The sequence below is a fragment of the Mus musculus genome, chromosome 19 (genome assembly GCF_000001635.26).
Source record: "Mus musculus strain C57BL/6J chromosome 19, GRCm38.p6 C57BL/6J".
Classification (NCBI taxonomy): Eukaryota; Metazoa; Chordata; class Mammalia; order Rodentia; family Muridae; genus Mus; species Mus musculus.
Genome location: NC_000085.6, coordinates 29,484,303 through 29,607,411, shown reverse-complemented (window position 1 = coordinate 29,607,411; position 123,109 = coordinate 29,484,303). Strand labels below are relative to the sequence as shown.

Below are 123,109 nucleotides of genomic sequence, written 5' to 3'. Positions count from 1 at the left end.
AGGCACAGTGAGAACCATGCAGAGCAGCGTGCTGTAATAAACGCCATTAGACCTGAGAAACTGTTAATGTTCCTTTTGGCCCTGGGAAACTGGGAAACTGAAGCCCTCGAGAGCAAGGCAGGGTGAGGGAGAATTACTGTGTGGAATGTTTATAGAGTTACCTAAAGTCAAACACCCAGACTGTAACCTTTAAACTGACAGTAAACACATTCACAAAACAGCATCATTCAGCTTTAAAAAAAGTCAAGTAGATATAGGAAAAATGTTCAAAGCATGATGCCAAGGTAATAAATGCCCTACTCTAGATGATCCACAAAGCATATAAGGGACATGGGGAACTGTGCAAATAATGTATAATTCTACCTACTAGAGAGGACGCCTAGTCTCTTGTACACATCTGTTTGCTTGGTGATCACATGGTGGGCATGATTTTCTATCATTTCTTCACTATGTCGTGAGCATGTGACGAGTGGTCCCAATATTCTGTCATCAGGCACTTGGATGTTCCCACTCTGTCTAAATACTCTAAATCAATGTTTCAACTTTGAGGTATTTCATTCAGGAGAATATAAGAAGGAGGACTTATTTTTGTGGCATTTAATACATACCCTTTTTTTTTTGCTGTTAACCTGAGATAAGTAAACAAAAGTTTACTTTTGTGTAGTCGTTTTATTACCCTTTACCAAGGGGGGCGGGGAGGAGGGAGTACACATACAGAAGCAGCAGCAACTTTAATTACAAGCAAAGGTTGTTTTTATCTCCAAATGATCTCTTTTGGTATCAGCAAGAAATTTAACCATATATATTAACTTTCAAATAGTTATGGCGAACATTTAAGTTCATTCAAGATATGGCTTACACAGGTGATATGTTTCAAACCAAACAATGCAGCAAAATACAAGTTTTAAAAAAATATACAACAACCAAAGAATAGTTTTTATTAAACTTGCCAAATGTCTTGCCTTGGTGTTTCCTAGTTCTACTAGTTACACACTATATATTTTTATCCGTGAGTCGTTCCCAGCTCAAACCACAGGAGTAACATCAGCTACCTCAGACCCGGCTTTAGATTGTGAGGTGTAGTCAGATGACTGGGTATGGCCGCACATGGCACATGCTGTAAACTCCACCTACTGGGACAGCTGAGGAAGGGTTACAAATAGCTGTTCAGCTTAGGCAAGGCTATGCCTCAAAAAAAAAAAAAAAAAAAAAAAAAAAAAGGACAGGGGTGGGGTGGGGTGGGGTGGGGTGGGGGTTGTGGGCTCTAACTTACTCGTGGGACACCTGCTTAGCTGAGCGGCCCCCTGCTCATCCTTAATACTGCACCTACCACAGAGTCAGATGAGCTCAGTGGCACTCAGGTGAGACATCGGAAAGACCACTGCTGCTTACTATGCTACACTGTTTTAATAACTAAATACTTACATTAGAAACTGACTACATACAAAAGAATTGCTGGCTTTTTTTTCCCTAATGGAATGGGACAGAAGAAATTTCAGCTTGCTTTATTTATTTATTCATTTATTTTGCAACACTGCATCTACGTATATAGGAAACCTTATTCTCTATTTTAAAATTCAGAACAAGGTGGTGGTTTGATACAACTTAAATAAAAATAGCACCAGAAGGACCAGGTACCAATAACATATTTCACCCATCCAGTAATTTTATTATGTAAAATTATTGCACTTCTAATGTAGAAAGTAAATAACAGTAATTACTAAATTCAATAATTTTAACTAGTTGGTGAAATTTGAAATAATTTCAAAATAATGCTGAGGTTTCCTCTAAAAGATACTGCCTAAGAGGACCTCGTCTATCTCTCTAGTTTAAAAGGCAGGGATAGAGGGCTGAACTCCACTTCTAAGCTATATCTGCATTAGAAGAGAGGCTGTTTTACATGGTGGTACGAATTTGGTCCACATCAAATACATTGTTGTTATAAAAATAAACAAGATTTTATAAAAAATAACATTGCATTCCTTGTTCAAATTGCACAGTACAAATAAGCTATCTAAAGTAATACTGTTATTAATAATTAGAATTACATGTGATAGGTATGTGTTTAGTCTGAAGCAACTGAATATGTAGTTCTGCTTTCATAATGTATGAAAAACTAAAATTTAAGTCACATCTAGAAATACATAAAATATTTTTAAACTTTATAATAAAGAATTTACAAACTAATTTTTAGTAGCTGATAATACAGGATCCCACAGTCTATTTACATAAAAGCCCGTTTTTATTCAATTTACAAAAGCAATAAATAAGAAACTACATTAATTTGCACAAAACCTGTTCCGCCTCATGATCAGTGGGATGACCACTACTTTACAGCTGGGCCAACAAACCTGTCTTCCTCTATGACAACTGCTCATTTTGGAAAGAAGAAAAAGTCTTGTCTTTATTCCAAGAGTGAGTATAGTCATGCAGAATCCAGCGTAAAACCTTACACATTATAATACACGCATTAAAAATATGGACAGTGCCTTTGAGTATATTTACATGAATATTCACAAAAAGATACAGTTCTTTGATACAAAATTTAGTGGTGTCAGCATAATTGATAAGAACCCCCTCACCCTCTGCCCACATTGATCTAGTAGGAAATTAAGCTTGCTAAAACAGGCACATTAACTCACAGGTAAATAGCTTCCGTCATTCAGGACTGCTAGTCAACAGAGTACCAAAGCCAAAGGGTCTCTGTCCACTGACCCACACTGTGCAAGAGTAGGATTCAAAGGACCAATCAGAGTCCCGCTGACTCTATACAAGGAAGCAAACAAGTAGCTCAGTTACCTGATGAGCTACAGCACCTTAACACATATTTAAAAGAAAGTTAAAAACAAACAACCCACCCCACAAAAACAAAACCAGTCTAGACACACACTAAACCAGAAAATATATAAGCTGTAAGTAGTGAAAAAGTAAGCTCGCTTGGGGCAAAATAATCCCTCCTGTTAAGAATAATCCCTACAACTACCAATCTGTTGTAAATAAAATCAAAATATTCCATGTGTGCATCTATATACTGTTCACTACTTTCTATTGCAGCTTAAATTTTTCTTATGAAAGATGCTTTGATACCACACTTTTTTTTAAGGAGTCAAAGAGATTTAGAGGAAGAGTTCATTAAATTATAATACTTTACGAAAGAGTTCTGACCCAAGTTCTTTTACCTGTTAAGTCATTCGGCAGGCCACAATGACTCAGTTGCAAGCTGCTGTGACTAATACTGCCCGCTGTGCCGTGCTCACTGCTGTCAGGACACAGAACAGTCATAAGCCCCATCCTGAAGTGGCTCCTCCTCATCCGCCTGTGTTGTGTCCTCTTCTTTCCGGCTGACCACGTTGTTACTCCCAGGCTCACTCTGAGAGATGCTCCCATGGCTGCAAGAGCCTCTGTTCTCCTCTGCCCGGGGACTGGTCTGTTCAGGAGTCTTACCCACTGTTACTGGCTGGAAGGTGTCAGGCTGGACCAGTTCTTCTGTTATCTCACTGAGCTTCTGCAGTTGTGGCTTAATGATGTTTAAAAATGGCTTATATCCAGGGCTGAGTAAAGGGGGAAAAATTAGCTGTCATCTGCTATAATTCAAAAGACTTGATAGAGGGGCTAGCTAAGGAGATGGCTGTTAGTTGATAAAGTGCCTGTTGTGCAGGCACGCGGTCTTGAGTTCGATCCCTAGGACCCACCGACAAAGCTGGTGTGCTGGTGCTGACAAGACACAGATAGGATTTCTGGAGGCATGCTGGACAGCCAGCCAGCCTAGCCCAATCAGTGAGCCCCAGGTCCCAGGGAGAGATCCGTCTTAAACAACAAAGTCAATAGCTCCTGGGAAATGACACCAGAAGCCGACCTTTATCTTTTGCACATGTGCACAAGTACCAATGCAAAGTACCCACAAGCACAACTTGGTTAAGTGCACAATAAGAAACAAGGAACGAAAGACTTTAGACTCTAAGGGATCATTGCAAAGTATCTAACTTAAACTCATTTTGCAATTACAGAAAACCAGATCTAAGGGAAGAAAAGAGCTTCAAATCTATACTTGACTGCTGACAAGGACAGGACCTCACTCCCACCTGCTGCTTCTAACTGGGAGATGCTAGTAGCTGTCATGGAGCCTTGACATTTACATAGACTACATAACCTGTCTTTCTGAATACTTAGCCACAGAACTACCAATCTAAGTTCTAGCCTCATGACCACTTGTATGGCATAAATTTTAAGCCAGCATTATATGTTCACGTTATAAACTAACCAACATTATAAGCTATTCAATGGACAGTACCCATTCAAGAGCCTGAGTACAAATTGGTTAAAGGAAAACTACTTTAAAACATAAGTATGAAAGTATTTTTTAAGTTCCATAAACTTAAAACTGTCCAAATGAGTGAACTTTAAGTTCTTGCTTTTTTGGGACAGGTATCATATGCAGTTCTGGATGACGGGAAGCCTGCTATTTAGATTAGGCTTACCGCAAACCCACAGAGGTCTGCCTGCTTCTGCCTTCCAAGTGCTGGGACTTAAGGGATGTGCTACCTACCTGGCAGTTATAATGGTCCTAATGTGACAAAGCCATCATTCGCCAAAGGATACCATGCTTATTATGGAAAGCAGCATTCACTCACCAGTCTGTAGAGGCCCAGCGGTCCACTGCTTGCAGCCCTGATTTTATGTTCTGTAACATCTCTCCATCCATCTCGGAAGACTGAGCAATCCCAAGAAGCTGACTGACCACTGAGGATTCTCTGAGAATCAGGCCGATGACAACACACCAGTCCAGACATCCCGCCTCCATGAAAATGTGCAGCAAATAGCTAGACATAAAGCAGCAACACAAGGATCTGTATGAATGACAATAGCTGACACACACAAAGGGAGGGCAGCAAGTACGCAGAGGGATCCATCTGCACAGAGACCTCCGGGCTCTCTGTGTTCTCAAACTCGGAGACACTCACCGAAGCTGGACCTGAGATTTATGGGGTCCTTTACTCGCCAACTCCATGGAGATGTGCTCTAGCTCAGACTGGGTCAAGCTGAGGGTGGAGAAGTTTTCATCCACCATTGTCCAGTCTCCATCCACCACGGAGCTGCTTTCAGTCAGGTCTGTAGCTGAGCCAATGCTGCACTCATCCCCTGACAAAGAAATCGCACAAGTTATTAAGTGAGCTTTTCATTTCACAAATGAGTGTTTTCCCTTTCATTATAAATGTTGCTTTTAAAATGCTAGCTTCTCTTCAAGATTTCAAAGTAAAAACATTCAATCTACTGCTAAAATAGCCATTATATGAACAACAAAAAATTATATGCCTTAGGATGGGAAAATATTCTAATTTTACAATTAAAATTAATAGCAGTTGGGAGCCTTCACACATGACAAAAGCTTCACCCAGCAGTGATGATAAAATGATAGCCCAATACTAGGTAAATGCCTGGCCATTAAGAAAGCTGTTAGAAAAAAAAAATAATCTGGGCTTGTAATGCAGATCTGTAGTCTCAATTACTTGTGGCTGAGACAGGAGGACCTCATGTTCAAGGACAGCCTGTGAAAATGGAGGGGAGTGCTTGCTTAGCATTCAGGGGGTCCTAGGTTCAATCCCCAGGATTGGCTCTCCCATCCTCCACCAAAACAATGACAACAATCCCCCCAAACCAAAATCTGCCCAGTTACTATGGAAGATTTAGTATTTTATAACCCTATAGCAACAGAAATTGTTTCAAAACCTCTTTCATTTGTAATTTAATCATAACTACATAGCAGAAACTACTATACTGTTTTTATAAATGATCACATAATAAATAGTTCAGGCTTTGAAAGCTAAGAGGTAAAATGAGGGACATTATATTTAACAATGAATTCTTTCATAAGCTTTATTAATGAAATAAAAACTAGTGATAGAAGTTTGATTTTATGACAAAAGTCTACTTATTCTAAAAATAGAATTCCTTTTAACATTTTAATGTTAACTGGATTTCAAAGATAGTATTTGCTTATCAAAATTAATTGCAAAGGGCCAGCAAAACAGCTCAGAGGGTAAAGGTGCTTGCTACCAAACCTGACAGACAAGCGGAGTTTTATCTTGGAAACCTACAAAAAAATTAGAAGGTTTCATCACACAAAGTTGTCCTGACTTTCATATGTGTACTCTTCTACACTGATAAACATTTTAAAACTTGATTGCAAAGATTTATTAAATGTTTACCTGTATTTCATATATCTAAAATAAATATGCTAAAGCCCAGGCAAAGCCAATTTGTCCTTATTTTCCTATGTAGGCAGATATTTAATGGCTAATTCTTTAGGAAAGAATGATGCTGTACCTTAGGATGCTATGGTACAATCGTTTCCCAAACAAAACTCAAGAAGAGCTACAACTTGTTCCACTGTTAGATAAATACCTTTATTAGATAATGGAGACAAGAAAGCATCTTGCATTTGTGGTCCAGGAGATGAGGCTCTGTCTGTGTCACGATGGGTGGGACCAATGTTGCTGAGCCAGCTCTGACTTCGTTGGATGTTAGAGATGCCAGCGTCCATCTCAGGGGTAATAAAAGGGTCAGCTGACTGAGACTTTAACATCTGCTCTCCCACTGCATGGTAAGTCCAGAAGCAAAAAAGGTGTATTCAAGATGCTCTCGCTGCAATTCACAATACTATCTGTTCAAAGCCAATTGTCATTGTATACTGTTTCTTTTATCCAAAACTAGGGATGTGAACTTACAGAAGAGACTCTCAGAAACTCTTCCTGTAACTAGGCCACACTGGAGTCTTCTGATTTGAATGACTCGCCTTGACTCTTAAGATGACCTAAAGTTCCTAAACACCATAATAAAATGGTTTTGTTTGAACAACTAGAATCTTAATTAAATATCGGATTGTTTTTAACTCAGTTTGGCTTTGTCCTCTCCAAGTTTAGGAAAGGACACAGATGTCAAGGTGATGGTAAATGACGACAGCACACTTTATTGGCGGCTCCTGACTAACTCATGCTAAATTTGTTACCACAATAAGGTAAATGTAGGAGTTTCTACATTCATTTTCAACCTGTTTACAATTTATTATGATTAGATTTGTGAGCTAAACTTCAAGCCAAAAAGACTTAAGAAAGATTAGTTTCGACTTCATTTATATCTTTGGTCAACTGGGAGCTATTCTAACTGGTGTACCACAAATTGGCTTTTATCTGCTTACATTTGCAATGAAAAGAGCTCCTTGAATGTCAACCAATGATAACATGTCCAAATATCTAAAATAAATAATTTTGTAAACACGTCTCAAGTCTACATTACCTGCTCGGCATTTCCCATTTTTGAAAGGGGAACTTATGGAAGAGGCTGGGATAATGGGAAGTGGCCACAGGAAATCCTTGTGAAGTCTCTTCAGGGCTACTACAAAGTTGTCTACACGGGCAGCTCGGGTACGTTCTTTGCAAAGCCAACTGATCAGTTCAAAGCCTAGCTGGGCTGCAAAGCAGCCAAGGTCCTTTAAGCGCACCTCTTCTAGGAGGCGCCGCGCATGTCTCCACAGCATCATGTCAATATACATGTTCTCAGCACATTCACTGTCTTTGCTCCATCTGTAAGAAACAGAAGAAAGCGAAAGAATAACCCCCCTGGAGAACCCCACTTTTAGGTAGCATTGATAAAGTTGAAAAGGAAGCAAGAGTTCCATATCTAATTGTGTCTGAATAGGAAGGAAAAGCTCCGGGGCCTTCCCACATCACACCACAGCCTAGTAAACATGCAGCACAGAGTTAACTTTGCCCACACCCCTTTCAGTTTTAAAACAGCGTCTCTCTGTGTAGTCCTGGAGTTCGATATACAGACCAGGATGGCCTCAAACTCAAACATCCTCCTGCCTCTGCTTCTCAATTGCTGGATTACAGGAATACACCACCATGCAAGGCACAAAGTTGCCTCGTAAGACCAATTTGTAGAATTGAATGTAGGGAATAAGAATAAACAGGAGACAAAAGAAGCCAGACCAGGAAGAGGTGGTGTGTACACACCAGTGAAAGATGAAAGAATGAAATCTCTTCTTGCACTTTATAGATATATGAAAATAAACCTTATAAAAATCAATGACAAGTAAGTATAGTCTGTCACTCTTGTCAATATGAGCAAATGTGTAACCAGGAGGAACCAACTAGCAGCTCTAAGTGAGACGTAGACCACGGGACAGGAGAGCCCAGCATCAGAGGCAGGACTTCTCAGATCTGGTCTCTGCCCTCCACTAGCTGTGTGAACAAAGTCCAGTGTCTTTCTGAGCCTCTGTTTTTTCACCTGCACAGTGAGTTATGACCCTACGGAGTTGTCAGGACTAAGAAGTGAGCGTGCAGACACTTGGAATAGTGGGCAGCACACAGTGAGCTCTTGGTAAGGGACTGACCAGCATTTAACTTCAGACCGTGGCTGGCAACTGTTGATCCTCCTATGGCTCTACTGGTGACGTTCATCTGTGTTTGTGTATTTGTACTAGGGGAGGACTGTTAATCATTGGGACAGGAGAAAAAAGTAAAATATCATAATAAAACATGTTGACTCTTGGCATGTGCTAAGTATTGCAGTAAAAATAAAAACACATAAAGACAGTAAGTGCCGGGCGTGGTGGCACATGCCTTTAATCCCAGCACTCGGGAGGCAGAGGCACGCAGATTTCTGAGTTCGAGGCCAGCCTAGTCCACAAAGTGAGTTCCAGGACAGCCAGGGCTATACAGAGAAACCCTGTCTCAGGAAAAAAAAAAAAAAAAAAGACAAAAAGCAAACAAACAAAACCAAAACAAAAAACACAAAACACTCCGGGAAAAGAAAATACGAGAGCCAAGAACAGCTAACACCAGAAGCAGTACAGGAATTTCCTAACCAGAGGAAACTCCAACAATCTGTCAAGATCACTGAGTTTACAAGCCACACCACTAGAGACAATTTTCCACTTATGACAGATGTAGTTTTTGGTCTTCAAAATGGACCAGTTTTTCAGCACTCCCATTACTAAGATTTTTTTATTTGAGTCCTCCATCATTAGAAGTAATTTACATTAATTATTTAGAACAAGTGCATCCAAATCCAATTTAGTACAAAGATAGAAATTACAGAGAACAGAAGTGAACTCAACAGGAAGGAAAAAAGTAAAGAGAAACACAGAAGCCTTCCGTAAGCCTTTGGCAAATGAAAAAAGGATTTGCAACAGAATGAAATATTTTCTTAAGATTTGATGTTATAAATGCTTTGAAATGCAGCGGACAAAAGCTCTGAACCAGTAACTGCTCTTTATTCTTTTACCTTTTCCCAGAAGGACCAGTTGGCATACTTAGTGTTTTCTGTAAGCCGAATTTACCAGGAGGAACATTCTCAGCTGACTGGGATAAACTGATGCTCCGATTCCTGAAGAACTCAAACCCACCACTTGAACTGGGCTCCTGTGGTTACACAGCATACAGTGGTTTTAGTCAAAGATGCTCTGTGGGTGTATGCCCTACAAAAGCTGTATAATTTATACTAACCTGAGATGTAGGTGTGGATGGAGGGGTCTCAGATTCTCCAGAACCAATGGCTTTAAGAAATCGAATCATGTGTCGGCACAGGTCCCATTTGCCCTGTTCCAGTGCTGTGTTGAACAGCAGGGTAGCATGCTGCCTACTTACTGCTGGGACTTCCATATTCTATAAAAACAACCAACGCAGATAACATTCCATTTATACGACACAATTTTGGGTGACAGAGCAATTCTTTTCTTGACACTTCTCTCAGTCTGAGGAACAGGCAGGCTGGGGGCAATTTAATAATAAGATTAAAAGGAGCATTTGAAAGTTCCAGATATGCAGGAGTGAGGCAGTTGCTCTGCTTGCTTAGATCACACTACAGTTCCCTGTACTCCTGTTACACCTTAGCTAACAATACACACCGACATTCATCGTTGCCTTTCTTTCCCTTTGACTGGAAAGTCACACCATTCCCACTTTACAGGAAATGGAAACAGAGTTAACTACATTGTTGAAGATCAATAGAAAGGCAAGATAAATCTAGGTTTTCCTGACCCCCAAAACCTTAGGTCTGTGTCCTCTAGCACTTTCTGAAGATCTGACTGTAACTGTTGCTTCAGGCAGGGCTGATCAGCACTGCTCCACACAGAGCATCCTTAGCTCTTTCTTCACAGCCTAGCACCTTGCCTGCTTTCCTGGGAAGCTGCCTGATAGGCTGAGCCCCAGCCCCGCCCCAGCTAGAGGAAACTCCCAGCTCCACAGCTAGGGGGAGCTCTGAGGGCCTGAGGGCAGCAGAAGAAACCCCAGCTGCACTGACTTTGACTCTTTTTATGATGGTGCTTCTTCCATTAGGGCTAAGTAAACCCCAGACTCTTGGGGCCACTCGCCTCTGCTTGGACATCTCTGGTTTCAGTTACTTGTCATGAAGCAAATATGTTGACAAGATATCTGCTTCAGTATGAGATTCTAACTAGGCTTATGGCTACCTTTTTGTATAAATGAAAACTACTTTGTAGTAATATGAAAGAACTTTAAAATAGCCTTTCAGATTTACAGCAGTACCAAACTTTTGAGCCTACTTATCAAATAACGAAATAAGTTTTTCAGGGTCTGTTTTGAGAAAAAAATGTGTCATGAGCATCCTTAGCTGTGTACAGCTAGGCTAAGATTGGATGCTGTGTTAAGCCCTGGTTTATTTAGAATCCTTTCAGTAATTTTACGTTGTAAGAATATACACCTATTATTGTGAGTAACTCAGACCCATGCACTAATGCCCACAGTATCATTTTTCTCAGTTATTAGTCTAGTCTAGTATTGCTGATGGAACATATGCACCATATATATTATATATAAGAACATTTGAGCTCACAGATGGCTTAGTAGCTAAGTTCTTCCTACGCAAGCCTGATGACCTGAATTTAGAATCCACGTAAAACCTCTGTAGTCTCTGGGAACTCACACTAAGATATGGGAGGTGGAGACAGGAGAATCCACAGATGCATAAAACCCAGCTTTCCTGGCTTCTGCAGAAGGGAAAAGCTGGAGACAGTGTCTCAAAGAAGGCTGAAAGCAAGAGTCAACACTTGAGAGTCCTCTGACTTCTATATGCGAAGGGACATGCTCATCTGAACATATGTATACACTCAATGTTATTTAAAATTATGTTCTGAAATCATTAATCTGTTTTAGGCCCTTTTAGGGACAACCAACCAAAATATTTAGGAATGTCACTTTTAAAACAGTAAAGGAAAAGGAAATCTCTGGTCACTTGGCAAGTCTGAGTTCTTTAGAATGAAAGACATACACCACAGAGAAAATATGACCATTCCATAAGAGTATAATTCCATAAATCCTATCATAAGGACATACCTTTCCCTCCTAAAATTAAGACCATTAATCCTTATCCCTTCATAAGGACGCGTGTTACCTGTAAGATAATAAGGTAAGAGGCAGCTGTGTCCAAATCCTGAGCCATCAAACATTCCTCAAATAAATCCTTGGGGTTTCCGACAGCTGCAAAAAGGTAATTCCACAGAGCATACTCAGTCTTCCTGGCACAGTGCACGACTGTCTGAAGGAAGAGGGGGAACTCGGTGATGAACTTGGCCACGGTGGGCAGCAGCGGGTCGGGAATGGGCTCCCGGGAGGTAGCTTCTTCCTCCAGCACCTCGTGGAGCATCAGCTCCAACACGTGAGGGAAGTAAGGTAACGCAGCGCAGGACTGAGCCAGGAGGAGCGCCTGCTCGCCCAGGTTCCTGACCAGGAGCTGGCGGAGGATATGGTGGAGGTAGATCTGAGAGGTCCTCTCCACAACACAGAAGGGAAAGAGCACCTCCAGCTGCTCCCTGGCACTGCTCCGGGTATACAGAGAATCATAGAGGAGAGTGTCGTTGACAGCACCAAGGACCAACGCGTCTTCAAACAGAACGGCCAGGGGGTAAATGTTGATATGAAACGGCAGCATGATCCGCTGGGACAGGAAGGAGTGGGGCTTGCGATGATCCCTGGGGAAGAGAGGGAGCCAAACCTTCATCCCCGCACCACCACAGCTCAGCCAGAGGGCCTCCAGAAGGTGACGCTTTTGTTTGTTTGCTCGACAGGTAGTCCAGACATTTTCCACCGACTGGGCTAGTACAACAGGAGGACAGAACGGCAGCTGAAGGAGACACAAGAATTGCTGAAGTTTGGTTTTCCTATTAAATATGGAGGTTCTAAAGTTCATAGGTACTAGCTTTGTAGACATTCAAAATAAGTGTTTTTTTTTTAAAGGGGCTTTATTTAGAATTAGAGATAATAGTAATCTTTCAAAGTATATGTATTGAAATCTATAAAAAAAAACAAACCCAAAACCCCTACAATGACCAACTTCTCTGGTTTGTAAGATGAGCTTTATGTATGTTCTTGGTGCCTAAGTCACAACACACCACTCTCCCCTTAAGCCGCTCTACTCATAAACCCTAAGCTCATCACCGTCCCTCCTCGGGCTGGAAGTGCCGTCTAGCTGTACTCACAAGCTTCCTTTGGTTAGGGTGGCTGTCCTTCTCCCGGATCTGCGGGCCTGACCTGTCCCTCTGCATCATGATGAGCTGTCCCGCAAGGTTCAGCATTATGCTCTCTGCATCACGAGCCTGAAATTGATCAATACTGATTTTTAGGCATATAGTGATCTTGGCATTCCTCACCACCTAGTAAAATTTATGGGTTAAACAAACCAACAGCATTTACTGGGGTTGCACTATGCACAGCCATTTTGCTAGGCTCTGTGGGAAAACAAGTTTCCTGGACAAGATAGACAAAGTATAACATTATGTGGTTAGTGACCAATGAGTGCAGAACTCCTGAAAAAACTAGGAGAACTCCACGCGCACACAAACACACACACACACACACACACACACACACACACACACACACACACACACACACACTCACGCTGGAAATGACCTCAGTGATCTAGGTGCTGTCACTAGAGAGGGGTTAAAAGGATGAAACACCAGGAAGTCAGACGTAGTAGGAAAATATTATATTTTAACCTAAGCACGAAATGTAAGCAGACACATGTAGCTAGGACAGAAGAGCTATACTGGGAACTGCGAGAATGACCTCCTAGCTGGGCAGCAGCGGGATACAAACTGCCACGCACACTCCAGTGAAGTCTGCTTGGCAGGCTGAGGAGCCTGGAAGCACTCAGGAGGCAAAGAGTTTCATGGAAACTCACCTCCTGGAGCTTTGGCGTTCTCATTAACCCGTATACTCATACCCTATTTCTGAGTTCGTCTGCTGTATGGATCCACGTGCTCTCTTTTAGTATTATCTTATTATAAGTGCCTTTTAAGATTGAATTCTGACATATGTAAGCCCCCACCAGTGTTCCAATGTGCCAGAAGGAAGTTACCTATTCAGTAACTAATTAAGCATTACAAAAGACAGAGCCAACAGCTCAAAGCTGGTCTGCAGAGTGTTTAGCATGAAAGAGCCAGGGTATCCCACTGAGATAGAAATCTTCAGTACAGGCTACATTGCATATTAGAAGCAAGTTGGTGAATTCTTCTGACAAATGAAGATTCTCCAGATACTTAAAAGTTACACTCATATAATAATTTAGCAAGGCCTAGGAAATAGGAGGGCATTCTGCTAAGAGCAGAACCCCCTGGTGCTAGCCTTCACAGGGCTCCTTACCTGTCATTAAGCTGACCCTAGGCAGGACTGCTTTATCTTACTGTAAACTTTTACCTGGTTCCTGTAAGTCCCTTTGTAGTCATTCCTTTGTTTTGTGTCAGGCAACTTCAATGTACTTTGCCTGCTGTGACTTCCTACCCCCTTTATTTTCTGTACTATATAAGACTGGTGTTCACTTTGTGACAATACATTCAGATTTTACACAATCTCGCGTGTTGGTCTGTCTGTCACTCGCCAACTCCTTGCCCATCTGCACCCAGAGACCCTTTCCACGCAGACCCAGAGGTCTGCAGCTACAAACCACCTTGCATACCTCTCAAATGAAAGAATCATTAAAAAAATCCCACTTAGTCAGGACGAATTACTGTATTTTATTATGGACATTTTAATCAAATGCTAAAGAGTCTGTAATTATCACGGTTAAACCCACTCCCTCCACTTAAATAAGGACACAGTGGGAGTTTAAGAAACACTGCCTTCAGCCAGCTGTCAGGTAAGTCATGTCATTCATCGTAAGGGGGGATTAGTCTGACTTAGAAACAAACAGAACTTGCTGCCAACCTGGGATGACGGAACAGAAAAGGCATGTCTGAACCAAAGAGGGCTTCATGGTATAAGATCTAAGTGAGGTATGGAAAATGGGGTCTGCTGCTGGAGCAGTGCCTCAGCAGTTAAGGGTATTTACTGACCTTGCGGGGGACGTGAGTTCTGTTCTCAGGACCCTTGCTGACTGTTCAGAATAGCTTCTAACTCCAGCTCCAAGAGATTCAATTCTGTCTATTTATTTCCCTCCTATTATATTTCACCTTTCTAATCTGTTCTTCACTAAGGTAATACCTCGTTGTGAAGCCCTCTTAAATTGCTGCACCCTTTACTAATGAAGCTACTGATCACCACTGTTATCTAGCTCATACACAGATTTTCCCTTTTATTTCAAAGCCAAGGTATTTCAAAGCAAGATACTCTGCTCTCTATTCTCTGATATCTAATTCAATCCTAAAATATGTAGGCATTTTCCTTAAACTACAATGTTAATGAAGCAATAATTTTTAAAATTTTTCTCTCAGTTCTTATTTATTGTTAATTATTGCAATGGTGTTTTTTTGTTTTTCTTTTGGGGGGGGGTTTCGAGACAGGGTTTCTCTGTGTAGCCCTGGCTGTCCTGGAACTCATTCTGTAGACCAGACTGGCCTCAAACTCAGAAATCCACCTGCCTCTGCCTCCCAAGTGCTGGGATTAAAGGCGTGCGCCACCACCGCCTGGCCACACTTTTTTCATAATGCAGCTTACCAACATTGCACTGAGTGGTTCATTTATAGCTAACCTATGCTCTTCTTCCTTATGGTATAATTAGACTAATTCTCTATCTCTATAATTTCTGAGAATGAAAGATGATTTTAGACATAATTCCATTTAGCCTCTATTTTTGGTGAGAAATCTTCATATGAACTTCCTATTATCCCACCTTAGGAAACAGACATTTGTTTCACACATCATTGACTTTCTGATGACTAAGGCTTCACTGTGATATAAAGTTTCATGTAATAACCATTGCTGAATCAGTTATTTTCTTGGGACATAAAATGGTGACTCTGTAATTTTCACGTTTCTTTAAAATCTTGTAGTGGGACCTATGTGAAACAGAACTTTATCAGCCAAGGCTAGGTGGCCACCACAACAGAGCTTACAGAGGGAATGGAGCTGAGCTGTAAGGAAGAAAGGAATTAAGTTTAAAAAGGAGCCCAGAGCAGTGGATGAGCATACAACAAATGCATATGACAAGTGCGGCAGAGTTGGGGACATGGGGCTGCTGGCGCGCAGATGCAATACTACAGAGAAAAGTGTAGGGGAGAAGAGAATGACAGTGAGTTAAAATATTGTAGAGCTTCTCATGGAAGAAAGTTGCTCTTATTAATTTATTATTCCAAATAATAGAGAATCCTTATAAATTCTTATAAATGTAGTGTAAAATGGCCCTCCAAGTAAGTAGTTAAATTCCCCATAATTTTATGAGAATGCTCAAGTTTAATGATGGACCTAAATTAGAAGAAAAAGATGGATAGAACAGGACAAGGTTCTATTACAGAACTTCCCCTGCAGGACAGGCTCTCAGTTACATACACTGTGGAAACTGCTGGGTAGCCTTGGAACAGGAAGTGCCTGCAACCCGAGCGATCCCAACGCCCTGGCACGGCATACCTGGTCACCACACCTGACCACTGTGGGATCACCCTCGCTCTTCCCTCCTAACTGCCAGGCGTCCTCCACACCCAAAGTTCACTTTACTTCCTTCCCTCTCCCCTCTCCTCCCTACGGCCCCGCCACTAACACCACACAATACAGTCAGTACAGCATCCTCTCCAGTATTCTCCTTCATCAAGTTCTGCTTCAACTTCACTTTCCTCTGTATAGAATAAATACTAAGATCTGAAATAAATGTCTAAAGCGACCAATATTATCCACAAGACTTCTCTTTTCTTTTTATTTTATTTCTTTAACACATATAATAAATGTAATAAACCAAATACATGCACAAAAAATACAAGAATCATATGATCATCTCAATGGAAGCAAAAAAGAAAAAAAGAAAAAGTCTTTGATAGGATTCAACATGCATTCTTAATTAAAGCCCTAGAACAAATAGGACTGTAGGAAACATATTCCAACACAATAAAGATTATGTATGACAACCCCATGGCCAATATCATCATAAATGAATAAAACCATTAATAAGCCCCATTAAAATCAATAATGGGAGAGGACTGCCCACTATCCCTACTGCTCATCCATAACGTGATTGAAGCATTAGCTGGAGCAATAAGGCAAGAGAAGGGATACAAATGGGAAAATATCAAGTCAAATTGTTTTCAATTGAAGATTATCTCATAGCCAATGTTCCCAAAATTTGACTAGAAAAATTGTAGAAATTATCAATAATTTCAGCAAAGTGTATGATACATAATTGACTTATAAAATTTACCAGTCTTAATACATATGACATAATAACAAGCATGCTGAGAAAGAGATCATGGACACGCTCCTCTTCCCAGTTTCTTAAATAAAATATTTAGAATATACATAACAAAAGAGGTAAAAAAAAAACCCTCTACAATGAAAACTTTAAATATGTGAAGGAAGAGATTAAGAAACATACTAGAATTTGAAGACCTCCCAAGAGTATAGCTTGATATAATTAACATTGTGAAGAAAGACCTTCCTACCAAAACAATTTACTGATTCAATGAAATCACAATCAACATCCTCATCTCATTCTTCACATAAATAGGAAGAAAATCCTCAATTTGATATGGAACAACAAAAGACCCAGAATAGCCTATTAGTCTTGGATAAGTGTTTCTATGTATTCTGCTCGTTTTAAGTGCTAAGGGCATCTGTCTATGACCCCCAACTTTTATATATCTGCTTCTTTTGAGTCAATTTTGTTTGGTATTAAAATGGCTACTCCAGCTTGTTTCTTGGGACCATTTGCTTGGAAAATTCCAACCTTTTACTCTGAGGTAGTGTCTGCCTTTGTCACTGAGGTGTGTTTCCTGTATGCAGCAAAATTCTGAGTCCTGTTTACGTACCCAGTCTGTCTGTCTATGTCTTTTTATTGAGGAGTCAAGTCCATTGATGTTAAGAGATATTAAGGAAAAGTGATTGTTACTCCCTGTCATTTTTGTTGTTAGAGGTGGAATTATGTTTGTGTGGCTATCTTCTTTTGGGTTTGTTGAAAGATTACTTTCTTGCTTTTTCTGGGGTGTAGTTTTCCTCCTTGTAGTTTTCATCTGCCAGGATCTTCTAGCTTTCACAGTCTCTGGTGAGAAGTCTGGTGTAATTCTGACAGGTCTGCCTTTATATGTTACTTGACTTTTTTTCCCTTACTGCTTTTAATATTCTTTCTTTGTTTAGTGCATTTGGTGTTTTGATTATTATGTGATGAGAGGATTTTCTTTTCTGGTCCAGTCTATTTTGGAGTTCTGTAGGCTTCTTGTATGTTCATGGGCTTCTCTTTCTTTAGGCTAGGGAAGTTTTCTTCTATACTTTTGTTGAAGATATTTACTGGCCCTTTAAGTTGGGAATCTTCACTCTCTTCTATACCTGTTATCCTTATGTTTAGTCTTTTCATTCTGTCCTGGATTTCCTGAATGTTTTGGGTTAGGAGCTTTTTGCTTTTTGCATTTTCTTTGACTTTTGTGTCAATGTTTTCTATGGTATCTTTTGCACCTGAGATTCTCTCTTCTTTCTCTTGTTTTCTGTTGGTGATGCTTCATCTATGACTCCTGGTCTCTTTCCTAGGTTTTCTAACTCCAGGGATGTCTCTCTGTGTGATTTCTTTATTGTTTCTATTTCTATTTTAAGATCTTGGGTGGTTTTGTTCATTTTCTTCGCCTGTTTGATTGTGTTTTCTTATAATTCTTTAAGGGATTTTTGTGTTTCCTCTTTAAGGGTTTCTAACTGTTTAACCTGTATTTTTTAAAAGAAGTTATTTATGTCCTTCTTAAAGTCCTCTATCATCATCATGAAAAGTGATTTTAGACCTGAATCTTGCTTTTCCTGTGTGATGGTGTATCCAGGACTTGCTATGTAGGAAGAACTGGGTTCTGATGATGCCAAGTAACTTTGGTTTCTGTTGCTTATGTCCTTATGCTTGCCTCCCGCCATTTGGTTCTTGCTAGCGCTACCTGTCCTCACTGTATCTTACTGGAGCCCGTCCTTCCTGTGATCCTGGTTGTGTCAGAGCTCCTCAGAGTCCAGCTGCCTCTGTGATCCTGTGATCCTGGGTGTGTCAGAGCTCCTGGAAGTCAAGCTGACTCTCAGACCCTAAGATTCTGGTGTGATAAGTTCCTGGGATCCTGGGTGTACTGGCTAGTTTTGTGTCAACTTGACACAGCTGGAGTTATCACAGAGAAAGGAGCTTCAGTTGAGGAAATGCCTCCATGAGATCCAACTCTAAGGCATTTTTCTCAATTAGTGATCAAGGGGAAAAGGCCCCTTGTGGGTGGGACCATCTCTGGGCTGGTAGTCTTGGGTTCTATAAGAGAGCAGGCTGAGCAAGCCAGGGGAGGCAAGCCAGTAAAGAACATCCCTCCATGGCCTCTGCATCGGCTCCTGCTTTCTGACCTGCTTGAGTTCCAGTCCTGACTTCCTTGGTGATGAACAGCAGTATGGAAGTGTAAGCCGAATAAACCCTTTCCTCCCCAACTTGCTTCTTGGTCATGATGTTTGTGCAGGAATAGAAACCCTGACTAAGACACTGGGCATGTTAGAGTGTCTGGGAGTAGAGCTTCCTCTGGGTGTTGTGGGACTGGCTGCAGAGTTCAGGCCCAAGGTCTGTTCAGGACACCAACCCTGACTGGAAGGAACCTGTGCCACTGGTCAGGTGGGGTTCCTGTGTCTCTGGATTCTTCTGGTCCAAGTTACTTCTGGTAGTGTTGGGACAGATGTGTCCTTCTCACCTCTGATCCTATTAAGACTTCTCTTTTCTTATGCCCTTAGCTCTAAACACTAAAAATTTTCAACCCCTGATTGAATCATGTTGTCTCTTGTCTGTAAACTTTTGCATGACTGCCCGAATGTCTTTCTGTTTGTTTAGAACTCTCCTACATGTGTTCCAGGCTTCAAATCAAATGGTATATAAGAGTTTTCTGATTGATTAAACAGACTATTCCAGGTTTCTAGTATATGCTCCCAGAGCAGTCTGTATATTTGTACTGACTTGTTAATGTTGACCAGACACTGGTCTCCTTGGCTTGCCACTAAAACTCAGCATCTTCATGCAAGGTACATTACAGACACTTAGCATGCATTTGTTCAACAAATAAACAGACACAAACACCGGCCTAAGACACTACAGACTGAAATGTAACCCCCCTAAGAGCTCGGAAAAGGCATTAGTACCTGCTGCGGCATTTTCAAGCTGATGCCATTCTCTGTACTCACTGACGTCAGCGTGACAGACACTACCAGGAAGGGGTGAGGAATGTACCGTGACATGGAGACCTCCTGAAGAACCTGGACACTAGCTGTAGTATTGGAACTGAAAAATAAACAAAAAACCCTTCATAGCTCAACGATGTTCAGATTTTTTTCCTTTGCAGTTGCTATATGACAGTACATTTTATGTCTACACAGCAGACCCAAATGTCTTCTCCCCATTGTTCTTTCCTCCCCAAATATTCCTCCATTAATATTATTAATATTGGGGCTAGAGATGGCTCAGTGGTTAAGAGCACTGACTGCTCTTCCAGAGGTCTTAAGTTCAATTCCCAGCAACCACATGGTGGCTCCCAAACATCTGTAATGGGATCTGATGCCCTCTTCTAGTGTGTGTCTGAAGACAGTGACAGTGTACTCATTCATATATATATATTTAATGTTGAGAGACTTAAAGACCATATACAGGAAAATAAGACAGTGAAAGGCAGTAAAATGCTAGAAAGCAGGAAAAATAAAACCACAACACAGAACATCCCCAAACCAGCAGTAGGCATTCAAACAGAAATACCCGGGGAGCTGGAGGTCAGGGCAACAGTGTGGTTGAAAAAACAAAAGTTTACCTACTGAAGTAGTGATGTTCTAATTTTTTATCTTTGCATTACTTAATCCATCACATTACTTCAGTTCACACCTAATTCATTTACTTATTAAAAAATATATACTTTTAAGAACAAAGGACAATATCCCCGTGGCCTACATGCTGCAAGTTGACCAAGTCAACACTATAAGGTTTCTGGGCTGCAGTACAATATCCACTGTAGCAGGGATGAAGGGAGCTTCCTGGGGATAGCTCCTTACCTTCCCACAGGACCTGGAAAGTTTATTAGCCCCCAACGTGTGAGTTGTGGGAAAAAGTATCTAAGGCTTAGCTCAGCTAAAATGCTAGTCTTCCTCCCCATAACACAGGGAGAAAAGCAGGTTCTTGTGCTTTTCTTCAACTACTACCACCAAAACTCCTTATAATGAAACAAAATATGAAGATGGAAAAAGGGGTTTAGAAACCTGATAAAGAGGAGCAAGAGAGACTCACCCCCTGTTATAACTCACCCATCGGATTTTCTTTCAATACTGTAAAGGCATATTGAACAGTCTGCTCGAAACACTACCACCATGTCGCGGAAGACACTAAGCAGTAATGTTTCCATTGGTGCTTTGGTGACATGAGCAAAGGCATTGTCCAGGTTGGATGTTCGTAGGTAGATTCTGAGCTGAAGAAGGAAAGAAGTGCACATATAAATCAGAGGGTAACCAAGCATGCTTAGGCTCTCAGGCCGTCCATCTTTATCCAGACTCCTCCCCAGCTCACTTTAAAGAAACACCAGTCAGAAGAATGAACAACAGTTTTGCAAAAAAATTAATGTTTATATTTTGGCAAGCTAATTCTTCATAAATAACCAAAGATAAAGTGATCAAGAGTGAATGTAGAATTATGAGACCACGTATCAGATCTGTGTACTCAAACCCAATTAATGAGACTACTACTTCCTCAAAACCACCATAAGTCAATATACTAATAAGGCTATCCTTAAGAACAGTCACTCATATATTTTTTACTTTTAAATGTTTCATTATCAATCCTTAGAGTTTATTTTCTACCTAAAAGGTTATTCTTTTTAGGTTTAGTTACTTCTGAGACAGGGCTAATATTTAGCTCAGAATGGAGCTGAATTCTCAATCCTCCTGTCTCAGCTATAATATAAATAGTTATCTTACAAATTCAACTTGTCACTGTAAAAAAGAACAGGAAGAACCTAAACAGTAAGTCTACTATTGTGATAAGCTAAGTTATTGAGACAAAATGCTTTGTTCCGTTTTTAATGGCTTATTGTCTACCTAAAATTAAATCTCTATTATTTCTGAGAAAGAAAAAAAGTTACCTCTTCTTGACGGTCACTTAAGTTGTAACACGCAAGGACCATAAAGTCATCCCACCAGGCTAAGCCACCAGTCACAATCATATTTTGCTCCTTAAAAGAAAAATTTCAGATGCACTTACCTTAATTATATTACTCAAACTTTCAACAAATATAATACTCTTAGAAAGCTCTGATTATTTCTGCTTTATTCTCTCTTGCAAAATTATTTCTCCAGGACTTTTATTAACAATGTATCATATCCTGTCCTTTAAAAAATTACATATTCCTAAAAGAAACAGCTGTGTCATTCAAAATATCTCAGTACTATATAGCATTATTAATCTTACATCTAAAACAACTTGATTTAAATTCTGGCTTTACTCCTCAGCAGACAAGTGCGTGAATCCTGATCTTTTGGCAAATGATAGTATTAGTGTCCTAACTGGGCTGATAACACCAACCCATTTAAAGCCCTGGTACACAAGACACCTATGTTAACTTTCTCCACTCCTTCCCATCTGACTCTCATAAAATCAAACATTCTCCCTCTGAGCCTCCACCCCCCACCTCCTGCTATCCAGACGCACATATCACATACAGAATGCCCTCTAATTTTGTGGACACTTAGTTTCCCCACATTAGACAACTCAGTCTTAAAGATAATATTAAACCCTATGCTAAATAATTATTGCTACTAATCTTTTTTTCCTTCTTTTCATGTACCTGTTAAGAGATGTGTGTGTGTGTGTGTGTGTGTGTGTGTGTGTGTGTATGTACACCAGGGCTTGAGGTCTGAATTCTTCTTTGATGGATCTTCTACCTTATTCTTTGAGGTGACATCTCTCAGTCAGAGCTACTGGCTGCTATGACTAGCTTCTCCAGGCTGCTTGCTCCAGGGCTGCCTCACCTTTCCCTTCCAAGGATGGCATTACACATGACTTGCCATTTCCACTGAGCATCTAAGTGGCCTCTGGGCATCTGAGCTCAGGTTCCTTGCTTTTATATAAAACACTATAATAGCTGAGCCATCTCCCAGGCCTTGTCAATGGTCTTAACAAGAATGAAAAGCCAATTAACTCAATGAAAGAGCCTTTATCAAATATCAAGTATTTTATCAAAAGGGACTTATTAGCAATTATCAAATGTCAGTTTCTCTTCCCACTTCTCATCCCTCCAAGAACCTGTGAATACAGCAAGCACTTTACAGTTGAGCTATATCTCCAGCCGCAGTACCACTTTCTTTTTTCTTTTTTTATGCTTTGTATCTTGAAATTTATTTTTCTTAAAAAAAAAAAAAAAAAAGAAAGGACTAACCTGAGTAATGTTTCCAAAAAGTTTCCATTTTTTGGTGAGTAGAGAATAATGAGCAAATCCAAACTTGCCAGCCACAGCAATATTTTGTCCAAGTTTATCAATAGCTGAAAACTTTAAAAAAAATTAAAATCTCTTTCCTGCACATGGTATAAAGTACTTAATAAAATATAAAGTGAAGAGACTATAAATACATGTTTGCTAAGTGATTTAAATATAAAATACTAAACTAAAAGCCTAAATATTGACAAAGTGTGGCGGAGACCCACTAGTAATGCCCAGCAGATGAAGCACTGAGCTTTGCAATGAATCCACAAGGGCTCACCTCCCAGAATGACCACACAATACCAACAAAAGACACACTCACCCGTATAGGCCAATTGCTTTCTAGATAGGTGCTGGAAATCTATAGGAAATAACATATCAGCTTGGTAAGACTTATGAAATATATTCCAAATTAAAGCATTAACTTAGCACACAAGCTGAGATTCAGCTTCCTGCATGAATACTAGCTTCAGTAAGAGAGCCCTGAGAACTGAGCATCTGTTTATGAACCAATATTTACATCTCCTATCTTAATCCTTTCAAGGTTGTAAGACCCACACTTCCTTCTCCACCACAGAACTGCTTGTTTCTAATATTAACCTCAATATCACTGACAAAGAAGCACGGGATGGTAGCCACAAACTGCAGCCAACAGCGTCTGTCAGCTGACGTAGACCCACCCCCAAATAAATGGCAGCTTCGGCAGGAATTTTGGGTTGTAATGGAAATCTTCGTTGTTTTTGTACCGTTGTGATTGGAAAAAAAAAAAGCAATGAATATAAAATCAATGTAAAAACAAACAAAAACTGTGTTGCTTCAGAATAGCACCTGGCTTATTTCTTAAGAGAGCAGACCACCCACAGAGCTGTGTGAATACACTTAACCTACTCTTTCCCTATTTGGCTGTGAACCTGACTGACCCACAAGAACCCTTTACACAATATAGACATCAGGCCTCCATCCTGAGCACCAGTGTGACCACAGTCCCCATGGCCTCCAGCTTGAGCCTTTGTGCATGGTGTCACTTTATCAGTGCTAGGACACTATGTTCAAATGCAGAGCCAATTGTGGGCTATTTATGTGGAGTAAGTTTAGTGCTATACACTCCTACTCTATTAATTAGCTTTCATGAGCAGCTGGAGGAAGCGGAGTGTGAATTAACAGAAAAACAGAAATGGAAGAGTCTTCTGCTCCTGGAATAAGAAAAATTTCAGTTTATTCAAATTTCTTTTAATTTGACTCAAGAACACTGGATATATACAGAAAAGAAACCCAAATCAAAAACTATGTGAAGTAATCAAATCTAGTAAGTTGCCTATAGAGGAGAATCAAGTAAAAGCAATGAACGCAAAGCACTTGCACTATTCTCAATAAAATTAACTCATAGAGTATTAAACCGCAGCTCTCCAGACAGTCAGCTTAAAAGTATCAGTGAATGAATAGCTGTCCGTTACTTAAGAAAGGATGTAACAGGTGCACCAGAATAAGCAGCACACTGCCACCGGATAAGATAATAAAAAAAGAACCCTCCCCTCCCCAAACCTTCATCTTTCACTATTTCGTATGAAATGTGATGTGTGAGCTAGGGCATCACTGTAAAAATAATTCCAACATAAAAAGGGTCGGAAAGAGCTTATCAAATTATGACACTCTTACGTATATCCCTACAAACCCAAAACAGAATAACCCGCAAACCTAACCTATTGTTTTAACCTTCAAAAGTCTATGAAATACTACAAATTATAAACGATGTTGAGTTAAAATAATATGCTCTTTAATTTTGTCTTGTTTTATTACTAGAACAAACTGTACATTTTCCCCTAAGGTTACCTTCTTTTATCTATGTGTCATTTGGACTTTGTACTATAGACTTAATGCTGTGTGTAGAAATGGTGTCAAGGTAGAGGGAAACTAATAAAGAATGGAGAAACCTGGCCATAAAGGGAAGTATAGTTAGGGCTCAGGCGTTATGCCACATCACTGGGAAACTGAGCTGGGGCACAGAAAAGTCTTGCCCATCTTAGGAGGGTTTGCCAGTCTCTCTTCAAGACCTTGTAGAAACCAATGTTTATATAAAACACTGAACCCAACAAAGAACACAGCCAAAACTAGAAGGGTTTTTAAAAATTTCACCTTGTGTTCCAATGTGTTACTTTCTAAATTTGTAATTAAGAAAATTAAATATCAAAAATAAACTGAGAAAGGCACTGTCTATACAGCTGGCTACTAACTTTGCTTCTAACAAGTATGTATGCATTTAGTTTGGCTAGAGACATATAACTAACAAAACCTTCTAATCTGGAACGTAAGTTATATGACACAGAAGGGTTGAACAAACAAAAGAAACAAACTGCAGTGTTCCAGATGATGGGCAGAAAGCACAGCAGAATTAGTGAAGCTCATTAGATGAACTTTAAATAATACAGTAAGCACACAAAATAGAAAGCACATCACCAAATCGACTTTAATAGAGAACGTGGTCTTACCCTCCATGAGAGGGTGAGAGGGAAGGGGACGGGACGTCCTCATGACAGATGGGGACGCTTAGAGGGCAGAGCTTCTGCACATAGCCAGTTCCCACAAAGACCACTGTCACTCTGCATTCAGGCTCCGGTGTCAGCAAGCAAAGAGCAGGGTGACTCTCACATTAAAAAAAAAAGCTACAAGGGCAAATTCTAAGTTTTAGTACAAGGTCAATAGTAAATTCTAAGACTCAACACTATTAATTAGATTTTAAAGTACACCGGATTCTTCAATGTAGGCCGTTCCGAGGCTACGTAAGCCAGTGTAGTGTACCCTATAATGCTGCAGGAGTCGCGGGAACTCCCTCATGCAGAGTCTGTTGGACTAGATGACCTTCAGGCTCCTTCTAACTCTAAACATTCTATGAAACTTGAAATTAAAATTCTACTTCAAGGTAAATGTCTTGGACGCACAGCTATCTTTATTTATATCTTTATTGGTTTTTAAGTGTTTATTTCTCATTAGGGTTTATGAGCGTTCCAAAGCAAAATAAAGTTTTAGGCATTTTTAATTTATTTTTTGTGAACTATTTGTTTAACCTAATGGTAAGTAAGCTAACCATTTACAAATATCTTACCAAACCATTTTATCTTTATTTAAAACTAAAAGAACAGAGATGAATAAAGAATTGAAGAGACCTAGGTAAATCCACACTTAAAACTTCATCTGGGCAAGTGAGTACAGTTAGCGTTCAGACGACAGCCTGTGCTACCTACAGTCCTAAAATCAGTGCTGTGTGCTTGTTCAGTGGAATGCTTTAGAGACGGCTAAGAGTCATTGAATTTTTGAGCTGGAAGGAAATTCAATTTTGTTATTGCCTGATGGATGTTTTAGTTCCAGACCTACCTTCTTCGATCCTCTGCTCTACTTGGCTCTCTGGTAACACAGACCTGGCTAGGCAGAAGTGGCATTGATTCTAGGTCAGTGTAGAATGAATAGTTCAAAGTATGGGGAAATGAAAATAGCAGAGAAATGGCTATAGGAGAGAAGGGAGCAGTGGAAAATTTTAGTCAAAGAAGTAGCTGATGCAGTTCTATATTTTAAAATGTTACTAATTATAAAATGGTATGTACATTGTTTTGATCTCATGAGGTTATTAATGTATGTTAAATACATTTTTTTCAGCGCATACTACAAGTCAATGTAGGAGCTATTCCTCATTTAACCTCAGAGAATGACCACTTTTCTGTCTTTCATTTTCTCAAAATCAACTGAAAACGATATGAGAGCTGAAGCAAACTAGTAAGATATAAGCAGAGGGAAGGCAAGGGGTTATGAAAACAGAAACTGATTAAGAGAAGCTCGTGTAGTAGTACTCGCGTAAGGTCCCACCATTCGGGACCAACCACATAGCAGGATTCTATCTCAAAAGGAAAGGAAAGGAAAAAGAAAATGAAAAATAAATTGACTAAAAGAAACTAATCCAAGAGCAGGCTCTGTCATTTTGGTACTAGAAGGAGAAAGAAAATACTTAAAACTTTGAAACTATGCATACAAATTTATTACAAGAAATTTCAATTTATCTACTGCACCAAATTAATCTTAATTGACATCAAAATTCAGAATTGATCCATTTCAAATGTCAATCTGTCAAAGTTACTAAATGAACATTCTAATTTAAATGTGCTATCAGGATGAATCCATAATTTGGAAAAACATTAAATCAAAATAAAATTATGAGCAATAAATTTCTCAAATGTTCAGAGGGTTGCACTTTGGGTCAAGTGTAAGTGATTAACTGCTGAAGCCATAAAGTCAGCTGTACTAGGTGCCAGTCAAGCCATCTCTTGCCATGCAGTGGATATACTTTGGGCTATGCAAGTCCACTGTGTTAGAGTAAGCAAAACAGAGGGTCAAAGTAAAGTAATCTTCACTGAGGGAAAAAGAAATAACTTTTAGAATATACTCTATCAAATGGAAAGAAAAAAGGCAAGGAAAGAAACCAAAGCATTGAGAGAGAGATAGCGATGAAAATAATTAGAAACCTTCCAAGTGATCCGTTTCTAATCAGGGAGTCAGCAGCAGTCAGTAAATGAACACTCACCTGCACAACATGCCAATGCCGATGACCAAGTAAAGTGCTTAATCCCGGAGCCTCCAGACCTCCATCTGCAAATGGGCTCTTCTCATGCCTGGGCATACGCTCAGCACGTGCTGAAGAGTACTTCGGATTCTGGGCCTGTGAGGCTTCTCCACAGTTCAAGTACAAGCGATCTTCTCCCTGAAGCAACACCTGCTCTTGGTTACTCTAGATGGAGAAATAAGGCCAAAAGGGAAAACAAATGAAGATACCTAGCAATAGGCAGGGACAACTGAGTAACAAGCCGTCTTAGTTTTATTACTGAACGAGTACCATAAATCAATACTGATTTTTTTTCACATGACAGAACCTACATAATGATCTTGTATGTTACATTTAGAGACGAGTCAATATTTTAGTGATTCTTAGTTCAAATACGTTTTTTGTACAGTGTGTTTTGTCCCAATTGTTTGAACCGTACCTTCCACCAGCACCTCACATGGTGACACTCTGAGAACTATACCTGAAAAACTACATGTAAATACAGATTGCTTACAACTGACTGTGCAATTTTCTATATTTACTCAGAGGTGCAACAGTGCCTGCTTTTAGTTAATTATGCCTTGAGTTTTAATTAGAGCACCAGTGCTCTCAAGATGAAAAGATTCTTATATTCAAATCAGACAGTGTATATTCTATTCCTTTCCCATTTAGTCCAAATTACCACACACACACACACACATACACACACACGCGCGTGTGCGTATCTTTTTGTATACATGTATGTGTGGTATGCATGTATGCATGTGTGTTTGCACGTGTGCATGTGTATGTGGTGACTCAAGATTGATGTCAGGTCTCTTCCTTAACAGTTCTTCTCTGCCTTATACACTGAAGCAAGGTCTTTTGCTGGACCTGAAGATTGCCACTCTGGCTAGGTAGATGAGCTAGCTTGCTCTGGAATGCCCCATGCCTACCTCCTTCCTGCTGGACTTACAGATGGCTGCCATGCCCACCTGGCTTTTCCGTGGATTCTGGGCACTCAGAATTCAGCTCTCACCCACTCACTGATCCATCACCCCAGCCCAGAAGGGGGCTCTAAAAATATCTGGAATGGGAAAGGGCAGGAAATATACTCTCTTCTTATTTTTCTGTGGATCCTTACTATAGTATAGAGTTCTGAGATCTGGGTTATTTTCACATTAATTTTCAATGTATTGTAAAATTAAATTTCTTGTTACACCACTTAGCATTAAAAAGCCATTGATAATGGTGCCGAGATATGTACCCATAGCATATAACTGTAGCATATTAACATACATCATCATTGTGGTCCCCTTGCTTCAGCCTCCCAAGTGTGTAGGATTACAAGTGTGTGCCATTATGCCCTGGTCTCAGAATTTTTGTTCTCTCTGCATGTGTGTGCATGAGTGTTCATGAGTGCTTTACGAGTGCCTGTATGAGAGTGTGAAGTGAAGGTCTTCCTCAATCACTCTCCACCTGGTGTTTTGTACCTGGAGCTCGCTGACTCTTGTTTCCACCTTCCCAGGGTCAAGGTTACAGGCACACCCTATCATGACCAACCTTCCCCCCAGGTCCTCAAGCTTGTGCAGCAAGCTCTTTATGGACTAAGCCATCCCCCCAACCACCTGAAACATGTTTTTAAGTTTTATTTATTTAATGTATGTGAATACACTGTCGCTGTCTTCAGACACACCAAAGGAGGACATCAGATCCCATTACAGATGGTTGTGAGCCACTATGTGGTTGCTGGGAATTGAACTCAGGACCTCTAAAAGAGCAGTTAGTGCTCTTAACCGCTTAGCCATCTCTCCAGCCCCCACCTATTAATATTTTGAAGTAGTATCTAAGTAGAACATACTTTGGATATCTTACCCAGATAAAGGCTAAGTTATCTTACATGTAAGTATGGCTTCTTTCAAATTGCTTGTAGCATTATTTTTTTGTAAAAGAATAAAACATCAAACACAAACAATCCCCATCCCATGCCAAACAAACAAACAAACAAACAAACAAAAACCAAGTCCAAAACATGTTCAGAAATAAGATTTTGGCATTTTATAGAAATATTTGAATCACAGAAAATATACATAGAAAGTACAGTTAATAATTTTAGAAATATATTAAAATCTGTGGGACATAGAAAATGGTCTAAAATTCTGCCCTAAGAGGCATTCAGATCAAAACAAAACAAAACAAACAAACAAACAAACCAACCCCAGTTTTAATCACTTACCATACAAGGGTTCACAGTGAGTACACTCTTGATAAACTGAAACAGCAGAATGCTGGGCTCTTTAACTGTGCTCCTGAGGTCGGTCTCAATCTGAGTGTGCTGAGAGCCCAGCCCACTGATTACCCATAAGTGATAGCCTTCTGCACCCCAGCTCTTGAAGGAAAAGAAAAAAAAAATCAAAGCAACACAAAGTTATTTTGATTTCTTTTATAACCTCAGTTAAATACTGAAAACAGTCAATGTATGAAATAACCCCTGGCACAATTCTTGTCTTCTGAATACTGGAGCAACCATGACAAATAACAGACAAGACCCACATCCAGGGTAAGACAACTGGCTCAGCAGGTCAAGATGCTCGGTGTGAAAGTGAGCGAATCTGAGCCTGATCCCCAGAATCCACGGAATGATGGAGAGAGCCAACTCCATAAGGCTGTCCTCTGGCATCCACATGGGAACCTGCTCACACATACACACATCATCCACATCATCTATACAGACACACAAAGTAATTATTTAAAAAAAAAAAAAAAACAGAATCAATGATTCTTGTCATCTAGTACATCTTAACTCTCGCCCGGGGAACTCACCGTCATTGCCTTCTACTTAAGAGTGGGAAAACACTATATAACGTCTCAGCTTCAACTTCAGGACTACAGTCCTAAAATTCTTTCGTAACATCTCAATTTAATTGACCTGGTTTTGAGCTCTGACTATGACTAGAAGCTCAGTGAGAAAGTGTTTATAACAGATGTGACCTTTGTATACAGCAAGGAGCCCTGAGTTGGCTGTTGGCTCTGACACTTGTTCTTATTTCAGCTTGACCTTGTTTAGTAATACTGTGTTGGTCAAGGTACCTAGTTTCTTTAGATAGAGGTTTCTTCAGTTGAGAAATGTACAGTAAAAGATTTAAATATATTCCTCTAAGCCCAATCAATATTGACATTCTGTAACTAGGTTCCACCATAGAATTTTTGAAGCTAGTAATTTTTAATATGTAAGCAACTTCACAAACTGCTGCAAATTGTTTAATGGTAACACACGCCTATAATCCCAGCACTTGGGAGAAAGAGGCCGAGGCAGTTTGAGGATAGCCTGGTCTACAGAGCAAGTTTCAGGACAGGCAAAGCTAAACGGAGAAAACCTGTCTCAAAAAAACAAAAAGAAAAAAGAAATAGGAAAAAACAAAAGCTAAATAATTGTTTATTTCATGTGTGTATGTATATATGTGTGAATCTGTTTGTGCATAGGTACACATGGAAGCAAGATGATACCCTGTTCTATTGCTTTCTATTGATTTCTTTGAGATAGGGTCTCTGTAAACCTGGAGCTAACTGCTTGGATCTTTAGTTTGTAGTTGAAATACCAACTTAATGAACCTGATAATAATAGTTAATATATGAAATTTAAAGACACTAACTAGTATGAAAACTTGTGTTTGTGTGAGGCATGTGGAGGGTGAATGCACAACTCTGTGTGTGTGTATGTGTGTGTGTGTATACAGAAGCCAGAAGAGGTCATTTCTCAGAAGCGTCTACCCTTTTTTTTTAAAGACAGAGTCATTGCAAAGGCAAAGGCAAGGGCAAGAGGATTATTGGGTCAAGGCTAGCCTGGTCTATGTACTTTGAGGCCAGCCTTGGTTACAGAGCAAGAAACCTCATCTTACATATGCAAGTAAATACATTTCATCAAAAATGAACTATATGGGAAAATATCTACTGAGACAAAACTCCTCTCTGATTTTGTGAAATCAATGTGAGAAAAAGAAAAGGCCCTGAGGTTTATAGGGTGTAGAGGTTTACAAGCTGCACCTGTGTTTAAACAGAAAGTACTCACCATGGAGTTGATCTTAAGGGGATCTTTTTTGGTACCATCTGACCTGTAACTAAAACACAACAGAAACTTGATTGTCTTCCATGGCCTATAATATACATACCCTTAGCTTCAGCTTAAAATAAAAATCAATTGACTTTGTTCTTTTAAAGTAAAAATACATTAATAGTACACAAAACTGAAACACTTATGCATTATTACATATTTCTATTTTAAAGCAGCACTTTTTGGTTTAGCTTTCCACGGTGCTATTTTTGAGGCAGGGTCTTATTATGTAGCCCAAGCTGGCCTTGACATGAGGTCATATACATAACTGTGCTCACAAAAAGAAGTTTATTTCTCCTAGTGTTTGGGTCACTAAATACATTTTTACTAAATCAACTGTAGTTTTAGGTGGGTCAATATATTCTCAATATATTGTTTGAAAAATCAATATATTCTCAATAAGGTAAATCTGAGCTTTATCAATTGTTTTGGTGTCAGAGTAAAACAGGGTGGATGGGACTAGAGGTCACGTTAAGTGAGGTATACCAAACTCAGACAGACAGAGCGTCCCACAGTCTCTCCTACGCAGAATCTATACACAGGCATGGAGTGAGAGGGGGCTATGAGAGAAGTATGTCCTGGAAGAAAGAAGACAGGAGGAGTGAGAGGGGTAGTGGAACTGAGGAGCGACAGAGAAAACACCATGGTCTCTACCATGCATGCAGTCTAGATTCACATACGAATGCCACACGGCAAGAAGGCAGTGGGGGTGTTTAGTGAGAGGGAGATCTGAGCACAGTGCCCTGATGGGCATGGGATGGAATCCTAAGCTCGAATGTTGGCAACTATTTTGTACACTATTAAAATTTTTTAACAGTAAAACAGTTTTTTTTTTAAAAATTTTAAATAAAGGTAGTTCTATGACCTGCATTAATGAATATATGAGCTGTCAGGGAAACAATGGGTCACTTATCTAAAGTCTCTCTCTCTCTCTCTCTCTCTCTCTCCCTCTCCCTCTCTCTCTCTCTCTCTCTCTCCACTCACGCGAAGTCTCCTCCAAGTGTACATATCAGCTGGGCTCCAAACACACTCCACAGAGAAAGACCTCCATATTCCCAGGTTACTATTACAGCGCTGTTGTCAGGAGACCATCTAATCAATTTAACAGCTCCTGTTTTGTTCCAGATGTCTGTGAAAAGATAGTGAGAAGGGTTAAAAAAGATTGTCCAGAAATACTTAGTACTTTTTACAAGCCATATATCCAAATCTGAACAAGCAGAAGGGCACAGACTACTTGAATTCTAACTAGGATGAACCCGTCTGTGGAGGGTACTGAAAACTAAGGCCACCATCAGCCTTGGCCTGAACACCTCAGGAAGCAGGTGAATTATGGGAAGTGAAGGCTGGCCTTCTGGATTAGCTTGAATAACTACCACTGTGTAATCCTCAAAGCCTTTTGTTTCATATAAACCAGTTTCTGTAACATTGGGATAAGGTTGCAGCAAACATTTTATGTAGCACGTGTGATCTGTCTTTGTGGTACACCAGACAATATCCTACATGATTTTTCACACTGAAACCATGATGTTGAATGTCTTAAAATACTGGAGAAAGTACTTTCCCTCTGAATTTATCTGCCAAACTCTGAGACTCTTCATCATTACTGGTGACTCTCACAGCATGTGAGGGTCAGGAGATAAAGATCAGAGCTTGCCCACACCTGGAAATCTAGTAAGGATACCAGGTAATGCCAAGATGATAGAAGCTGCATCCATGGCACAAAGGAAAGAGAGAACCTGCCATGTAGATGAGGGGCAATTTTTCCATGTTTCATCCAATACACAGAACAGAAACAAAAGTCCCGTCACAGTCCTCAGTCACACATGACTCATAATTTGTGTAATTAATATAGTTAAAAAACAAAACAAAATACACCACTTATATAGAGAACACAATTTAAAGGGTTCTAATAGTAACCCAAGTGCTCTTACAGTGCAGTGCAAGTCCTGAAGCATCCACAAACTTAACTGTCAAGAAACATCAGCTCTTAGTAAACAATGCTAAAATATATAAATAATCAAATCCCAAGAGGTATGTCAAAGCAGAGGTAGATTCAAAGTCTCTGGATATCAGGTTAGTGCAGACACAGCATAAAACAACCACTCTTCTTACAGCGAAAGAAGCAAAAGGGCTGTCAGGTGCTGTGGTGGAGAAAAGTGCTTGTTATGCCAAGTCACGGACCTGAGCTTGATCCCTAGAGCCCACGCTGGGGAGAACCAATCCTCCAAGCTGCCCCCTGCCCACGACAAGCATGCTGTGACTGTCTTCCCTCCCTCCTCAATAATAAATGAAGTAAGACAAAAGTTGGGTGATGGCTCAGATTATAAGATGCTCACTGGGTAAGCATTGAGACTGAAACCTAAATTTGGTTCACAGAGCCCACATAAATGCTAGGCATGGTGCCCTGTGCCTTCCATTCCAGTAACAGGGGTGGGGGGCAGAGACAGGAAGATCTCTGGGGTTTGCAGTCTGGTTGACCTGGGCAAGCTCCAGAGTCTGTGAGGAATCGTGTCACGAAAACTAAGCTAGAAAGTACCCGAGGAAGACAAGTGATGGTTATTTCCAATCCAATAAGTGTACCCATTCCATTAGCACAAAAATGTTAAAAAATGAGATCAAATATTATTCTATTTATGGGCACTTAAAAACGTTATTAAATTACTAGAACAGCGATATTAGGTAGGTTAAAGCCAATAACTTAACAAACAAAACCTTTGGCATAACTTACATAACAACCACAGAGATAGTAAACATAAAGAAAGCACAATGGGGATTTGGCAGCTCTTAATGTGCTGCATAAACTGAGACACTGCTGGAGACAGACTCCAATTCTGGTGCCACCCTCCTCTCTTGTCCAAAACTACTTCCAAGGTTTTCTTAAAGCCTAACATAGCTATAAGACATACCTATGATCAATTAGAAGGAGAAAGTTGGAGTAGATAGAGCTAATTCTGGGAGACCTTTCCGTTTCTCACTTTAAATACAAAAATCAGAATATATCTTGATTGCTTCCTTCTTCATGCAAATGCCAAAAAGTAAAGGTTGGAACTCAGGGCTATTTTATGATCATGATCTAACATGCAGTTTAGTACTCAGTATTTGGGAGAATAAATTGAAATCAGGTAAAGATTGCAGAGAGGTCTAGACAAGAAAACTAGAAGCTAAAACTAAATTAAGTGAGGACCAGACACAGTGAGGGATGAAAGGCTATCCCAGGGCCCCTTTAATTCTCTTTATACACAATTCTTGGGCCAGACTCTTATCATATATTTCTTAACAATATTTACTTAGTGCTACATTATTGAATTGAAAGTTAGATTTGTTAAGCTTAGCATTACCAGTACAGTAGTTCCCTTTATCAGTGGTTTCATTTTCATACTTAATAACTACCCAAGATTAACTGTGGCCTCAAAGTATTAAGTGGAAAAATTCAAGAAGTAAAAACTTCAAAATTGAATTACACACACTGTTTCAGTATAGCAGAGCTTGTGTTCGTGAAACCCTTATTTTTCTTAATGGCCACAAAGCACAAGGGTGTTGGCATTTCCAACATGTATAAGAGAACATGGAAACACTGTTATAACTGCAGAGGTGAAGGGTCTTAATGAAAGAAAAAAAAAACCTGTATGTTGACTTTGATTGTTAAGAACAAATCTTTTTTACTTGGGAGGTTGACGTAGGATGACTGCTATAATCTCAAGGCCAACCTGGGCTATACAGTGAGTTTCAGACAGCCTGGGCTAACATGGGAAAGACTTTCTTCTCATGTAAAACTTAGGAAAAAGAATTCTGTACTGTTTTCGGCCCCCAACATCTGTCATTTTTTAGGCATCAGACAGTGACAGAGAATTGAAAATAGGTTTGCACTGGAAAACTAATATGTATGTACACAACATATGTTATAGACAGACTGAAAAGTAGGGAAGACAGATGGATGATGGAAAGATGAGAGAGAGAGAGAGAGAGAGAGCGCGGTTGCTACATCTGCCAATGGAGAAGAGGCTGCCAAGATGCTCACGGAGTGGAAGAACTTGAGCTAAGAGAAAGGGGCATCACCTACAAAAAGTCTTCTTCCCTTTGAGTCTTCTGGGACAAAACATGAAATATAATCATAGATTAACTCTAATGCTGTGATACCTGAGGGCTTAAAATCGGGTGTAGTAGACAGACATAGCCAAGAACCCACATCTCTCCACCCCCACCCAAATGTTTGAGAAAGGCCCCATTCAGTTATAATTTTTCTATTTTATTACCACTTATTTTAAAAAGTTTTGGTTTTTTAACTGTGTTGTTTATGGAACACACTGCGATAGTTCAATACATGAATACAGTGTAATTATCAAAAGGGGGATCAGCTTGACTAGTTTAGAATCACCATGGGAACACAGCTCTGGGTATACATGAGGATGTTTCCAAAAAGGCCTCCTTGAGGAGAGTGGGCAGCACCTGGAGCCCCGGACCAGACAGAAACCAGAAAGCAAGCTAAGCTGCAGAATTCCCCTCGCTCTCTGTTCCTGACAACAGACATGCTGGACCCAGCTGCCCCATGCTCCCAGCCCCATGCTTTCCCTGCACGGCAGGCTGTACTTCCTGAAACTGCAAGCCAGAGTACACAGCTTCCTTTCTCTTTCAAAAATACTTTATGCACATGGGTGTTTTGCCTGCATGCATGTCTATGGACCACTTTCATGTCTGGTGCCTGTAGAAGCCAGGAGACAGCACTTTTCTCCTGGAACTGAAACTATAGATAGTTGGAGCTGCCATGTGTGCTGGGAACCACACACAGGTCCTCTGGAAGGGCAGCAGCTTTCAGCCGCTGAGCATCCCATCCTAAGTTAATTTTGTACAGTATTTTGTCACAGCAATGAGAAAAGTAATGAATATACAGGTTATCTCTGCTTATGCCTAATTTATAAAAGAAACACTGCCACAAGCCTTTATGTGTAAGGATCAGTATACAGAGTTGGAGAGGTGGCAGTGCTGGGATCCAACCTCACAGACGAAGACAGACCTTACTAGTACTCACCAGGATACTGCTTTGCTGTGAGCTCTAGTTTATGGGACAGCAGCATGGCTCCTGTAGTGTTGTCGATTGTATAAACCTGCACACAGCCACTGTGAAAACAAATACTGTTAGTGAAAAATGACCAATATAAACAGAAAGGCACTATCATGGGAATCTATGTTCTAGTGAAAGGTGTACAAAGTAGAAAACCATTCTGTAAGTAATTAGTCATCTCATTAGCCCGAACAAATGCTTAGGCAGTGATGGCTATTTCCTTTCTAAATATTCTAGAAATTCCTAACATTTTCCAGGAAACACATATATTGTTCACTCTACTATATAAAATTACAAAACAATGGAAACAATCTGAACACATAGCAACAAGAGGAAGGAAAACAGTGGTATATTCTTACAGTATCATGTCTATAACATTGAAAAGGAAGAGCTTTAGCGATATGCATCAACCTGGGCAGCAAATGTGTGTGTTCCACACATAGGCACCCTCCTCTTCTGCTTGCTTTAGGAGACACACATAATAGGGATGACCACACATTTTTTAAATCCTAAGTAAAATATGGATAAATCAAATCATGAATATAAAATTTCCCTCTCCTCCTCCCCATTTATTTTTGCCCTCCCACCCTCCCTTTTTAAAGGAATTTACTAAGACTGGTCTAGACTTTACTATGTAGCCCAGGCTATAATCAATATCCTCAAATTCACAATCCTATTGCCTCAGCCCCTCGAACGCTAGGATTATAAATGTGTCATAAATGTTCACGGTTCAATTTTAAAACTCTCCATGGCATGGGTCACAGCAAAAACAAACAAACAAACAAAACCCCAAAACAATATAAAAAACCCAACTAATTTTACATGTGAGCTTTATGAATATCTACTAATTAAATAAAATGACATACTCATCATGTAAGGTCCTTGCTACATAAGCATAAGCATGAGTTTAATCCCCAGAACCCACATGAAAAGGCAGGCCCAGTGCCGTACACTGTACACCAGGGAGCTGGAGACAGGTGAATCTTTGGGGCTAGCTGGCCAGTCTAGTCTAATTAGTGAGCTCCAGGCAAGTGAGAGACACGGTTTCAAAAGGCAGATGGTGTTTCTGAAGACGTCCTCCTCAGATATATTAAGGAATTAACAATAATCCTGATGTCTTACAGGATGAACAGTAAAGATCCTAAATTTTAATGTTTATTCTTTATAATGAGTATCTCAACTTTCTACAGTTGAAACACCTTACTTTTACAAATTCAAATGTTCAGTGTGGGAAATCAGTTCTTTACCTTTGTTTCAAAATAATAAAACACCTTTATGTCATATATTAAGATGAATGATAATTATGACAGGCATAATCAGGTACCCAAGTATGTTAAGATACCTTACTTTAACTTAGTTATCAATTACCTTGCACAGCCAAAGGCCATCAGTCGGTATTTGTTGTTTACTGCAACACAAGTCCCATCAATAACATCTTGTGGCCAAACTCCATGAAGTTGCTACATTAAGACAAAGAGTTAAAGCTTAAAAAGCGTTTCCCTAAACTTACTGTTGATCCAATAATTATAATTCGAAAAAGATTCAATTTAACAAGGTATCATTTGGTTTTACCTGCATAAGAAATTTCTCACAAAGACTATCATCTAAATATTTTCCCTCAAGAAGCATAAAACAGTAAAGACAAAGGAGAAATGGAAAGCATTCGAGTTAGAAGCTGAGAAATAATAAAGAGAGCTTAGAACTAGCTCATTCTCCATGTTGGGCACACAAAATGCCTGGGAGTTTGGGGGTCTCTGAAAGAACGGTAGAGTTGGGTCAGAGTCTACTTAGGAAGACTTGGTTCCTTGCTGAGCATATTCCTAATGTGAACAGCCAACAAAGAACAACTTCCACTCCAATAGAAAGCTAAACATTTTTCCTTTGTGTGCACATTAAAGAAAAGTCCAAGATTACACCTTGAACCTTCTAGCTTTTAAGTCTTCCAAAGCTCAAAATATTGGGGTAGTCAGGTCTATGTACCCTCTGGAAGGGACTATAGGATTCTTTTTAAGGAACAGTGGAGAAAACAAAAGAGGAGAGGAAGAAAAAAGAATAGAGGAAGAGAAATGAGGAGGGAAGGAACCAAAGGATGGATAGGACCCTTTAAATAAATAACCAGTCAACAATATATTAAAACAGAAAATAGTAATTTTACTTTGGGTCTCTGCATAGCAGCAAAATCTATATATTTACTATCTAAAAATAAAAAAGCAATAGCTTTTAAAGGATATACAATTAAAAGGAAAAAGAGAAGAAAGAGTCTCCTTGAGATGATGCAAATGATGATGAAGACGAAAACCCAGAAAATACATCTTAGTTAAAGGTCTAGTGTAAGCTACCAATCTGGAGAAGTCTGTCTGGAGCAGGCCATAGAGCTCTAACAGAAAATTCTTAAAGAAGATTAAACAAACACCTAATGAAAAACCAAATGGACAGTCGGTTTGGGGTTAAGAAGTAAGTTCATAAAGAATACGCTAACACAGGGCTAGGTGACAACTCATTGGGTAAAGTGCTTGCTTTGCAAGCATCAGGACCTGAGTTCGATCCCCAGAGCCTATGTAAAAGGCCAAGTTTGGTTTTATGTACTTGTAATTTCAGTACATAAAAAGGTTAGGACAGGTGGGTCTCTAAACTAGTTGGCTAGTTAGTTTAGTCTACTTCAAGCTCTAGCTCTTGACAGTGACTGAGGAATGGGAGCCTAGGTTGACCTCTGGTCTCCACAACACACACACACACACACACACACACACACACACCCTCCACATACACAAACACACATGTGTGCATAAGCAAAGGCATACATGCATATACAAAGTACAACTAAACATAAAGAAACAAACAATTATTAACTCCTAGTGGAAATAAAACTCTGCAGAAAAGGAAAAACTAGTCATTGGCATATTATATAGTTTGGTATTAACAGAATTTATTTGCTGACTAATCTATAAACAATGGATAATAATCTCATTACAATAATAACCTTATTGAAAAGATTTATGAGTGTGTTGGGGTTGAAGAAGATTGAAGCAAATGGTCATTTTCCATAGGATAAAGTCAATAACCCTGCAACTGTCTATATAGTAGGAATAAAAATTATGTGAACTAAGAGAGCATAGGATTTGAAAACAAAGCAAAATTAATATATGCAAAATAAAATAATTTAAAATGTACAATACACACCTCTGCCGTAAATCTACTGGATACTGGTGTAATAAATCCAACTTTACCATCATTAAACACAACAGCAAATCCATCAAGTGTGGCACAGTATTCCATATCTTTAATGTGCACATCTGCAAAGCCGAGGAATGAACCAACTGATGAAAAACACATAAATAGAGTAGGGTTATAATAAGCTATTGTATCACATATTTGGGTAGTACTACCATACACCCAATATTAAACAACTGGTTCTATCTCATATACAAAGTATAACTACCTCTGGATGACTGGAGGTCTACTGAAAATGGTACTGTAGACAGATTGATGGCTTTTCTTCCATTTGTCATTCCTTCCCAATGAATAAGATGAAGAAGTCCATCAGAAGTTGCAACAAGGAGATCTTCCAGCACAGACTGCAAACTGGACGGAAGCAAGCAACTCAAGTCAATTACCTTGCAAGACAGCATACTGGGAAAGCAATGAGTATAAATATAATGGCTTTCAAAAATTGCTTCTGCAAGCTAGCTATTGTGGTGCACACCTTTAATTCTAGCACTCAGGAGGCAGAGGCAGGTGGGTGCACGCACACACACACACATGGCTTGGGGGGGTGGGGAGAGGGAGAAGGAGAGGGAGAAGTTCTGTAAGCAAGGCTGAGCATCAGTAAGGCAGGAGGCCTTAAAACTCTGCAAGTCCGCCTGGTGTACACACTCTGGTCTAGGCTGGTCAGGAGTCAGACAATGAGACTCTGTCTTCTAAAACAAAACAACAAAAATGACAGAAGGAAAATGCTTTAGCAGAGCCAATCATCATATCCTTACAGAACACTACCTGTCTACAACTTTAGTATAATTTAATCTAGGCTAGAAAGTACAAATATTGAGGCAACAAATTAAAGACAAATGGGGTGTCAGTGTGGTGTGACTGAAGAAGATATGGAAGAGGAAGAAGAGGTGTAACGATTCAGAAGATGATAAATTGAAACCACAGAGAGGCCATGGAACCATCCTCTACCAGTCTTAAAAGTTTTCAACTTCAGCAGCCACACATAGTGACTATATGCCTGGAAATTAATAGAGTTCATAATCTCTATAATAAAAAACTGTAACAACTGACCAGACATACAGACAGAAAAATATGAATCAGAAGAAAAAGAAAAGTCCATCAATATAAATAGACTATTATACAATCCCAATGTTGGATTAGCAGATAAAATAACTGTGATATAAATGAAAAAAAATCTAGATGAAGACTGAGAAGACAGCTCAGTTGGTGATTCCTGCCTCTCCCAGGTTTGGAAGAACAACCCGAGTAAGGTCAGGGTCGTGCAGTTGCCAGTCTGTCCCCCCCCCCCCCCCTGCAATGCTCTTTCCCAGGGAAAGGTCAGATTCTGTTCCTGGTGCCCACATAAAAGGCTAGGTGTAGTAGCATGTATCTGAGATCTAGCACTGGAGTGCTGGGGACATGCATAGGCACAGCTCCCACGTCAGCTGGCCAGCCAGCCAGGCTAAACAAATCACTGGGCTCCAGGTTTAGTGAGTGACCCCATCTCAAAATAATGTGATGGAGCCAAGTAGTAGCGATGCATGCCTTCGATCCCAGCACTTGGGAGGCAGAGGCAGGTAAATTTCTCTGAATTTGAGGCCAGGCTGATCTACAGAGTAAGTTCTAGAACAGCCAAGGTTACACAAAGAAACCCTCTAGAGAAACCATTAAAAAAGGGGGGTGGGGTGGGGCGATAGAGAGATGGTTCAATGGTTAAGAGCATGGACTGCTCTTCTACAAGTCCTGAGTTCAATTTCCAGGAACCACATGGTGGCTCACAACCAACTGTAATGAATCCGATGCCCTTTTCTGGTGTGTCTGAAGACAGCTACAGTGTACACATATACAAAATAAGTAAATAAATCTTTTTTTAAAAAAAGGAATATGATGGAGAGCAACAGATGTCACTCCCGCCCCCCCCCCCAGGAGAATCTACATAAGATACTCTATTTACCTCAATTAAAAGTAAACAACTTGTTGAACAATGGCTGGTGTCCATCGTTAATGAATAGTTCTTCAAAATGTTGAAAAATGGGCTTTGTCCCAAGCTACCCAATTGCCACTCTCAATTAATTTTAGGATAAATGTCAAGCCCAACAAATTAGGTCTTTTCATGCTGTACTGGTTTTTAAAATGTTCTGAATATCATCCTTAGTTTTAAGTACATATAAAAGTTACACTGGCACAGTGGGAAATTTCCTAAACAGAACTCCAATGGCTTAGGCTCTAAGATCAAGAATTGATAAGTGGAACCTCATGAAACTGGAAAGCTTCTTTTGAAAAGCATAGGACATGGCCAATAGGACAAACTGGCAACCTACATATTGGGAAAGAAAATCTTCACTAACCTCACATCCGATAGAGGGTTAATATCCAAAATATATAAAGAACTCAAGAAGCTAACCTCCAAGAAACCAAACAAACCAATCAAAAAAATGGGGTGTAGAACAAAACAGAATTTATAACAACATAATCTTGAATGTTGAGAAGCATTTAAAGAAATGTTCAAAGTCTTTAGTCATCAGGGAAATGCAAATCAAAATGACCCTGAGATTCCACCTTGCACCAATCAGAATAGCTAAGATAAAAAACTCAGGTAACAATACATGTTGGTGAGGATTTGGAGAAAGAGGAACACTCCTCCATTGCTGGTGGGATTGCAAACTGGTACATTCACTCTGGAAATCAATCTGGAGGTTCCTCAGATAATTGGAAATATATCTACCTGAAGACCCAGCTATACTACTCTTGGGCATATACCCAAAATGATGCCCCACCATGCCTCACATTTCTCAAACATGGGTATTTTTCAATTTAGGTTTCTGACTGAGTTCTAAAGGATTTTATTAATATGGTAAATAAGGAATATCATGGATGCATCACATTCTGTCACATCTAATTTGAAATAGAATAGTATTTCTGATTAACCAATTATTAAAACTCATAATTACAAATATTTATCTTTTAAACATGCTCTATATTCAAGTAATAATGAAAGATGGATACTTAACAATAATCTTTACTTTTTATTTGATCAAAAAGAAAAGGTGACAGTACTTTTGCTCCTATATGCAAGAAGATAACCATTATTCCTAATTTTAATTGATTACATTGGTTGTGATAGTAGAAAATAGCTGATTGTATAGTCTTTTAGTGTCTTCTCTCTTATTTACAAGTGTTAATAGGGATAGGGAATTTCCAAGAAGTATGTATTTGACCAGCTAATGGTGTTTAAAATGTAATTCTTTCTTTGGATGTTTGAGAGAAAACTGAGATTGCCAACCATCTAAACTTGCAGAACCCTACTCTTATACAGGTGGAAGCCATTGTCTTAGTTAGAGTTTCTATTGCTTCTATGAAACACTATGACCAAAAAGCAAGTTGAGGAGGAAAGGGTTTATTTGGCTCACACTTCAAAATCACTGTTCATCATCAGAGAAGTCAGGATAGGAATTCAAACAGGGCAGGAACCTGGAGGCAGGAGTTCGTGCAGAGGCCATGGAGGGGTGCTGCTTACTGGCTTGCTCCTTATGGCTTGTTCAGCCTGCTTTCTTATAGAACCCAGGACAACCAACCCAAGGGTGGCACTACTCACACAGGCTGGGCCCTACCCCATCAATCACTAATTAAGAAAAACACTTTATAGACTGTCTACAAGCCTTTTTTATGGAAGCATTTTCCCTTCTCAGATGACTTTAGCTTGTGTCAGGTTCACATAAACTATCCAGCAATGTCATAAAATTTGGAAGCAATTCCTCCCTTCCCTTTGGTGGTGCCAGAATTAGAACTCTGGGCCATGAGCATGGTGAAAACATGCTCTACTATTGAGTCCCCTCCCGGTCCAGACATTCTTTTTGTAAAGACTTTCTATCCTGTTTCCATGTGCTACATGGCTTTACCACCAGGTGGAGCCATAAAACCAAGTTGTATTGTCCTGCCTTGTTTGGTGCCCACATACATTCAAAATTCCTTCTGCATCAAGTCTTCTAACTTTAATAGTGTGTGTGTGTGTGTGTGTGTTTGTGTGCGTGTGCGTGTGCGTGTGTGTGGTGTATGCACATCTATGTTCACACATATGGCGGCCAAGGAGTATACTGCTCTATCACACTGTACCTCACTCCCCTGAGAAAGGGTCTTCCACAGAACTGGAGCTAGGCTGGCAGCCAGCAGTCCCTAGCAATCCTTCTGCCCACGTCAGCACTAGAGTTACAGGCTTGGCTGTGATTCCACACATATTTTTATGTGGGGTAGAGTATTTGTACTTGGGTATCATGCGTATGAGGCAAACACTCTTACACACTGAGCTACTTCAAGTTGCATTCTTTAAAAAGGGCTTTTATCATGAGCAAATAAAATCTGAAGTGATCAGTAACCTTTGATCAACACAGTGAACATACTAAACTAAAATGTTTCAGTTTAATCTCATTTAAGCAAGTAACAAAGACTTTCTTCTCCACTCGGAGACTAAAGGATAAGAGCACAGACTACACAAGGGAATGACAACAGCTCACGGCTCAAATGTCAACTCTGCTGTTTGTTCTAGTGAGTGGTGGTTTAACAACAACAACAAAATGGTGAAAGATGCCCTTCGTTTGAACTATAAATCAGAGAGGTCTTTTAAAATGTTGGAATTACATTTTTATATAGTCCAATAGCTCCATACTACAGTAATATGCTCAGTCTTTTTGTTTTTAAAATTGTTACACTTTTATTTATTTATCTGGGGTGTGGGTGCTTGGACATGCCACGGTGCATGTTTGAAGGGCAGAGGCCAACCTTGGGAATCAATTCTTCATTCCTACCACGTGGGCACTGGGGAAGTAACTCATTAGGTTTGGAAGCAAGCACTTTTACCTACATCTTCCTGGTCCATGGCTTAATACGTCTGAAAGGTACCTAATAAAAAAACTTTTCCCTAAACCTGTCCCACTAACTTATGTACTCTTCTAGACAACAAACTTCTAATACCATTTAAGACCAAGCATTCTTACCACTGTATACACCTTGCTCTTTAACCAACAGTGTATCTGGAAAGTCTCTTAAAGATTGAGCCTCATTTGTTTTCACAGCTGTGTACTGTTCACAAAAATCATGTATGCAGAGGGAAGGACGGTAATAAATAAAAGGCCAGCCATGAAGCACTTAAGATAGTAAAGTGAAACTGAAAAAAAAAAAAAACATTGAGAATAGAGTTCTGTGCTTTAGTAGTTCTTACTGCCTTGTCACACGACATCTACTCACACTGCAATCAGAAAGCTTAACACTCCTTCAAGTGTACTCGTACTTCCAAGAAACACATGGAGGCTGCAGAGAGCGACAGCTCCCTCTTTTCTTCTCATACATGATTTTATTTGAATCTTTTAGTATGTTATCATTCCATACAATCAAACAGTTAATTTATACATTTTGAAATGCAAACAATTTTCTTGTTTGTCATATGATTTAATCAACTACATGGTCTTTTGTGGTCAGAAAATCTCAAACTTAACCAGCATACCATACCTCATAATGGGTGCTTGCAAATCCAGTATTTTCTTCATTTCTAAATTCAATGCTGGGGCACAATGTTCTTCCTTAAAATGAGGTATCCCCTTCATTTGTGGACTTCCTCTAAGAGAAATAGCACAAGGTTAAGACAAAGATATTTATTTTTTCCCCCAATCTGTACCTAATAGGCATTCAATTAAATAAATATAACCAATTTACAGACTATGTGCTCATTTTATAGATTTAAAAATGAAAGTCAAACTTGAATTCTATCACAGTAGATACATTTATATACCAACTAGATATATGGAAGCTTGAGTAATTTAACTTGTGTTGGGGGGCTGAGAGTAAAAAGCAGATGGAGGAAAGGAGGAAGGGAGAAAAGGGGAGGGAAGGGGAGAATTAAGTTGAACTCTCAAGAGAACCAATTTTGTTTAAAATGACTAAGAGTGCTTTCCTACCTAGGAAATTACAGAAGCAATGTTTCATTCCATACGCAGTACTATATGGTCGAAACTGTTCATTTATTTCACCTTACCTCACACCTTATCTTTGATTCCTAGTCTGTGGCTTTTCTTCAGGATTAACGTCAGATTCAGGGATGTATTTGGTTATTTCACAAATGACTTGGCACTAAATAACAAATGGTGTGTGTATTTAAATCCATGGTGATTAGTGGCCGCACAAGAATAGGTAGGCCAATGTCAGGAAACTGAGCACACACCTCCTAAGAGGACTACAGAAGTGTCTTGGATTCCTCATCTGCACATGCTATCAGCAGACTACAACTCTTCGCCTGTGTAGGGACTTGACAGTTATGGGTCTACTCAGGGTTTTATTGCTATGAGAAAGACTGTGACCTAAAGCAGCCTGGGGAAGAAAGGGTTCACTTTGCTTCTACTTCCACATCACAGCCATCATTGAAGAAAGTCAGGCAAGGAACCCAGGGCAGGAACCTGAAAGCAGGAACTAATGCAGGGGCCATGAAGGAAGGTGCATATTGGCTTTCTCATGTCTTGCTCAGCCTACTTTCTTCTGTACCAGCTACAATAGGCTGGGCTCTTTCACATCGATCATTAACCAAGAAAATGCTCTACACAGATTTGCCTAAAGGCCACTCTTCCCAGGCATTCTTTCAACTGAGAGTCCTCCTTCCGAGACGACTCTAGCTTGTGTGAAGTTGACATAAACCTAACCAACACACTATCTTTTGTGGCAGCTATCAATTTTGACAACAACTGTCCTGCTTATATCACATCACTTCTCTTTCTAATCACCTCCCACCCTGCAATTCAATTTGTTAACACTACAATAGCTTTTGAAGTTTCTAATGTTTGTGAGAAATCACTTTACTTTGCTGCTCAGAAACCTGCTTTGCTTTCTTTTTGTTTGTGGATTTCTTTTTTTTTCTCCCCCCACCCCCCTAGATAAGCTAGATGGTAGTGTATTGTCATCTTGCTGCTGTGGTAACCAGGAATATTTGCGTCTTTCTATGTCTGGCAGGCTAAGCAGGTTGATACTCAACCATTAAGGTTAATGTAACAACGATCTTTAAAAAGAAAATGAGAGACTAATTTACCAGAGTCACATTGAAAGTGGTAATCATGCACTCTGTGGTCACTGTCCGAGGACATTCGCCAAGTCTAAGTGTTTTTAAAGCTAATTTTACTTTAAAAAGTAGTACTTAAGCTTCAAATAGTGCTGGAAGACTCAGGAAAAAGGAAAAAAGAATGTAATCTTTGGAGATTCTGATAACAAGCTAACCTTAGAGAAAGCCCCAAGTTAAATAAAATGGAGACTCCTGAGAGGCCGGTCACTTTAAAACTATGCACTTCAGAGACAGTCATGGTGGGAACCTGAGCGAATGCTATAGTTTTCTCTTGTATGTAAGAAAAATCATGTCACACATGCTCAAAGCATTTTTTTAACGTTTTTAAAAAATATTTATTTATGTACTATAGCTGTCCTCAGACACACCAGAAAAGGGCATTTGATCCCATCACAGATGGTTGTGAGCCAGCATCTGGTTGCTGGGAATTGAACTCAGGACCTCTGGAAGAACAGTCAGTGCTCTTAACCACAGAGCCATCTCTCCAGCCCTCAAAGTAATTTTTTTTACCTTTGTATCTCAAAAGCTTTGCCCCTCCCCTGAGTGTGTGTGTGTGTGTGTGTGTGTGTGTGTGTGTGTGAGAGAGAGAGAGAGAAAGTGAGTGAGTGAGTGAGTGAGTTGAGGTGATCTCACTATGCAACCCATGACAGTTTAAAACCTGTGCTATTATGTCTCCACCTCTCAAAATGCATATATTACAATTTTATGTTACTGTGTCTGAGTACACTTTTGTTTTTGATAATTTCATGTGTATATAAATTAAAATTTGGTCATTTTTAAACATTACCCTTTTCTATGTTCTTTCTTCTGGTGATATAATATTCTGAGAATATCTCTTAACATTCTAAAAGACTAGAATTTCTCCTCACAGCCCAAGTTAATAGTATATCTTGACATCACCTAAGAGTTAAGACTGCTAGCCTACTGTTTACTCAGAGTCTGTTTATTTTACCTGCCTTTAAGAGAACAACTGAACAACCATCCTTACTTGTCTTGGATTGCCTATGTATTCAACTTGTATAACTTAAGCTATTGCATAGCTACATTCTTACATCAGGTACTGTTCCATGCCCTTGACTTAGATATTGCAGGTGTATCTTTGCTGAAAGCAGCAGATACAGAAGTTGAAAGACTTCCTAAAATGTACCATAAAGGTTGAAAGCAACCATTTATGGTTACTGGTTGATAAACAATGACATTTGCTATCTGGTCAGTTGAAATCAGTGACCTAATGCTTTTAAAACTCCGTTAAAGATATCTGTAAAGTATCCCATTCCTTCTCCATGTGATATTTTCTATGCTGTTCAATAAACAGAGAGAAAAGTCCATTATTATGGACAGTCACACTGCTCACAGACAGACAGATACTACACACTCATACACATCAGACAGGTACACATTAGGACACATACAGAGTGAAACATAGAGACAAACAGGTTCAAAACAGAGTCCCAAGACAGCATTCAGGCAGAGACTCAGACTCATAAAACAGACAGACAGAGGAAATATGGCGCAGAAAATGCAAGTCTGGACTTGCTCTTAGTTACATGACTCCAAGGAGAAGTGCTTCTTATTTCTTTCCTTAATGCAGGATGAATTCACTATTGGATTTAACTTGGATTTGATCCCCAATGCATTATAGCTGCACACCTTCTCTTCCAGTGCAAAGCTTCATCTTCCCAACAAGTCCCTTCCTGTTCTGATCCATGCCTGCCAGAGGAGTTCTAGGTGCTTGCCTGTATATCAGTGGGGGCTATCTACTGGCATAATAAACACATCTATTAATGGCAACACCTCTAAAGAAAATGGTAACTCTTCTTCCAGAGCGTGGTCTAGCCTTGTGCATATAAGTGGTCTAGCCTGAGCAATAGGCCTCTCACTCTCAGTGGCAGTTTTACTCACAGATTTTATCTCCATCCCTCCCCCATCAATATTGGAGCCCCTACTTTTTTCTTTACTTTGTAGTCAGTTCTAAATTTTCAAAGTAATAGAACTTCTATAAGTACATGCAGACCAACATGTGTGTAAGAAGAGTCCAAAGGCAAGGAAAGAAAACTTCTGCAGAAAGAATATTTGAGAAAGCAATAGAACATTTTAAAAATTTGATTGATATGTAAATATAAACATCTAGGGAACTTAACAAACTTCAAGTCAGAAACATATGAAAAGATTGAAACAAAGATATATAACACTTGAACTATCAAAGAGAATCCTGAAAGTGCCAAGTGTCTCTCTCACATATAAAGAATTCTCAACATAACTGACATTTCCTCTTCTGATCTTATGGAGGACAAAAAGCACTAGAATAACATACTTTACAGCTGAAAGAAAAAAGGTTAAAGAAGAACAGAACATCTGGACAAAGTACTCTTAAAAAACTGACAGAGAAAGTAAGAGGTTCAGGGATCTAAAATAATTAAGGGTTTGTCATAGGCGAGAGACACTAGATGAAACCTTTTGGGGTGAATGAAGAGAGGAAACAGTAATTCAAATCATGTTAAAAACATTAAAGCTGGAAATATGCTTTTGCTTTAGAAAAGCATTTATTTCTGTATGATTTGAAAAACAGGTGAATAAAACAATACGTGTGAATCTGTGCCAATATGCACACAATATGTAAACATCTCTGTGACAACAGCACCATAAGAAGGTGACAAATAAAAATGTCTGGTCTGGGACCACTGGTGTTCAATGGTTACTCAATCAGACTAAGCAGTTATATGTGCAAAATGTTAACTATTCAAGATAACCACTAAGAAACTAGCTACAATGGACAAAGAGAACAAACCACAAGTGAATCAAGATACACAATGAATGAAGAACAAAGAAAATGATAGCAGTAATCAGGAAGAAACACTCCTGCCTGTGCCCATCGATCTCAGCAGAGGGTTCCAAGGTCCCCAGAGGACTCTCCACGCTGCACGCACCCTAGCACACCCAGGATCTTGAGATCACTGGTGAATGGAACGCAACATCTGTTCCAAAAAACCCAGAGGGTCTTGTGCAAGCAGCTACAGGGTCAAAGGACAAAGGCAGGCCCTAGCACACCCAGAATCTTGGGATCACTGAGACCAGTCTACTCAGGAGAGCACGTGGGCAGCAGAAGCAACAGAGCTTCGTGGACAGGGTCTCTTCGGGCCTTCATCCTCAGCCAGGAGACAGAGCTGAGACCCAGACCCCTGGGCACCTTCCCTGCCAGAGGAGAGTCAGCCTCCAAGGAGGACTCTGTCCCCAGGAATCAGGAGGTGGATCTGAGCTCCAGGCTTCTGTGCACCTTCCCTGTAAGAGGAGAGCTTGCCTGCAGAGTGTTCTGACCACTGGGACTCAGGAGAGAGTTGGTCTCCCAGGAGTGCTGACAGAGGCTAAAGAACCACAGGAGGAACAAGCTCCAGCCAGAGACAGCTAGAACATCTCACACCAGAGATTACCAGACGGCGAAAGGCAAACGAAAGAATCTTACTAACAGAAACCAAGACCACTGGGCATCATCAGAACCCAGTACACCCACCACAGAGAGTCCTGGATACCCCAACACACCCAAAAAGCAAGATTTGGATTTAAAATCAAATCTCATGATGCTGGTAGAGGATTTTAAGAAGGGCATTAATGACTCACTTAAAGAATTACAGGAAAAAAAACTGCTAAAGAGGTAGAAGGCCTTAAAGAAGAAACACAAAAAATCCCTTAAAGAATTACAGGAAAACACAACCAAACAGGTGATGGAATTGAACAAACCATCCAAGATCTAAAAGTGAAAGTAGAAACAATGAAGAAAACCAAAAGGGAGACAACTCTGGAGATAGAAACCCTAGGAAAGAAATCAGGAATCATAGATGCGAGCATCAGCAACAGAATACAAGAGATGGAAGAGAGAATCTCAGGTGCAGAAGATTCCATAGAGAGCATGGACACAACAATCAAAGAAAATGCAAAATGCAAAAAGATCCTAACCCAAAACATCCAGGAAATCCAGGACACAATGAGAAGACCAAACCTAAAAGAGTGACGATTCCCAACTTAAAGGGCCAGTAAATATCTTCAGCAAAATTATAGAAGAAAACTTCCCTAACCTAAAGAAAGAGACACCCTTGAACATACAAGAAACCTACAGAACTCCAAATAGACTGGACCAGAAAAGAAATTCCTCCCGACACATAATAATCAGAACAACAAATGCACTAAATAAAGACAGAATATTAAAAGCAGTAAGGGAAAAAGGTCAAGTAACATATAAAGGAAGGCCTATCAGAATTACACCAGACTTTTCACCAGAGACTATGAAAGCCAGAAGATCCTGGACAGATGTTATGCAGACACTAAGAGAACACAAATGTCAGCCCAGGCTACTATACCCAGCCAAACTCTCAATTACCATAGATGGAGAAAACAAACTATTCCACGATAAAACCAAATTCACACAATATCTTTCCACGAATCCAGCCCTTCAAAGGATAGTAAAGGGAAAACATCAACACAAGGTTGGAAACTACACCCTAGAAAAAGCAAGAAAGTAATCCTTCAACAAACCTAAAAGAAGACAGCCACAAGAACAGAATCCCAACCCTTAACAACAAAAATAACAGGAAGCAACAATTACTTTTCCTTAATATCTCTTAATATCAATGGACTCAATTACCCAATAAAAAGACATAGACTAACAGACTGGCTACATAAACAGGACCCAACTTTTTGCTGCTTATAGGAAACCCACCTCAGGGAAAAAGACAGATACTATCTCAGAGTAAAAGGCTGGAAAACAATTTTCCAAGCAAATTGTCCGAAGAAACAAGCTAGAGTAGCCATTCTAATATTGAATAAAATCGACTTCGAACCCAAAGTTATCAAAAAAGACAAGGACTTCATACTCATCAAAGATAAAATCTTCCAAGATGAATTCTCAATTCTAAATATCTATGATTTCAAATGCAAGGGTATCTACATTCATTAAAGAAACTATAGTAAAGCTCAAAGCACACATTGCACCTCACACAATAATAGTGGGAGATTTCAACACCCCACTCACATCAATGGACAGATCTTGGAAACAGAAACTAAACAGAGACACATTGAAACTAACAGAAGTTACAAAACAAATGGATTTAACAGATATCTACAGTACAGTTTATCTTAAAATAAAAGGATATACCTTCTTCTTAGCACCTCCTGGTACCTTCTCCAAAACTGACCATATAATTGGTCACAAAACAGGCCCCAACAGATACAAAAATATTGAAAGTATCCCATGCATCCTATCAGACCACCACAGACTAAGGCTGATCATCAATAACAACACAAATAAGAAAGCCAACATTCATGTGGAAGCTGAACAACACTCTACTCAATGATAACTTGGTCAAGGAAGAAATAAAGAAAGAAATTAAAGACTTTTTAGAGTTTAATGAAAATGAAGCCACAATAGACCCAAACTTATGGGACACAATGAAAGCATTCCTAAGAGGAAAACCCATAGCTCTGGGTGCCTCCAAAAAGAAACTAGAGAGAGCATACACTAGCAGCTTGGACAGCACACCTAAAAGCTCTAGAACAAAAGGAAGCAAATTCACCCAAGAGGAGTAGACAGCAGGAAATAATCAAACTCAGGGGCGAAATCAACCAAGTGGAAACAAGAAGAACTATTCAAAGAATCAACCAAACGAGGAGCCAGTTCTTTGAGAAAAATCAACAATATAGATAAATCCTTAGCCAGACTAACTAGAGGGCACAGGGACAGTATCCTAATTAACAAAGTCAAAAATGAAAAATGAGACATAACAATAGAACCTGAGGAAATCCAAAACATCATCAGATCCTACTACAAAAGGCTATACTCAACAAAACTAGAAAACCTGGACGAAATGGACAACTTCCTAGACAGATACCAGGTACCAAAGTTAAATCAGGATCAGATTAAAGACCTAAACAGTCCCATATCCCCTAAAGAAATAGAAGCAGTCATTAATAGTCTCCCAACCAAAAAAAGTCCAGAACCAGATGGGTTTAGTGCAGAGTTCTATCAGGCCTTCAAAGAAGAGCTAATTCCAATTCTCCTCAAACTATTCCACAAAATAGAAACAGAAGGTACTCTACCCAACTCATTCTAAGAAGCCACAATTACTCTGATACCTAAACCACATAAAGACCCAACAAAGAGAACTTCAGACCAATTTCCCTTATGAATATTGATGTAAAAATACTCAATAAAATTCTCGAAAACTGAATCCAAGAAAACATCAAAAGATCATCCATCATGACCAAGTAAGCTTCATTCCAGGGATGCAGGGATAGTTTAATATATGGAAATCCATCAACACACTCCACTATATAAACAATCTCAAAGACAAAAACCACATGATCATCTCGTTAGATGCTGAGAAAGCGTTTGACAAAATCCAACACCCATTCATGATAAAAGTCTTGGAAAGATCAGGAATTCAAGGTCCATACCTAAACATAACAAAAGCAATATACAGCAAACCAGTAGCCAACATCAAAGTAAATGGTAAGAAGCTGGAAGCAATCCCACTAAAATCAGAGACTAGACAAGGCTACCCACTTTCTCCCTACCTATTCAATATAGTACTTGAATTCTTAGCCAGAGCAATTAGACAACAAAAGGAGGCCAAGGGGATACAAATTGGAAAGGAAGAAGTCAAAATATTTGCAGATGATATGATAGTATATATAAGTGACCCTAAAAATTCCACCAGGGAACTCCTAAACCTGATAAACAGCTTCAGTGAAGTAGCTGGATATTAAATTAACTCAAACAAGTCAATGGCCTTTCTCTACACAAAGGATAAACAGGCTGAGAAAGAAATTAGGGAAACAACATACTTCACAATAATAACAAATAAAGTACCTCGGTGTGAATCTAACTAAGGAAGAGAAAGATCTATATGATAAGAAGTCTCTGAAGAAAGAAATCGAAGAAGATCTCAGAAGATGGAAAGATCTATGCTCATGGATTGGCAGGATTAACATAGTCAAAATGCCTATCTTGCCAAAAGCAATCTACAAATTCAACTCAATCCCCATCAAAATTCCAACTCAATTCTCCACAGAGTTAGAAAGGACAATTTGCAAATTCATCTGTAATAACAAATAGCAAAAACTATTCTCAATGATAAAAGAACCTCTGGTGGAATCACCATGCCTGACCTCAAGCTGTACTACAGAGCAATTGTGATTAAAAACTGCATGGTACTGGTACAGCAACAGACAGGTAGACCAATGGAAGAGATTTGAATACCCAGAAATGAACCCACACACCTATGGTCACTTGATCTTTGACAAAGGAGCTAAAACCATCCAGTGGAAAGAAGACTCTATCTTCAACAAATGGTCAATTTGTGGTTAGCATGTAGAAGAAAAGGAATTGATCCATTCTTATCATCTCAAAGCTCAAGACTAAGTGGATCAAGGAACTCCACATAAAACCAGAGACACTGAAACTTAGAGAGGAGAAAGTGGGGAAAAGCCTCGAAGATATGGGCACAATCCTAAATCAGATAGGAGACGAATATCCGATATATATAAAAAATTAAGAAGATAGAGTGCAGAAAATAAAAAAAAACATTAAAAATGGGGTTCAGAACTAAAAAAAGAATTCTCAACTGAGGAATACCGAATGGCTAAGAAGCACCTGAAAAACTTTTTTGTGTGTGTGTGTGTGTGTTTTTTTTTTTTTTTATTCCTCCTTAGAACAGGGAACAAAATACCCATGAAAGGAGTTACAGAGACAAAGTTTGGAGCTAAGACGAAAGGATGAACCATCCGGAGACTACCCCACACAGGAATCTAACCCATAATCATCCACCAAACCCAGACACTATTGCATATGCCAGCAAGATTTTGCTAAAGAGACCCTGATATAGCTATTTTGTATGAGGAATCTGCAACCCTATAGGTGGAACAACAATATGAACTAACCAGTACCCCCAGAGCTCATGTCTCTAGCTGCATATGTAGCAGAAGATGACCTAGTTGGCCATCACTGGGAAGAGAGTCCCCTTAGTCTTGCAAACTTTATATGCCCCAGTACAGGGGAATGCCAGGGCCAAGAAGTGGAAGTGGGTGGGTAGGGGAGCAGGGCTGGGAGAGGGTATAGGGAACTTTTGGGATAGCATTTGAAATGTAAATAAAGAAAATATCTAATAAAAAAAGAACAAACAAACAAACAATGAATTCATGAAATTCTTAGGCAAATAGATGCATCTGGAGGACATCATCCTGAGTGAGGTAACCCAATCACAAAAGTACACACATGATATGCACTCACTGATAAGCGGATAGTAGCCCAGAAACTTAGAATATCCAAGATACAATCTGCAAAACACATGAAACTCAAGAAGAAGGAAGTCCACAGTGTAGATGCTTCAGTCCTTCTTAGAAGGACTACTTAGCACTTGATGTCTTAAACAATCAAATGATAAAAGCATCTCATCTACAGGCCAGCACTACCTTTAGCTTCTCTGCATCCTTTCTGCAGTCTCATTTCTCAAATCTTGTTTATTTGGGGTGACTAAGTGATGACACTGGATACACACGTGATCTTTGCACAAGTTCGATGGATATGTATATGTGCTTCAATTAGTTTATTAACGTTATCAGTAGTTTTGTATTTTATTAGTTATATACTTCTGAATTGAAACATCAATAGATAGTTAAAGGAACGTTGGCTTTACCACTAAAAATACATTACATGCGTGATAGCTACCACATCCATAAACATTAGTGCAAAATCTGCAGAGTTAAGATTCAGTGAAACTCCAGAAGAGAATGACTGATATGCCAAGAAAAACTAACCTTTCAAAATAAAATTTATTTTTAAGTTAAATTTTGCATTTAAACTAAACTACAAAGCGATGAAATAAATGTATAAAAAAGACAAATATATCTGCCAGGAGTGCAGTGTACACATCTGGAAACAAAAAGTTGTTTAAAATCTCTTTATAAGTCTTAAAACAAAAACAAAACCACAGAATGAAATCACCACACTCTGGAGATGAAGGCAAAAGAATCACCAAGAATGAGTTCAAGGCAGCCTTAGTCTCACACCAAGACCTGGTCTGAAAAGTTTATTTAGTAAACTGCCCCTGACTTCAACACACAAGTTCCAATCAGATAAATCTAGTTTCAGAACCAAACTACACAAACACCAAAAACAGATAAAAGCCTCAGATTACTGCAAAAATTCAAGATAGGAAAAGTTTGATAATTTCACTTTACAATATAATCTCTACGAGACTTGTTAAAAACCTAGTGACCAAACAGAACATATATATCTAGAGACATTTAGCTGCCTTTACTATTTGTATGTGGAATGCTTCCCTATGGAACATCTTAGAAAGTGTTACATATCTATATAACCAAACTTTAATGCCATATTAACCATATTTTAAAAGTATCAATAGAATAAATAAGCAAAATATGATACTAAAAATGCATATTTTCAAAATATTTTGCATTTTCAGGCATTATGTATTTTTTGAAACGAAATTGTCATTGCTCATATTTGATGTGAGCCAATTTGACACGTTTTAGAATAACTACTTTTAGATAGCTTCTGTAAGATTTATTATTTTTCAGAGTGGAGCTCACTATAACTCTTCATATTTAATTAACAAGAATTCCCTTTATTCTGAGCACATATGAATAGTCTTAAGTGTCCACTGGAGGCACTGTAAACAACTTAAAAGGCAACCTAGACAACAATGCTAGGTATGATTTAGTAGAATTTAACTGTTATTTTTCTCATTTTATACACATAAATAATTATTAAAGGCAAAGAGTAATTTAAAAGTGCCCCTTCTATGTCAAAGAAGAACCTAAACTGAAAAGCAGTTGATGTGAAATACAACACACCCCCTTGCACATATCCAAATGGTTGCTTATGAGTTAAGCCAAAGACACACATAATGAAGGCAAAAAATGAAACTAATCTCACTTGAAAATTCTGGCATTCATGTCAACAAAGAACACTGAGAAAGTATGGGGGTTGGTGTAGCTCTATTACTGCTCAAGTGTGTAACTGTCTTCAGGAGTAAGTTCCCTAAGACTCAAAATCACACTGCGGTGTTTTGAATATGCTTGGCCCATAGGGAGTACTGCTGTTAGAGGTGTGACCTTGTTGGAGGAAGTGTGTCACAGTGAGGCTGACCTAAGAGACCCTACTACTGCTGCCTGGAGGAGAGTCTTCTCCTGACTATCTTCGGATCAAGATGTAGAACTCTTGGCTCCTTCTCCAGCACTGTGTCTGCCTGGACGCAGCCATGCATCCTCCCATGATGGTAATGGACTGAACCTCTGAACCTGTACCCCAGCCCCAATTAAATGTCGTGATCAGGGTATCTCTTCTCAGCCATGGAAACCCTAACTAAGGCATACACTATTTTCAAATGTACCATAATATTATGTAGAAAAAAACTAAGATCACTTTTAATGTCAATCAAATACACCCTGGAGGGCTACAGCAATGATACAGTTAACTGCTACAACACATATTCAATAGGCTTCTGTTTGAACAAATTCTCAGGTGCAGGACCTTAAATACTATTAAATACTACTTAAAGAAAAGAATAACAAGGCAGATAATACAATGGATTTGGGGTACAGGACATACATGTCAAGAGTTCAGTTAAAAGTCAGATGTGGTGGTTCATGGCTATGATTACTGCATTCAGGTGAACCATAAATGGAGTGCCAGAGCAGTCTGGGCTGCACAGGGAGACTGAGTCACAGAGCAAAGCAAAAGAAAACAAACCAGTACAGTACAATCAACTATACAGTGTGTTCTTTCCATCAGAACTTACTTCAGGCCTGTCTTCACCCCCCCACCCCAAGCAAACAACTATATATTTTTTTAACCTATGAAACTCTCCTCTCCTCATAAGCACTCATGAAATACTAGTGTGACTTCTCAGGACATTCATTTCTTTTTTTTTCCCCCATCCATTTATTTTTAAACTACTTTTTTTGTGGTGCTGAGGGATCCCAAGGCCTTGTGCATGTCTGCGAGTGCTCGACCACTGCTACACCCCTGCCCTCCAGACCCTGGCATTAACTTTACTTCGTTATTAGTACCAGAGGCCTCTTGAGGACCATTTAATAACAAATGCCTGACAAGTTAGAGTAGGGACATGCTAAGTTTTCAGTTATAGTAACAGACATGAATCCCAAATGGAAGATGAGTCAAGACTGTGCCAGTTTTGATCTAGGGAGTCCTGGCTGTCTCACAAGCTCTGCGACTGAGAGGCTTTGCCTGTTCAACCCCAGCTCTGAAGCTGACAGTGTTCTTTCTCTACATCACACATTTCATCAGCTGTAGACAATTTGATTGGTTTCCTTTCTAGGGATGAATACAGGGCCTCGTGCACGCTAAGCCATACTTAATATAGCCACTACTGAGATATACTACTGTAATTATTTACCAATATGCCCATAACTTATGAAAATATTTCTGATGAAATAGACTATATTTACATATTTAAATATTTAAGCACAATATTTGCATGTGCTTAAATAAATATACTCCAGTGGAAAATAACTGGAAATTGTTCAAACTGACTGATGATCCTACAGGTAGGTAGTCACTTTTATGATTTTAATAGAGTAAATGGTTCCAAATTATTCAGCCAGAAAACAAACACAAAAACTGGACAAAATACATGAAACACTCCAGTCACCCAAGGGCAGGCAGAAGAATTGCAAGGCTAGCTTAGGCTACAAAGTGAGAACTTGTCACAAACAGAAAAAAACAAGTTTTCTAACAAAAGTCACTTTCCAGGCTACCACATACAGTGGGAGAACCCAATGCTCAGGGAGACAAATGTATGGAGCAGAATAGCAGAAATGCTGGAGTTACACTGACAAAGGCTTCTAGAAACCTCTATTCTTCTTTGCAGCACTAGATATTAAGCCATTCTTCCATGTGACCCCAAAGCCAGACTAAGAATAAACCACTAAGGTTTTGGACATCCTGGAGGAAGGCTCTCACTCTGCGGAGCGAGTGACAAGACCTTGGAAGACAAGGTAAAGTGAAGGCTCAATCTACCCCTATGAGCATACGAACAAACAAGCTGCAAATTTGTCAGGGTATTTTCCAAGTAACTTGTTACCCATAGCAAACTTTACCATTCTTTATTGTAAAACCTGAAAACTAGCCGGGCATGGTGGCACACGCCTTTAATCCCAGCACTCGGGAGGCAGAGGCAGGTGGATTTCTGAGTTCGACGCCAGCCTGGTCTACAAAGTGAGTTTCAGGACAGCCAGGGCTACACAGAGAAACCCTGTCTCGAAAAACCAAACCAAACCAAACAAAACAAAAAACAAAACCCTGAAAACTATTCAAATGGAAAACACAAAGACTATAATTAATAGTATGGTGATTACTATACTATACCATAGATGTATAGTAATAGTATGTAGATCATACTAAGGATGATGTCAGCATCCAAACTAAAGTTACTGGACATGTGATACGACCCAGGATTTCTACACGAGGGTATTGATTTACCCAAGAGATATAGGACAAGTGGCGAGTAGAGTTGGATTACAATCTGAAAAAGCAAAATCCACATTTTAAAACTACACTTCTCACAGTCTAGTTTTTCAACTAAAACATATCACTGATTGCTGGGATAAAAATTTAAAATATACTATGGGAATGTTTATTGAGAATTAGTGACTTCTTGAGCTCATGGAGGACAAAAGTGCTGGGAAGAAACTAGAATAAAGCAGAAGGCTGCTCTGAGCTCCAGAGCCAGGCCAGAGAGTTTGCTCACACTGCACTAACTGGCACTCTCCAGTGAGCCACAGGAGGTAACGGGTACGGTTCAAACATCACGAAGTTGAAGCTTACTGAACCACTTAAATTGATTTAATCATAGAGCTCACCTACTTACATACTTAGTTAAAGGTAGCGAGAACACGGAACACAGAAACAAAACACCCCCCTCCCAAACCTCTAGAAAACACTGAAGCACGGCTTAAGTACTATAACGAGAGTCCCAGTTTAAGCTCACTGACAAATTCATGGGATAGACAGTGTTAGATCCACTTATCAGATGAGCAAAATGGAAAAAAAAAAAATAAAAGCAACATAACTAATCCTAAAACCTACAGAAAACCACAAGAAATTGTATATAGGGAAAAGGCAAGCAAATTATATGTTTAAATCATTTAGAGGTAAGTTATAAAAGATATAATAATCCAGAAAAAACTTTCAAGTTTCAAACTAAGAAAGTCTTGTTGGGAATTAGGAGGCAATGGAAGGCATGACTGAAGTGGACTTCACAGACTGGCTACTATGTGTTTCAAAAGGGAGAGTGTATCCATTCAAGGACATGCTAGTTCTCTGGACAGAAGACTACTAACTGGCTTTATACTCATCTGCGATTAAGTTACTTTAAAAAATACCACAGCATAGTATTTCATTTTTAATTACATAAAACATCCCTTCTGACTACTTATAAATTCTTTGTTAGGGTCTACAACTTACAATATTGTCTCATTTATCCCCAAATGTCATTGCCCTAAGTGTATGTTGTGTTCCCCACAGACTCCTTTGCATCCTTTTACATGTTAACTTCTCAGTGAAGAGACTAAGGATTCAATTTCAAGCTGTGGTTCCACGCCTCATTCCCTAACCCTGCTTTATTTGCCTGTGTAACATACAATGTTATAATTACCAAGCTATATAAGTAAGGCTGCTTTATTGCCCCAGTCCCCACCCCACTGCTACATCCCTAGCAGCTAGCAGCTACAACAATTCCTAGAGACTTTTTTTTTTAAAAAAAAGACAAAAGCTACTACAAGTGAGCACAGAGTCCTCCTGACTTAATCTGCTAGCGGCAGTAGTATTGTAACACCAACAGCATGAGGTTCTACGAGCTGCTTCGCTCATCTAATGATTCTATCAGTCTCTGCACTCAGATGGCACCATTGGATATGGCTACAAGAGGAGTTTTTGAATTAAGTAATAATATTTTAACCCATCCTACTAATAAATGCTAGTACAATTACAATGTATTCATAAATGGATACATGATATATACAAAGTTCAGCTAAAAGTCACACATGTACATCTACAGATGCATGCTGAAATCAATGTAAGGTTATGAGATGCTCAAAGAGAAACATTTTTAAGACCACTACCATCTATATCCCAAACAAGGTATCTATTAGAAGGAAGAAAAATTAGTTAAAATCTTCTCTCTCAAAACCTATTATCAATGACTTATTAGCAATAATAAAAAAGGCACAAAAATGTGCACCAAAATGTTTCAATAATGGATGGATTTCATATAAAGTAGTAGTCCCATAAAATTAAGACAGGGTGGGAAATTCCCATATCTTAGTGATATTGCAGCCATTGTTAACAGGAGCACAACACATCACCAGGTCCTTGTGGTGATGCTGATGCTAATATAAACAAGCTTGCTGATTGTCAGTTGTATGGAAGTGAAGTTCCTGGTGCTGATATCTAAAGATATCAAAACTGTGCTCATAAAAATGTAAAGGCAAAAAGATACCTTTTCTATTTTTATATATGTATAAATACACAAATACCATTGTACAGTGGTATAAATTGTTTACAGTTTCAGCACAGTAATATGCTGTGCAAGTTGTAACTGTGGCTGTAACAGCTGTAGATCCATACACTATAGCACCTATATTCTTAGAAGAATCCTCTGTAACATTCTGACCAGTGAAGTGCTCACATTTCTCAGACATGTCCTTGTCTTACAATGATATATGACTGTAAATGGATCTTGAGGAAACTTTAGTGTACATAACTAATTCTGGTCTCCTTTGTCTTCTATATGCGATATGAGTTAGTGGACATTTCTGGCCCACAATGTAGGCTTCTTCTACAAAAATAACTGCTGGATTTTTGGACATAAAAACTTAATAAGAGCAACTGTTAATCTCAATTTCCTCTCTTTCCAACCAGCACTAACTCACAGACAGCAACTCTGGTAAGAAGTTTCACATATCTGATGAGCTGTGTTAGGAAGAAATAAGTAACGCACAATAAGGTACAGCGCTGATAGTGATTGCTATGGGAGAATATTTTCCAGTGGAGAGCTGAGTACCTATGTCTTCAATATCAGTTAATTAAACACCCCAAAGTTTAGTACTATTATTTAATTTTTGCAGAGCTGGTTATCAAATCCAAGGCCTTGTACATGATAGGCAAGCAGACAAAAGCACTGAACCACAACCTTGGGCCCAGTGAACATTGGACTCAATAAAACTGCTTCTTTTGTTTTTTTTTGTTTTTTGTTTTTTGTTTTAAGTTTAAATTTAGGGGGCTGGAGAGATGGCTCAACAGTTAAGAGCACTGACTGCTCTTCCTGAGGTCCTGAGTTCAGTTCCCAGCAACCACGTGGTGGCTCACAACCATCTGTAATGGGATCTGATACTCTCTTCTGGTGTGTCTGAAGACAGCTACAGTGTACTCATATACATAAAGTAAGTAAATATATCTTTTAAAAAAGTTTAAGTTGAACATGGTAGCATGTGCTTATACTCTTAGCACTTCAGAGGCTGAGCTGGGAGGATCATTTGAGCCACAAGCCTGGGCAACACAATGAAGCCTCACCTCAAAATCAGACAAACCAAAGTTAATTGTGGTGGAAAGATGAGTGAAGGAGGAGAGCTTTGCTCCTGAAAGACTATATGAACGCCAGCTGCTTCTACATAGTGGATTCCAGACATCCAGGGCTACACAAGGACCCTGTCTCAAAAAACAAAAACCAACCAACCAAACAAACAAACAAAAACTAAACTCCTCCAAAAACAAAAACCCCCAAAACAGTACATGAAAACTAATTTGCTAAAATTATTTTCATTATGAAGAAATAAGAATTACAAGAAATTTCAAATCTCCTATACTCATATCCAAGCATAGTTAATTAAATGAATTTCAAAGCTAAATGTAATTATTTCTGGTTTATCTGTGGCAAAGTTTCCATCACAAATTTTACTGCAAATCTGAAAATGTAAAACAAAACATTAAAGCCTATGGCCAGTCTGCATACTGGTCTGGGTAAAGATGAAGAGATAGCTTAATGTAAGGTGGATTTTGTAAAGATACAAAAGATAAAGAGAATATCAAAGAATAAGTGACATTTGAAATGCAAGGAGTTAGTGAGTAAGACTGCCATGGTTGTTGAAGATTGGCTCCCTGCATATACAGGAATGGTAGGAACACTAGGCGGAAGCTATTAAACATAGCGACACCTGAGCCGTGTACTCATTTGGACTGTAATGGAAAATGACAGACAGTCTGAGGTTAAGATGCTGTCATGTAATACAGGAAAGTCGAGATGCCCTAGAAATAAAGTTCATGTGATAGACTTCTAAGATGTAGAGAGGTGAAACAAGAGACAGTGCTACTTCTATAACTGAAGAGGAGACAGTTTACCGCCGGCCTCTACCTTCCAGACTATTACAAACCATTTTCATTTGCTTTTTTCTATTCCTTATTCCTCAGATAAATCTTAAGTAGTAGATTGCTGGATGAGGCACAAACAAGGCTGAAGTAGTGTGGTATCAGAGGCTAAGCACTACAGACTGGGGACTATGGCACCACCTGACTTGGCTCTCATCTGTGACGGCATGAGCTAGGATGATGGGTGGCTTTTGTGTGCAGCAGTCTGTATGACAGACATCTTCACAGATGTGCTTACAATGGCACTCATGACAACACTGACAGAACCATCCCTCCCTGTCCCTTACCCCCCCCCCCAACCCCTATATGATCGAAACTTTTCAGGTTTGAAACAACTCCTATCAATTAGAAGAAAATTACACTTTTGATACCATTTTACAGTTTCTTCAGAAAACTTACTAAAATAAGCAACTCTAGAAAGTACTGGCATACACAAATACACATCAGGCTGGCTTTAGGCAACAAAACTGTATTTGTACCAGTAATTCATAGAGTAGTTACTAAAAGTTGTATTCTGGCAAATAAAAAGATTATATGTGTATTTTATTTTCTAAGGTTTTTCTTTTGAGCTTACTTTAAAAACATTTTTTTGAGAAACTCATATAAGATGACTAAATTTATATCACTCCTGCTCCCCCCCAACGCCTCCCATGTCTCACCCCCACCAAAATCATAGCTTCTTAATGATTACTGTTCCATAGTGTATATGCAACACACACTTAGTGCGCATGTGCCCTATCGTGTCTGTTTAGCACATCTTGTATGTACACGTGAGCTGGGTGAGCACCAGGGGCTGGAATCCTACACTGGAGCTTGTTCTTGTAGGAAACTGATTCTCCCTTCCCAGCACCCACGGACCTCCTGTGGCTCCTCTCTAGGGTGGGGTCTTATGGGCTTCCCCCATCTACTTTGGCATGTCAACTGGTATTGTCATTATGCCAGTCTTGCTTAGGCAGCTACAGTGTTGAGAGTTCATAGATGCATTTTCCCTGTCATATCTAACAGCAGACATACTGGTAGTCATCCATGATGATTCTTTTTCTGATTCTTATACACAACTGAAAGGCTATTTTTCAATTGGCTAGCTATATTTCTCTCAAAAAAAAAAAAAGAAAAGAAAAGAAGAGAAAAGAAAAGAAATCCCTACAAACCAGGCAGTAACCAAGCACCTAGACGACATACTAAAAGCTGAGATTTAAAATGTTTAAAGCAAAACAAAAGAGCAAATCCTTGTGTTCATTTAAGAGAGCCAGTTCCACCCACGCTGAGCCAGCCGCCACACTGCTCAACTCCAAGGCTCAACCCCACTCAGTACATTAACTCCAAGTTGGCTTTTTCCAGATCCTCGTTCACGAAAACAGATCATATTTCACTTATTCTATTACATAAAACTTTTCTTAAGTTATTTTACTGACAATGTGAATTCTGAAAAATTCAGTGATGTTAACTGGACAATAAGCTAGGCAGAAATTGCTTTATAAAAAAGAAAGGTTCAAAATGTCACCATCTTTTGTGTGTCAAAGTTGTGTGTTGGTCAGAGGATCCAAGTGGCCTAAGCTGGCTAGGCAGCAAGCTCCAGCAAGCTCCAGCAAGCTCCGCCTGCTTCCACTTCCCCAGTCCAGGATAACAAGCACGTGCCACCATGCCTGGCACTTTTATGTGGGTTCTGGGGACTGATCTTAGGTCTTCCCTGACTAAGCCACTTTTCTGGACTAATGAAATATTGCTCACACTAGAAGAAATTTATCTATAGGTCTCGAATAATGTGCAAACTAAATGTGAAATCAGGACATTATGCTAATACAACTGGTATGCTGTGGTATCTGTCTAATATAAACAATTATAAACAGCTCAGTGCAACTAGAATTTGGGACAATCCTTATAGTAGTACAGTGTTGGGCACATTTACTTCACACCCCTGGTTTTCTTTGCATAACTGGGCTTATTCATCTTCAGTAAGTCATTTTAATATATATAATTTTAATATGTTGTATATAACATATAAATAATATATCTACATTTTAGAATATATTTTAACATGTTGTTTAATATTATATATCAATATATGGCTATATTATAATATATAAATTATATATATGTATATATATATGTGTGTATGTGTATATATGGGTTTTTTAATCTTCTCAGCAGTTTCCTTTTAATCATATTGGCAGCAATCTCTCATGTAACATCAAGCAAACTTCTGACATATAGGTAGACCACCCCCAGAAGAAAATATGTATTTTAAAATTATATGTTGTTTTATTTAAAAGTGAAGCATTCTGTGGAGGAGATGTGTAAAACACAATGATAGTTTAAAGACTTAAGGAACAATAGTCCATGTCCCCCAAAGTTGAATTAGGAGGTAGCAACTGTGTGTCTTCTCCTATGTATATGCAGACACAGGCAAAGGAGCCTGTCACTGACTAAGAGCCCCCTCTTTATCTCATCTCTTAGCTCTGCATTCTAATGAAGACTAGAAAGCATCTGACTGGAGTATGTTTACTCAGTGTACCCTGACTTACTGAACCACATATTTCTTAAATTTAAAACATGACAGTTCAAAGACTAGTAATTTCTGAAGCACCATTTTAGAAATGTTGGCAACTTAACATCTTAATGACTTTAGATAACCCAAAGTACAATTTTTTAAAAAATACTAAGCATGCAAGCCATGCATTAAAAGAATAAAAGTGAATAAACTTACTTGGGATACACTGGTTCATAAAGGTATTTATCCCCTCTTGAAGATGTAATATGAAAAAACAAGATGTAGCCATTTGCTGTCTGAAAGAGAAGTTTATTAACCATGAATTAGAATGTTGTAACTATCATCTTGGGCTCTAATTTTACAGGACTACAATACCTCCTCTGGAGAATTATAGTCTCTTTATATACACAAAATGATGTTTAATATAAGCCATTTAAAAAAGTGTTCAACAAATTTTAAAAATATTTTATAAACTATGTAACTGAAAATTGAAATATTTTATGAAACTATGTAAAATACACAGCACTCTTTCAACTCTACAAAAGTGTGGCAAATAATTATTCTAAGTTCGAAAAGCAATATAACCAAACAGTAAAAGCACAAAATGCCTGACTGTACCCCTAAAACTATCATTTATCAAAACAGCATAATTTATATAGTTAAAAATAAAAAAATTTAACCTCTTACTATAAAACATACTGTGAGACACTAGGAAAAATGATAAGAGCAAACCTTGAAAATTTAAAATATAAGCATCAGCTAAGTCAATCTCTAATTTCCAAGATTTGAACATTTCCAACATTTGAAGTTCAAATATAAACATCTAAATTTCTAAAGTAACTAAATGTTATAAAAATAGAAATTAAATTTTAAAAAATTGTAGTTTTGAGTAACTGAAGCAGGTTTCTACCTGTCCTAGGCTACCCTAAGAGATTCTAGCTCAAAAATAAAACTAAAAAACAAAAACACAAACAATACAAAAACATTGTTGTATTACATTTACATAAACATGTTAAATACTATGAATTGCTGCTCTTAGAAGACACTTTCCGTATAAAATCAAGCAATAGAGTGAAGTGGCAGTTTTCCCTCTAATCTTCTTTACCCAAATACTGAATTCTATTAACTCAGAGGCAAGTGAAGATGTATCCAAAGTAGAAATGATCCAAACCAAAGAAATCACCCAGGACTTCCTATTTCTTCCCAGCGCTAGCTTCCTGCTTTTCTGTTATGGAATGAAAGGAAACAGACTTCCCAGGGCAGCCATGGGTAACTATAGCTTATTCTTCTGTAATATCATTTCAAAAACTAGTTTAACTTACTAGGATATAAACAAGAAAATAAAGATTGTTCAGGAAAGATTATCTTTCAAATTCTCCATGACAATTTTACATTCTTGCAATAGAAAATCAAAAGGCTAATGACTTCAAATCAAACCACAGCACAGGTCATAAATACTTCCTACCCCACACAGAATCACAACTTGTAAACTTTTACTGCCACCTCATAAGTGCAGGAAAGGCAAAAAGAATGGTCAGCTCTTAAGATTGTAACATTAACATAAATACTGTCGGGAAGATCAGTCACTCGAAGGTCAAAATGTTCAACACTTCAGACACTCAAATGCTAATAAAATACACAGCAAAATAATAAAGCATACCCAGGACTATAATGACAATGAGAATAAAGCATCACTTTGTACTAGCATTTCATCTAATACAATACTGAAAACACAAATAATATATTGATTTACTATTTGATATTTGGTATCAATCATTTTAAATAAATATTTCAAACTTTTGTGTATAACAAACATTGTAAACTTTTAAATCTCAATGGCATCTACTACTGACATTTCACAAACAGTTCTGCCTTTGAACAATTGTTAAAGTCTTAGTAATAAATGATGTCTCTTTAATAGTCACCAAATCTGTTACTATGCACTATTATAATGACCTTTCTCCAGGACTCCCAAATGATATCAAGAAAGCATGTAACCATTGCTTAGCCTTTTCATGTATCAATCTTAGTTCCCTCTGATAACAAACATATGTTATATATATAACCATTCACAATTTAATAATTTCTCTTCAATAACTATGAAATAGCAGACTGCAATGTAAATTCCATTTTCACTTTCAAGGTCTTTATTATACATGTTAGGAATAAGAAAGCATGTAGATCACAAATGACACCAGTCTCCCAAGATAGCAACGGACCTACTGGACATAGAGACATCAATAAACACAAATGGAACATGGTAGGATAACAAACATGCTGAAACAAGGTGATGCACGTCCTTTAATTTGATCAGCATTTATCAAAAATTATTCTTCCTAGCTAGGCATGGTGACACACAGCTCTAATCAACAATGGGGAGACAGAATCAAGCAGATCTCTGTGTGTTGAGACCAACCTAGTTTACATGGAAGGTTCTGAGGCCCTGGCTCAAAGAATGAATGTATTCTAAGCCAGCAAGAGCACTCACTGGTTAAAGGTACATACATGCTGCCAAACCTAACAACCTGAATTGGATCCCTAGGACCACCATGGTGGAAGAACACAGACTCCTGTAATTTGTTCTTTGCCCTCCACACATGCTCTGTACAGCCCCATCATGCTCTATGAGTCAAGAAAACTTCTCCATTGATTACATGCTACCTGTAATATACAGGGACTCCAGGAGTGCTCAACAAGAGAATGAATATGTCTCAACTTCTCTTACACCTACAAAACTTGCAATAAGTTAAATAATTTAATACTAATATTTCAATGTAATATAATTTATAAGTTTCCATTATATAAAATATTTTCAGTTATCAGTATTGATCTTAGGATGTGTGTGGCCTCTAATTACAAATTTTTGTTTAAAAGATCAATGTGCTGCTACATATTCAAATGCTTAATTTTCTAAGATCTAGTTGCTTCAAGATGAGCAGATCCTCACATATACAGCTTTTATTGTATAAAACTTGCCCTGTAAGTTACCCACAATTGGTTAATAAAGATGCCTACAGATAACTGGGCAGAAGAGAGATAGGCAGAACTTCAAGACCCCAGGCTCGGGGGTTCCAGGCTCGGGGGTTCCAGACAGGGGCCATGAAAAGAGGAGGGATGTGAGGAGCACAGAGCAGCAGGAAGCAGCCACCACAGTGTAGGTGAGAGCACGGCCATGAGGACTGTCACGGTGCAGTAGGAGTGGCCCAGGCGGAATATGGCAAGTGACGCTCAGGCTTGACAGGGAAGTGGACACACTAGCTTAGAGGAGTTTCTGCCCACTTCTAATGCTTTAAGGTTTATTCTAAACATAAAGGTTTTGTGTCTTTAATTTGGAAACTAAATGATCTAAGGTAAGATAGAAACCACCAAATATTATTTACTACAGCAGATCGATGTTTTTGACATTGTTACCCACTTTAATTCAATGTTATACTTTTTTAATCCAACTGTCTTAGTCAGAGTTTCTATTCCTGCACAAACATCATGACCAAGAAGCAAGTTGGGGAGGAAAGGGTTTATTCAGCTTACAATTCCACATTGCTGTTCATCACCAAAGGAAGTCAGGACAGGAACACAAGCAGGTCAGGAAGCAGGAGCTGATGCAGAGGCCATGGAGGGATGTTCTTTACTGGCTTGCCTCTCCTGGCTTGCTCAGCCTGCTCTCTTATAGAACCCAAGAATGCCAGCCCAGAGATGGCACCACCCACAAGGGGACCTTCCCCCTTGGTCACTAATTGAGAAAATGCCTTACAGCTGGATCTCATGGAGGCATTTCCTCAACTGAAGCTCCTTTCTCTGTGATAACTCCAGCTGTGTCAAGTTGACACAAAACTAGCCACACAAAACTAGTACACCAACTGAAGAAAAATTTAAGGCCCAGAGATAAACTAAGGGAAAAAAGTTAATTCTGACTTTATTTCAAATTAAAGCATGTAACTCCCCCCCAATCCCTTTCCTTTCCTTACAGACATTAGGTGTGCACGCACGTGACTACACGCCTCACACTGACAGTGCAGAGAGCCAGCAGCATCCTAAGATGCTGGAGCTTCGGCTACCCTCCGTTCCAGAATGGAACTGAGCAGCGACGATTTTATCTTTAATCACAATGGCCACAGAACAAAGGAATTTGAATTTTTATATCAAAATAAGTCTGCTGGTTGTTCAAAAAAGTCAAGAAGGGAAAGTAAACGAAACCCAACTAAACACTGGGAAAATGTTCCCCAGTTGTTTATAAAACTCCACCACTTTGCCAGTGATCTCACAGAGTATTTTACTCCTGGAACTTTCTTCTTGTATATGAATTTCAATTACAATTAGTAATAGATATGCCAAAACATCTTTAAGACTAGAGAGGGTTACATTATGGAAGACGGCACAGAAATTCTAACAAAAAAAAAAAAAAAAAAAAAAGTCACGGGGCTGGAGACGGTTCAGCGGTTAAGAGCACTGACTGGCTCTTCTGAAGGTCCCGAGTTCAAATCCCAGCCACATGGTGGCTCACAACCATCCATGATGAGATCTGATGCCCTCTTCTGGAGTGTCTGAAGACAGCTACAGTGTACTTACATATAATAAATAAATCTTTTAAAAAATCACTATCAAACTTGACAAGAGCGAGCTAAAATGATGACATCAAACACAATCTAAGTGGAACACTTACAACACACAGGAAAGAGCTGGATGGAGTTGGTCAGGTCTATCCATTCTAGCTATCCATATTTGGTCAACTCTTGTCACATGTGTCTGGTTGGAGTAAGGGTGGGCAATATTTTTCCCCATGACTTGACACTTTTGATTACGGGGGTGGGGAGGTGCACTTCCAGGTAATGAGGTGGCTTCTGGGCAAGAGGAGGTTTTTGGAGACATAACTTATCCCCTAGTCCCTCCTTACAAGATGCAAAGAAACCTTAGATACCTGGCTACCAAGAGAAGAGAAACTACAGTGAATGCACACACAAGAAGTGACTGGGGAAAGCGGTCCCCAACCTTGCTAGTGCTGGGACCCTTTAATACAGTTCCTCATGTGGTGGTGACCCTCAGCCATAAAATTATTTTTATTGCTACGTCATAACTATAATTTTGATACTGTTATGAAGTGTAATGTAAATATCATGTTTTCTAATGGTCTTAGGCAACTCCTGTGAAAGGGTCGTTCAACCCCCATGACCCAGAGGTGGAGAACCACTGTTATAATGGGAGGTTTTAGCAAATAAGAACCAAAACCCAACTCTGAAAGCTGGGAGAATTTGTGTTTTTTAGAGTTACAATAATACAACATTTGGGGCTGGAGAGATGGCTCAGTGGTTAAGAGCACTGACTGCTCTTTCTGAGGTCGTGAGTTCAATTCCCAGCAACCACGTGGTGGCTCACAACCATCTGTAATGGGATCTGACGCCCTCTTCTGGTGTGTCTGAAGACAGCTACAGTACTCATATACATAAAATAGATAATTCTTTTAAAAACAACAACATATAATATTCATTAAAATTTAAAACCCATACAAAGAAACAGTAAAGTAAGATACAACCACAAGAAAAAAATAAAGGATATGTCAAAAACCATCACTGAGCAAGTCCAAGGATTGACATTCTTTATTTGTTTTGGATTTTTTGAAATAGGGTTTCTCTGTGTAGCCAATCAAAACCATTAAATCAGCAGGCGAAAGTATGTTCGATGAGCTAAAAGAGGCCATGGACCTATCGCTGTTGCTGTTGTTGAGGTGTTGTGAGGTCAACAGGTCAGGAAACAACTGCCATAGAACAGAGAATTTGCCATTTACAGTTTGGGGAGTAAGGTACACAAACATGCCACACCATAAGAAGTTCCAGAGACTTTCAGAAAGCACAGAAGAAAGGGGAAAACCACATCATTCTCTTGGTTTACATGGGAGCCCGGATAGTTTTAGGTCTTCTCCAGTAATCTGGGAAGAGGACTGTCAATTGGGAAGAAAAAAAAAAAAAAAATCTCCAGTAAGTCTGAGCTGTAGCTAAGTCTATAGCATATCTTCTGAATTAGTGGTTATGTGGGACGGCTCATTGAAGGCAGTGCTACCACTGGGCAGGTGATCCTGGCTGCTTTAGGAAAGCAGGCTGAGCAAGTCATAGGAGGAAGCCAGCGAGCAGCACCCCTCCATGGCTCCTGTTTCAGCCCTGAGTCAGCTTCCCTTGGTGATCAAGTGTGACCTGAGGATAGTAAGCTAAAACAAACCCTTTCCTCTCCCTTTTGGTTATGGTGTTTTATCACAGCAATAAAAAGCCCAAATCACATGGGAAGAAATGGGTGGAGCAAAGCAAAGAAGCTTAGTATTGGCTACCTTGAATAATATCACTGGACTCTGGTACTTGGCTCTCAGATAAACAGAGTTAAAGGCAATTTTTCCTGTGAAAACAAAGACCCAAGATGTCAGAGTTTCCAAATTACAGAAAATTAAAAACCATGATCAAAACAGAGGAAGAATTTTTTTTAAGTTTTATAATTGTCACAGTCTGTTGGTTAATTAGGATTTAAAGCTATTATTCCTAGTGATCAAACTGAATGCAAAGCTTTATCAATGCTTGCCAGTAATGAGAATTTACATATATCACATCTAAAAACTCTTTTCATATGAGCTCCCCGCACCACACACAGTCTAGCTCTTGCTAAGTATGTAGCCCTGGCTGGACTGGACCCTGCTATGTAGCCCAGGCTTATTTTGAACTTGCAACAGTTGAGCTTTAGCCTCCCAAGTGCTGGGATTATAGATGTATGATCCAAGAAACAGTAGAAGCTTAGAAGTTTCTCTTATGCACAACTAAAAAAAATTTTTTTACAAAAACTTTTCTTTGCATTTGTATCAAGGTTGTAAGAATGCTATTTGAATTGTGATATTTCCTGATAATTAATTTCCTGATAATTCCATATGGGATACAAATTTTCTTTTCTGACTTCTGAAAGTATTGTAACTATTAAAAGCAGTCTGACACTACATATGATTCAAACAATTTTGTTAGTTTGTCACTGAAATTACAATGCATCAGTTTTCTAGATGGGGCCTGTTTACAGTTTTAGAGTGAATTCAATGTTTATCAAATCTATAACAAAAGCTATTTTCCATGCAAGGGGTATAACTTAGTGGTAGAGTAGTTACCGTGGCATGTATGTTACCCTAGGTTTAAACCCAGCACACACAAAAACAGCTGTTTCCCAGAGTCACTCATTCCCTATTAAGTAGATGACTTCTTTGTGTTCAAAACAATGTTAGTTTCAGCCAAAAGCTAAAAAAGTTTACAACAAACCCTTACCACCACTAAGCCATCAAACAGCTGTCGGGCAACACTAGTCCAGACATTCAGCTGTTATCTCTATCAAAAACCCAAAAACAATCAATCACGGGCTTAAAAGTCGGAGTTTCACAAGCCCCGGAATCTGTCCAACTATGTCCTTTCCTGTTCCATTATGTTATTTTTGCTTTCAATTAATGCTCTTCTCAGTGGAATCCACTTAGTTTGTTCTGAATTAATAATTAGTTTTCTTAACTTGAGTGAGTATTTTATGAATCTGGAGATGCTCTATACAGGCGGTGCCGCACCAAGTGATTCTCAGCTTCTCACACTCAGCGCTGGCACTACAAATAAACTCTAACAGCAGTACTAGACAATTTGATAACTCATCAAGAATTGAACAACTGGGGCTGAAGAGATGGCTCAGAGGCTAAAGGCAGGGTCTGTTATGTGGCTGTGAGGTCTGCAACTCTGCTACAAGAAGCACAGAACTACTTGGTACTTTTGGTCATCTGGAACATTTTCAGATGAGCAGCTCAGTCAACAAGATATTCCACAGACTAGAAAGAGGCTAGCTCCAAGCAGACAGATGAGCTAATAACAGTGAAGAGAACAGTAAGTGGACAGTGGTTGGCCACTGTGGAGCATTCACAAGACTCCAATGTGGTCTCCATGATGGAAGATAGGGTAAATAAAAACTAAGTTCCATAGCTTATTTTCTTATTTCTCTTAACATACATTAACTGTGGGCTAGGGGAAGGGGTGGCTCAGAAGATTACAAAGAAAGGGACACAGTGTTGTTTGGGGATGGCAGAAGGGATAAAGTTGACAAAGAAGGCACAGTGGCTGCAAGGGTAGAGTAGGATAGCACAGGACCAGGGAAATCAGTACAGCTTTAGATCACAAAAAGAAAAACTAATGTGTGTGAAAGACTAACATGACATCATCTTAGAAAATTCCATTTAAATGCAACTTTATAGTTCCTTAAACAAATAATAGTAATTTGAAAGCTCTACTTACTGACACTGCTATCATGGTACTATCCGGTCTCCATTCAGCTTGTTTGTAAGATCCAAACTGAGTAGATGATTTAGCTGGTTCCTTGTATGTTACAATTAACACACTAGGCTGGAAGAAAATAGATATATTTGATTTTAGTGGTATATCATAGAAACATATATAAGCTAAATTTAAACATTACTTATAGAATATAGGAGAAATATTTTAAGCTGTTGCATAATATCAAATCATCAACCTTCAATAGTCCATGTAAGTTACCAAAGAAAAGCAAGCTGCTAGTTATGCATATATCTACTGAATAAGCTAAATTGAATACATAATTAGTAACTTTCCAAAATGGAACCATGCCCAAATATGTTCATAGGTGAATTAAGCCAAATAATTAAAAACAGTTCTCTATAACCTTCCCTAAGACGAAGCAACAGTGGACAGGGAGCTCTCCTAATTCATTTTGTGAATCCAACATTATCCTACCTAAACCAGACAAAAGTACTACATGAAAAACAAAAACCAACAGACCAACGACTCTCAAGAATTTGTATGCAAAAAATTTCAACAAAATATTAGCAAATTGAATCTACCAAGGAACCATGTGCCAGGGCCAAGTGGATTTTAAATGTCTTCACTCACAGATAACAGTGGCATATACAAAATTTCAAAAAAGCAACAGCCAATTCTGAAGTAACTAAGCAATGACAGCAAGGCTGCAAGATACAAAATTATACATGAGTTATCATTTTATATATTCCAATAATAAAAAAGTGTGATTTATAATAAAAAGCACATTTCCAATTATATGTCATTATCCAATGAAATATTTAGTGTTATAAATCTAATGGTTATGTACATAAGAAATATTATACAAAATACTAGTGAAAGATATCAGAGAATAAATGAGTATTCCATATTAATGGACAGGAAGGGTCAATGCTGTCGAAATACCAATTCTTCCTAGTTTGATCTACAAATACACTGCAATCCTAACCCAAATCCCAGTAGTTATTTGGAGGATGCCAACAATTAACTCTAAACTTTAGATGAAGAGTTTCAATACAAAGAATGATGAAGAATGTAGAATGCTAATACTAAGTTCAAGACTTATCACCATAAAGCCACAGTAAACATGCAGAGAGAGACAAATTGACCAAAGAAACAGCACGGAGAGCCTAAAAACAGACTCACACAGTCTGATCACTGTCAAAGAGCAAAGACATACAATGCTAGAATAAATGGAAATCAATTCACAAACATTCATCAAGATGCATTCCTTACACAAGTCTCAAGAATTCAAAATAAATCAAAATCCTATGTGTAAAGTGTAAAATCTCTGGAATTCGACATAGTAAAAACCTAGATGACCTCAGATTCATCAGTGACGTCCTCCAAAGAGTCAATGTCTATATCTAAAATGGTTCATATTTCATTAAAATTAAAAGCTGTTCTATGAAAATGCTATTAAGAGAGTGAGGATAGGACAGGCAGCATTGGCTCACGCCTTTAATCCCAGCACTTGGGAGGCAGAGGCAGGCGGATTTCTGAGTTCGAGGCCAGCCTGGTCTACAGAGTGAGTTCCAGGACAGCCAGGGCTACACAGAGAAACCCTGTCTCGAAAATCCAGAGAGAGAGAGAGAGAGAGAGAGAGAAAGAGAGAGAGAGAGAGAGAGAGAGAATGAGAATGAATGAGGACAGAAGGCATGGAGAAGGGACATGTTTGCAAACACCTAATAATGAACTGCTATAAAAAAATATACAAGTGTAAAATTCAGTAACAAGCAAAACAACCCAATTAAAAGTTGGGCAAAAGATCAACAATCATCAAGCAAGAAATACACATGGAAAACAATCTTCCCACAAGATATTCACCATCCTTTGTCCTTAGAGAAAGCAAATTAAACAACGAGCCTATTATTATAATGGTTAACATTCAGAAGATTGACACCAAACGCTAGCAAGGATATGATAGAAAAGTAGGAATTCACATTCTTTGCTATTGAAAATGCGAAATGATTACAGCCACTTTACACAACTGGCACCTTCTTACAAATCCAAACACACTGATCATACAAGGTAGCATTTACTCATATATCCAAGGGAGCTAAAAACATGTTCATACAAAAGACAGTTTAAAGACAGGAGTGTGGTGTCTCCCAGCACTTAAGAGGCTGAGGCGAGAGGATCATGAATTTAAGGCCAGTCTGGGTTAGTGAGTTTGAGACTAACTTGGGCTACACAGTAAGAAAGGCCCTGTTTAAATGGCAACAACAACAAAAGTAGAACACAAACATTATAGTAGTTTCATATTCATTGCCCAAACTTGGAAGTAATCATGATATCCCTTCACAGTAACTGATTGACTATGGCAGATCCAGACATCAAGAAATGAAAAAACATGGAGAAACCTTAAATACATTATTACTGGAAAAGATGAATACTCTACAGTTCCAATTATATGATAACTTGGAAAGGATAGACAGATTTTTTTGGTTGTGGTTGTGGGTTTTATTGTTGTTGATTTAAATAGGAGCCGTGAGGGCTAGAAGAAGGAAATGAGTAGATACACAGACCACTGAGGATAACTTACTGCACCAAATACTCTGTATGCTATGGTCTGGGTCATTTGGTTATTTGAGGATTCTCTGTTCTTGCTGCCTAATTTTGTTGAAAACCTAAATCTGCTTTTAAAATTAAGTTTTTTTTTTTAAAATAAGAAGCACAGAGATTTCAGTCAATGCCTATTAAAGGTTACAAGATAGAACATAATAAAAACTACCAAAACTGTAATTTTATAAAGTTTATAACCTACTCATAATGGAAAACACAGCCAAGACAGACTTCAGTGGAACATTTTAAGGAATCTGGGTAAATAATACCCAAAGAAGGAACATCAACAAAAGCTCAAGGGATCCTCAAGCCTATAGAGAAATGGCCTGACTGATACATTCATTATAGGAAACTTTCTAAAAAAAAAAAAAAAAGTAATGTTTAAACAAAAGAGCCCTTTTGCTATGCAACAATCGACTACCAGAGGATCTCAAATGCAACAGTGATTTTTCAGCCTTAACACTATAAGTACCAAATATTTTTGATATTTGTGGTTTCCAAATATTTTCCAATCACATAAGATTCATAGAACCTTGGCCAAATAAGAATAAATTGTACTGATAGTAAAGTACTATTAAACAATAGTGAGGTAACAGCCCACACTATCAAAACCAGAAAAGTAAAAATACACAAAATTCTTTTCCATGAAATAACTTAAGGTAAAGGCAAAGAAACATAATTGGACTAATCTTCCTTTAGACAACAAGAAAAATCTAGGAAAGAATATTTAAAACCCCAAAAGCAAGCTAATGTGGGTAAAAATGAGAAAGTAGCCTTGCTTGAAAAGCAATGATTATCCTATCTCAACCTCTTAAGTAGCCAGAATTTACAGGCTTGTACCGTGTTCAAGACACCCTGGCTAATATGAAATGAGCTAATTTTGCTGCCTAAAAAGCTTTAAATTTAGCTTTAAAAATAAAGCATAAGTGTAAAATTTACAATAAAAGCAGAAGTCCAAGGAAGAAGTGCAATACAGAAAACCCTAAAGATTCCACAACTAAAAATAAGTACACAAAGCCAATAAGGTTACAAGACATAAAAACTAAGCACAAAACCAATGTTTCTTTACACTAAAAACAAACTGAAAAAGAACTTAAGAAAGCAATCCTATTTATAAAAAGCATCCAAAAGTAAACTAGTATATAAGTGTAACTAACCAGGTGACACTGAAACTGTAAGACCCTGAGCATGGCACAAATGCAAAGATATCCCATGTTCATGGACAACGAGCTGACATTGTTTAAATGTGCATACTATCAATATAATCCCTATTAAAATTCCAATGATTTTTTTCATAGACATTTACAGAACAATCTTAAAATTCATAGAGAATCCAAAGGACCAAAGAGTGAACGCAATCAAACAGAAAACAACACTGCATTAATACTACCTGGTTTCTAAGTATAATGTATAGGTACAGCAACCAAGATAGCACACTATTTGGATAGAAGCAAGGCAGAGATCAATGGAACAGAAGAGAACCTTACAGAGACACCAAGCACCCCACCCCAACAACCCCACACACCTCACTGCACCTTTGATAAGGACTCTAAGACTGAACAAAAGGGAAAATGGTCTTTTCAACAAATGGTGCCAGGAAACCTCGATATCCAAATGGAAAGGAAAAGCGCTCATCCACAAGGCCAAGTCAGGGCAACTGGAGACTTAAATTAAACATGGGGCCTGAAACACCCCATTTCATGATGAAAATGGAGGGAAAGCTCCCTGATACTGGTTTTGGTAAATGTTTTGGATGGCACCAAAAGCAAAGAACCAAAGCACAAATGAACCGTGGGAATATGTGAATCTAAAAAGCTCCCAACCAGCAAGGAAAACAGCTGATGACATGAAAAGGCAGCTTGTGCAAAGGGAAATGCACATCAAAGCTGTCATGTCAGATAGTGCTTCTGTACTCGTTAGGATGGATTTCCCCAAGAAGTCAAATGATAAAATGTTGGTAAGGATCTAGAAGAGGGAACTTCTCAAAACTGGTGAGACTGTAATTGATATGGAAAAACCATATGGGGTATTTACAAATTTTTAAAAGAACCATATAGTTTCATAATCCTATAACTTCAGTACCTATCTGCATGTACACTTGAGCATAGATAGAGTATTAGTTCAAACATGTACAAAGGAAAGAATTGAAATCAGTATTTTAAAAGTTATCTGCATGCCTGTATTCACTAAAGCATTACTCCAGTCACCATAACAATCTAAGTGACTGTCAACAGATGGACTGATAAAGGAAATGTGGTGTGTATACAAAGGGATATTATTCGGTCTTTTTTTTTTAAAGGAAATCCGGATACTTAGTACAATAGGAATGAACTTTTAATGAAATAACGTGAAATAATAACCAGACAAAGGATGGCATATACTGCAGAAACTACTACATATGTAAAATCTCAAGAAGTAAAACCCATAAAAACCAAGACTAGAACAGAGATTACCAGAAGTTGGAGTGGAAGGAATGGGGTGATTTGGGTCAAATACAAATACACAGTTTTAAGACTAGTCAATTTTTGTAATTTAATGAAGAGTTTGGAGACTACAGGTAATAGTATTATAACTTGAAATTTGTTCATTATTATTATACAATAGTAATATGTGTGTTGGGTGAGGGTCATGCATGTGCTACAATGTGCGTACATGTGTGTGTGTACGTGTGTGTGTGTGTGTGTAGGTCAGAGGGAGGCCAAAAAGATTTTTTATATGTATGAGTGTGTGCTTCCATGTATGTATATACACCAAATGGGTACCCTATGCCCATAGAGGCCAGAAGAGGGCATGAGCATGTGAACTAAATCTGGCTCCCCTCCCAGAGCAGTTAGGTGCTTTTAACCACTAGGCTATCTCTATAGCCTGAGGTAGATCTTAAGTGTTTTCATCACACATAAAAGAACTATGTGAGGTGGTGGGCATGCTTATTAGCTTGATTATAGCTATCACTACACATGTATATAAAAACATTTTACCATATAAGTTCTACAATTTTTGTCATATATATGCTTCAGTAAAGCAAGAAGGAAAAAACCCCAAAACAGTACTTTATCAATAAATGAACCCTTCCGGTTATGGTAGGTAACGATGACTCATGGAGAAAGACGGGTTGCAACAGAAGCTGAAGGATAGGTACTATACTAATAATCAGACATGAGGCAAGAGAGCCTCCAGGACAGGAGTGGCTCTCATATCAAACCAAGGAGTTTGAACTTTATTCCTTAACAAAAAGCGAACCCTAGAAGACTTTCAGACATGTGGACTTATAAGGAAGGCCTCTAGAGGCAGTAACAGAGCTGAAAAGGTGAAATACAACTATTGGAGAAAAGGAGATGGAAATGAAACAGCCTTCCTGAGGACACAGCTAATTATATACTTACAGCTTGGCTCTTGAGACATCTACCTTACTGTGTTTTCTATGTACACAGTAACAGGGATTTTGCACTATTAGCACACATCAACAGGAATGCAAGTTTCTGCTCAGGATTACTCAAATACATTATTTAGGAGACAGTAATGAATTGCCAATCTCAACTTTCTATTAGCAACCCACAGTGGTAACTCAAAAGACTTTCATTCTCTGGGTGTGATGGTGAGTTCTAGGTCAGCCAGTGATACATAGTGAAACTCTGTCTCAAAAAAAAACCAAAAAAACCCAAAAAAACCAAAAAAACAAAAAACAGAAGGCTTTCATGCATCATAGTAACATACATCATTGGGCAAAATGTTTTCTCTATATAATAAGCCACTTCATTACTTTCATGTGCTGCCTATTTATGCTATCCTTTACAATTAGTATTCAAAAAAACTTGTGAAAGTAATTTAAATATTTCAAAATCAGTGACCTGAAAATTGAGATGAGTACGTATCTAATTCAGAATGAAACCATCCTAAATATTTTAAGGTTCACATATGTAGTCGTTCATAGTTACAGTTAAGGAGTCTATTAAAAGAATATCCACGGTCCTCCTTATACAACAAAACCCAGTTCATGACATGTAATACTCATTTTATGGGGGAGCTCAATGCCCCAGCTGAATTCTACAATTCTCTTAACAGAAATATACCATCCTAACATAGATACTAAATCTTTCTTTCTTTTCTTTTTCTCTTCCCTCTTCCTCCTTCCTTCCAGCCCACCCTCCTTCCTTTTCCTCAACAAAGTCTTAGGCTAGCCCTTATGCTAGCCCAGGCTGGCCTCAAATTCACAGCAGTTCCTGCCTCATCCTCCCAATCTCCCAGTCCTGCTTGGATTACAGGAAGGAGCTACCAACCCATGTTCTAAATATTTTTTTAAAACAGCCACTTAGGCTGTTGTTTAGCTCCAAAAAGTGTGGGTAACACTATTATAGACTCCAGTAGGCTTTTAAATTACTAGTTTGTTTGTTTACTTATTTATTTAGTGTATTTCTGTGTGGCTGTGCAAGCACATAATCATGAAGGAGAGAACAACCTGCAGGAGTGACCCTCTGCTGTTACTATGTGCATCACCAGGGATGGCAGGCAGCACTCTCCCCGCTGAGCCACGTATTTAGGCCTGGCTGGCCCCTGGACTAGGTTTTAGAACTCCGAATTAGAATCACAGTGTCCAAAGGGCAAACCTCTAGTAACACATCACACTGAAAACCAAGCAACAAACCCAATTTAGTGATGAAATGTGCTATTTTAATTATCAAAAAGCAAAGTGGATATCTATAGAAATGTTTGTTCATAAACCAAACAGCATTCACATGTATCTTCCAAATTTGTCTAGAAAATTAGTCTGAACAGATATGACTCTAAAACACTGGAATTTCAAATAGCAATTTAGTACATAATAAAGGTAGCTATAACTGGTTCATAAAAGTTTACTAGAGGGGGCTGGAGAGATGGCTCAGCGGTTAAGAGCACAGACTGCTCTTCCAGAGGTCCTGAGTTCAATTCCCAGCAACCACACGGTGGCTCACAACCATCTGTAATAAGATCTGCTGCCCTCTTCTGGTGTAACCGAAGACAGCTACAGTGCACGCACATAAAATAAATAACTCTTAAAAAAAAAAAAAAAAAAAAAAAAAAAAAGGGGGCTGGTGAGATGGCTCAGTGGGTAAGAGCACCTGACTGCTCTTCTGAAGGTCCAGAGTTCAAATCCCAGCAACCACATGGTGGCTCACAACCATCCCTAACAAGATCTGACTCCCTCTTCTGGTGTGTCTGAAGACAGCTACAGTGTACTTACATATAATAATAAATAAATCTTTAAAAAAAAAAAAAAAAAGTTTACTAGAAGACCCATAAAATGTACTGTTATTTTTAGAGATTTTAGTTTAATGTTCCCATAGTCTAATGGGTAATCAAAATTTCACATACAGCAACTTTTTCGGACAAGCAAATAACCAGTTGAGACTAAATGCACATTTCTTCCTCAAAGCAGGTTTTCTCTTTTAAAACTACCCTTTTCTTATGCATGTTTACTTTATTGAGTACTAACAAAATTTCAAACAAACAAAATCTAATTATTCTTTCTCTTTTGAGTCACTATCGCTGCCTTCAAATGTCCTAATGTAACTTTTTACCACTTCAACTCTGTAAACCCCTTTTGAACTTCACAATAGTCTAAAAATTAAATAAATAAAATCAACATTCATATTCTCAATGAAGGTATTTTAAACCAATTCATTCCAAATTATGGGTATAAGTGATAGCCTCTTTGATTTACCTAGAGGTAGTTTTGCTTTTAATATTTTGAACCTAAACACTGTGTTGTAAAGTTTGGAAATAAGAAAGTTAAAATGAACGTTCTCACAGGATAAGAAAAGCTACAAGCATATATCCCAAGAGAAGGAGACTTGGCAGGTGGAGCCTGGCACCGTTCCCACTCCTCAGCCACATAATCAGACTTTGAATCATCTCATTTAAGCATGATTTTCTAAATCACAAAGCTTGTGCACAGAGTTTCAGGTTAACTCTAAACCTAGAGTGCCCTGTAGGCTCCCTACCATAGTCCAGAAATTGATTTCACTTTATGCCTCTGAACCCATATATTTCCCCGAAATCTACCCTCTGAAAACGTTTTCTTTCCCTGTGTGTGATTGTTTTGTATGTGTGTGAAATTCTAAGTTTCACACACTAGAGATCAGTAGTAACCAAGGTACTTTTGTGAGACTCAGGTGTGTAGAGTGGGAGTTTGAAGGGAATGAACAGAGGATGCATAAGTTCCATAACACTACATCTAACTCCCAAGCCAAACAGATTTTATCCATGTCACAATGTCCACAAGACAACTGAGACTCATTTTAATGTGGGGGTGGGGGTGGGGTGTGTGTGGAGAAGGTAGCCTACAAGCTTCTGGCCTACCATGCTAAACTTACATAAATCAGATTTGTATCCTTAGGGGTTAAAATGATTAAAACGTTAGATTTTAAAAGTGTTACATTCGAACAAAACTACTAAATTTAGGAAACAATGTAAAATTCAACTTCTAATTATGCTCTTCCAAACAACTATTGACTTTAAATAGTTGCACTACATAAAAGTTGTTCAACTGCTCATAAATTGAAAACGGATCTCACTTAGGTACCAACTTACATTTACAACGCACATATTTAAAAATTCAATTCAGCACGGATCTGAGTATCACATTGCTGATGCTGTAATTGTTTAGTAACCTGCGGTTTTCATACCTTTCTGAAAATTAGGTCAGCCAAAACTTAGTGACAAATAGCCTAACTATGTAATAGTAAAAGAGAAACCAATTAAATTGCTTAAATTCTAGCATCGGTTTTACCACAGCTGTGTGTGCGGACAATCAAGGGCATTATCAGCACACCATGGTAATAAGCAGAGATCTAAAGGGTTTAACCAAACCAAAACCAGTGTTTCACATATCTAGCAAGGGCAAGGTCAACCAACCTCTAGTCTCTTTTCAAGACCACCACCACTCTGACATCAATTAGTACTGTCTCTCTGAATGCAGTGTGTGGGGGGGGATCTTAAAACTCAGAATTCTGTAATTTTTACAGATGTCCAGGAGCAACAAAAACCGGACGGGGGCTAGCCCATTCACCCCTTACTTTTTCAAGTTAATTCTCTTATCTACTCGGAACTCAAGGCACGGGAGGAAAAAAAAAAAAAAGCCAGGCTGAAAGCAAAGAATTCTGACCCCATGCTCTTTCTAAGCCTGGAAATAATAATTTCCAGGTGCGGCGCGGACAGACGTGAGCTCCCCGACTCTCCAACCATCCCAGCAGAGCTCTCCAGAGTCCAAGAGCAGCCAAGAAAAGGACTGGAGTCCGTGATGTGTGGGGGAGACCCGGAGCTAAAGTTACCAGATATCTACACTCAAACCCAACAAGTCTTTAAGTTTTCAGAAATCAATTACCACAGGACTGTAAATTCTGACACTTGGTAAAGACCAACAGGCTTTCCGGAACTCCACTAAACAACAACCTTTAAAGCAGGGGTGGGGGGTGGGGGAGCGGGGACGCCACAGCTGCCGGAGTGCTGGGGGACGCTCCAACAGATTGGCTCGGCGGCAATGGGGGCAGAGAGGCAGGCAAGTCTGGGCTCCGCCAGGGAGCTCCAGGCCTGGCGCGCGGCTGTGGGTGCCACGCGGGGACTGGGGTGCAGTGGAGACTGTCCGCGCGCGGCTCCAACTCGAGAGCGAGGGTCGCTCGGGGTAAGTCGGGACCGGCTGGGGTCGCTCGGGGGTAGTTAGTTGGGACGGGACCGCCGTCGCTCCCTCGGAGGGAGTCGGGACTGGCCGGGGTCGCTCGGGGGAAGTCGGGACCGGTCCGGGGTCGCTCGGCGGCAGTCGCGCCAGTTCCAGGGTCACTATAGGGAGGGTGATCAGGATGGTTCTGGGTTCGCCCGGGGTTAGTTGGGACCGGACGGTGGTCGTTCGGAGGGAGTCGGGACGGGGCCAGGGTCGCTCGGGGAGAATCGGGACTAGATCCGGGCCTCTCTGGGGAAGTCGGGACCGGACAGGGGCCGCTCGGGGGAAGTCGGGACGCCGGCGCCTACTTACTCGGCTGTACCAGATGCTGAGGCGGGCCGGGGCCAGCACGGCGAAGAACGCTCTCCGAGGGTCAGACTGGACGTGGAGCGGCGCCTCGGCCGGGCTCCGCGGCGCGCAGAGCAGCCTCTTGGGCCAGCCGCTCAGGAAATACATGGTCCGCGCGCGGCCCCGACAGCCCCCCGGCGGCCCCGGCCGTGTCTGTCACGCTCGGCGGCCCCGGGCCAGGCGCCCACCTCCCACACCGCCACCGGCCGAGTCGGCGGCGGCGACAGCGGCAACTCGGGGCATCTGCCCGGGGGCCGGGCCGGGCCGGGCCGACGCGATGCTGCGCGACGCAGTCTGGGACGCTGACCGGCCGAGGGTGGGGGAGGCGGGCGGCCAGTGGGCCCGCGGCGGGAGGAGCCGAGGCCGGCCCGCCCCGCTCGCCGCTCGCGTCAGCACGCCGCACGGCGCGGGGAGGCTCCGCCCGGCTCCCTCGGACCGCCCCGCGTCAGAACGCAGGCCGCGGGGCAGGACGTCGAGGGCTCGGGACGCCTTGCTGGCTGGCGACCTGGCGCGTGGAGCTGGGGACCGGGATGAGGCGACAGGCTCAGTCAGTGACAATCGGAGCGGCCGGGCCCACTTGCACGATCCCTGGATTGGCGCGACCTCCGGGGTTGAAGGGGGCGGGGCGAGCGGAGCGCGCGTCACGTGACTCCCGGGCTGCGCTTGGAGCTGGGTCTCTGCGACTCCAAGGCTTGGGGTTCGAGTCTGTACCCACAAATCCTTTGTGTGCTGCGGTTTAAAGTGAGAGCTGGTGATGTCCCTGGCCGTACAGAGCTTACATTCTAGGCAGGCTCTTTATTCAGTCACTAAAGTGCTTCAGTCTTGTCTGCCTGTTTAGTTATTAATGCTAGGCGAAGCCAGATGGGGTCTTTTGCAGCCCCAGTAAACTGTTCAGGAAAAGAAATGGACTTAGGTTTTGTGTTGATCCAGACTGGAGATACCGTATTGATGTTTTTAATTTGGGGGTTGGGAGGAATGAAGGGGTGCTCAACTTTTGGACCTGGAACCTTAAAAATAGCTGCAGCTTTTTGTAACTCTTTCAAAGTTTAAAAGTAACAACAAAGTAACAATCCGGATTTTAATAACAATGTAACTTTCCGTAATTGTTCTAACGCTTGCTTTTCGAAGACGTTGACTAAAGTCCCAGCTCACTAGCCTTTTGTTTCCAGAGGATCTCCTAGAATCTCTGTCCTGGTGTGTCCCACAGGCCAACACAGCATTCCTGGGATATTTTAAGCAGAGCAGACCTGAAAACTATTTTTCAGATTTTCATCTGTGTGGACGGAATCTTGATGATCCGAGTTACACCCGCTGGATAAATCAAGAGGTCCAGAGAGGTCTCTGCCTTGCCAATATAAAATCATAGAAGAACTTCGTTGTCTAGTACTTTTCAGACAGAGTTGTACACGTGGCAGAGGAAGTGAAAATGTGCTGCAATTCCATTGAGAATGTTTGCTCTACCTCTACTTCAGTGTGTTCATGTGCCTCACCAGTGTGTCTGCAATCATGGGCAGTGTAGATGTTTCTAAGTAATTTTTAATTGTTTTTTTTTTTGACCTCACTTACTGGTGAGCTTCTGGGTGGGATTCTCCTCCTGTGATCTTTTGTAGCAGCTAAGGTCTACAAAAAAATTAAGAGGATGCTTTGATTTAATTCCACAGAAAACCACAGATGATGGTGCTGGATCATCGCTAGTTAAAGTGCTGGATATGCCCAAGGTCACATGGCCTAAGAAAAACTGCTCTCCCTTCCAAGGACCCAGCAGTCTTTAGACCAGCTCAAGGTGAAGTGTGAGAGTGGCCTGAACATGGACAGGAGGAGGAGACCCTCTGGTCCTTTCTCACTTGGGAGTGATGGGTAAAATATCTCACTGTAAATCTCCCTAAGTGTTACCCACTGTGACTGAAACGTTATATAATATAGACCGACCTGAGGTTCAAAGATCATACTTTAACATTGTGAAATGTGCTAACAATTCCAGTGCTCAAATCTTCTGTCCCCCCGTACCCCCCCCCCATCACCACTTTCTCCCTCCATCACCACTCCAGCCAAACTCTCTGGATGACTTTGAACCTCACGTAAACTGGTAAAAGTAGGTACATATTTGGTTCTATCAGACTTAACTTTTTTATTACAAGAGTACTCTTGATCAGGGTGCATGGAAACAAGTACCTCTATAAACCATGTATTGGAGGATAAGTTGATACAATTTCTATAAAGACTAGTGCCATTATGTGGTCTATGCATGGAGAAAGAGACAGATATCCAGACCCTCCTATATTATTTTGTAAGGAGACACAGAGTTTTAGCCTTAAATCATACCTCATAAGCCAGGCATGATGGATACCTATTGTATTTGGCTATTCTTGGTAGCCGGCTTGACTACATCGGGAACCAAAGTGGCTAGGTACACATGTGAGGGATTTTGGTTTTGTTTATGAATTAAGTCATTGGCAGTGGGAAGAAGACACACTTCTAATCTCAATGTTCTGAGGTGAGACTCTGGGCCACAGCTTCTGCTGGCAACCTGTATGCAGGAAGAAAGCAGCTTTTGCCCCCTTCCTGTTTGTTCTTGCTTTCGCTGGCACATCCATTTCTTCTTGGAATTAAAGCCTACTTCTTTGGGACTCTGGTGAATACCGAAGACCAGCTGAGACATCCAGCCTTATGGTCTGAACTACTACTGGATTCTTAGATCTTGCATTGGTAGACAGCAATTGTTGGGCTTGCTGGATCACAGCCTGTAAGCTATTCTAATGAATCACTGATAGATGGTAGATAGATAGATAGATAGATAGATAGATAGATAGATAGAGATTCATTCTATAAGTTCTGTGCCTCTAGAGAACCTTGACTAATAAACCTGTAATTCCTGTATGTGAAAGATAGACACAGGAATTATGAATTCCAAGCCAGTCTGACCTAATGAGGCTCTCCGTTAAATAAGTTAAACACACACACACACTTGATATACCACAGAAGAAAAATATAGTTGTCCTCCAAAAATAGAATTGTCTTTACTTATAATGGCATATTTTATAAAAATAAAAAAACTATGTTGGAGAATATGCTATAAAAGTATATTAATTGTATTATGAAGTAATACAAATGGTCTACACATATTTTATAAAATATTCCATGCTTATGAAGAAACACGTTTTCACAAAAGGAAAAAAAATTGTACCAAAATGTTGATGTTTTAAAAATCCCTTTAAGTATGGGCATTTAATATGTTTCCTTTGGGCTTTTTTGTATCTTTCTAAATTATGTTTAAAGAATGTATGTTATTTTTGTACTAAAACTATAAAACAGTAACCTTGTTAACAGTCGAATGTTCCACTTGACCTGCTTCAGGTAGGGCTGTGCATCACTGGCAAATCAAAGACAGTAATGCAGTAATGTAGAGTTTCAGGCACTGTCTCAAGAGTATCGAGAGAAGGATTAGTAGAAAATAATTAGTCACCAGACTAAAACTAGGCTCTGTGTATTTGCATATAGTCACAGGTTTCTGAGACAAAGCCACAAATGGATTTTGGTTCTAAGCGTCCCACTTGTAATGTCTGGGGACCCCCCTAAGAGCCTGTGATGCTAGGCACTGCTGGGGTTTGTGGCTCTTCCTTATGCTTTCAGCATCTGATTTATTACACTTGTATGGCGTGCATTTGCTTCTGGATGGACTCCTAATCACTTGTACTTTCTGCAAACTGATAGCTGAGCTCTGTTTTGCTTTAAAGCAATGTGGAAGTAACCAGGCACATGAAAAGATAAGTAATATGCATGAGACAGGATTGCTCTCAGGTTACTAAGATTTCAAGCTGAATGAGGGATTCTTGGGAATTCATTGTGTTATTCCCTCCACTTTAACTTTCAATTTTTGCCAGAGATTTAATTGAAAATATTACAGCGTAGCGGAAATATTCAGATTCAACCCGAAGCTTTGGAATGAATTCCCGCTGTAGGCTGAGTGATTTGTGGTCTGGACAGACTGCCAAAGGCCGAAAGCTTCCCTGTTCACTGCTCTAGTTGGCAGCGTGTATCTGGGAGAGTGGAACCTAAAACTGAGGGGACTAAAGTCTCGTGCATTAGCCAACTTTATTTAGAGCATCAGGTAGTTGATACTCTTGAGGGTTAGGGAGACTCACATGAGTAAGGTTCAATCACAAGGACAAGCCACATGTGGCAATATATATATATATATATATATATTTTTTTTTTCCATAGAGGCATTCGAATAACAACAGTGGAAGTAAACACTCCAGTCTGCTACACCTGGGCGGGGCATGCAGACACATTCCAAGAACAGTTCTGTGTTGTGAAGGAATAGGTCCCAGATCTCGTTTTCTCATAAGCACAGGGCAAGCTCACAGTCTGGGACTGTGTTCCGGCACCTCCGTTTTTTTCTCATTTTCTAATAGCAGGTTATCCAGAGTAGTTCTGATTTGAGATGTAGATAAAGCTAAATGTCCTTTGATCCCTGACTGTCCCCTAAGCCAGCAGATTATGTTAGAACAACGAAAGCATTGTGTGTGAGTCTCTGCCACCAGGAACCGAGATCCAAACTATGTCCAGTATATCACGCTATTATATTGATCAGAAAAATCTAGAGAATAGCTTGAAACGAGACCCATACGATTAGTAGTTCTAGTATCTTATGGAATGTAAGCCCATATTTGCCTTTAAATAGGAATACATATTAGTTATGATGTCCTGTGCAAATGGAAAGTTTATTTAAACCTCGCGAAGAGAATTAAATATAGCCCCTTCATCAGATGGATGAGTGGGTCTATTATGGTCTATTATGGTCCCAGGGTCCAAGAATAAATCAAGTCCTTAGTGAAAAGTAATGTCTCCCTTAGTGCATAGGATCTTAAGTTGGCCCCAAGTGGGCAGACTTGATCTCTGATGGTGTGGTTGATATCTCCCTTTGCCCTTTAGCTGGGGGTTTGCTATCTTTCTGATGGTTTCCGCTGTCTCCTCACCCTGCACTCTAGAAGTCAAGGGCCCGGGGCTGGAGAAGTGGAAGAGGAGTCCATAGCGTCTCAGTGACTCCGTCTGCAGTGACAGATGTAGACCCCTTCCCAGGGTATTTTTACTACTTAGGTAGAAGTAAAAATAGGACAGAAATAGATAGAAATAATCTACAGTAAAAGCAGTAAGGTTAACGTGTGCAGGAGAATGCTGGAAATAACCCTACAACATAAGCAGAATCTGAGGTTATACTTATATAACTTATATACTGCTGGATTAACCAAAGTAGATGAATCAGAACAGTCAGTTCCACCTGTTGGGCCGAAAAAAAGGACATGTTACTAAACTGATGAGTATCTGGGCCATGGATCTGTCTTATACCATTAGATGAGCCATCAATAAACTAAGTATCTGCCCATGGGATGGGAGAAGGTTGGACCATCTTTGTGGTTACAAATTCAGTTCCTATGAGGAAAATCCCATAGTTTCCCAGCTGGAGAATAATTTCTTATCCTTCCATAGTAACCTTCAAATGACGTTTGAAAATCCATAGAGTTCTGTAATGCTTTATAAAAATTGAGTGTTAAGGGTAATATAATGCAGCAAGGATCAAACGTATATAATTGTTGACATTGGGTCCTCCCCAGGTTTACTAATCGAGTAAGCAGCGTAAGGTAAACAGCTAGTATTTATGACCTTCTGGTGTAAATAGGTACGTTCCAAAGGTTTGTCGTCTTGTGCTAAAATACCTGTGGGAGACAAATGAGAACAGAGGCTCAGAGGCAGTGCAGGATCCACAGCCTAATAGCTGTAGTTCTTTCCTTGCCTCTTAAGGTAGTATGCAAGAGCTGTTCAACACCATCCCTCCTAGAGTTCAAAGTAGATTGTTTAGTGCATATAAGCATTTTGATTTTGCTGAAATTGCCCTGGAGATACCAAGCACATCTGAGGCCCGGGAGGAACTGGTCATGGAGTCTCTTTTCCCTGCCATGCCCCTGCTTGCCTAGGTAAAGTTAGCTTTTTCCTAGGCTCCCATCAAATGAGGGAATTCAGTATTAGATGGAATATCAAATTCCTCAGCCCATGCTTCAGCGTCTTGTTCAAGCAATGGAGGATAAGTATTTCCCTGCTCCAGTAAGGGAGCAGAGAAACCGTCGCAGGCATAGGTGGTGCCATTTATTTCTACCTTTGATCTTGCCTGCACAGAGAAAACCTCCTTTGTCGCCTCTTTTATCCATGTTAAGGTTTGACCATCCAGTTTATATTCATTCCGAGAGTTAGCCAGGTCTTTTTCATGATTAATATCCTCACCTTGCTTAAGTATGTTAATAACAGTTCAAATCAATGCCCAACTCACCCAGAATTGAACAGGGATCTTTTCCCCTTGCTGTTGTCACCTCCTCGATCTTCAGCCCCGCCTTTCTTCATTCAGCCCCGCCTTTCTTCATTCAGCCACGCCCTTCTTCATTCAGCCCCGCCTTTCTTCATTCAGCCCCGCCCTTCTTCATCTAAAACCCCTCCTTCTGGAAACCAGAGATTATACGTGTGCTCTTCCTTTGTTAGGAACGCTGCACAAGCTTGACACAAGACAGAGCAGAGCCTTCCCTGGCTTCTGCCCCACTATTCTCGCTCACCTTCTCCTGTGAGCGTACCCACTCTTATAGCTGACTTCAGGTCCCTGACTTGGGGAACCCCTTGTTTATCGCTCTAGAGGCAACGGGGACTTAAGAGAATGGAGCTGATACTCATTCCATTCACGAGGAAGACTAAAATCTCATGCAAAAGCCAACTTTATTCAGAGCATCGGGCAATTTGTACTCTGAGAGTTAGGAAGACAAACGGAGAAAGGTGTTCAGTTACAAGGACAAGCCACATGTGGCAAAACCCAACTTTTCCTATAGAGGCATACGAATGACAACAGCTGAAGAAACTCCTATCTGCTATGCCTGGGAGGAGCATGAAAACACATTCCAAGAACAATTCTGTGTTTTGAAGAAACTGAGGTCACAAAACTCTTGTCTTCTTGCAGTTTTCTCACAAGCTCTCAGAATTCTCACAGAACGGGGGCTGTGTTCCAACACTTCTCAGTAGCCTTGTGTTGAAATCTATTTCAGAGGGGGCTTGAAAGATGACTCAGTAGTTAAGAACACTTGCTGTTCTTGCGTTCCCAGCATCCACATGGTGGTTCACAACCATCTGTAACTCCATCCATTTCCAGGGGATCAAACACCATTATCTGGCCATCATGGGCACAAACATGCTCATGGTGCACAGACAGACCTGTAGGCAAAACACTCATACATATGGAAAGAAGACTGCTTTGGTCATTGGCCAGGGAGGAGGCACCAGGAGCATAGCTCTCCCCTTCTTACAGTTTATCAGGCCTAATGATCCCCCTCACCTGGTGTCTCTCAACCTGCTCCATTAGATACGTAGCACAATCCTGCCGCGTCAGGAAGCTTTCTGCTGGGTCCAAGTGGTGATTTCCTCACGTGCACTCCTGTTCGGGTGGAAGCCATGTCCAGGTGCAAGCCACGTTCCCAGTGATCACCCAGGCTTCTCCTCCAGGATGCAAATGTAGGGAATATTGGCAGATTCATTGTGAAAGTGAAAATATCAGTGGGAAACAATAATACAAATATATATGTATATAGTACCAATGTACATGCTACTAACACCTTGTCCACATGACTACTCACAAACCACAGTTAAATATTACTTGGCACCATAAAGGCAAGGAAACATATTATTGAGCCTTAATGAGGCATATAATTAGGCTCTTAATTAATAAGCAAATGAGATTGTTGGGAAGGGACATAAGCACAAAGGAAAAGATAAGTAAAGAAGTTAGTATTTATCCTAACCAAGTGAAAGAGAGAGCCCCTCACTTTTGCGCATTTGTTTACTTGTGACAGGGTCTTGCTATGTAGCCTGGGCTAACCCCAAACTGATTCTATTCCCACGTCCACCTCCCAAATGCTATGGACTACCAGATTCAGCCAGCTACACCCAGCTTTATCTTTAGGAAAGAAAAACGAGCCAGTAACAGATTTGTTAGCCAACAGCAGCAATTAGTCTATTTGGTCTCAACCAACTTTCCAGTCTAACAAAGCGTTGGACTTGAATACCATGTATATTCTTTATTTAAAAAAGGAATAAAAGGGCACATTGTTAACCCTTGTCTTAGTCACTTCTGTTGCTGTGCAGAGACACCATGGCCAAGGCAACTTAGAAAAGAAAGCATTTGATTCGGGGCTTGCTTACAATCTCAGAGGGTGAATCCATGACCATCACGGTGGGGAACATGACAGCAGGCAGACAGGCAGACACAGCACTAGGAGCCGAGTACTTCCATGTTGAGACCACAACTGCAATCCTGAGGCAGACAGCAAACTGGAGTGGTGTGGACTTTGAGGTACCAAAAGGGACACACCTTTCTACAAGGCCACACCTCCTGATGAAACCTTCCCAAGTAGTTCCACTAACTGGGAACCAAGCATTTAAACATATAGTCCTATGGGGGCCATTCTCATTCAAACCACCACATCCCTAGAACAGAAAAGTTCACTGTAATTCTGACACACCTCTCTCTCTCTCTCTCTCTCAATCTCCTCTCTGCCTATTTAGCCAAAAAAAAATTTTTTTTATCTGTTTTGTTATCCCTGTATCACTTAAGGTAAATATAATATCTACTTGTAACAAGCCATTCTGGAATATTATGGGTTGGCTTCTGTCCTGCTCTTACCAGTTATTTTTATATTTTCTAGGAGTGAAATGTGAGGAATCTGGCCTTTGAGAATTAGAGACATTCTTGTCTCAGGTGTGCTTAATTCTGGGACTAGGGTGCTTGGTTTTTACACCAAAGCCCCCCATGAGTCAGTGACTCAGTGTCCTTTGTCTTGGGAACTCAAAGATTGACTTTCACTGGGTGAATTTTGAAAAGGGGATATTATTACAGAGAGAAAGCTTAAAGAGAATTATTGTACAGAGGAAGTGGGCAGAGCCCCTATGTGGTGAAATGGGTCCCAAGAGAACGTTAGCTGCTAAGAGGCTTTGTCTAGAGGTTAATATGGCTTGTCACAGAGGATGTAAATTGGCTTTTGAAATGACAGGGCTGAGCTGGAGGGAGGTGACCTGGTTAGCCTAGCTTACCTAATCATAGATCCCTCTGAGGTGTCTATGTGCCTCTCTATTGCAGTAGCTGGACTGAGGTTCTTGTAAACACCTCCAAGGACCAATGAAGTATTAGAGTATGTCTAGCTTCCAGGCAGCTATGCTCATTAGATTACTGTACTAAAGAAAAAAGACAAGTAAACATCTAAGAACACAAACCAGTATGTTCTGCCCTCTGGCCAGACCAGAACTGTCATTGGAGCCAAGGATACTTTTGGCCACAGCAGAAGGGCTTGTTTGCAACGTTTCTTTCCCTTAACTGCCTAGCAAGTTTCTTTCTCTTATCCTCATCACTAGGTTTAATATAATTAGGAATTATAAATTCCAAGGAGTACAATTCTAGAAATATACAGTTCTCATAAAAAATAGACCAACTCATAATATTAATTTTATGCCACGTTTTATAACATCCAAACTATTATAAAGTGACCACTGTGTTCTCTTTTTATCATTACCACTTTTAGTTACTTACATTTTTATTATCAACAATCTAAAAACTACTTAAGAAAGTGAACTTAGTGATGCATACCTGTAACTCAGCAAGAGGACCAGAAATTCCAGACAAGCCTGTGCTGTGTAGCAAGATCCTGTCTTCAAAAAAATAATGATAGGAATAAATAAATTCACAAGCTTATATTTTAAGTGTACAACTTGGTAGTGCAAGCATGTTTACATCTCAAGAACCTTTTCATCTTACAAAAACAAAACCCCACGCTTGCTTAGCAGAGATCTCGTTTCCTCCCCCCCAAGACTTTGGCAAACATCATTCTATTTTCTGTTTCCATGACTTTGTCTACCTGAGATACTTCATATAAATAGAATTCCACAATAGCTTATTTCATTTAACATAGTGTCCCAGCCATGTAGTCTGTGACAAGTTATTTTTGTTGTTTGTTGTTCTTGTTTTAAAGACCTGATAGTATACCATTCTGTGTGTGTGTGTGTGTGTGTGTGTGTGTGTGTGTGCACATATTGTTAACATATCCATCCATCCTGGATGCTTGCATTTCTCCCACCTCTGGCTACTGTGAGGAGTGCCATGCATAAGTATCACCGAGATTCTGATTGATATTCTTTGCACATATACCCCGATCATGTGATAGTTCTACCTTTAATATTTTTAAGGAACTACCATTCCTGTTTTTCATAATCTTGCACTGTTTTGCAATCCCATCAGCAGTGTCGGGAGGGAGGTTACAATTTTCCATTCTCATCAGCATGTTTTGCTTTTAGTGTCTCCTCCCTCTCCCTCTCCCTCTCCCTCTCCCTCTCCCTCTCCCTCTCCCTCTCCCTCTCCCTCTCCCTCTCCCTCCTCCTCTTCCTCTTCCTCTCCCTCTCCCTCTCTCTCTCTCTCCCCCCTCCTCCACCATGTGTGTCTGTGTCTTTCTGTGTGTATGTGTGCATGTGCTGGTAGAGGCCAGAGTCAGGGTCATGCTCTATTGCTCTTATTTTCTGGCACAGTCTCTCGCTGAACCTGGAACTCACCATACTACCACACCCAGCTGTCATGTGGCAGTGGGGATCAGAGGGCAGATCCTCACACAGCTCAGCAGGCACTTTACCCTTGCGCCATCTTCCTAGCCCCCAGATTTGGTTTTAATAGTGGCCTTCCTGCTAGTTATAAAATATTACCCTTGTGGATTTTATTTGTATGTCTTTATGCTTACTGATATTGAATATCTTTTCGTGTACTTGTTGGCCACTTCAAAGAAATGTTATTAGAGGTATGGGATAAATAATGCTTTATTAAAAAAATAAGCCACAGTGGTCCTACAGGACTATGGTAGAGCTGGGAAGTTCCTATCAAAGAGTGATATGGTAATATATTATAATGTATGTATAGTATGTGTATATATATGTATGTATGTATAGTGTGTGTGTGTGTGTGTGTGTGTCTGTGGACTTGCTGTAAACAAATGTGCTCCCATATAAGTATAGGACATATATTATGTACCAAGCATGGTCTTGGTAATTATAGCAACAATATTCCTTGTTTATTATTTGCTATGCTTTCTTATTTTATTAGAGTCTATCCCTCCTGCTTATTAAAAAGATTCTATAAAACAGTATGCTGTGTTCTACCAGCACCAGCCTCACATGTCTTTTGTTTACCATGTCATTTAATCTTATCAAAAGGCCACATGAACAGAGTGACCTGTACCATCTAGGTTTATGTAAGCACACGCTACAGTGTTCCCACAACAATGTGGACCAAGGCTATTACCTTTCATAGGCAGTGACATCAGGAGACCTGCACAAAATGTCACAGTTCAAGAGTTAATCTCTGAGTTCTGAAAGATACAATTTCAGAGGCTCATCAAGGTTGAAGATAATATAAGTTATGTGACAAATAATCTTACAGTTGTCGTCCACCTTATTTCCTAAACCAGGGTCTCACCATGTAGCAACCTGGCTAGCCTGGAACTTGGTATGTAGACCAGGCTGGCTCCAACTCACAGAGATCTCCCAGTCTGCCTTTGAAGCAATGGGACTAAAGGCATGTCCCAAAGATAGTTACTCTTTATAATCCAAGAGTTGAAAGGATCTTACAAATTTGACTTCTTAGAGCAGTCTTGAATGTTAGAATCAATTTACATGCACTTCAGACATAAAAGAATCATCTATAAAACCAAAAGAATTGGCCTAAGTGGAATATATCTCTAAAACTGAATGCCCAGTATATTTAAGTATAAGTACTTAAAAGAAAATGTGACCAAATAGCTGACAATGCCCCCAAAAGACATAGTTATCATTTATTTGAAAAGATTAAGGACACAATTACCAAAAGTATAATCATACTACTACAAAGTGTTACTGTGATTTTTAATTTTATATTTGGAGTATCTTCTGTGTGTTTCTAAATCAGAAGGATAGTATTATTTAAAGATGATTTCCATCTCCTGTCAAGGGGATCATGTTCAAGGAGTGGTCACAGGTCATCTGCCTCTGCATTGCCTGTAGATATGTTTATGTGCAGGTTCCCTTGGCTAAATTCCAGACCTCCAAACTTAGTGTTTTAGTAGTGTGATCAGAGAATTAGGATTTTGAACCTTAGATGATCTCCTGTATATCAAGATAGCTGATAGGTAGCTCATCAGGAGTAAAATAGAGAAAGCATCCCATTTATTCTCTTTGTGTGTGCTCTACTCTCTACGCCCAGCCTCCCAATTCTCCCTGCTGGCTGAAAACCAAGTGCACTGGGATTCTGAGAGGCATGAACCCCCATGCCTGAAACTTGCCTCATCTCCCAACGAGAGCCTTGTCTGGAGTGTGCATCAGCCATGCCACAGGAGGCAGAGGCTCCAGTGGCTGCAGTAGATACGGTGGCTGCAGTGGCTGTGGTGAGTATGGTGGCTGTGGTGAATGCATGTGGTGACTGCAGTGGGTGCGCTGGATGCAGTGACTGCAGTAACTGCGGTGGATGCGGTGACTGGGGTGGCTGCAGTGGACATGGTGACTGCAGTGGGTGTGGTGGATGCGGTGGGTGCCTGACTCACTCTGATCACTCAGCTCTTGTTCCTCCTTTGTGCCGTGAGGGTGATAATGCTACCCAGGTTGTTACTCTTTTCAAATACTAAAAACCAAGAGCTGAGTTAATCTGTGCCTTTAACAGTACACTTGGAAACAGTAGTGCACTCTTGTGAACAAAATCACAAAAAAACTTGTGTTTTATGCTTGGTCTAGAGGCACAAATAATGACTAGCATTCATTACATCTGTGTTAAGTTCCACTGTATGCTCTTTAATTTTTATCCTCTTTATAATAGGAGATAAATGTTATAGCCCATTTTACAGATAAGGAAACTGAGGCTTAAAACAGATCAGGGTTTACATACAGAGGAAGATTAAAAGCTGAATACAGGGTCCAGATTTTTAATAATTTAACAAACTGAGCTTTTTTTTGTTTTTGTTTTTGCTAAGTACTCATAATAGTTTATATCCAATTGACTTACTAGTTTTATTCAATTCCTAAAAATTGTTTTTCTCTTAATTCTTCCAATAAGGAAACATATGAGACCACATTTTTTTTTTACATTTACTTGGAAAATATTAAATTTGTGTATCTTAAGCAAAGCAAAAGATCTTGCGGATTATTGGAAATAAGCAATTTCTCTAGATCTTCCTGTGGTGAGCGTCCATGGATCTGGAACGACGAGAGGGAAAAGCAAATACGTCACCCAGACTCGATGTTGAAAGCTACACATGAAATCAAGGAATGAAAGCACTTAGCAGTAGAATCCCTTTAACTTTCGCTCATGGGAGTCATTTAACATATGACACATCACTGGAGTGTCCCCTGTTGTAGACACAGCCTGAGATGCCAGTGCAACCCAGGACAAGCTCTCTCTTTCTGCCCCACTTTCCTGGTCAGGTCTTGTGCCACCACTGGCTTTTACTTCCCAATCAGAAGGTCATCTTTGGCAGGACCCGGAGGCAGGAAGGATAGTGTTCCAGCTTCTACATCCTACCCATTCTTAACTCTGTGCAAGTACAGTGGTTACAGTTTCCTCAGGATTCTTCTGTAGTGGAGGAGACCAACAAACAACCCAGCAAGGATGGCAGGACTCCTTCCACGGTCTTACCTTTACCAAGAAGGGGAAACGTAAGTTCAGACCTGCCATGTATGAGTTAGAAAGGGAGATTGGCCATTGCCAGTATACACTTCATCATTAAGTCATCAAGCAGATAAAACCAGTTCACCTTTTCATGATTGCTTAAAATCAGTAAGTGGTTACCCAATTTTCTCTCAGGGGAAAACACTGCATAAAATGTGGCAAGCAGACGGGGAATCTTCTAGACTCCAGAAATGGGGTGGAGCGATGGGGACTCTGAGGACTTTCTCAAAGCAGCCCGTTATTGCTCATGCAGTCCCCTCTTGTGGCTAATGTATGTAGCCCAGAAAAAAGAAGTTAAAAAGCATGTTCCTGCTATGGCTAACTGATGCCCAATCACCCTGGGAACGGATCCCCCTCATTGGTTCGAGGGTGCCTGAGAAGCCTCTGTATCTCCATACACCCATGCTCACAGCTGGAGCTCTACTTAAGATACCAACCCGTGAGGGAAGGCCCCGCTGCTGCTGCTGCTGCTGCTGCAGTTGGAAACGCCCAAGGAAGCATGGGAAAGGCGCCAACTCAACCAAATACCACACTGGTATCTAACACCCATTATCAAAAGCCAGGGACCATGAAATCTGAATACCAAAGGCTCTAGGGACATACCGATGTGTTCCATAACCTAGGTTCTTGGACCAATTGCTCAGTGGCAGAACAATTGGCTAGCCTGTGGGAAGTCCTGCGTTTGATTCCCTAGCCTGATAAACAAGAAAACAAAAGGCAAGACAACAACAAAACCCCAGAGTCCTAATCTAAGGTTCAAAGTTCCATAAAGAACTTTTTGTGAGGATTAAGCAATGCAATTCACATAAAGGTATGTGGAATTGTGAATCGTACCCTACAAACCCCCGCAGCTGCTAGACTTCATATTATTTTAACAGGCCACATCACAGAGACATAAAGCAGATAGACGAGGCCACACTGCCCTTGGGGATCGAGTCCTGCTGCTGGCACAGTATTCACGCTGGCATCAGTGCCCAAAACTGAGAGCATTTGTGCATCTCGGTCCATGTAAGTAGTCTCAATATGTGGCTAGAAGTAGCCCTTGAGTTAACAGGAGCAGGATGGACAGTGGCCCTGTGAGACTCTACAGTACCTAGGTCTTGCAGGATGGAGAGGCTCTTGGGTAGCCCCATTCGCTGAGCTGACTTTCCTCTCCACTCAAACCGTTTTTAATGTTTTGTGAGAAAGAGAAAAGGAAGGAAGCAGGTGTGCTTCATCCTCTGGAACAGGCCAACTCGGAACATCACCACCCTTTCAATGAACAAGTCCCTTTTGAATTCCTCAATTGAAAGCAGAACCAATCTTTTAACAATTTTTGTGGCAAATAATGTTTGCTGTGAAAAAAAAATTGCAAGTTTAAACAATAGCTTTCTAATTTTTTTATGAAACTAATTTTTCTCACTGACATGCTTTGGTATAAAGCATTTTTTCTGAAAATCAACACCACAGAAAAGCGTGTACTAGGAACTTTGATTAGATTCTTAGGCTTCTAGACAGTGAAGTCACCTCAAACTCATATTGTGACATTGATTAAAATACTATTTTTATTTATTCTTTAACATTGTGGATGTACAATGTATTTCGATTATGCCCACCCCTACTGCCCCTTTCAGTTCTTTTTAATGAACCTGCAACATATTTACCTCCTAACTTCATGTCCTCTTTTTCTTTTTAGTTTAATATATGTGCTGCTGAAGCGAGCACTTATTTTTAGTTTAAGAACTCACTGAGCACAGTTACTGCTGCCCATATACTCATGGGCACAGGGCCGTCAGCTGAGGCATGGCCAACCTACCAGTGACCATTTCCCAAAGAAAAGTGACATTCTCTCCCTTGTCCGTAGACTGCCAATAATGCTTGCAATTGGGTTGGGGGCTCAGAAGCCCCCTCATGCTAGCATTTTGACTTGCTCAATCTTGTGTGGGTCTCCACAACTGTTACAAGTTCATGAGTGCCAAAGGCCAGTTATATCCCAAGAAAACCGTTCATAGCCTGATGCCCTGCCCTCCACACCCCCCAGCCCCCAGCTCTCTGTTCTTCCTGCTCCCTCTTCCTTGGTGTTCGCTAAGCCTTGGGTCAGGGAGGCTGAGGTCAGTGGTCCATCCGTGGCTGACCATTCAGAGTCAGTTATTCTCATCTCTTTGACCAGGCTTGATTGTCTGCATTGATCACTGCCCAATGCAAAGAGAAGTTTCTCTCACCCAGCCTGAGAGCAGCACCAGTCTATGGGTATAAACATAAATATTTAGAAGGCAGATGAACAAGACCATTTAGCTCAAGAAGAAGGAAGACCAAAGTGTGGATGCTTCAATCCTACATAGAAGGGGGAACAAAATAGTCACAGGAGGCAGAGGGAGGGACCTAGGAGGGAGAGAGAAGAGGGGGAGGGGAAAAAAGGGGGGCAGGATCAAGTGTGAGAAGGGACAGGAGAGAAGTATAGAGGGTCAGGAAATTGAATCGAAATATGTAGCAGTGGGGGACGGGGAACTGGGGGTAGCCACTAGAAAGTCCTAGACGCCAGGGAAGTGAGAGGTTCCCAGGACCCAACGGAGATGACATGAGCAGAAATACCCAACACAGGGGAGATAGAACTGTAAAGACCACCTCCAATAGATAGGCATGGCCCCCCAGTTGAGGGATGGGGGTCACCCACCCATTTCAAAAATTTTAACCTGTCTAAAGAAAAGACAGGGACAAAAAATGGAGCAGAGACTGAAGGGAAGGTCATCCAGAGACTGCCCCACCTAGGGAACATGACCATTTAGAAAAACAACAACAATTCGATTTACTTCTAAGGCCTATGCCCTCCCCAGCTACAGGCTCGGGCTTGAGCTTTTCATTAGGTTCACGGTACCAGGCATGAAATCCCTCCTGGGAAGGAGGCCTCAAATCAATTTAGAATTTATCACTGTATTAGTTACTTTTCTGTTGCTATCATAAAGCACATGACCAAGGCAACGCACAGAAGGAAGCGTTTATTTGGGCTTATGGTTCCAGAGGAAAAAAGAGCCCACCATGGTTAGGAGGTGTGGCAGCACGTGGGCGTGGCAGCCTAAGCAGGAAGCTGGGGGGCAGGGCGGAGAGAGAACCGGAAGTGGAACCAAGTCAAACCCTCCCAAAGCCTGCCCCCAGTGACATACTTCTTCCAGCAGGCCACACCTCCTAAGTCTTCCCAGAGAGCACTCTCAAGTGGGCAATGAAGAGTTTAAATGCCTGTGCTTTATATAGGATATTTCGTATTCAAAACCCTACCCTCCCGTAAAAGTCTGATTAATTTTGCCTGTCTGATCTGGCAGGTTAGTATTGCAGCATGCGGGATCCAGTGGAGGGAAAGACCCCAGCAGCCTCTACAGCTCCTCCCATCATGATGAGAAGCTAGCCAGTGGATAGACAGTCTCCTAGTCTCCTAGTCAAGGCACCGTTAATTTCTTTATGTCCTGCAAACAAAGTATGTGGAGTCTTCTCACCAATATGATCTGACCATCTAGTTCTGCTGGCTCACCCAGAACAATGGCAAGCGCTCGTGTTATTTTAGGGCTTCCTGATTGCTACCTTATTCATACTTGGCACTGAGACTTTTATTTAATAACCTATGTCTGTTGGGAGCAGCTTCCTCCACTAATGCAGAGCACCTCTGTTTAGACTGTTTCTTTGAAAAACAAAAACAAAAACAAGTTAAATTAGCATACGTACTTGTGGTTTTCCATAAATCGTTTTCATATGTCCTAAGTCTTGGTTAGCTCACATCGTACCCACCCCCTCCTTCCCACCCCACTGCCTCCATCTACACTTAACCCTTCAACCCCCAGTATTCCCTCCCTGTTCTTTTGTGTCGCATGTGTTCTACTGTCCCCTCTAATTATATTTTTTAATGGGACTTGAAGATCATAGGTTTCCATGGACCTTTTCCAGACGCCCTTCATTTCCGTTAACCCTTCTCTTGCTTACACTTCCCCATGCTTAACCTTCGGTTGGTCTGGCCTCCCTCTCTGCTTATATCGTAACTGTATTTTATTGTCTTCCCTCCCTTAATGCCCAGCCTCAGTGGCCCATTTCTAGTTTTCTAGATCTGTTTGTTCTTCAAGTTAAACACCCAAGACAAAGTATTTGAAGGCAGGATCCTCTTGTGGGACAGAAAGGCAGCATTTGTCTTTCTGGGCCTGGGTGACCTCATTTAGTAAATATATATTTCCTGGTTCCATCCATTTAGCTGAAATTTTCATGACATTTTTCTTTTGACCAAGTCAGCTTAGGCAGTCAACAGGTGCTCCAGGGCAGGAGTGAGGATTAAAAAGAGAGAGAGAGAAAAAAAAAGACAATTAGACAACACTGTAGCATGACCCCAGCCAGTCCTGAGACTGAGGTGGGTTTATTCTTTCCTACTCTGCTTTTATATCATTTTAATTACATGCGAATAATAAGGTCAGTTCTAGATTGAGGAACAAGCAAGACAATAAACACAAATAGTCAAGGAACAAGTAAGGCAATAAATGAAGTCCTGTGATTACTCCCTTGGTCACTGTTTCTAGGGGCTTATCAGGATGACCAAGGTATCTGAGCCTACTTCCCTGTTTTAGACCAAAGTCATATTCTTGCCTGAAGCCTACTTCTTTGTTCTACCTTCAAATCAGATTCCTGCCTGAGCTCCCTTCCTTGTTATGGTCCAGTGTCAAATTCCTGCCAAGCGGCCCCCCAAAGCTCTGCACATCTTTGCAGCTGAGTATTCCCTAGTATAAATGTGCTACTCTTTCCGTATCCCTTCATCAGCTGGCGAATGTCTGCTTGATCCTAGGTCTTCATCACCATGAACAGAGCACTAGTGAACATGGATGTAAGAGTGTCTCTGAGAGGATGTCAAGTCCTTTGGATATGTGCCCAAAAGGGACATTGCAGGGTCATGTGGTCATTCTACTTAAAGTCTTTAGAGGAACTTTCAGCCCAAGTTCTAAAGTGACTGCACCGTTTACCCGCCCACCAACAGCACACGACTGTCCCCAGTCCTCCACATCGACACCGGCGTTTGTTGTCATTTGTTTTCCTAATCATAGTCACGGACTGGGGTAAAATGGAATCTCAAAGTAGCTTAAATCTGCACTTCCCTGATAGCTAAGGATGTTGAACATGTTTTCAAATGTTTTGTGGCCACTTGTGTTTTGAGAATGTACTGTTCAGCTCCGTAGCCCATTTTAAAACTTGGGTTCTTTGTTCTTCGATGTTCAGGGTTTTTTGTTTGTTTTTGTTTTTTGTTCTTTGTATATTCTAGACATTAATACTAATCCTTTTGGGGGCATGGTCTTTCTTTTTACTTGGTTGATTATTTCCTTTGATGCACTGAAGCTCTTTAGTTTTACGAGGTTCTGTTTGTCAATTGTTGGCCTTAAATTCTGTGCAAACGGAGTTGAATTCAGAAAGTCATTTCTTAGCCAGGTGATGGTGGCACACACCTTTAAACACAGCAGTTGGGAGGCAGAGGCAGGTGGATCTCTATGAGTTTGAAGCCCACCTGGTCTACAGAGGAAGTTCCAGGATAGCCAAGGCTACACAGAGAAACCCTGTTTTTTGAAAAACAAAACAAAACAAAGGAAACAAAACAAAAGTCATTTCTTGTGCCTGCGGTGCCACTGCCCATGTTTTCTTTGAACAGTTTCGGCATTCCAGGCTCCACAATAAGATCTTCAATCCATTTAGAGTTGCAGCCTGCCTTTGGTGCAGGTTTATAAATACGGCTCGAATTTCATTCTTCTACGTGTGGACATCCAGTTCTTCCCACACTTTTTGTTGAATGAGCTGTTTTTTTTCTCCAGTGTGCATTTTTGGCATCTTGGCCGAATATGAGATGGCTGTTATTATGTGCGTTTGTATTGTATTTGGGTCTTTTTCCCCCCCATTAGTCTACATGTCTGTTTTTGTGCCAGTACCATATTGTTTTTATTTCTATATCTCTGTAATATATAGCTCGATATATTAATAAAATATCTTTTGGCTATTTTCCTTTTTCCATGAACTGCTTGTTCAGTTCATCAGCCCATTTACTAATTTGCAATTAGTCTTATGAGGTGTTTAATTTTTGCTGTTTTTGTGTATTCTAGATTTACATTTATAGCTGGCAAAGATTTCCCCCCATTTTTCAAGCTGTTTCCTTATGTTGGTCACACTTCCTATTTTGAAGAGTTTAATTTATATCTCACATAAATATTATACTTTTAACTGCTAAAAATTGGTAGGTTAAAATGAATAGTTTAAACTTGGCATAATATATTCTAGATAATATATTATAAGCATTAATATTATATGATATTATATGGTAATTATTACCATTATGATAATGGTTCTGTAATCCCAGAACTCAAGATATCTGAGGCAAGAATGACTTTCAGGCTAGCTTGGGCTACATAGTGAGCCCCTATGTAAAAACAAAAAAAAAATTTTTTTTTTCTATTATAAAAAAAGAATTATAGAAGTCATTGTTAAAGTTATCAGAGACTCTAACGTTGGGAATGAGAATGGAGCAAGTCTTAGAGGAGATAACTCTGAGTCAGGCCCTGGAATATGGGTAGACCTGTGATGGCAGAAGAGGAGGCAGGGTGCAAAGTGTGCAATCAGGAGCAGGAACACGGAGCTCGAACATCCTTTACACGGGCCTAGTTGCACCTCCTAGTCGCAGGTGCGTACCTCACCTCAGGGCCCTCAGTAGCACAAGCAAGGGCTCCTGGTCGCTGTGCCCATTAATGCTTTAAACAGCCCCTCCACAAATCAGTGAGAACGACATCTCTGGCAGAAGCTTGTCCGCGTGAGTGTTTTGCAGCCAGGATTGAGATGCTCTGTATTAAGAACACGTAAGTGGGGAGGGACAAACTCAGAAGCCGCTCACAGAATCTTTAGTGGGGTAGGGGTGGGGGGTGTCACAGGCGGTATTTACCTTAGAAGCAGTTTGAAAGATATTCTCCCAGAAAAATCATAATAATGAATCAATCTAAAAATGAATGTAGATAATTTCCCACTATTGTTCTAAAAGAAAAAAAAACTCCAAATATTTTAAGTTTCAAAATATATCCCCCTTTTATGGAAGATCATTCCCAATTGAGTCTGATTGACAGTGAAAACCGCTTACCTGCCAGGAGGCTTGGAGGCAGTAGGGCTAGCATGTGAAGCTCCTCCTGGACGCTAGGTGGCGCCGTGGACTGAGACTTGGTGAAACGAGCTTCAGAGACAAGTTAGACTGGGAGAAAGGTCTTGGAAACTTATTTCTCCAACCCTTCATTTGGAGGGTTTTAAATTTTATTATTATATTAGTTATTATTAATTGTTAATATTTAATGATTATCATTATTGTTATTACTATTACTGTGTGTGGACGAAAGTTGTCTCCTTTTCATATGTTTCATATTTGTGTGGTTAAACTCAGAGAAACTCCTCAGAGCTACAGAGAAAGCAATGGCGACTGTTCCCTGTATGCCCTCCAGAACAGTGCTGCAGCTGCAGGGTCAGCTCCAGGGGCTTAGCGGAAAGGAGGCTGAGACAACCCTTTCTGTTCGGCGACATCAGCAATTTGCCCACTAGGAGGCACTAATAAGCGATTCACAGTCAGGAGAGGGTTGAGTGGGACCCTCTAGCCCACTATCTTCTCAGCTGGAGGAGTGAGGCCACAGTGGCTGGGTTTCTTGTTCTTTCTCACCAACAAAAGCTTTCTTTGAGTGCCGGTTCGCTAATTCCCTCCCCTGCCTCCCTTGTTCCTCAGGACCTCGGACCGCAGCGCTTCTCCTCCGAAGCTTGCTCGCTATGTCCCTGTCTTTTGCTCTTAGCCCTGTCCACACCCTTGGAAAGAATCCTGTGGTTATGCCTCTTGAATATGGCATGGATCTCCTGCCGGGATGCTCCGGGGTTCTGTCTCCTTTCTCACTTCCCTGTTCCACATCCACCCAGTTCTTCTCTCTAAGTAACCGACTCTTTTGGGTTCCCATACTTATAAACATGCAACCGTATAGATAAAGACATGCTCCTTTCAACGATTTACTCAAACTATGGCATACTTGAGTCCTGCACCATGATTTTATTTCCACATAAAATACCCTAAAGATCTCTCTACAGCAGTTCACAGAGATCTTCCTTATGCCAATTTATGGCTGAATTGTATTCGACTTAAGAAGAATACAATTACCTTTTAACCAGCTACTTATCAGTAGAAGTGTAGATTATTTTCAGGTGGCTTCTATTATAAGTGTTGTCATAAGGAATAACATTGTATAAAGGCCATTTGTCCTCTGACCTTTATTGGTCTGAGGAAATATATCAGATTGAGTAAATTGCCTCAGGTTTCTTCTTGGCAAAGCCCATGTCACAATCATTAGAAGTAGGAGGCTGACACCCGTGACCTATATTCTACAGGATATTACCCCACAACATATACTGTCTATTTCCACCATTCCTCCCTCCCCCATTCTTCTTCTCCTCCAGCTTTCTTTTCCTCTTTTAAAAAAAAAAAAGGTTCTGGCTCTGTTGTCCAGTTTAGTCTTGAACCTATGAACCCAGGTGATCTTTCTGCCTCAGCCTTTTCTCCAAATTGCTTTAGTAATATTGATTAGATTGATTTATCGCAGCGACAGAAAAAGCAAGCAAGGACAGAGAGTGGAAGACTGGGGTTTTGGAGGGGAAGAGGAGAAAGGTGGCCTGTCCCTGAGAAGAGAAAGAGCAGGCAAGCATTCTGTGCAGAGCAAGTCAGGGTAGGGGCAGCGGATTTGAAATGGATTCTGTAAGAGTCGGAGAACTGGTCTCACTTGTCACAGTTCCATACACAGGTTGAGACCTCCAGGAGGAGAACAGAGCCTGTGGGGGCCTGGCCCTGAGTGCTGTGGACCCAAACACAGCAGCAAGATTCCTTATGTAGGCCTGCGAACAAAAGAAGGACTCTCCTGAGAGTGTCTCAGAATTCTGCCAAGATAAAAGGGTCCCATCAGACATCGAAGGACAAGCAGATAGCAGCACAGCAGCGAAGAGGCCAAAGACCAGACATGCCTCCGTTTTTAAGCTACTGTGTGAGCCTGATGCCCTAGAATTATGGAGTGGGTGAGTAATTAAACTTTAAGTAAATGAAAATGTTCACTCTGAGCCATGTGTCTTATCCTAGGAGCCATTTCTACCACACAAACTTCTTTGTTTGTTTGTTTTGTTTTCTTTCCCTTCTCTTCCTTTTCTTCCTCTTCCTCTTCTTCTCATCCTCATCCTTCTTCTCTCTTTCTCTATCTCCCTCTTTGTTCTTCCAAGAAAATGAGCTAAAACTATTTTTTTTCAAGTCACAGATTAGTTGCGCATCATGAGCATGGTATTTCAAAGTGGTTTTCTTGCTTTGTGGGGGGTGGGTTTAGATTTCTGCCACAGCTATACTATCCCAAGGTTCGGTGTTTTCTCATCCACAGGACAGGATTATCAATAGAATGACTTGAAGCCTTCTTTTTTCGTTTTTATAATATTGCTCACACTTTCAGCAAAAGGAAAGGAAACTGATAGTTTATCTGCATCCGCACGCATGTTCTTTCTTAAGATTTATGGTCAGTTGTTTCCTTAAATGCCTACCCATGAAGCATGTGAGTTTCAGCAAGGCTGAGGCCAGATCTTCCTGCATCAGGAGCACATGACATGTCTTTGAGGCTGATCGTGTGAACTTGATACTCAGACCTCCTCGATAGAGGCTGGCTGCTGTGGAGGCTGGGGGGACAGGGAAGGCCACAGCCTCAAGATGCTTCATGCTAAGTGAATGGAAAGACCCCCTTCTCCCTGCCAATACACAAGAGCTGGTCTCATCTGGTTCCTTCATGTCGGAAGTGCACAAGGCTTCATGGGCTGATAGCCAGCTTCTCCATGGACTTTGGAAAAGGGAGCTGTCTGAAAAAACACTATTGAATTTAACACTCAATTACTCAAGCAGATATATTGAAGGAGAGTAGCTAGAGATATGATTTTTCCAACTGGGGAAATCAATTGCCAGACAAGAAATCAAATGTGTGTGGAATCTGGATATGGTGTGCCAGGCCTACTAGTTAGCTGTGACTCTGAGCACGTGATTCTCTGTGCCTCGAACATTAAATGGAAACAAAGGGGCTGGAGCAATGGCTCCACAGTTAGGAGCACACTGTTCTTGGTGGGGGTCCAGATCGACTGCCAGTGTCCATGCTGATCAACTCACAACTGCCTCTGATTCTAGTTCAGGAACACTAGCAGCCCCCTCCTGCCTTCAGGATCACCTGAAGTAAAAATAATAAAAATGCATTTAAAAATGAGGACAACAGTGGTATATGACAAACAGGAGGAGGATTGTTATGGAGAAAAAAAATCCATATGTAGACTCGTGCCTGATACACGGTGAGAACTTAAGACTGTTTTTTTATGGCTGCTGCCGTTCTTACACACAAGCCGTATGTTAGCGTTTTTGGTGTTTAATTAAAGTTTTAAAACTGAGCTCTGAAGCAGTTTCATGACATACAGTAAGAAATTTGGCTACCTGTTGCTATGTGGTCATTCAAAAGAAGACCTTCTGCTGTCTTCTGAGGTCCTGGACCTCAGAGCAAGGTCTGACCTGGTTTGACAAATAATTTCCAGCCACATCTTTATAAATAATGAATCAGAATTGCTTGTTAGATGACATTCTGGGATGGCTAATACCAAGGAAGCCAATGACAACAAATGGAGCGAGGGTGTAGGGAAAGAGGAGCCTTATACACGTCGGATGGGAAATTAAAACGGAACCACAGTGACTGGGTGTGCTGTTTCTCCGTGTACACCGGAAGGACTCCAAGACAGCACTTCCTAGAGCTTGCATGTCTATGCTTCTTATCGCACTGCTTACAGTAGCTGAGAAACAGAACCAGTCAGATGAGTGGATAAGGAGAACTATCCTGCTGTGACAGATGTATACAACAGGATTTTATTTATTTATGAAATCATAACACTTTCAGGAAAAAATGCACATAAAATAAAATTTTATTTTATGTGCATGAGTGTTTTGTCTGGACATATGTTTATGTACCGTGTGTGAGCCTAGTGTGAGAAGAGGCCAGCAGAGAGGGTCAGAGCTCCTGGGACTAGAATTACAGACAACTGTAAGCTACTATACGGAAGCTGGAAATTGAACCCAAGTCCTCTCAAAGAGCAGCCACTGCTCCTAACCACAGAGCCATCTCTCCAGGCCCTAGCTTTTAATTTTTTTTGTGTATTTGTATATGTGTGTTGGGAGAAAGCTCATGAAAGTAGAGAGGAACATTAAGAAGAGGAGGAGGAGGACGAAGAGGAGGAGGATGAAGAGGAGGAGGAGGGAGGGGAGGAGGAGAAAGAAGAGGAAGAGGAGGAGGAGGAGGAGGAGGAGAGGTTGTAAGGAAGAGCTAATGAGGAGATGAGAGAAGATAATGTGGTGTGAAAACAGAGCTGGAGGGAAACTGGATAAGAAAAGGACCAGGGCAGGATGGTGGGGTGAGGGGCGGGGCAGTGGGGTGGGGGCAGGCAAGGGGCAGGGGCCAGATAACAGGGGGAACATGGGCAGGGCAGGGGCAGGGGCCAGATCACAGGGGGAACATGGGCAGGGCAAGGGCAGGGGCAGGGTAGGTGGGTAGGGGTTGGTAGGACCAAAAATGTATGGATGAAGCTCACTGTTATATATGCTAATTTAAACAACTAATTAAAAAATAACATCCTAGAATTTAACTTTTCTGGATTTTGGTGTCTGTGTGTGTGTGTGTGTGAGAGAGAGAGAGAGAGAGAGAGAGAGAGAGAGAGAGAGAGAGAGAGAGAGTTGGTGCTCACAGAGGACAGAGGTCGGGTGGTTTTGTAACACTTGGGGCTGGACTTACAGGCAGCTGTGTACTGTCTGACATGGGTGCTGGGAGCTGAACTCAAGGTCTCTGCACGCGAGCAGCAAGTCTTCTAAACTGCTGAAGCATTCTCGTCCCTTCACTTATTTTCATAAAGCAAAAAGGAATTGACTAGTTCATTGCCGTCTATAAATATTCCAGAGAATAAAACACAAAAAGTCAGCATACTGTATTACCTTTTAAAGAGGAAACTGCAATTCCCCCGGTTTTGGCCTTTGCATAAATGGGCTCTTGGAGGTCATAGTATCGAAATGTATGACACCTTGGAGACTATATGTCTTTTCTTCTCAATAATTTTACATCACTCCCATCACACATCTAGTCCTAGAAATGTAGACAAAGTCCTTGAGGTGCCAAGCTGTAAGAGATCTACAGGAATCTAAGGGAGAGCACGAGGTACAAAGGACGAGTGGGCACCTTCCTGACTGGCTGCTCCACTGGTCAAAGAGTGTGGAGGCCTGGGATTAAACTTTTAAGGGGGAAAACAGGTAATTCTTACATTTTTACCCCACTTTCTTTTCTCTGTAAGTGGGTGTGCTCATTTACGGTTCTGATTTGAATACATTTCATCCTGAAGTCACATGACAGAGTACAGTATACAACACTCTCGGTTCTCCTTGCTGCAAAAACACAGTCATCAGCAGCAGGCCTGAAGGGGAGCAAGGAGCTGTCAGAAAGCCAAGCCCAGGCTGGGGCTTTGCAAATGTCAGCTCACTTCACAGAGGACTCTCTCTCACAGCCCCAGAGTCAAATTCTGGATATTTTGCCTGAAGGGCATTACACGTCTCAATTTTCAACACGGCATTGACAGCTGTAAACTCCCTGCAGATCTAGTACCTTGGCAACACGAGTCCCAGGTACAGACAGTACCTAGATCTGGGTCCAAACGTGTAAGAGCTTGTAGCCTTGTTAGAGAGACCTGCTTGGCTAAGACAGAGGAGATCATCAAAGCAGATCTTAGAAACCTTTAGAAGACTGTATTAAGCCAGGCATGGTGGGGTACACTTGTAACCCTAGAAGTCTGAGGTAGTGGGATTATGAACTACAAGCCAGTCTGGGCTACACTGAGAGAGCCTCTCTTTTAAAAAAAAATAAAATAGGGCTGGTGAGATGGCTCAGTGGGTAAGAGCACCCGACTGCTCTTCCGAAGGTCTGAAGTTCAAATCCCAGCAACCACATGGTGGCTCACAACCACCTGTAATGAGATCTGATGCCCTCTTCTGGTGTGTCTGAAGACAGCTACAGTGTACTTACATATAATAAATAAATAAACAAACAAACAAATAAATAAAATAATATATGTGTGTGTGTATATGTATATATGTATATATATATGTATATATGTACTTATTCATTTGGTTTGTGTGCCTCTTGAAAAAGGTTAAGAACCTCAGCAATTATAATTATAATTCAACACATTCTTTGTGTTGCTTCCAAATTTAACCTTAAAATAAAAGCGGTATTGCTTCTCTGATAATGTGTCTCACAACCACATATGATGTCTTTCATCAGCTATCACCTGGCCAACTCTGCAGATACCCCCTGGGTGTTTTAAAATGCAGCTCACTCCTGACATTCCCTGGGCTCTGGCACCCACGTAAGGCTTGCCTGCCTGCTGCTGCCAAAGGTACACTCAGGCCTCTGTCACTCTGTACCAACGTCGGGCATCAAACAGGGACTCCTACAATCCTGCCTGCCCCTAAGGTTCAATAACTTGCTACAGAGGCTCACAGAACCGAGAGGAACTGTTCAGTGCTTCCACCGGCTTCTTTTATGGAGTGTGCTAAAGCGTAGAGATAAACAGAAAGAGAAAGGCTCCAAGAATACCACAGAGCCTTCTGATCTGTGGAACTGAGCAGCACCAACCGGCTGGTTCATGGGTGCGTTTGTCACCCAGAGACCTCCAAACTCCACAGTCTAGGGTATGATCGGAGTAATACTATACTCCCTAGTCATGTCCCCTTCTCAGAGATTGGGGTGCTGCCAGAAATTCTAAACTTCCAAGTCGTGGCTCAACCAGCTCTTACTATGACGTATCTAGGTGGCCACCAAAAGCCATCTTATTAGAATAAAGGATTCAGAGCTGGAGAGAGGGCTCAGCAGTTAAAGAGCACTGTCTGTTCTTCCAGAGGACCCAGTTTTAATTCCTAGCACCCACGTGGTAGCTTACAGGCACCTGTCACTCCAGTCCCAGGGGATCAGACACCTTCTTCTAGCCCACTGGGGTACCACACACACACACACACACACACACACACAGGTGGATTCCATACACAAAGTATCTAATTTAAAAAGAACAAAAGATGATCCTGTGCTCAGGAAATCCCAGGAGATTTGGGATCTGTTTACGGTGCACCTGCCATCTCCGTCATTCAGGAAATGTCAAGGGTGTTGAGACCTCAGAATCGGGAACTGAGAGCAGAAACCAGCTGTCTGCTTCTTCTTACACTGCACATTAAGAAGTGAATTAAGTAAATGAAAGCTGCGTGTAATGAAGAAATTAAGGGCTCTGTTACAAATAGCTTCCCATTCACTGCACATTTTCTACTGTAGAAATTGCTTTCAGTGGATTCTAACAACCAAGCTGAAATCCCATCTCCCTCATCTTTCCTTGGATCCAAACAAAAGAGATGCGGTTGATATGGTTTCTATGTTAGTTTGGAGTCCACCTAAGATTCTGACAAGTCTTTTTTACTTCTTCTCTCTGATTTCCCCAGTATAGTCAGTCCTTTTAGCGAAACAGAGCAATCTCGCCTTCTCAGAGGCATGTTAATGCATCCCTCGGTCTCACTCACAGCTCCGCTGTTTTTACCTTTAGGATGAAATGGAATTGTCCTCTGTGCATCCTCTCAGTACCTTTCCAGCTCTTTCTCTCATTACTCATTCATTCATTTATTCACTGAACATTTTGTCAGTGAAATTCATGGTGCTAGACACCGTTCTAGGATACAGAAAGATGAGTCTTGAGCTTTCTTCAAAGGCTTCACATCTGGTAGAAACACAGCCCGCCAGCACACATTCGCGTCGGTGTGTATGAGATACTGCCATCCTGTTGGCTGGATCTGCAATAAGACAGGTTTGGCAAGTGAAGAGTAGTGTGTGATCCAGCCCTTCTTGCCTCTTTAGCTAGGAGACTTCGTGTAGGGCACAGAGTGAGCAACTCTATGCTATGCCTCCCGATAAGCAAACTGCATAGAATCACAGTGTGGTGAATGCAAAGGAAAGAGACTTCCTGGGTGGACAGAGAGCCTGAGGAGGTTTAATGGCAGGGGTTGCACATGAACGGAGATGCGAAGGAGCTAAAGAGAAGGGCAGAGGGAAGATATACAAAACCACACAGCTGTAAAACGGTATGGTGTGCGTGGGGCTTTTCAAGTCATTGGTATGTAGAGTGGAAAAATGAAAGTGAGAGAGATGAGGCAGGGAGTAAAGCTGGAGGACACTGTAGCTGTGACACTGTAGCTGTGATCAAGGACCAGGACTGTAGGTCCTGTGATCAGCCCAAGACCCACTGAATCACCCTGTGCATTGTAAGATGCTCAGCAGTTGATGTGCTCATTAAAGGCTGAGTAGCACTGGCTTTGGAGAGAGCCAACGAGGAGAAGAAGTCAAGGTTTGCTTCTTAGCACGATCTGTTCCTTAGGCACTGGCAGCTCTGTGTTTTCCTTAGGCTTCCCCAGGCCTCCTATACGTGGATCTGTCTTCAGGGTGTCTGCGTGACATTTACCAAAGTCCCCAGCTGGGGAAGACAGGTGAAGGATTTAACTTGCCATGGAGTTAAAACAGAAGGGAGAAAACACAAACTTTCTTTGCTCTCTCACTTTGTTCTTGGCCCTCAGGCTTGTTTACCTGGATCTCCACCCAGGAGGCATTACACTCTTACTCTAGCGACTGTTGAGGTTGGAAAGAGGAATGATTGACAACCACTCAGCCTGAAGGCATCACGCTGGGGCTTCTGACTTGGGGGTAGTGGTGGTGTGGTGATCTAAAACACAGGAAAGAAAAAGCAGTAACAACTCTAAAGTAGATGCTAGGAAGAAACATGATTCTCTCCCCCCCCCCACCCCCCAGCTTCCCTGAGACATTCTCTCTGTCTCACGAATGTGTGTGTGTGTGTGTGTGTATACATTCTGCATTCTATTTATCCGGTTCAGACCTGCTTTTTTTTTTTTAAAATCACCTCCACTCATTCTAGACTTCGTCAGAGAGCCCAGCCCTTCTTCAAAGCCCTAACCTCCCCACCATTGAGGTTTGACCTTCCTTCCTGGGCCCAGGCCACGCAGAATACTAAAACTAATTGACCTTAGGAGGCTTTGCCTTCTGCAGGTAGACATCCCTCATCATTTTTCTCCATGGGAGATACTAAAGGACAAAATATCCAGGATCTAGTGAGGGGTTTTAACACCGGGATAATCCCATGGTTGGAGTCATGGGAGGTGTTGGTTCTGATTTGATAACTCACTGAGGTCAAAGCTAGGTGTATCCCTCTCTGAAAAGCACCATTTTATCTCAGAAGTTCTTGGGCAGGGCATGGTGGCCCACAGCAGCTAATCCCAGTACCTGTGGGTGGAGGCAGGAGGGTCAGAAAGTCAAGGTGATCCTCAGCTGTGTAGCAAGTTTCAGGCTGAAAACATAAAATAAAGAAGCTCCTTACACATGGAAGGGTCAGTTCGAGGTGCGCTGTCCCTCTGGGGAAGGAGGCTCAAAAGAAAAGTCACACCGCTACCTTAAACAGTTCCTGCGAACTCAGCAGAGAAAACCCACAAGGCTACAAATGTATCAACAACTGATGGCAGTATGAAAGAGGGACACAAGGGAAGGCACAGGCGTCTGTGGAAGAGTCTGGTTAGGTTTAAAAATCAAATTCTGCAAGGAAACTATACAAAGGTCAGCTTGAGTGCTCACAAGTTGATAGCTCTGATTGCACATTCTCTCCTATCCTCTTAGCTATCTTGTTCATCTAAAAATGTGATTGCCCATCCCGGGAGAGGGGAAAATCAGAGAAGAGATATATATATGCAAGTATCTGTTTTTAAACCCCACCTTGTCCTCAGGCACATTTCATTTTCTTTGTGATGATAAAAATATAACAGTTTTAGTGATACATCAACCCTCAGCAAAATAACAGACTCCCCAAATCTCCATTAACTTTAGAAAGTCTCTAGGGAGTAAAGACTGACTTGGCTGGGGCTACATACAGCTCGGGTTTTATATCTAAAAAGCAAAAACTGAAGACTAAAGAAAAACAAGAAATCACACGTAATTAATTAGTAGGTGAAGACCACACGGGGCCAAGCGGTTAGTGTTTCTTAGGGGAAGCGGTACAAAGGAAGAAGTTGAAAGAGGTGTGACCGGTGAGCAAGCGTGACCTGCGTGACCTGCATGACCTTCGTGTCTTCTTCTCAGGCACCACTTACTGATCTACAGAGGTCTGAGGTCAGACAGAGAGTGCTCAGAGACTTTCAGAGAGACATGGTAGAGTAATTTTAGGTCTTTTGAACCTACTGGTTAAAAAAAAATGATCCAGACTACCATTTGAAACCTCTTCACTTTTTTTCCTTTCTTCTCTAATTTTTATCGTGGTTTATAAAGCTCTTGGCGTGTACCTGGGCCTTCTTGTCCAAGCTGTGCCTTTCGTCATCTGAGAGGTGAGGAAGGAGGATCGATCGTGAATTCCACAGGGCCTGAACCAGATAGGGAGGACCCTGCCTCAACATAGAACACACACTCTCTATTAGAGTCTGTTAGAGGCGTTAGCCATTGCTTTCAGGACATACCAAAGCACACCTTCTTGTATCCAGTGGCCCTGACTCCACATCATGTTTACTGTGTACTATCTACGGGCCACAGATGCACCATTCTTTGTAGCTAGGATTGGAATGGCCAAGAGTTATTGCAAGCACAAACTCTTGGACCCCAGATACATAAAGCAATTTGTGTTTGAAACCTCACATTTTTATTATTCTTCTAAGAAACTAGTCGCCCCGCTCCAATAGATACCATTTCTCTTTGCCTATCATTCAAGGAGATTCACTGGGCTTTGTCATACATGATCTGGCTGAAACTGCGCATCCTTGCTTCTTGTACCTTTTTGCAGTTTCCTAAGTGGAGGTCGAGCATCCAGACCTGTCTCTTCATGAAGGGCAGTGTCCGTGGAAGGCAGAAATCTCCCTTTGCTTAGAAACAGTAAGCATTTCTCCAAATACACTTTTCCTCTTAATTATGTTTTGCTTAGGTGAATCCTAAAATCCTTTATGTGATTGTGTGGAGAGCTCTGGACTTTGCTTTAGCCTATGTTTGGACTCAGGACGGTTAGCTACAGGTTGCTTGGGTTACATGACATCCATAGCACCCTTAACACCCCTTTCTCTTAGGAAAATAAGGCTGTTTCCACCTGTTTTGCCTTGTTGATGCAGAGATAAAACGAAATCATTCATGCAGAGCCTCTAACCAGTGTTCAGCAGAGCAAATGTTCATAGGGGTTAATGTCCTCACTGCTTGGGGGTGGTGGTGGTGGTGTCAGGGCACAAAGGGTGCGTAGGAGAGAACTGAGAATGAAGGGAAGCAGAACTGCTGGAGAGATTGTGACAATAGCTAAGAGTGTGACATACCCTTGCAGACAGCACAAGATGGGTTCCCAGCACCCACATCAGGCAGCTCACAACCGCCTGTGACTCTAGCACCAGGAGATCTGATATGCTCTTCTGGGCTCTACAAGGACCTGCGTTCACATGTACATAATACCAACATATAGACACACATGCTCATGTAATTAAAGTTCTTTTAAAGGAAAAAAAAAGCAATGAAAAACCACCTTTCAAATCCACATAGTCAGGAAGTTGAATCCCCACAAATAAAGTCATCTGGATTTTAGTGCCCAGTGACCTGAGGTCATGGAACTGTGCCCTGCTGCTCTGTGATGATTGCCCAAGTCGCCCACAAAGACCTGTAACACCTGCCAGAGGTCACCGGTTTTCAAGTTGCCACAATGTAATCAATGTTCAAATAGCCTTGAGCCCCCTCAATCCAACCCTGGTAAGGTCACTCTGACTTTTCCCCAAGGATTTCAGAGAGTTCCCAAGGGTGCTTGCTTATTGTCAGCCACCGCTAACCACTGTTGTAATGTTGTAATTTCTCCAAACACAGAACCAACTGTGATACTTAACAAAACTGTATTGAAGAAGATGTGGGCATAATGAAACAAAAAATAGCAGAGAAAAAAATATCCAGCTGAGACAAACTTTGGATCGCCCTTCATGCCCGCCCCTCTGCTGTGTGGTGGGGATCCTCTTCCAAACATCCAGTTTATGGACTGCACCTCCCTGTCTCAGAAGCCGGAGGACAGAGTTTCAAGGCATAAACTCTACTTACTGTAGAACCATCCCCACCTAATCACTGCCTTTTATGAATAGAGCAGGTGCTCAAAGAATGTTTGTCCAATGACTGAATGACATTGTAACATTCCTGTTCCAGCTTAGGACCTTAGTTTTACATTTATGTAATTCAAATGCTTATTTTTAAATCCCCCCCCCCATAATCGATCTCCAATGTCAGTTTAAAAATTTTCCCTTCTGTTGAGACTTAAAAGTTGTCTCCATTTTAGATAACTTCAATAATCTGCCATCTTGGAAATATCAGCTTTTTTCCCCACCTTTGTACTTAACGTTCTGAATTTTAGAATTTAAATTTTCATGAGCTATTTGACCTCAGGCTAACCTGGTGTGTCTCCTTATACAGGGTTTTATACTAATGACAGCATATTTCTGAAAATTCCATTATTTTTTTTTTTTTTTACTTTTGTATCAAGGCTGGCTGAACAAGATCTGTTATCCCATAGTTGATTTTCTAATAAAAAAATTATACTAGTTTCTAGATGCCACATTAAGAGTTGCTATACACTAACTCCAGCCTCCAGCCAGGTGGTCAAGGATCCTGGAGATCTGATTGGCAAGATCCATGAAGTTGATCCTCACATCTCCGTTCCACGACCCTCTGATGTAAAACTTGTAGTGGCTGTGAGTGTTCATCAAAGTCAGCTGTTGTTACTGATGGAAGGACATTCTCCTCCAGAGCTCTGAAGTGAGACATGTCTGAAGACCACCTTTTCAGAAATGTCTGCGATATATCTCTCCTCTCCTCTCTCTTCCTCTGCCCAAGCTTAGCAAACAAACAAACAAACAAAAAACAAAAACAAGAGTTCTGAGAAAATGTAGCCAGCGTTGCACCAGTAACTCCTAGTTAATTCTGTAAATGATCTCCAGAAATGATAGAACTCGAGATAAATTCCTGTTTCTAGCCATTCTTCTCGGTGACTAAAGCACGCACACAGAGTTGGGGCACAGGAACGTGACACGGATGAGTGTCATCTTTTTCTTGCTGATACAGCTGGACCCTGTGTGTTGAAATGAAGCCCTCTTTCCTCTTTCCCTACAGTCTCCGTCCTGAAACTCGAGTCTGAGTTTCACTGGTCTGGAAACACTCAGCAGCAAACACCAGCCCCTCACGACAGAGTTGCAGCTTACTCTCTGGATCCACGATGCTCAGGACTTTCTTTAGCACCAGTGAATGGCTGGGTAAAAGAACAAGGAAAACAGGCTGATGCCCTCATGCTGGCAATTCCCTGGAATAGCACAGATGTCTAAGTCGGTAAAAAAAAAAAAAAAAATGGTGCGGTCCCCAAGTCCTCATATGCTACTAACCTAGTGGAGTTAAGGAATAGAGCGTAGGAACTTCTTAAAACCTAGATCTCCACAGAGAATGACGAGGCAGAAAGACAGAGGGTCAGGGAAGTGTGTGCAGAGGGGAAGGCCAGGACGAGTGAGTATATTTCCTGTCTTGTTTACATGCAGCCACTTCCCCCCCACCCCATACTGCCTGAGTCTTCCCGAAGAGGGTTATTTGAAGCATTTATGCCCTCCCTATCCTAGTCCCTGGCTAGTGCCTCAAAAGCCAAGCTCATAATTTCACCTTGGTCCTTCACTAACCCTGTCACAAGCAGATAAAAGGCAGGCACCTAGTTTCCTAAAGGGCTGAGAGAGAGAGAGAGAGAGAGAGAGAGAGAGAGAGAGAGAGAGAGAGAGAGGGAGAGAGAGGCATCGTCCCACCCCATCCCCTAAGTCTCTCTTCTGTACCTTATCTGATTTTTGTCTTGCTATGGACAAGTGGATGGATACTCATACTGGCAGATGATAAGAAAGGCAGGTCAAATAAAACACCACGTGGTTTTTTTGTTTGGTTTTGGTTTTTCGAGACATGGTTTCTCTGTATAGCCCTGGCTGTCCTGGAACACACTTTGTAGACCAGGCTGGCCTCGAACTCTTGCAAGTTTACATTGTTCTTCTTCAGCACTCAGGCCTGAGTTCCAGCAAGTACCGCGGGCGGTGACTGCACCACTGTAACAGACGGAATTGATGGGAAAATGCCTACTTCCCCAAGGACCCTGAGTGGCTCTTGCTGCCCTGACTGCGCCCTGGGAGTTGTCTTCAGGGTCCCTCAGAAGCCCTCACAATCTACAACTACAAGAGAAACTCTTGCTTCAGCAAGGCATATCTGAGGCGCTTCTCTGGAATTTATGCCAGTGACCATCCTGAGTGGCCCGGGGAGTGGTTGGACAGCTGGGTGGATTTTGGAGTCCCAATCCTGGAGAGCAAGTCTCGATTCTTGTTCTCCACACGTCACCGGAAAGCATCCAGGCTCAGCGCACTTCTCCGTTCCTCGCTGCTTCTTACCTTACTTCTGATCACGAGCTCCCTTCTGTTTTGAATTCCTTGGAGCCCGTCTCCCTTCATTGGACATACAACTGTATGCAATCTCAGTTTTGATACAACTTTCCCAGCTTGTGATGTATATTTCTCTAGTTTTCTTTGAACCCCCCCAGTGTGAAACATATCTAATACAACGTTTTGTACTCTTCATGACACATAGCTGTCGGGGATTCAAATCACAAGATAGAATGTAATACGCCCCGGGGAGTGGGTGGACCCCATATACCCTTGAAACAGAAGGATGTTGCTGAGATGGTCCAGTGCCTTACCCTGTCACTCAGATGCTCAGTCAGAAAATAAAAGCTCTGGTTGAACTGGCTTTGAACTGTCCCTCAGGGCCTTCATGCTTTCCCAACAGCCCTCACAGAGTCACTTCCACTATGTCGCAGTCACCTGGGGATGACACTCTAAAGACTCTTCATTCTGAGAACATTGAACAAAAGTTTTTGTGTTTTGGGAAAGGACCCTTGCACTCCCTACACATGACTTTTCTACCCTGGGGTGGTTCTTGAAGACAACTTCCCCAAGCAGTCGTCAGAAGGGGTGCTCACACTGTCTCTTGTCACATGTGGTTCATATGCTCAGCCACAGCTCAGTCATGCGTATGTGCTCTGGCCCTTGTGACATCTCCTGAGGCCAGCAGGATGCTGGCAAGCCCAGTGTCTGCTCAAACTTATCTTTTAGTTTCTCTTCAGAGTCTCAGAAAAACACAGGTGGAAATCTGCGCTCGATATTGCGGGAAACACAAGTTGTATGTATAAAATTTTGCCAAAACCCCAGTGAAATTCTAAAATTTAAACATATTTTAAAAAAATAATGTTTAAATGTTTTTATGCTGAAAATACTCAAATTGTGCTTGCCTCTCAAATACAGTGAGAATAAAAATTGCTTACAGTCTCATGGCATGGGCAGAGCTACTCACTATTACTATAATTCTTGTTACACAGCCTTGAAAGCAAAGTGAAAGAAGGAAAAAAAAAAGAAAGGAATATGAAATATAAGCTGTTTGCCCCACCACCTCCCACCCTACTGCTGATCTTTACAAAAGGATTTTAAGGAGGAATTTTCCCCAAATTTTGTAAAGAAACGATCTTGCTAATAACAACATCGTGGAGGTATTTTTGTTGTCTGTGAACACCACAGCATCTCAGTGGCCATTCTGCTTTAGAAAACATACTCTAGAGAAAAATGACAGTTTGCACAAAGCCCAACAGCTAGCTGTCTTAAAAGGAATTTTGTATGCATATGATTCTCCAGAAGGGTCATATTTTTGAACCTTGTTTTTGAACAAAGCCCTCTTGACAGTCTAGGGCACTCCTTTCCAGCCATTTTCTTACCTTGGTTGTTTATTTTGGCTTGGCACTGTACCCCAAATGGTGCTAAGGTGCCCTGCGCATTACCCCACCATCCCCCGCCCCTTCTCTCACACATACCCACCACTATTGGTCTCTCCTCTGGGCTTTGGTATTTGTGAGCTTACATTTCAGTCCTGGCTCAGCAACACTGTCTGCATTTTCTCCTCTGTCTAAGACTTGAACCCCCTGCCCCCATAGGGTCCCATGAGAATGGACAAGTAATAGATGCAAATTGTGTGCTGACTTCATAATAACTTACCAACATACAGAGACTTAAGATGACATTCAACAATTTTTTTTGTATTTCTCTGTAATTTTGTTCTTGAGATTTCCATGGTCCGATGGTAACCTATAATACCAACACAGCTCTATGACTAATCTATTTTCACTCTGCTAGACAAGTTATTTCCAGTTTGGGGACAGAGATGTTGTAACTAAAGCAAGTTCTTTCCCTTCTGTTCTACTTCTTTTCTTTAGAAGAAAATTCCTGGAATAGCATTTCTAAACAGGGACATTAACCTTGAGCAATCTAACTCTGTCTCTCTCTGTCTCTCTGTCTGTCTCTCTGTCTGTCTGTCTGTCTGTCTGTCTCTCTCTTTCTCTCTCTCTCACACACATACAGAGAGAGAGAGAACAACTTTTTGTGCCTACAGTGTCTTCTATATTTTGCATTTCCTTGGAGAGATTTTTGAGCAGCAGAATTACTTGAGCAAACTGGAGGACAAGTGGCCTGCCCTCCATGCTATAAATCCTATATATGCCTCATTGTGCCAATTTATTCTTCCATAAACAATCTATGAAACCACCAGCTTCATATAGTCTAGTGTATTGCTTAGCGTATTACTATAGAGTATGTATGTAAGTAGTGATACAATTAAGAAATTTCTTGGCCAATGAAACAGCAGGAAAAGCCTGTTCAAATTTTATCTTGACTAAATATTTTGTATTTTTTCTATTCCAATTTTAAATTGCTTGGTAAGTTAATCATTTCAGCACATGTCCTGGTTTAACAAGCAATATGATCATTTCTTCCTTTCTGTCTCTACAGATGAACATCCTGGGCATGCTTGCTTCCTCTGTTTGCTGCAGCTGTTATAATGTGGAAGTTAATTTTCATAGGACAAACAGAACTGAGCAGGAAGCACGCACCATCTCCTCTTGGGAGGACCCTGGCTGTTAGAACGAACAGTGGTACACAAGTTCTATTAGATGGGGGCAGCTGCAGGCACTGCCACATCATTGCAGGATGCAGGTCCTTGCTAGCATCTCAGGGTTTTGTTCCAAGATCAACAGAGATGTTCTGTTAATATGTTAATTAATTGGCTTTCTCTTCTCTGTGACAAGAAACCCCACAAAACACCCCAAGGAGGGAGACATTTCTTCTGGCTCAGTGTTAGAGTGTCCGTGATCACGGCAGGAAGAGTATTGCATGGTAGAGTGGACCGACACCTCCAACAAGGAGGGAAGGAGACAGCATGGGGGCAGGGATGCATTTGAGAAGAAGCCCATTCTCAAGGGCTGTCCTTATCCCACTTTTCCTTTGCCTGGATCACTCAGTCTACAGGATGGCGCAGTTCCAACCACATGCAGCACAG

At 40.6% G+C, this 123,109-nt stretch overlaps 1 protein-coding gene and 1 long non-coding RNA gene across 5 annotated transcripts; one reads left to right on the top strand and one right to left on the bottom strand.

Annotated features, from left to right (window-relative positions):
- Positions 1-1,490: 1,490 nt before the first annotated feature.
- On the bottom strand, positions 1,491-85,196 carry Ric1 (RAB6A GEF complex partner 1). Of its 4 annotated transcripts, none has more exons than XR_386464.4 (27): positions 84,746-85,196; positions 74,140-74,247; positions 66,077-66,156; positions 45,320-45,427; positions 40,050-40,192; positions 39,791-39,927; positions 37,979-38,070; positions 36,578-36,666; positions 32,536-32,680; positions 31,510-31,558; positions 29,677-29,829; positions 27,444-27,647; positions 23,199-23,237; positions 22,835-22,945; positions 21,542-21,631; positions 20,712-20,872; positions 19,566-19,704; positions 12,497-12,613; positions 11,413-12,141; positions 9,507-9,665; positions 9,286-9,422; positions 7,294-7,580; positions 6,403-6,594; positions 4,962-5,139; positions 4,632-4,820; positions 3,180-3,551; positions 1,649-2,766 (listed from the first exon to the last, which is right to left on the bottom strand). XR_386464.4 is itself a non-coding variant. In XM_030250893.1 (27 exons), the coding sequence occupies exons 5-27, from the start codon at positions 45,412-45,414 to the stop codon at positions 3,263-3,265; spliced, it is 3,924 nt and encodes a 1,307-aa protein (XP_030106753.1). In that variant the 5' UTR covers positions 45,415-45,427; positions 66,077-66,156; positions 72,174-72,238; positions 74,140-74,247; positions 84,746-85,196; the 3' UTR covers positions 2,222-3,262. The 4 variants fall into 4 exon arrangements, 3 of the variants coding, with proteins under 3 accessions (NP_001074788.1, XP_030106752.1, XP_030106753.1); XM_030250893.1 differs by adding an exon at positions 72,174-72,238 and having other exon boundaries at positions 2,222-3,551; NM_001081319.1 differs by having other exon boundaries at positions 1,491-3,551; positions 84,746-85,130.
- A 228-nt stretch (positions 85,197-85,424) lies between these two features.
- A930007I19Rik (RIKEN cDNA A930007I19 gene) lies at positions 85,425-103,749 on the top strand. Its single transcript, NR_015567.3, has 4 exons — positions 85,425-85,522; positions 86,443-86,564; positions 97,083-97,263; positions 101,834-103,749. It is a non-coding gene; the product is annotated as an RIKEN cDNA A930007I19 gene (long non-coding RNA).
- Positions 103,750-123,109: the final 19,360 nt, after the last annotated feature.

Coding starts and splice junctions, on each gene's coding strand:
- Ric1 (NM_001081319.1), bottom strand. CDS start 84,889: ATGTATTTCCTGAGCGGCTGGCCCAAGAGGCTGCTCTGCGCGCCGCGG. Junction 39,928..40,049: donor AGACCTCCAGTCATCCAGAG/GTAGTTATACTT, acceptor GTTTTTCATCAG/TTGGTTCATTCCTCGGCTTT. Junction 31,559..32,535: donor ACACTTGGAGGAGACTTCGC/GTGAGTGGAGAG, acceptor GTTGTGTTTTAG/TTACAGGTCAGATGGTACCA.